The 132,715-nt window shown below is 32.4% G+C and overlaps 13 protein-coding genes, 1 long non-coding RNA gene and 1 other non-coding gene across 37 annotated transcripts; 8 read left to right on the top strand and 7 right to left on the bottom strand.

Moving 5' to 3' along the window:
* The first annotated feature begins 5,180 nt into the window (after positions 1-5,180).
* LOC127148131 (protein MIS12 homolog) lies at positions 5,181-8,365 on the top strand. Its single transcript, XM_051081058.1, has 7 exons — positions 5,181-5,458; positions 5,543-5,600; positions 5,739-5,858; positions 7,043-7,132; positions 7,204-7,342; positions 7,749-7,877; positions 7,980-8,365. The coding sequence occupies exons 1-7, from the start codon at positions 5,337-5,339 to the stop codon at positions 8,039-8,041; spliced, it is 720 nt and encodes a 239-aa protein (XP_050937015.1). The 5' UTR covers positions 5,181-5,336; the 3' UTR covers positions 8,042-8,365.
* Positions 8,366-10,846: 2,481 nt separating this feature from the next.
* On the bottom strand, positions 10,847-13,753 carry LOC103494057 (phenylalanine--tRNA ligase beta subunit, cytoplasmic-like). 3 transcript variants are annotated; one of them, XM_051081056.1, is made up of 7 exons: positions 13,600-13,723; positions 13,389-13,463; positions 12,330-12,407; positions 11,740-11,835; positions 11,562-11,645; positions 11,343-11,437; positions 10,847-11,119 (listed from the first exon to the last, which is right to left on the bottom strand). In XM_051081056.1, the coding sequence occupies exons 1-6, from the start codon at positions 13,693-13,695 to the stop codon at positions 11,369-11,371; spliced, it is 498 nt and encodes a 165-aa protein (XP_050937013.1). In that variant the 5' UTR covers positions 13,696-13,723; the 3' UTR covers positions 10,847-11,119; positions 11,343-11,368. The 3 variants fall into 3 exon arrangements, with proteins under 3 accessions (XP_050937013.1, XP_050937012.1, XP_050937014.1); XM_051081055.1 differs by having other exon boundaries at positions 10,847-11,096; positions 13,600-13,710; XM_051081057.1 differs by lacking the exon at positions 12,330-12,407 and having other exon boundaries at positions 10,847-11,096; positions 13,600-13,753.
* Positions 13,754-33,504: 19,751 nt separating this feature from the next.
* Positions 33,505-35,301, top strand: LOC103494058 (pentatricopeptide repeat-containing protein PNM1, mitochondrial). The gene has a single exon (XM_008455078.3). The coding sequence runs from the start codon at positions 33,617-33,619 to the stop codon at positions 35,183-35,185; it is 1,569 nt and encodes a 522-aa protein (XP_008453300.1). The 5' UTR covers positions 33,505-33,616; the 3' UTR covers positions 35,186-35,301.
* A 4,453-nt stretch (positions 35,302-39,754) lies between these two features.
* Positions 39,755-42,967, top strand: LOC103494060 (protein COBRA-like). Its single transcript, XM_008455080.3, has 6 exons — positions 39,755-40,064; positions 40,544-40,623; positions 40,947-41,403; positions 41,683-41,842; positions 41,973-42,253; positions 42,365-42,967. The coding sequence occupies exons 1-6, from the start codon at positions 39,962-39,964 to the stop codon at positions 42,649-42,651; spliced, it is 1,368 nt and encodes a 455-aa protein (XP_008453302.1). The 5' UTR covers positions 39,755-39,961; the 3' UTR covers positions 42,652-42,967.
* Positions 42,968-43,058: 91 nt separating this feature from the next.
* LOC103494059 (COBRA-like protein 4) lies at positions 43,059-45,753 on the bottom strand. The gene is made up of 6 exons (XM_008455079.3): positions 45,570-45,753; positions 45,397-45,476; positions 44,649-45,105; positions 44,394-44,541; positions 43,690-43,967; positions 43,059-43,599 (listed from the first exon to the last, which is right to left on the bottom strand). Exons 1-6 carry the CDS (start codon positions 45,691-45,693, stop codon positions 43,316-43,318), a joined length of 1,371 nt encoding a protein of 456 aa, XP_008453301.1. The 5' UTR covers positions 45,694-45,753; the 3' UTR covers positions 43,059-43,315.
* LOC127148130 (uncharacterized) lies at positions 44,123-46,860 on the top strand. 2 transcript variants are annotated; one of them, XR_007818821.1, is made up of 4 exons: positions 44,123-44,166; positions 44,421-45,147; positions 45,312-45,838; positions 45,931-46,860. It is a non-coding gene; the product is annotated as an uncharacterized LOC127148130 (long non-coding RNA). The 2 variants fall into 2 exon arrangements; XR_007818820.1 differs by lacking the exon at positions 44,123-44,166 and having other exon boundaries at positions 45,005-45,130.
* Positions 46,861-49,482: 2,622 nt separating this feature from the next.
* LOC103494062 (UDP-arabinopyranose mutase 1) lies at positions 49,483-53,053 on the top strand. Its single transcript, XM_008455081.3, has 4 exons — positions 49,483-49,941; positions 51,238-51,488; positions 52,237-52,405; positions 52,590-53,053. Exons 1-4 carry the CDS (start codon positions 49,624-49,626, stop codon positions 52,926-52,928), a joined length of 1,077 nt encoding a protein of 358 aa, XP_008453303.1. The 5' UTR covers positions 49,483-49,623; the 3' UTR covers positions 52,929-53,053.
* A 1,294-nt stretch (positions 53,054-54,347) lies between these two features.
* LOC103494063 (squamosa promoter-binding-like protein 6) lies at positions 54,348-61,354 on the bottom strand. 2 transcript variants are annotated; one of them, XM_008455084.3, is made up of 5 exons: positions 61,045-61,354; positions 59,796-60,825; positions 58,851-58,987; positions 56,755-57,624; positions 54,348-54,659 (listed from the first exon to the last, which is right to left on the bottom strand). In XM_008455084.3, the coding sequence occupies exons 2-4, from the start codon at positions 60,452-60,454 to the stop codon at positions 56,771-56,773; spliced, it is 1,650 nt and encodes a 549-aa protein (XP_008453306.1). In that variant the 5' UTR covers positions 60,455-60,825; positions 61,045-61,354; the 3' UTR covers positions 54,348-54,659; positions 56,755-56,770. The 2 variants fall into 2 exon arrangements, with proteins under 2 accessions (XP_008453306.1, XP_008453305.1); XM_008455083.3 differs by having other exon boundaries at positions 54,348-54,715; positions 61,045-61,352.
* A 13,968-nt stretch (positions 61,355-75,322) lies between these two features.
* LOC103494065 (uncharacterized) lies at positions 75,323-77,366 on the top strand. The gene is made up of 3 exons (XM_008455086.3): positions 75,323-76,081; positions 76,169-76,254; positions 76,866-77,366. Exons 1-3 carry the CDS (start codon positions 75,772-75,774, stop codon positions 77,154-77,156), a joined length of 687 nt encoding a protein of 228 aa, XP_008453308.1. The 5' UTR covers positions 75,323-75,771; the 3' UTR covers positions 77,157-77,366.
* Positions 77,367-82,441: 5,075 nt separating this feature from the next.
* LOC103494066 (hexosyltransferase GAUT11) lies at positions 82,442-87,198 on the top strand. The gene is made up of 2 exons (XM_008455087.3): positions 82,442-83,187; positions 85,370-87,198. The coding sequence occupies exons 1-2, from the start codon at positions 83,035-83,037 to the stop codon at positions 86,822-86,824; spliced, it is 1,608 nt and encodes a 535-aa protein (XP_008453309.1). The 5' UTR covers positions 82,442-83,034; the 3' UTR covers positions 86,825-87,198.
* Positions 87,199-90,179: 2,981 nt separating this feature from the next.
* On the bottom strand, positions 90,180-100,182 carry LOC103494067 (uncharacterized). Of its 16 annotated transcripts, none has more exons than XM_008455088.3 (28): positions 99,951-100,181; positions 99,094-99,861; positions 98,712-98,823; positions 98,530-98,609; positions 97,506-97,661; positions 97,144-97,212; positions 96,808-96,930; positions 96,372-96,521; positions 96,154-96,285; positions 95,977-96,056; positions 95,653-95,747; positions 95,486-95,553; positions 95,114-95,203; positions 94,965-95,038; positions 94,770-94,877; positions 94,545-94,620; positions 94,201-94,337; positions 93,931-94,090; positions 93,659-93,838; positions 93,410-93,526; positions 93,079-93,234; positions 92,649-92,816; positions 92,413-92,525; positions 91,054-91,177; positions 90,823-90,918; positions 90,668-90,730; positions 90,553-90,584; positions 90,180-90,479 (listed from the first exon to the last, which is right to left on the bottom strand). In XM_008455088.3, the coding sequence occupies exons 1-28, from the start codon at positions 100,107-100,109 to the stop codon at positions 90,476-90,478; spliced, it is 3,690 nt and encodes a 1,229-aa protein (XP_008453310.2). In that variant the 5' UTR covers positions 100,110-100,181; the 3' UTR covers positions 90,180-90,475. The 16 variants fall into 16 exon arrangements, 3 of the variants coding, with proteins under 3 accessions (XP_008453310.2, XP_016901422.2, XP_050937011.1); XM_017045933.2 differs by having other exon boundaries at positions 95,120-95,203; XM_051081054.1 differs by having other exon boundaries at positions 95,017-95,039; positions 95,162-95,203.
* Positions 100,183-101,587: 1,405 nt separating this feature from the next.
* On the top strand, positions 101,588-104,936 carry LOC103494068 (uncharacterized). 4 transcript variants are annotated; one of them, XM_008455094.3, is made up of 4 exons: positions 101,593-103,082; positions 103,471-104,121; positions 104,203-104,594; positions 104,689-104,936. In XM_008455094.3, exons 2-4 carry the CDS (start codon positions 103,558-103,560, stop codon positions 104,795-104,797), a joined length of 1,065 nt encoding a protein of 354 aa, XP_008453316.2. In that variant the 5' UTR covers positions 101,593-103,082; positions 103,471-103,557; the 3' UTR covers positions 104,798-104,936. The 4 variants fall into 4 exon arrangements, 2 of the variants coding, with proteins under 2 accessions (XP_008453316.2, XP_050937010.1); XR_538577.3 differs by having other exon boundaries at positions 101,588-104,121; positions 104,200-104,594; XM_051081053.1 differs by having other exon boundaries at positions 101,593-104,121.
* Positions 104,937-108,431: 3,495 nt separating this feature from the next.
* On the bottom strand, positions 108,432-109,439 carry LOC103494070 (dof zinc finger protein DOF5.4). Its single transcript, XM_008455095.3, has one exon. It carries the CDS (start codon positions 109,437-109,439, stop codon positions 108,432-108,434), a length of 1,008 nt encoding a protein of 335 aa, XP_008453317.1.
* A 14,883-nt stretch (positions 109,440-124,322) lies between these two features.
* On the bottom strand, positions 124,323-124,485 carry LOC127148323 (U1 spliceosomal RNA). The gene has a single exon (XR_007819202.1). It is a non-coding gene; the product is annotated as a U1 spliceosomal RNA (small nuclear RNA).
* Positions 124,486-125,249: 764 nt separating this feature from the next.
* On the bottom strand, positions 125,250-127,340 carry LOC103494071 (uncharacterized). Its single transcript, XM_008455096.3, has 2 exons — positions 126,718-127,340; positions 125,250-126,461 (listed from the first exon to the last, which is right to left on the bottom strand). Exon 2 carries the CDS (start codon positions 126,454-126,456, stop codon positions 125,530-125,532), a length of 927 nt encoding a protein of 308 aa, XP_008453318.2. The 5' UTR covers positions 126,457-126,461; positions 126,718-127,340; the 3' UTR covers positions 125,250-125,529.
* Positions 127,341-132,715: the final 5,375 nt, after the last annotated feature.

Below are 132,715 nucleotides of genomic sequence, written 5' to 3'. Positions count from 1 at the left end.
CCAAAAGAATATATATATTAGCAATTAGCATCCCGAAGTTCATCGCCATTTTATGTTAAGACTGTACTATTTCAAAGTGCTTTCATGTTACACTATGTTGTGTGTGCAAGACGTCAAATCTTGAAACCTCATTGTATTATGCTGACTGATTTGTTAGAAATATATGATTTCAATTCCTAATATCATATTTCAAAAATAATAAACATTACAAAATCAATTTCATTGGGAAAGAAGACTCAAATTTTCAATCTATCGAAAAAAAAATTATTGAATAACATTTTTAACTGAAGTTCGTCTTGTAATTTGTATTTACTTTTCTTTTTCAAATTTCATAATATTCCATAGCGTTATTTTTAATTTTTAAAAAGATTTTGCAAATATTACATAACAATTTAAATTTTTTACTCAAATCTCGGTGTGTAATATGGCGACATACAGTGAAAATACCCAAAACAATCGATAAATTAGACAAAGTAAATTTTTTAACTAAATCTTGACATCGGTCTCGTAATTGAACGAGTTTTCAAAAAGCAAGCTAGTTTTGTATCATGGAAATTTAGGTGCATTATTTCTTATGATTGTTAAATAAAACACCCATTTAATTTAATTGATTAATAAGTTGGAATTTGGTTGATCTAATTCAAATTTATTGCAAATTAAAAAAAAATAATTATTGGTGGTTACTAGAAGAATCTTTCAATCAAAATTAATCAACCAAATCTTTAAGTCACCCAATTAGCTTTGCAATTTTGGGAACTAATATATTTACAACACTAACCTTACATAAAAAAAATTAATTTGATTTTTTAAATACAAAATAAATTTAATTTGATTAAGAAAAATAAAGTTAAATAACATTACGTGAATGGACTTTTATTGTTTTTTTTATTATTATTTATATTTGAAAAGAGGACCTAAATTTATTAAAATATATATTTAACAAAAAAAAGAAGAAGTATTTTTAAAATATTGTTACCGAGATGTTTTTTTCTTTAAAAAAAAACATAAACATAAGGAAATATACAATTTTTATCGATTTTAAAATAAAAATAATTTTTGAGAATTAACAATGATTGGGATTTTCTTTTCCTTTATTTTTACTTTTAAGAAAAAAAACTAAAATTCCTTTTCGTTTAAGGAGATTTAACTAAAAGTCCAAATCCTAAATGGAAAATAATTTGTATTTCACACACACATTATATAATATATTTAGGTTCTTGAAACCCTAATATTTTCAATTAATCCTTCTCTCTGACGAAGAAGGCTTCGAGCAATGGAGAATGTGGAAAGGCAAATGGTGAATATGGAAATCGGTGAGAGGAGAATGAGTATTAATTGGGGCAAAGGGCTTCCACCACTTATTGCTAAAACCATCTTCTCCAAACTTTTAATCTCCAGTTTGCCTTCCTGCAGGTTCGTTTGTAAAACTTGGAACCATTTGGTTTTAGACTACGCTTCCTCTACTCAATTCCAATTTCTTACCGATGCTTTTCTTCTCTCCACCTCCGATCTACTGCCTGATTACAGCACATGCGACCCCAAAATGTATTGTATCAATCTTCATATCACACAATCTTCCAATCATCTTGATTTTGATTTGGAGTTGGAATTTACTAAATCAGCCTCCTTGCAATTTTATGGTGATTGGATAGCCGCAATCATAACGGGGCATCCATGTAATGGCTTGTTGTTTATTTCCAAACTAAGTTATTACACTTGGCTTCAAGGCATATTCAATCCCATAACTAATGAATTCTTCCAAATTTCGGACCCTGATACCCTCGATGAATTTTATATGTATGGATTTGGTTTTAGTCCTGTTACAAAACAATACAAATTATTTAGAGTTTTTGACTCAACTCCTTACTTGGATAGATTTAAAATTAGAGTAGTACGGATGTTGTGGTTACCCACAACATAATGGAAGTCTTGACTTTTGGGAGTGTAACCAACCATATCCCTATTCATAAACAATGGAGGCATATTCACACCCTTTCTTTTGAAATTGTTCCCGATGGTGTTTACTTGAATGGAATCATCTATTGGTTGGGAAAAGAAATCAGTAAGAAGAAAAAGAAAAAGAATGTCATATATGCTCTTGATGTTGAAACCGAACAGATTGAAATGAGTGTTGGCTTGAAAGTTACCTCTAATGCGAGGGATGGTAGGATACATCCATTTAATGGTACCATTTATGCAACTTTTTATATCAATTGGGAAAAAGACAACAAGACAATTCAAGTTTGGAGGATGCAAGAGAAATATTCATGGGTTAGAGAATTTGTTATTCGTGATGTATCATACGAATGGAGATATATTATTTTTTATCAATAAGGACTTTTTTTGCTTCTACAATCCTTTGACTAAGAAGAAAAGGATCATATCAAAGAATCAAAAGAAGATGAGATATATATGCCAAATAGAATCTTTGAATTTTGGTCTTCTACCTGAGATTTTAGAAGGAACAAATTTATAATTTTGTTAGAAGGTTAGAAATTTCTTTGGGGTTTTATTTATGTTTTAATATATATCAAGAAAAAAAATGTTTCGATTAGATTTATAAATTTTTAAAGCTTATTTGTGTTTGAATGGAATACAATTTTTTTTTCGTGTGTTTTTCAAATACATATATAGCCATTACAAATTTTGATGGTATAAATCGATAAGATCTTCTTCATCATGTTCATGAACACCAATTTACAAATCAATTTACAAATGAAAGAATGATAATACAATGGCACTAATTACATAAATTAACTACTTTCAATTTAAAAAGTTATAATTTTAGTAATAACATAGAAGAATCGTTTATTTATTTTATTTGAAATGTTAATAACAAACTAATTTCAAGGTTAGGTGGAACTTTATGTTTAATTATATTTGTAAAACTCTTTTTTTGTTTTGTATTCTCCAATGTATTCAATGTTTTGTTCATAAAAGGTTGTAATAATATTGTACGTAAATATTTACTTGATCCCTTGAAACAACACCTCATCAATCTCGACGATCGTGTGAACTGCAACATCAACAAAAAAAAGCCATCAATCTCGACGATCGTGTGAACTGCAACATCAACAAAAAAAAGCTTTTGGAACAAATTTGTCACGTATCACTGTATTTATTTGGAGCTGTGCCATATGACTCCCTAAAATTAAGTAATAATCGCAGTAGTGATGAGAAACCTAAGATAGTTGATAAGGTAATTAATTATTCTTGCCTAGTTTCTAATTGATTGACAATGGATGAAACATGAGCTCGTCCGATAAAGAAGAATGATTCCATTGTTGTTTGAATGAAGGCCACTTTTGTTTTTGTTATGAATTCGACAAAAAAAAAAGTATGTTAATAGAAAAATCAAAACAATTCACTTAGAATACATCTTAGATGCCCTTATAGGCTTTGAGAGTTCATACAGGGCACTCTTTTAGATTAATATTGTAAGTGTAAATATGATAAGTACAACTTCAAAATTAGGTTTTCAATAAGAAACCAAGCTCTCACAAAGAAATTTGAAAAATGTATATGGAACATGACATGGGCAAGAGAATGAAGCTTATGCTTAGCCGATAGTTGAGAGGTTGAGATTATTAAGTATGAAAGAGTCAAATCCAAAAGAATGAAGTTTATGTTTAGCCGATATTGCAATGATTCACAAAAGACGAATTAGCCTTTCAGAAACACGTCATTTGTTATTTTATGTTGAGATTGTACTATTACAAAGTGCTGCCATGTTACACTCAGTCGTGTAGTAAGTATAATTCATTAGATTTTGATCTTAGTAGGATTTGGTACGACCTTCATAAGATACTGCAAAACCTTAAATCTTGAAAAACCTCACTGCATTCCATTGTTTGAGTTTTCAAAAAGCAAGTTAGTTTTGTATGGTGAAAACTTAGGTGTGTTATTTCTTACAACTTTTTAGATAAATGTTTAAAATATATTTTGATAATTATCAAACACGTTTTTTTAAGACTTATTTTCAAAACTTTACATTAAAAAAGAGTTAAATCAAACATCATTTTAATATAATTGATTAATGAATTGGAATTTGATTGATTTAATTCAAATTTATCATGAATTTAATAATTTAATTATTCGTGGTTACTAGAAACTCTATCGATCCAAAGTAATCAATCAAATCTTTACGTAAACTGCAACTAATATATTTACAAACTTTTAATTTGTTTTTAAATACAAAATAAATTTAATTTGATCTACAAAAATACATTTAAATAAAATTGTGTGTAAATCATCTGTGGGAACTTTTTGTTTTTTTTTTATTATTATATTTGAAAAGATTTACTAAATATTAATTATAAACATATATCTTTAAGAAAAAAGTATATGTTTTAAAATATTGTTGCGAAAATATTTTTTTTCTTTAAAAGAACATAAACATAAGAAAATAACAAAATTTTAAAAAATATAACAAAAAAAGTTATCAGCTACAAGACTTCTATCTCAACTTCTCCACATTTTATTCTTAATGTTATTAAACATTTGCAAACTGCCTAGTTTATTATATGAAAATTAAATATTTTTTTCTATATTGCTTGATTTTAAAATATTTTTTTTAAAGAATAACAATGATTATCAAAAAAAAAAAAAAAACGTTAAGATGTTTTTTTTAAGAAATGTTTCGAAACGATCGTTGAGAAGTCTGTATTTATTAAAAATAATTCTCAATCTAATACTCCTTTAAAAATTTAGAAAGACAAGAATCCAAATCCTATACGGAATAATTTGTATTTCACCCAAATATATATATAGATTTTTCAAACCCTAATATTTTTTTTATTAATGTTCTCAGACTTATAATTGTTTTACCAAAGAATTGATGTGTAATATTGTAGAAGAAAGAGAGGAACTAATGGGGTAAAGTTTATGTTTTTCCAATATTTTGATAGCTTTTTTGTTTTCTTGGTGGGAAAAAATTAGTTAAAAATGAGAATTCATTAATCTAATTAAGTAAAATTTGAGTTGGTGTAGTGTATCGTTTAGTTTTTAAACTCAATAAAAATCTTTCTAAATTTGATTTTCTTTTTCCTTTCAAAATTTCATTATTATTTATAAGATTTTATGTAACTATAAAAGTAATATTAAGTTGTAAAATTAAAATTTAAGTTTATTTAAATTAGGGATTAATTTGTAATTTAAGTTAAGGTTAAGGCCACTCACTACGTATCTCCATCACTCGCCATTACCATTTTGGCGGCAAAATTCCTCCATTTTTGCCAAAGCTTTGGAGCTTCCCCTTCCCATTTGAATTTCTCCTCCTCCTCTTCTTCTTCTTCTTTGGGTAAGAAGGCTTTTCAGGAAGCAAAAGGGTAATTTTGATGGAAGGAAGTAAAGGCGAATCGGTATTCAATTCCCTCAATCTCAATCCACAGCTCTTCATTAATGAAGCTCTCAATACTGTCGACGATTTGGTTGATGATGCTTTCGATTTCTATCAATCGTATTGCTCTCTCTGTTTTCCATTTCTTTAACTTAGGTTTTTCAATTTTGTTCCGTTAATTTTGTTAATTCTTTTTCCCTTCAGACAAGCATCTGCTGCCTTGAAGACCGAGGGCTCCGATAGATCTCAGGATCTTACCCTGGTAAGATTTAATTTGAGTTATGTTATTTGGCATTTTCTTGTTAATTTCTGAATTCTTAAGTTTGTACTCTTAAGCCCTTCTTTGAATTGTTCCCATTTTCTTTGAACAGAAATTGTTTATTTGCCTCGTTTTATGTAGGGAATATCGCAAGTCCGAGCGTTGGTCCAATTGGGTCTGGATAAGCGATTGGCCATGTGGGAAAAGTACTGTCTTAATCACTGTTTTTCAGTGCCTGAAGGTTTTTCTTTACCCTCAAATGTAGGTTCTTCTTCTACTCCGTCCGTAATGAGGCTCCTTTGCCAAAGAATAAAATATCCACGTCGGTATCAATATCTGAATTTTAGTTTGTAGTTTATCGATTATATATCAACATTGACAGATATCATTGCAAAACAATAAATTAACAGGAATTGTTTAAATTAGCTATTGAATTGCTTTTGCTTTCAAACTAAGTTGTAGATCTTGCTTTTAAGTAATATTCATATTGAGATAAATAGATGATATCTTTTCATGTTTTTATGTGTTTACAAAAGATAGTTGACATGTTTATAAACCCTTAATATCGATGTCATACCTTCACATATATATATATATATATATATATATATATATATATATATAACTTTGCTTGTTCAAAAGTTCTCTCTATATATAACTTAGCATGTAAATTGGCTGGTTGCTTATGCAGCGAGTTTCCCATTTATTTTGTACTGACTTGATAGCTTCCTCAATTTTTTTGTCTGGGACGAACAAATTTTGAGGAGAAAGCCCAGTTACTGTGCATCATTGAGTTTCAGATGTAATCACGAGTTTCCATATTTTCAGACCTCAGAGCTTCCTCATTTTGTTAGCAATAACTTAACGTGGTTCGATTGTAACTAAAATGTGTTCGTGACAGTAAAAGATTCTTTTTAGCTCTAAAAGGAATGCGACCAAATGCCTGCAGCACTAGGAATGCTAAATTAGTGGCTGATTAGTTGTTCCCGAAGAGGCAGTTGCACTTGTTTATGCTTTTCCCTTCTTTCGTCAAGTAGTTCAACAAAGAGTCTCCCTTTCGCAGGCCATAAGTGTCTCGCTTGCTTATTTCTGTCTGAATTCCCTTCTTTTTCGGTCTAAAAATCTGTCACTGGGGCATCATGCCTTTTCTTTTTCAATTATATTTGAAGTCTCCTATGTAAGGTCCAGTTCGATTCCTTTCATTTTGCACCAATATAGTTTACTTGGGGTTGGGCAACTTCTGTTTGTTTCACTGGCATCTCATTGAAATCCACAATATCTTATTGTCAGGATGCTAAATTATCAATGTTTCCCCCCTTGTTTGAGAACTTAGAGTTATGGCTAATTGAGTCTGTGTTCTTTTACTACTTTTTCTTCTTTCTAATGTAATAGCCGATAAACATATTTCTGATTCAGATCTAAATGTTTTCTTTAAGTTGTCTTAGGATGAATCACCTGGTGTCACTTCAATAAATCATGACCAAGACGTGGATCTGGATACAGAGCTAGATCTTTTGAGAAATAAGCTCTCCGAGGTATTGAATATGTCGTATGTTTAACATGTGCGTTATGTAAATCATATTTCATGAGGAAATATATTCTTCAGGTCAGAAAAGAGAATATTGTATTAAACCAAGAGCTACAAGCTTTGGAAAGGCAAACTGCTTCCAGTAACTCCCAAATCAGTCATTTCAACGAAGCATTACAACTATATGAGCAAAGTTCTGTGAATGACATGTTCCAGGGTAATTAAAGATGTGCTTAAAACCAATTTTTTCTTCTTGCACTCCTGGGTTTACATGCACACTACTCTACTAGTACACTCATGAAGGCATCCTCGAAATGAAGTATACAAATGTGATAGTTCCAAATGACACTTAAGTTTGACACCTATAAAATCATTTCATTTATGCAATTTTTATGTTACCCTAAACTCTAATTGTCTCATTTTCTGTTCATTCCATAAAAGAGGAGCTTCTTGCAGTATGTGAATAAGGCAACATCTCTTGCTATTTTCATTTTGATTGCCACTTGGATAAAATTTATTCATTAGTTATTAAATTTCGTTGTACTAAAACTTCAAAAGTCGGTAGGTAAAAGTTGTTCATTGTTGTAGGAAGCAGAATTCTAACATGTATCAATTTCTTTCAGAAATGATCAAAACTGCATCAGAGCTCCGTGCAAAAATAGGAAAGATGAAGAAAAGGAGGACGGAGGAAGCCAAGCTCGCTAAAGTAGAGAAGGTTCATACAAATGGAGACATCTCTCACCATCACAATGGTAGGATTTTCAAGCTACTTTATTATCAATGAAGCTGGTTTTAGCTTTTTTGAAGCTGAATATCTTCTCACATGCTCGTTGATGCTTGTTTCTGTCGTGCAGGTTTCTCTAATGCTAAGCTGGATGATATTCAAGAATTTTTATCTGATTTGAAGAAGATTTGAAGTTATTTCACCATGACTTCAATCTTACTGTATATCATGCTTTTCGAAACTTGTCACTATGAGTTCTTCAATGTTTAAACTTTATTTAGCAGTTGTGAGATATTCCAAACCAAATTTGTATGATATATCATTTGGATTGATGACTATCCTTAGCAATCGCCTTAGAGAGTTTGCAGATGAGCCATGACTAGTTGGCTTAATCCTTCGTAAATCAATTGTTATGGTTTGTATTACACTTTTGAAGCTTATACTTTTGTTTAAAAAATATTATCAAACTTTCAAAAAGTTGTAAATGGAATTACTGGTAATTGGAAGGTGTTGGAATGAATGGAGAATCAACTGGGTAGATGGGAATGAGATCATAAAGTGTCAAAACAATAGAAAAGAGAATAGGACTAAAAAAAGTGAATAGATTTTGTATTACAAACTAGATCCAAAGCATCCATAGACTTATAATTAAAACTCATTGTAAACTTATTTCTTTCTATCCTCTCAAATATATCCTTTGACGTTTTATAAAAACTTCAAAATATTTTTGATGTAGAAATCCTATAAGGTCTCAAATGAAAATTGTGTTCTAGAATAATGTGGCATTGCTTAGGATAAAGTTTTAGATAATTACTTGTTCTAAATCACTATTGCATCGTTTCAAGTTCCAACTTTCTTTTGAAACTTCAAAAAATTTATACTTCATGAATGATTGTCAGACGTTGTTCAGACGTTGTTGAAATGTACATAGTGTAAAGTTAGTGTAAAATTGTAAGCCATGGAAAGTTAACTTGGAAACTTAACAAGTGTGCTCCAATGGGCACTCGTTTTACTTGCTGTGCTCCAATGGGCACTCGTTTTACTTGCTGTGCTCCAATGGGCTTTTTTTGAAGTCAATGGCTTTCCCACATGGCCGATTGTAATAATAATGAAAACAAATTGCTAAGAGTTGATAGACATTGTTTTATAAAGTACTGCTTGTTTTGCACTAAAACTGGGTGCTTATATCAATTATGATATTCTATTTTTACCAATACGTCAAATCTTATAGTTTCAATTAGTTCTTTTTTAATAATAACTTTTTGAACATATAATAAATAAAATTAAAAATTAGATAATGTAATAATTTTATTCTAATATTCTCATATTATCGTGTTTAAAAGTAATCTTTATGTTTAAAGAGAGAAAAAATGTTCTAATAATTAAATTATTGAAGTAATAAGTTAATATTCTAATATTTTAATATATATAATACAATCACTTTTATTTTAATGTTTTTAAATGATGCATTATTTCATCGTATTAATTATTACTTTCAATTAATTAATTTTTTTTAAATGTTTTCGAAATTTTAGATCTCATTAATTGAATTACTTTTAAGAATATCAGTACATGTATTTATTTTGCTTTTCTTGTAGACATTTATCTCACATATTAGTTGAGAGAATCAATGTACTAATGTAACACACCTCCACTTGGAACAGATACATTTTAGCTATCTCGAAGAGTTGCATCCCATCAACATCAAATGCACTAAGTCACCTAAAATTTCACTTGAAAAGTTACAATCATTCGATGAAAAGTAATATGAGAATTTATGAAAATCGTAGGAGGTAAAAAGGACATACTCCCTTTATAATACAACAGTGAAGAAATAAAGACACATTGAAGAAATAAAGACACGGTGAAAATAAATTAGTTCAATTGACTATTTTTAAGATTAAAAAACAAGTGAAAATAAATACCAATTTAGTAATATTATAAATAAGATAATGTAAAGTAATAATTAAATTTGAGGCTAAAAGAGATCTTATTTCACAAGCTAACTTCTCTAATAAGCTTTATAATGAGATTTGAAGTATTTGAGAATACAAAACACATCCTTGAATTTCCCCCTTGAATTTCCTTATAATACAGCTTGAAAATTTCCATTTCTGCACTCAAAATCTTCACCCCAACCATGGCCAAAACAAGAAACAAAAACACAAAGATGAAGAAGAGGGACCAAGCTCGAACGATAGCAAAACGATTTAGAGTGCTAAAAGAGAAGCTTGAAGAGGCCTCAAAGGAAAGAATGGAGGTAAGAACTGTGCATCAAATCAAGTTTGGGATATCATTCACTATTCCTGATAGAATGACTACAGAAATTAATGACAAGAAAAGTATAAGTGGATTACGCCCATTGAGAATCACGAGAGTTCCATGTGGAGGGCCAATGGAGTTTCATGAAATTGTAAAAGAGGCTGAGAAAGGTTCAGCCCCATTGAAGAATCATAAAAAAGGGAAGCCACCAAATCCTAAAACAGCATATCATAGGAGTTGCTTCAATGAATGGCATCCTCAAGTGTTTCATTTCATCTCTAATTCTTATTTTTCCTGAAAAAGCTTGGGAGATTTATAGTTTGAAAGGAAATACAACATTGGCATAAGTATTATTTTAATGTGCTATGATTTAGCTTTGATATATATAGGTTTGAGTTGGGATGGGATCACACAATTGGTAAATTAACATTTAATCGAAATATTTGCTATACTCCATGTAGCTTCGGTCTTATTAAATATAAGATGTATAGTAATTGCAACCATATAGGATAAAAATGTACCCAAGAAATTCAAATTAACTACAAGTTGAGCTTCTAAACTGAAATTAAAGTTAAAAAAAACATATTTTTCATAAGAAACCAACTTAACTAACTCTTACAAGATGATCACAAATGAAATCAGCCTTTAAAGATCGAAGTTGTTTATTAATTTGCTTAATCAATACCCAGCCCTAAACTATATAACACAAACAATTGGATGAAAATTGAAAAGGAGTGAAGAAATATAGACCGTTGTATATTAAATACCAAAAATTAGTCTGCCTGAAATCATGACAATGAATGTTAAAAACTTTAATGGAGAGTGAACCAACGTTTTGGCATACAATTACACCACAAATGGCCAAAGTTTCTGAGTGTGGTTCTTTAGATGAGGGATTAAAAGTTGAAGCGAGACAGCCTTCGAGTTCTCGAAACACAGAACGTGTGTTGTTTGGAAGAGAGTTAGCTGAGAAAAACCTCAAAACCTACAGCAACCAAGAAAGCATACCTACTTCAGGTTATGGAGAAAGTAATGTCATTGTTTAAAAATGTGCTTGGGAGTGACTTTAAAGTTCTTAAAATCTTTCCGAAATACACTTTTACTTGACTCCGCATTCTTTTTATTATCCTAAGCTCCGCCCTATTCTAGCTATATAATCTCCATTAAATTGAATAAGAAAACGAAAGGACTATACTTGAAAAAATAAAAAGGAAGAGCAAGGTTTACTTACTCGTATCATCGACTGTGGAATCAATGCTATAAAAAGCTCTCCATGTTAACTTCAACTAAGGAACATGGATCGGGAATGTCAAAGTTCTCCAAAACCTGATGTCAAACAAGAGATATATCAGTATTAGTATGGTATCATGCAAATACCAACTATATGTGTATTATCGATATCATGGTCGCGGGGTTTGTTAAAAAGCTTAATTCCAAGAGGTGGTGCTACCTCGGGATGAACAATTCCGAAAGTGCCAATTTTCTTTCCTTTATAAATGATGTGAGCTTGTCTACCAGTAAGAAACTCCGGGTTCTACACAACAAATAAACAAAATTCAGACCAAGAAACAGAGTCAATTCTAAGTTTCCCACTGTGAAATAGCATATGAGCAAAACAATTCACCTACATCTGAACATTTTATGTAATACCCAGTATCATCGCCAACTGAGACAAAAGGAGCTCCCACGACTTCCATCATTCGGTCAACCAAACCATGAATCAACTGAAAAATCAAAAATAATAATTAAAAAGGAAAAAGAAAAACACACACACACACACTCTGCCATGGATTACAAGTTACCAATTGAGAAAGATGGCCACAGAAAAAAAGGCACACACAACAGAAGAAAAGAAGATGGTTTATAAGAACAGTTTATTACTTTGGAAAATAATGTAATATGTATGACATAGAAAAATGCAGTATATATGAATACACAAAAAGAGAAACTCTCTCATCATGATACAAACGCTAACTTTAAAAGATAAATGATTGTTGCGGTATTTTTTCTAGAAATTATATATCAGAAACTGTACCTCAGTCTAATTTCATAAAAAATCTCTCTTTTTTTTTAACTAATCATTCTTCCAACGTTCTATTCATTTTATAATAAATTCACCAACATTTTTGCAGAAATAAAATAAAACATGTCTAGATGTTAGATAGACGGTAAATAATAGTAAATTTAAAAACAAATAGACTTCTATTTAGATTCTTACTTCAAATCCAGAATTATAGAGCAGCAAGATAACGATGATTTCTAGCGCCAGCAATGATACATCACCAACTTCAAATATCTAGAACAAAAAAGTTGACAGACAATTTAACTTCCTAAGCATTTTTAAAGTTTAACTTTAAAACAAACAAGTCTTCAAAAAATGTATTCAGACAATAGCTTAATAAACAGATATCATTGCTTTTATATTATTCATAAGGGCATTGCTAACCTACCTGCACCTTTAATGATATCATGAAACAGATCATCATAAGATAACATACAAAATATGAACAATTGTAAAAATAAACTAGAGAAATCATTCCCAGACATTAAAGAATGCCTATCCAAGTGGGGAAACTCCTAAACCATCTTTTTCTTCAGAAAATAGACTTAAGCATAAAAGTATAAAGGAGTAAGAGAAAAACACAAGAAGGAAAAGCCAAACAATCTCTTCCTAAGAACCTATATAAATTTTCTACCACACAATCAATAGCCAATGAATAGAACATATAAGAATAATGAAGATAAAGAGACCCATTTTATCAACTAACTCGGCCTCAACTCTAAGACTTAATAAAAAGAACTGCTCAAACTTCTCATCTTTCCTTCTCCAAGAAGTGACCATCTCAACTGGGAGTCCAAACTGTGAACTTTACAACTTTTTCAGCTCCTAATTGTCATTAGGGGTTAAACCCACATAACAGTCACAGCTCACATCACCATGACAAATAAACTCTATCATTCTGACCCAAGAACAAGGGAGTATTAGGTTATTTCATACCATTTGACCTACTATTGCGGCCACAGCATGAAAACAATCCACAGGAAACGTCAAAATGCAATAAATATTATGTACATTTTATACACTCTTTATTTAGTATAATTGCCAATTATAAACTTCAGAATATGTATACGCTGAAGCATGCGGGTGTATTAATCCCAAATGTCTGTACCAATATTTTTAACACAAATGACCACAGTTGGTTTGCACCTTCAAGTTGTAAAAAAAAAAAAAGGAAAAAAAAAGCAGTAAACACTAACAGAAAATTGAAATATGTACCTTTATGGGCTTTGGGTGATCCTTATTATGTCCAACAATTTTCAAAAGACCAGGCATAAGACTGGTTCGGACAACCTGGCAATGTTGAAAAACTGCAAAACTTTGTAAAAGCACCAAATGTTTGTAGTTGAAATAATTTCTAGCATGTTTCATATTCAGATCGGTATCCCAAGGGCCAAGTTGATCAAAAACCCAGATGAGGTTAACAAACCTCAAAATCAGTTGAACGGGGATTTCCAATGACAACTGCGGTAGATTTATCATCTTCACGCTTTAACATGGCATATAGTGTAAAATTGCAAGCCATGGAAACTTAACAAGTGTGCTCCAATGGGCACTACTTTTACGTCTGTGCTCCAATGGGCTCGTTTTGAAGTGGATGGTTTCCATGTAACCAATTGGAATAATAATGAAAACAAATTGCTGAGAGCTAATAGACATTGTTTTCTAATAAAGTATTGCTTGTTTTATACCAAAACTGATTGCCTTTATAAATCATGATATTCTACTTTTACTTGCTCAAAAATAGTTTCAATTAGTTTATTTTTAACAGTAACTTTGAACATATAATAAATTAAATTAGAAATTCGATAATGTAATAATTTTTATTCTAATGTTCTCGTACCAAAACTGATTGCCTCTAAAAAGACTATTTATGTTTAAACAGATAAAAAGTGTTCTAGTAATTAAATTATTGGAGTAATATGTTAATATTCTACTATCGTAATATATATAATACAATCGCTTGGAGATTTATTTTTAATAATGTATTTTTAAAAAAAATGGTCAAAAATAGGGTAGAAGGCAAACTATTGACAAAAATAGAGTGATTTGGGCAAAATCGTGTACTACTGTTCACACGAGATTTCAGGAGAAATTTAATTCGTGGAATCGAACTTTGTATTGATTTATGTATTGTGAATACAATCTCTAATATTTAGTCTTTTGATTCTTTCTCTCGAATACAAAAAGTAAAATTTAGAACTTCGTGGTCTTCGATCTTCAAGAAGTTGTAATTACAAGTCAATTCGAGCTTCAATCTTCTGGAATTCAAGGAAAGTTTGATATTCCAAGTGTTCGATCTTTCAGAAGGATGATTTTGAGGTTGATGATAACTTGCACGTCTTGAGAGTCTTCAGAAGTTTTTGTCTTCAATTCTTGAGCTTCGATTATTCTTTTCAACCAAAGGTCCCCCAAATGAATGGTAGATGTCTTTATTCATAGAGAAATTTTATGGGCTTTAGGTGGGCTTGGGCTCGTTTGCTTGTTGGGCTTGGGCTTGGGCCTATCTGTCGGTTGGACTTAGGCTTGGGCTTGAACCCACCTGGCATTCTGGGCTTGGGTCCATTTGCTTGTTGGGTTCGTTCCCGGGCCCACTTGTTTGACGGACTTGGCCCATTATTTCTCGGCCTAATTTATATTTAGGGCTTAATTAGATCGGATACGAGAAAACTTAATTATTCCAACCCAATCGAATTATGATTATCACAATGTTTACTGTGATGACGTGGCTGAATTTAATTTGCCAAAATTTATTGCTCAACAAATACCCCTTTTCGAGATTCGTACACTGTGGATGAATTTCGAAAACAATAATCTGAGACCAAAAATCAAGCGATTTGTTCTTGATTTTGGCTCCCATTAAAAATGTCAAATTAATCACTATGCATTCGGATATGAGTGATTAAAACAATATGTGAAATTTAATTTAATTAAAAAAATTTTAAATAGTAATTTGAAGATTGAAGCTCAAGAGTAATGAAATTGGAATATTGTCAATTCATGGATGCAAGTTGTTTATTATTATTATTATTATTATTGACTCTATATGTTAATTTTTCATTTTTTTAGTGTAAAAGAGAAATGGGAGAAAGTAAAATTAGTATTTATTTATTTTATTATATTTTCAACATATTTAGAAGAAAAGAGAAAGAAAACAAAAAAATAAAAAAAATAAGGAAGATAAAAATGTATATATGAATGACGATCATTCATTTTTTTTTTTAATATATATATATCTTCATCTTTTGAATTATTATTATTTATATATAATATATAGATATATATTTTCTAAAAAACGGAAGAAAAAGAAAAAATAATAAATAAATAAATCTCAAACTTCTCTAAGATTTAAAAAAAACTTCTTCAAGATTTAGATAAAGATTTCAACAATTTAAATGTTTTAGATGAATATCTCAACAATTTAAATGTTAAATCTCAACAACTAAAAACAACATGATCTTCCCCATTTCTTATAAATAATTGAAGGCCAGAGGGGTAAACAGACAAAAACACCACACTTCCCCATTGTTAAAGAAAGGAGAAAAAAAATTTGATCCCTAGACTGTAGAGATTTCTTATACATCAGTTTTCTTTGGGGGCCACAACCGCTGATTGCACCATTGTACGAAGACTCATTGTTTGTTCTTCGTTTTCTTTTTTTCTTTTTTCTTTTTTGGAATAAGTTGAGAGAAGGAGAGAAAAAGAATGGGATGCAAAGAAGAGAGTGAAAAAAATACATGAGGGATGTAGAGGATAAAGAAGAAAAAAGAAAATAGGAAAGGTGAAAGAAAGAAAAAAAAAAAAGAGAAAAAGGAGGAAAGAAGAAGAAGTGCAGAGAGAAAAGAAAGAGAGAGAAGAGAAAAAAAAATGGGGGTGCGGCAGCTGCTGACCCTTTAAGTTTTTTTTTTTTTTTTTTTTTTTGTCTTTTTTTTTAAAATAATATCTATTTATAATTATTTTTCTTTTTTTATTTTTTTTATACATATTTTTTTACAATTTCTAAAAGACAGACTTTTTCTTCTTCTTTTTTTTTTTAACTTTTTTTTCTTATTAATCTCTTCTTTATTTTTTTTATATATGATTTCTATAATTTTCTTCTCTTTTTTTATTTTTATTTTTCATAAATGTTTATTGTTATTATTATCATTATTGTTTTAAAATTAGTTTCTTCTCTTTTTTTTTTTGTTAACTTTCCACTTTGTTTGCTATTTTTTTAAAATCTATTATTTATTTATTTATAATTCTTTTTCTTTTCTTTTCTTTTTTTTTTATTTTTTTATTTTTTTTGTTATATATATATAAAGAAAGACTTTTTCATTCATTTATTTATTTATTTGTTAATCTCTTCTTTTTCTTTTTTATCCCTAGCTTACCTAATTTTTTTTTCAGGTTCATACCAACCTGAAGCTCTATCAAAGGTTGGTCCCATTTTTTTGTTTACTATTAACGAATTTTTTTCTTCTTCATTTTTTTTAAAAGAAAGAAAAAAAATTGGAGATCCCATGCGAGTATATATAAATTTACAATCTCTTGGATGCCCTGCTTCTATGACTGTCAACTTTTGAGGTTTGTTCATGATAAACGATACAACTCTATCATGACGTCCTACTGCTTCCTCGACACCTGGGGTTTGTTCGTGATAGACGATGCAACTCTATCATGACGCCATGTTGCTTCTTCGACGTCTGGGGTTTGTTCGTGATAGACGATGCAACTCTATCATGACGCCTTGCTGCTTCCTCGACGCCTGGGTTTGTTCGTGATAGACGATGCAACTCTATCATGACGCCCTACTGATTTCTCGACGTCTGGGGTTTGTTCGTGATAAACGATGCAACTCTATCATGACGCCCTATTGCTTTTTCGACGCTTGGGGTTTGTTCGTGATAGACGATGCAACTCTATCATGATGCCTTGTTGCTTCTTAGACGCCTAGGGTTTGTTCGTGATAGACGATGCAACTCTATCATGACGCCCTACTGATTCCTCGATGCCTAGGGTTTGTTCGTGATAGACGATGCAACTCTATCATGACGCCCTATTGCTTCCTCGACACCTGGGGTTTGTTCGTGATAGGCGATGCAACTCTATCATGACGCCCTATTGATTCCTCGACGCCTGGGATTTGTTCGTGATAGACGATGCAACTCTATCATGATGCCCTACTGCTTCCTCGACGCCTGAGATTTGTTTGTGATAGGCGATGCAACTCTATCATGACGTCCTACTGATTCATCAACTTCTGGGGTTTGTTCATGATAGATGATGCAACTATATCATGACGCCATGCTGCTTCCTTGACGCCTAGGGTTTGTTCGTGATAGACGATGCAACTCTATCATGACGCCCTGTTGCTTTTTCGACGCTTGGGGTTTGTTCGTGATAGACGATGCAACTCTATCATGACGCCTTGTTGCTTCTTCGACGCCTAGGGTTTGTTCGTGATAGACGATGCAACTCTATCATGACGCCCTACTGCTTCCTCGACACCTGGGGTTTGTTCGTAATAGGCGATGCAACTCTATCATGACGCCCTATTGATTCCTCGACGCCTGGGATTTGTTCGTGATAGACGATGCAACTCTATCATGATGCCCTACTGCTTCCTCGACGCCTGAGATTTGTTTGTGATAGGCGATGCAACTCTATCATAACGTCCTACTGATTCATCAACTTTTGGGGTTTGTTTATGATAGACGATGCAACTATATCATGACGCCATGCTACTTCCTCGACGCCTGGGGTTTGTTCGTGATAGACGATGCAACTCTATCATGACGCCCTGCTGCTTCCTCGACGCCTGGAGTTTGTTCGTGATAGGCGATGCAACTCTATCATGACGTCCTACTGATTCATCAACTTCTGGGGTTTGTTCATGATAGACGATGCAACTCTATCATGACGCCCTGCTGCTTCCTCGACGTCTTGGATTTGTTCGTGATAGGTGATGCAACTCTATCATGACGTCCTACTGATTCATCAACTTCTGGGGTTTGTTCATGATAGACGATGCAACTCTATCATGACGCCCTGCTGCTTCCTTGACGCCTAGGGTTTGTTTGTGATAGACGATGCAACTCTATCATGACGCTCTATTGATTCGTCAACTTCTGGGATTTGTTCATGATAGACGATGCAACTCTATCATGACGCCCTGCTGCTTTCTCGATTCTTGGGGTTTGTTCGTGATAGACAATGCAACTCTATCATAACACCCTATTGATTCGTCAACTTTGTTTTCATATACTCTTTGTTCCAAGACAATGTCATTGACACTAACTTGCTCGTGATGATTTACTTTTACAGAACGATGGTTTACTTCACTGAACGATTCTTGTCTGGAGTTCGACATCTCATAATACTTTATAATAAAAATCAACCTAGAGAAGATGGACTTAGTCTCATTGTGGAGAAGCCATGGGCTGCCGCTTTTGCAGATCATTGGCCACGCTTAGACAACAACTCAGTTCTTCCCAGATTATCCGTGGAGATACCTTTGTCTGAGGGAAAAAGCGCATGGGTCTTGCAATCTTCTATCCATAATGAGGCTCCTAATTCTGGCAGAGCTCTCACTCTTGGACAACGTTTAATTGAAGGCCAAACACGTTGGGGTACTATGACCAAGGTCCCTGGAGAGTTCTACTTTACTGACTGCTATTGGGAGTGGTTGGAGCTTGTAGTTGGTCGAAATACACGACTTCTTTACAGTACTCGTTTATATGGTACCGTAACAGCTTCTTTATACACTTATGATCGTAACAGTGATGTTGTTCGAACATTTTGTGAAGCATGGTGTCCTTCGACTAATACTCTTCATACTATGGCGGGCGAGTTATCCATTTCTTTGTGGGACTTATGGTCCTTTGGGGATCTTCCCATTAAGGGAGATTTCTACGAGGAAAGGATCCCTTCTTTTAAAGAATTAATTTGCCAATATCTTTTTCAGGCGTATTACTCAATAGTTTGTACGCAGAGGAATGACCGCTCGACATCTTCTAAGAATGACTCCCAAGTAACTATTGGCTCCTGGATTTCGTTTTGGTATCTTGGGTTTAAGAGCTATGATAAGCCAACAACGCGAAAGCAAAAGAAGGCGTCGCGCTCCAAATCTACTCAAAACTCTGATGGTTCGAAGATCCAAGCTCGTGAATGGTCTTCTAGGGAGAGCATGTTATTTGTAGAACTTGGAATCATGGATGATTTAAAGGATGAAACGTATTTAGCTGCCTTCTTATCTTGCTGGTTGTGTCTTTTCGTATTTCCTCAAAAAGGAGTTTCTTCGTCCTGAAGTATTTAGGATCGCAAGCTTAATGGCCGCTGGCACTATTTATAGTCTTGCAGTTCCAGTTTTGGCGAACATATACCATGGGCTAGGTTTGATAATCAAAGCCTCCAATCCGATAGGATGCATGGACTTTCACTTTCCCATGCATTACGTCCATGGCTAGTTAGCCTATTATTTTGGCACTCATTATCCACTTCCCACAGAAGTTCGAGGCCCCAAGATGACTAACTTTTCAAGCGAAGACGGGTCTATTTATTTTGGCGAATATGAGGCACGAGAATTAATCCATAATGGTGCGAGAATTCAGTGGCACGCTAACCTCCAAAACAGGAATAAACATAAACGCATGGTTGATACCCATGATTCATCGTTTCTGCAAACGTCATATTTCGTAAGCATACGTTCTTGCTACTTGTCCTCTCGTTGCGAATATACCTGGATCATAACATCATACAGTCCGTATCGATTTGGACGAAAATTTGGCTTTTACCAGGACATCCCTAATGATATAGAGGGCATGTCACCTGCGATCACGCTGGATAATATATTATATCACTGAAGAATATGTACGAGACGTAACACTTTATCTGAGCTATACTTGCCCGCCCGTTCGTTAGAGCCTTGCAAGCATGTAACTCAGCGATTTACAGACTGGTGGACCACGAGGCACGAGACCTATTTTGAGGATAACAGACACCATTCGGTGAGTAGTGTCATTCCTCCCCCTTCACAGCCTAGACTACCGAATAACCGAGGGAGCAACCTGGGTGGTAAAGAAATTCGATTGGTTGAGGCGATGACTCCTAATCTTGAGGAGGTAAAGGAGCATAAAGATGAGAGTGATAGTAGCAAAAGTGATCGTCATTGGAAGAGACCTTTGAAGAAAGCGAAGGTATCAGGTGATCATCCCGACGGAAGGGGTTTAAGTGCTTTGGAAGTTCATGGGGTTTAAGTGAATGGTAGATGTCTCTATTTATATCGAAATTTTATGGGCTTTAGGTGGGCTTGGGCCCGTTTGCTTGTTGGGCTTGGGCTTGGGCTTGAGCCCACCTCGCATTCTGGCATGAGCCCATTTGCTTGTTAGGTTCGTTCCCGGGCCCACTTATTTGATGGGCTTGGTCCATTATTTCTTGGCCTAATTTATATTTAGGGCTTAATTAGATCGGATATGAGAAAACTTATTTATCCCAACCCAATCGAATTATGATTATCACAATGTTTATTGTGATGACGTGGCAAAATTTAATTGGTCAAAATTTAATGACCAACAACTACGAACACGACTTTGCTTGGAAGTCGTAGATGAGGTCCACGACTTCAATGCGTGGACCCCACAGTTTTGTTTTCTTACATTATTTAATATATATATATAATTTTAATATTTAATATAGTGTGGACCCGTACCTTTTTAACATATTTAATATATATAAACTTAATATTTAATATATATATATAATTAATATATATGTTAAATATTCAAAATTTCAATTTCAATTTTAAAAAATATCTTTTTTATTAAATATTTTTTCAAATTCCAATTTTTAATTTTTAAACATAAATTTTCTCATTAATTATCTTTCCAAATTTCAAATACCAATCTTCAATTTTTTAAAAAAAATATATATTAACAAAATATATTATTAATATTTAAATCTAATTTTCAATTTTAAAAAATGATCTTTCCAATTTTCAAATTCTAATCTCTATAAATTCTCATATATTTTCGATCTATAAATATATTTTTGAAAATTATAATCTGGAGATTTAAGTATTTAATAACATATTTTGTTAATATATATCTTTTTTTAAAAAAATTGAAGATTGGTATTTGAAAATTGGAAAGATAATTAATGAGAAAATTTATTTTTAAAAATTGAAAATTGGAATTTGAAAAAATATTTAATAAGAAAGATATTTTTTAAAATTGAAATTTGAAAATTTAATATATATGTATGTATGTATGTATGTATGTATGTATGTATGTATGTATGTATGTCTGTGTGTGTATTAATTATTAACTATTATATATTAATTATCTTAGCAATAAAATATGCGGTCCACAATATTGAAATATTAAATATATATATACTAAATATTTTTAAAAGGTGTGGGGTCCACGATATATTAAATATTAAAATATATAAATTAAATAATGTGAAGAAAGAAAAAGTGGGGTCCACGCATTGAAGTCGTGGATCCCATCTACGACTTCCAAGCAAAGTCGTTTATTTGGTACACAATTTTGTTTAAATCACTCTATTTTTGTCAATTATTTGGCTTCTACCCTATTTTTGACAATATTTTGAAAAAATACATTATTAAAAATAAATCTCTCAATCGCTTTTATTTTAATGTTTTGAAATTCATTATTTCATCATATTAATTACTATTTTCATTCAATTAATTTTTTTGTTTTTTAAATGTTTCTCTAAATTTTAGATCTCATTGCTTGAATTACTATTTTAAGAATATAATTTACTTATTTTGCTTTTTTTGTGCACATTTATTTTACATATACATTGAAAGAATCAATGTACTAATATAACACACCTCTACCTCGAACAGATACATCCTAGTTATCTCAAAAAGTTGCATCCCATCAATATCAAATGCACTAAATCACCTAAAATTTCATTGAAAAATTAAAATCAATTGATAAGAATTTATTAAAATCATATGAGGTAAAAGTGGCATACTCTCTTTATAATACAACATAAAAGAAATAAATAGAGTTATAAATAAAATTAAATTAGTTCAAATGATCATTTTTAGGATTATATGTTTTTTCAGTACCAAAAACAAGTACAAATAAATACCAATTTAGTAATATAATAAAAAAGATAATGTAAAATAATAATTAAATTTGAGGTTAAAAGAGATGTTTACTTCATTAGTCCTAAAAGAGCAGCTTGAAGAGACCTTGAACGAAAGAATGGAGGTAACAAGTTTATATTAAATCAATTTTGGGATATCATTCACAATTTCCGATACAATGGCTACAAAAATTAATGACAAAAAAGATAAGTGAATTACACTCATTCCCATTAAGAATCACAAAGTTCTACACGAAAAACAATATATTCATGAAATTATGAAAGAGACCGAGAAAGGTTCAACTCAATTAAAGAATCAACGTGAAAGGAAATTTATAGTTTGAAAGGAAATTAGTAAGAATAACTCTAGACGAATAGAACTAAATCACTTGTTATTATGATTGTCCATAAAATTTTGAGACTAAAAAGGTTATGCAACATTGGCATTGTGTTATGATTTCTATAAGTGTTCACGTATTAAAAGAAATATAATATATATATAATATATATATATTGTATATATATATATGTTATATTACATGTATATACATTGTATATATCACTCAGTTTCCTCTACCTCATACTCTATTTATTCCTTACGCGTTTTCTTATCTTCAAATTTCTTCTTCCCGAAAGTCATTCCTACAAGATTTATTTTTTTTTTTCAATAAAAACACATACACACTTACATCCACTTACATGCATTATATAAAAGTCTAAACACAAAATATATCACAAGCACACATAAAAAACACAAGAATTAAATCAGAATACACGTTAGATGCATGAGATTAGTTGAAAGAATAAAAAGAAAAAAATATGAAATAGAATCGTGATAGTTTGGGAAGACTAAAAAATTATCTAAATGTATTCGTTAATTTAAATATATTAAGTATAAATAACAAACCTTCCTTTTTACAACCACAATAGTGTGATTGCATGAAGCCTTTAGACATTTGAAAATGCGCTCACGCTGTTGTTGTCTTTGTGGCTGTTGGATTTGTTGTTATTGTACTTCTTGTATTTGAGGTTGTTGCAGTTGTACTTGTTGTTGTGATTGATGTATTGGTTGTGCTTATAGGACTTGTGGTTGTTGCTCTTCTTCTTCCTCCATCTTCCATTCACTAGATGTTGAACTTGTGTTTGTTTCAGTTTTTCTTCCCCTACCTCTTCCTCTTCCTCATCCGCATCCTCCTCCTCCTCTTTTTCTTTCGCCTCTTAGTCAACGTCACTGTCCTCTCTTCCTTCTCTTCCTCATCGTAATCAGCATCCTCCTCCTCTTCACTTTCAGACTCCTCCTTCTCACTCTCTTCACGCTTTTATTATTTTCAAATTTCTTTTTTTCGAAAACCATTCTTACAAAAAAAAATTTAACAAAAACACATACACATTTCCATTCACTTACATGCATTATATAGAAGTCCAAACACACAACATATCACAAGCACACATAAAAAAACACAAGAATCAAATTAGAATTTACGTTAAATGCATGAGATTAATTGAGAGAATGACCAAAGGAATATGAAACAAAATCGTGAAATTTTAGAAAGACTAAAACATTATCTAAATGCATTTTTTAATCTAAATACATTTGAGATACATGACAAACCTTTTTTACAACCACAATGGTGTGATTGCATGAAGCCTTTACACATTTGCAAGTATGCTCACACTCTTGTTGACCTTGTGGCTGTTGGATTTGTTGTTGTTGTGGTGGTGGATGTATATGTTGTGCTTGTGGTACTTATGGTTGTTACTCTTCTTCCTCTATCTCCCCCTTCACTTAGTATTTGACTTTTGGTTGTTGCAATTCTTCCTCTACCTCTTCCTCGTGAGCATCAACCTCTTCCTCTTCCTCCTTCGCCTCCTAATCAACATTATCTCCTCCTCAGCATCATCCTCCTCCTTCTCATCCTCCTCTTCCTCATTATCATCATTAACATCCTTATCCTCTCTCTCAGCTTCTTTCTCCTCCTCCTCCACCCCTTCACTCTCAAATTCCTCTTCCTCACTCTCTGCCTCATACTCTTTCTCTTCTCTCAATTTTTTTTTATTTTCAAATTTATTCTTCCCAAAAGTCATTCTTACATGATTTTTTTTAATAAAAACACATACACACTTTCATTCACTTACATGCATTATATAGAAGTTCAAACGCACAATATATCACAAGCACGCATAAAACAACACAAGAATCAAAACAGAATACACGTTAGATGCATGAGATTAGTTGAGAGAATGACCAAAAAAATATATACAAAATCGTGATATTTTGGAAGGACTAAAACATTATCCAAATGCATTTGTTAATCTAAATATATTGGGAGTACATGGCAAATCTTGCTTTTTACAACCACAACGATGTGATCGCATGAAGCCTCTACACATTTGTAAGTACGCTCACGCTGTTGTTAACCTTATGGCTGTTGCATTTGTTGTTGTTGTGGTTGTTGTATTAGATGTTGTTGCTGTTGTATTTGTTTTTGTTGTGGTTGATATATTTGATGTGCTTGTGGGACTTGTGATTGTTTCTCTTATTCTCCATCTACCTCTTGTGGCTGTTGCATTTCTTCTTCTTCCTCTACTTGTTCCTCATCAGTCTCATCCTCTTCTTCTTCCTATTCCGCCTCCTCGTCAGCATCCTCCACCTCCTCTCTCTCAGCTTCCTCATCCTCCTCTTCCTCGCTTCACTCTCAGATTCCTCTTCCTCACTCTCTGCCTCATACTCTATCTCTTCTTCAAACTTTTTATTATTTTCAAATTTCTTATTCTTGAAAACCATTCTTACAAGATTTCTTTTTTTTTTTTAATAAAAACACATACACACTTCGATTCACTTACATGCATTATATAAAAGTTCAAACACACAACATATCATAAGCACACATAAAAAAAAGTCAAGAATCAAAATAGAATACACGTTAAATACATGAGATTAGTTGAGAGAATGACCAGAAGAATATGAAACAGAATCGTGATATTTTGGGAGGACTAAAACATTATCTGAATGCATTTGTTAATCTAAATACATTATGGATACATGACAAACCTTCCTTTTTTTCAACCACAACAGGGTGATCGAATGAAGCCTCTACACATTTGCAAGTACGCTCACGCTGTTGTTGACCTTGTGGCTGTTGCATTTGTTGTTGTTGTAGTTGTTGTATTTGATGTTGTTGCGGTTGTAATTTTTGTTGTTGTGGTTGACGTATTTGTTGTGCTTGTAGGATTTGTGGTTGTTGCACTTATTCTTCTTTCTCTACCTCTTTCTCATCAGTGTAATCAGCCTCATCAGTGCATGCTAGATGTCTCTATTTATAGAGAAATTTTATGGGTTTTAGGTGGGCTTGGACCCATTTGCTTGTTGGGCTTGGGCTTGAGCCCACTAGTCATTCGTATTAAATATTTCATTATTAAATATTTCAAAATTTTAATTTTCAATTTTAAAAAATGATCTTTCCAATTTTCCAATTCCAATCTCTATAAATTCTCATATATTTTCGATCTCTAAATATATTTTTGAAAATTATAATTTGGAGAACTAAATATTTAATAACATATTTTGTTAATATATATCTTTTTAAAAAAAATTTGAAGATTGGTATTTGAAATTTGAATAAATAATTAATAAGAAAATTTATTTTTAAAAATTGAAAATTGGAATTTGAAAAAATATTTAATAAAAAATATATATTTTTAAAATAGAAATTTGAAATTTTAATATATGTATTAATTATTAACTATTATATATTAATTATCTTAACAATAAAAAATGGGATCCACAATATTTAAATATTAAATATATATATACTAAATATTTTTAAAAGACGTGGGGTCCACGATATATTAAATATTAAAAAATATATATAAATTAAATAATGTGAATAAAGAAAAAGTGGGGTCCACGCATTGAAATCTTGGATCATGTCTACGACTTCTAAACAAAGTCGTTTATATGGTACACGATTTTGTCCAAATCACTCTATTTTTGTCAGTAGTTAACCTTCTACCCTATTTTTGACTATATTTTTTAAAAATACATTATTAAAAATAAATCTCTTAATTGCTTTTATTTTAATGTTTTAAACTTCATTATTTCATTGTATTAATTATTATTTTCATTCAATTATTATTTTTGTTTTTTAAACGTTTCTCTAAATTTTAGATCTCATTGCTTGAATTACTTTTTTAAAAATATAATTTAATTATTTTGCTTTTTTTATACACATTTATTTTACATATACATTGAAAGAATCAATTTACTAATGTAACATATCTCTACCTCGAACAAATACATCCTATTTATTTCAAAGAGTTGCATCCCGTCAATTTCAAATGAACTAAATCATCTAAAATTTCATTGAAAAAATTAAAATCAATTGATAAGAATTTATGAAAATCGTAAAAGGTAAAAGTGACATACTCCATTTGTAATACAACATTGAAGAAATAAATATAGTTAGAAATAGAAATAAATTAGTTCAATTGCCCATTTCAGGATTTTATGTTTTCTTAGTGCAAAAAACAAACAGAAATAAATATCAATTTAGTAATATAATAAATAAGATAATGTAAAGCAATAATTAAATTTGAGGTGAAAAGAGATGTTTATTTCAATAATTCTAAAAGAGAAGCTTGAAGAGATCTTAAACGAAAGAATGAAGGTAATAAGTTTATCTTAAATCAAATTCGGGATATCATTTACAATTTTCGATAGAATGACTACAATAATTAATGACAAAAAAGATGAGTGGACTACACTCATTCCCATTAAGAATCACAAAGTTCTACATGTGAAACAATGAATTCATGAAATTATGAATGAGACTAAGAAATGTTTAGCTCCATTAAACAATCAACGTGAAGGGAAATTTATAGTTTGAAAGGGAATTAGTAAGAATAACCGTAGACGAATAGAACTAAATCACTTGTTAGTATTTTTATCCATAAAACTTTGAGACTAAAAAAGTTATGCAACATTGGCACTGTGCTATGATTTAGCTTTTAGTTTTCTACAAGTGTTCACGTATTAAAATAAATATATATATATATATACATATACATACAAACACAATGTACTTATACATTATACACACATATGCACGAATATACATATACATGTATGTATATAAATTGTATATATATTATATATATATTGTACATATATTTGTTATATTATATGTATATACATTGTATATATCACTCAGCTTCCTAATTCTCATACTCTAATCTATTCCTTACGCTTTTTGTTGTTTTCATATTTCTTCTTCCTGAAAGTCATTCTTACAAGGTTTCTTTTTACTTTTTTTTTAAAATAAAAACACATACACACTTACATGCATTATATAAAAGTCCAAACACAAAATATATCACAAGCACACATAAAAAAACACAAGAATCAAATCAGAATACATGTTAGATGCATGAGATTAGTTGAGAGAATAAAAAGAAGAATATGAAATAGAATCGTGATATTTTGGGAGGACTAAAACAGTATCTAAATGCATTCGTTAATCTAAATGCATTGGGGATAGATGACAAACCTTTCTTTTTAGGACCACAATGGGGTGATCGCATGAATCTTCTACACATTTGCAAGTACGCTCACGCTGTTGTTGACCTTGTGGCTGTTGGATTTGTTGTTGTTGTGGTTGTTGTATTTGTTGTATTTGTTGTTGTTGTGGTTGATGTATTTGTTGTGCTTGTGGGACTTGTGGTTGTTGTTTTTCTTCTTTATCTATCTCTCCTTTCATTTGATGTTGGACTTGTGATTGTTGTACTTCTTCTTCCTCTACCTCTTCCTCATCGGCCTCATCCTCTTCCGCCTCCTCGTCAGCGTCATTGTCCTCCCCTCCTCCTCGTTAGTATCATTGTCCTCTCCTCGTCAGCATCCTCCTCATCCTCCTCCACGTCCTCCTCTTCCTCCTCATCATCATCAGCTTTCTCCTTCCTCTCATCCTCCTTTTCACTCTTAGACTCCTTCTCACTCTTTGCCTCATACTCTATCTCTTCCTCACGCTTTTTCTTATTTTCAAATTTCTTCTTCCTGAAAGTCATTCTTACAAGATTTCTTTCTTTTGAATAAAAACACATACAAACTTTCATTCACTTACATGCATTGTATAAAAGTTCAAACATACAACATATCACAAGTACACATAAAAAAACACAATAATCAAATCAAAATACAAGTTAGATGCATGAGATTAGTTGAGAGAATGACCAGAATAATATGAAACAAAATCGTGATATTTTGGAAGAACTAAAACATTATCTAAATACATTTGTTAATCTAAATACATTGGAGATAGATGACAAACCTTCCTTTTTACGACCACAATGGTGTGATCTCATGAATCCTTTACACATTTACAAGTACGCTCACGCTATTGTTGACATTGTGGCTGTTGGATTTGTTGTTGTTGTGGTTGATGTATTTGTTGTGCTTGTGGGACTTGTGGTTGTTGCTTTTCTTCTTCCTCTATCTCCCACCTTCATTTGATGTTGGACTTGTGATTGTTGCACTTCTTCTTCCTCTACCTCTTCCTTATTGGCCTCATCCTCTTCCGCCTCCTCGTCAGCGTTATTGTCCTCTCCTCCTCATCAGCATCCTCCTCTTCCTCCTCCTCCTCCCCCTCCTCCTCCTCTTCACTCCCAGCTCCTCCTCCTCACTCTCTGCCTCATACTCTATCTCTTTCTTACGCTTTTTCTTATTTTCAAATTTCTTCCTCCTGAAAACCATTCTTACGAGATTTCTTTTTTTTTTTTTTAATAAAAACACATACACACTTGTATTCACTTACATGCATTATATAAAAGTCCAAACACACAACATATCACAAGCACACATAAAAAAACACAAAAATCAAAACAGAATACACGTTAGATGCATTAGATTAACTGAGAGAATGACCAGAAGAATATGAAATATAATTGTGATATTTTGGGAGGACTAAAATATTATCTAAATGCGTTTGTTAATCTAAATTCATTGGGGGATACATGACAAACCTTCATTTTTACAACCACAATGGTGTGATCGTATGAAGCCTTTACACATTTGCAAGTACGCTCACGCTGTTGTTGACCTTGTGGCTGTCGGATTTGTTGTTATTGTGGTTGTTGTATTTGTTGTTGTTGTGGTTGATGTATTTGTTGTGCTTGTGAAACTTGTGGTTGTTGCTCTTATTCTTCCTCTATCTCCCCCTTCACTTGGTGTTGGACTTGTGGCTGTTGCACTTCTTCCTCCTCTACCTCTTCCTCATTAGTCTCCTCCTCCTCCTCCTTCTCTTCCTCTTTCCTCTCCTCGTCAGCGTCATCGTCCTCTCCTCCTCTTCATCAGCATCCTCCTCCTCTCTCTCAGCTTCCTCCCCTCCTCTTCACTCTCAGACTCTTCCTCCTCACTCTCTGCCTTGTACTCTATCACTTTCTCACGCTTTTTCTTATTTTCAAATTTCTTCTTCCCGAAAGTCATTCTTACAAGATTTCTTTTTTTTTTAATAAAAACACATACACACTTTCATTCACTTACATGCATTATATAGAAGTCCAAACACACAACATATCACAAGCACACACAAAAACACAAGAATCAAAACAGAATACACGTTTAGTTGAGAGAATGACTAGAAGAATATGAAACAGAATCGTGATATTTTGGGAGGACTAAAACATTATTTAAATGCATTTGTTAATCAAAATTAACATATGCATTTAACAAATTAAATCATCAAAGAGTAAATAAAAACAAGAATGAGTTTTATCTAGGATTTGATTTTGTAGGATTTTCAGGTGTAGGGCTATGAAATTATTTAGAGAACGTATATGTAAAAAAGGAAAAATATAGAAGAAATATAGCGTTGTATAAAAGAGAGAATGTAGAAATTAAAAAAAATTGGCCAATTAAATCATGCCACGTCATCACAGCAAAATTGAGATGATTATAATTTGATTGGATTTGGATAGTCAAATTTTCTCATATCCAACCTAGTCAAACACCTGAAGAAAAATTGGGCCAAATAAATAATGGACCCGAGCTTGCGCAAACAAGTTGGCCAAATCTGAGTCCACCAAGCAAATGAATCCAAGCCAAAACTCGCCAAGCAAATGGGTCCAAGCCCAAGCCTGTCAAGAAAATAGGCCCAAGCTCAATTCCGCGCAAACAAGGTGGCCTGGGCCCGAGCCCACCAAGTGAATGGGTCCGAGCCCAAGCCTGCCAAGAAAAATGGGCCCAAGCCCAAACCAACAGGAAGATGGGTCCAAGCCTAAGCCCAAGCCCACCTAAAGCCCATGGGGATTCTCTATAAATAGAGACCTTTTCATTCATTTTGAATATCTGGTTGAAGGAAGAATCGAAGCTTTGAAGAATTGAAGACAAAAACTTTTGAAGGCTCTCAATACGTGCAAATTATTATCAACCTCGAGATCATCCTTCTGAAAGATCGAAGACTTGGAAGATCAAACTTTCCTTGAATTCCAAAAAATTGAAACTCGAATTGATTTGCAACTACAACTTCCTGAAGACCGAAGATCAAAAAGTTCTAAGTTTAAATTGTATGTGAGAGAAAGAATCAAATAAGTAAATATTAGAGATTGTATCCACTATATCAATCAATATACAAAGTTCAATTCCACGAATTAAATTTCTTATGAAATCTCGTGTGAACAACATTGTATCAATTTTCATATCAGACAACGCGTTTGAATGATGGTGATTTTGATTTGGAGTTGGAATTTATTAAATCAGGCTCATTGCAATTTGATGGTGATTGGATCGTGGCGATCATAATGGGGCATCCATGTAATGGTTTGATGTTTATTTCCAAACTAAGTTATTACACTTGGTGTCAAGGCATATTCAATCCCATGACTAATGAGTGGTTTCAGTCCTATTACAAAACAATACAAATTATTCATAGTTTTTGACTCAACTCTTTACTTAGATAGATTTAAAATTATGAGTACGGATGTTACCCACTACATAATGGAAGTTTTGACTTTTGGAAGTGTAACCAACCATATCCCTATAAGCAATGGAGGCATATTCACACCCTCTTTTTTGAAATTGTTCCCCATGGTGTTTACTTGAATGGAATCATCTATGGGTTGGGAAAAGAAATCAGTAAAAAGAAAAAGAAAAAGTATGTCATATATGCTCTTGATGTTGAAACCGAACATATTGAAATGAGTGTTGGCTTGAAAGTTTCCTGTAACGAGGGATGGTAGGATATATCCATTTAATGGTACCATTTATGCAACTTTTTATATCAACTGGGAAATGGGAAAAAGACAACAAGACAATTCAAGTTTGGAGGATGCAAGAGAAATATTCATGGGTTAGAGAGTTTGTTATTCGTGATATATCATATAAATGGAGATACCTTGAGTTCATCAAAACGTTTGAAGATAGAGAGATACTATTTTTGATCAATAAGGACTTTTATACTTCTACAATCCTTTGATTAAGAAGAAAATGATCATATCAAAGAATCAAAAGAAGATAAGATATATTTGCCAAATAGAATCTTTGAATTTTGGTCGTCTACCTGAGATTTTAGAAGGAACAAATTTATAATTTTGTTAGGAGGTTTAAAAGTTTCTTTGGAGTTTATAACATGTCAAGAAAAAATGTTTCGATTAGATTTATAATTTTTTAAAGCTTATTTGTGTTTGAATGGAATACTGTTTTTCCTATTTTTTCAAATACATATGTAGCCATTGCAAATTTCATCATCAAATTATGGTAGGTTTGGATTGATACAATTATTAATATGAGAGATTTAAGTTGACATAACCCAAATGTTTAATGGTATAAATTGATATCATCTTTTTCATCATATTCTCCTTCATATTCAAGAACACCAATTAATAAACAAAAGACTGTTCATACAATGCATACCGATAAGCGGCTTTCAATTTAAAAACGCAATTGATATAGTTCTAATTTTAGTAAGAGTTAAAAATATAGAAGAATCGTTTATTTATTTTGTTTGAAATGTTAATAACAAACTAATTTCAAGGATAGGTGGAACTTTATGTTTAATTGTATTTGTAAAACTCTTTTTTTTTTTTTTTTTTTTTTTTTTTTGTATTCTCCAATGTATTCAATGTTTTGTTCATAAAGGGTTGTAATGATATTGTACGTAAATATTTACTTGATCGTGAACTACAACATCAAAAAAAAAAAAAAAAAAAAAAAAAGAGAGAAACAAATTTGTCACATAACACCATATTTATTTTGAAATATGTCATACGACTTCCTCATATACAACACCGACGAGAAACTTAAGACAGTTGATAAGGTAATGATTATTGCCTAGTTTCTAATTGATTGACGGATGAAGCATGAGCTCGTTCGATTAAGAAGAATTCTATTTTTGTTTGAGTGAAAATTGCTTTTGCTTATGTTTTTGTTATGAATTAGACAAATAAAAAAAAACCAAAAGGTGTATGGTAACAAAAAATCAAATTAAAATAGTTCACTCAGAAACCATCTTAGATGCACTTATAGGTTTTGAGAGTTCATATAGAACATTATTTTAGATCAATATCGTAAGTGTAATAAGTGCAACTTCAAAATTAGGTTTTCAATAAGGAACCAAGCTTTTAGGGAGAAATTTGAAAATATTGGACATGTACACGAGCAAGAGATTAGGTGAGGTTGAGATTATGAAGTACAACATAGTCCAGTCCAAAAGAATAAAGCTTATGCTTAGTTGATAATTAGAACGCGTTCGTTCACAAAAGACAAATTAGCCTTCCAGAATCTCATCATTCGCTATTTTATGTTAAGACTGTCGTACTATTCTAAAGTGTTTCCATGTTACATGTAGTTTTGTAGTCAGTACTTCATTAAATTTTGATCTTAGTAAGATTTGGCCTTCATAAGATGCTGCAAATCCTCAAATCTTGAAGCTTCACTGCATTATGTTGCTTTTTCTATATTTTTTTCTTTAGAACTATTTGATGATTTGTATATTGTTTGTCATCCACCTCTTGTTAGATCCTAGTTTCTAATATCATATTTCACATTAGGATTGAATAAACCTTCACGGTTTGGTTCGATTTTAAGTTAAAACTGTACTGCAAAAAGAAAAAAAGTCTCATAAGAAAATGAATCTAATTGTACGTTTGTGTCAAACCGAATCAAAATCGAACCGTGTCGAATATGTCAAATCAGTTGGGTTTTTAAATATTTTACGAACACCCCTACTACACAAGACACATTATCGGCCCAGCCCAGTATCTAAAATGTCACTTAGGTTTTTTTCGTTTTGCTTCCTCCTTCCATTAGCGTTCTTCTGAGCTCAGTTCCGTTTTTATTTTCCTCCTCGGAGCTCTCAACAATGCCGCCATTACCGTATCTGCAACTTCGAAGCTTATTTCTTCGATCTCTATCTTCATCTTCTACGAATTCCTTGAACGATTCTGCTAGGACTGTTCTTTTACATCGAAATTTGACGTCTCTCTTCCACCATTTCCGACATCATGGGGCGGCGTTAAGGTTTTCTTCTCCCTTGTATCTCTCACTTTCTCATTCCTTCTCTTCCGAATCTGGCAACAATGACGTGGATCAAACATCGCAATCACTTGCATCCGAGCTTCTCAAAGACCCTGATTCGGATCCTCTTCCCATTACACAGCGTCTTCAACTTAGCTTTTCGCATGTTAAACCGAATCCGGAGTTGGTTCGTAATACGCTCAATCTCTCATCGGAAGCTGGCCGGACAGTGTTAGGGTTTAACGAATGGTTAGTATCGAATCCTGATTTTCATCACACTGATGAAACTATATCGTATTTTGTTGATTACTTTGGTCGTAGAAAAGATTTCAATGCGGTTCATGAAGTCCTTGCGAAAGGTTTAGGGATCAATGGGCCTAAAACCCTTGAGTCGTCTATTCATCGGTTCGCTCGTGCTGGGCGACCCACTAAGTTAATCTCATTTTTTGAGACGATGGAGAAGAATTACGGGCTTAAGAGGGATAAAAAATCGCTTAGGATGGTAGTGGAGAAGCTTTCTGAAAATGGGTTCGGGAGCCATGCTGAAAAGATGGTCAAAGACTTGGCTAATGAATTTTTCCCCGATGAAGCAATATGCGATACTCTGATCAAAGGATGGTGTGTGAATGAGAAACTTGATGAAGCGAAAAGGCTAGCGGGTGAGATGTACAGGGGCGGGTTTGAGTTAGGGACAACGGCATATAATGCTTTACTTGATTGTGTTTGCAAACTTTGTAGGAAAAAGGATCCGTTTCGACTTCATTCTGAAGCTGAGGAAATTCTGGTGGAAATGGATTGTCGTGGGGTTCCACGAAATGTTGAAACTTTCAATGTGCTGATCAATAATTTGTGCAAGATTAGGAGAACTACTGATGCAGTCAATTTGTTTCATCGAATGGGGGAATGGGGATGTCATCCCAATGCTGAAACGTTCCTCATATTGATTAGAAGTTTGTATCAAGCGGCGCGAACGGGAGAGGGGGATGAAATGATTGACAGGATGAAGTCTGTCGGGTATGGAGATGCACTTGATAAGAAGGCTTATTATGAATTTATGAAAATTTTGTGTGGGATTGAGAGAATTGATCATGCTCTGGTTGTATTCGCAAAGATGAAGAAGGATGGGTGTGAACCTGGGATTAAGACATATGATCTATTGATGGGAAAACTTTGTGCCCATAATCGTTTGGACAAAGCGAATTCACTCTTTAACGAAGCTCAAAAACGGGGAGTACCAGTTACTCCAAAAGCATATCAGGTGGATCCAAAATATATGAAGAAGCCAAAGGTAAAGAAGGTTGCAAAGAAGAGGGAGACATTGCCGGAGAAAATGGCGAGAAAGAGGCGACGTCTGAAGCAAATTCGATTGAGTTTTGTCAAGAAACCGAAAAAAGGGATGCGTAGAGCATTTTGATAATGTAGCCCTATAATTTAATGCATATGAATTGATGTTTGTTTATCCATTCTTTTGCATCTGCCCCTCCTTCCCTTTATAATATTAGCAGCAGAGAAATAAGAGGTTTTTGATTTTGCCCTGTTGTGTTTAGCTGAAACTGATACAGGAAAATGGCAGCTGACATGTCATTTCATTATATTGGACAAAAGGAACAAGGTCGAACTTTGGTGGATCAAAATTCCAGGTTGGTTTAGGAAAATGTACCTTGAAAAGAGTGTTACATTGTTTTTAATGCCATAATATCTATACACATGGAGTAAAATGAAGGTACTGCTTGTTCATATTTGGTTTAACTGACGCTGAGGAAGTTACTAGTACTTCTAAAATATAGCTGGTTTTGCTTTAATCAGTTATCGCTTAGTGATGATGACTCACAATATTCTTGTTGAAATTTGACCATGTTTGGCTTTGTGTCTTGTCGACCATCCTACCGATTATCGCTGTTTTATTATAGGCTTATTCATGGAAAATTGACCCATTGTGGAAGGCTATCTTCATACAGCCATCAGGTCAGGTAAATTTCATCAAGTTCTTACATCTCATGTTGTGTTTGAATTTATTGATTTCTCATTGAAAATTGCTTCCAAGTGGCGCTTTGTTGATGATATCAGTTCATTTTACTAAGAATGCTTTTTCTTTGGCATGTTTTTTTTTTGTTATTTATGATTGTGTTTGTTATGAATTCGACAAATAAAGAAAACAAAAGATGTATAGTCATATAGAATCAAAATATTCACTCAGAATACATATTAGATGCACTATTTTAGATCAATATCCGTCGCGAAAATGCGATGAGTACAACTTCAAAATTAGGTTTTCAATAAGAAACCAAGCTTTTAGAAAGAAATTTGAAAATTATATATGGGACACGTCACACGTGCAAAAGATTAGTTGAGAGGTTGAGACTATGAAGTATGCTGGAGTCCACTCCTAAAGAATGAATCTTATACTTAATTGATTATTACAAACTTCGTTCACAAAAGACGAATTAGCATTCCGAAGCTCATCGTTTGTCATTTTATATTAAGATTGTACTATTCCAAAGTGATTCCATGTTATATTGCGAGGAAGTAGTTCATTAAATTTTGATCTTAGTTGGATTTGCCCCCCATACCTCACAGCATCATGCTGCATTTTCTGGACTAATTTTTTTAGAACTATTTGATAATTTGTATACTGTCATCTACTTCTTGATAGATCGTAGTTCCTAATATCATATTTTAAAAATAATAGACGTTGCAAAATCAAGTTCATTTAGGTGAATACTCAAATTCTCAATCTATTGAAAAAAGAATTGGTGAATAGTATTCCTAACTGAAATTTGTCTTGTAATTTCAACTTTCAACTCGGAAAATTGTAAGTTTTCTGTTTGAAAAACTGTTACAAAAATGTTCTCACATGTATTTAACTATGTTATAAAACATATGAATAATGTAAATTTGATGAGATCTCAAAGAAAACTTGACCCAATTAAGTTCTAATTTTGTGAGTTCTTGACTGTAGTTAATTAAGACTAATCAACCTTAAACTTGTGCAAAATTTGATACTAATGAAATTAGTAAATTTTGTAGAGTTTTTTACATCACTTTTTGGCTTCAAATTGTTGTCTGTAATCAAGTGTTCGGCTCTTGTTTGATGGAATTGAAGGTTTAAATTAAAATTTATCCAAGTATTTATTAATTAACTTAGGTTATTTTATTATTATTATCCTTATTGATATATTTTTATTGATTTTATTGGCACATTTGAAAGCAACATTTAATTGTTAATGGCAATGCTGGAATCCAATTGTGTGTGTGTTTTTTTTTCCAAATTAATCAACATTTTCCAGCATTTTTCAAACATAAGCATGACATGTCCCACAAGAGTGTCGGCAAATCATATGAACTTTCCACTAATTAAATAATCCACAAAATCTATTTAAAGAAAAAAGAAAGAAAATGTTGAAATACATTAGCCATCTTATGATAATTAACTCCAATTTCATAATTAAATAAAGAAAAATCTTGTCCTTTAATTGAATAAATAAAATAATAATATTTACAAGGAGTTAACGATGGACCTGATAGATTGAAAACTCGAATCGACATATCAAAATTTAAGGAAGTTGGAGATAAGGAGAGATTAAATTGGCGTTTTTAAACGATAATTTCTCAAATTTTTAAAAAGATTTAATCGATTGATCGAAAGTTTTCCGTTTGAATATTTACTAAATCAATCGTGGAGTTTAGTTGAAAAACCAATTGATCTGTACTTTTTAGGAATTTGGATGTCAAATGTCCATTTGAATTAAATGGGTCCAAAATTTTGGTAATATTTTAGTATATGTGTGTATTTATATATTAAACAATTATGTCAACACCGTTGAATAAATTATATAATTCGATTGATTTTGTTTGAAGTATCAATAAATTTGTGTTTAGGTAGCAAGGTTGTTTGATGAAATTTTTCAATAAAAGTGAAAGAGAAGAATTTAGAGTTACTTAATGATTGTAAAAATCGAAGATAGAAGATAAAATTACGTTACAAATATGCAAATTTCAACGATAACACTATTGAAGTTGAATTGTTTATATAATTAAACAACATTGAATTTCATAGGGTTTGGTAGGTAATTTGAACGTTGTTTTGAAAATTGTTTTTGTATTACGTGATCCACATAGTACAATTTTGAGGATAGTGTTTTTTATATTTTTTATTGTAATTCATATTTTACGATTTAAAATTGTAAAATGCATAATTATATTTGAAAAGACAAATGAATATACAAAAACGTACTATCTTCAAGGGGTGAGTATAAATCGGAGTCAATTTTTCGATAAAACCACAATCGAACTAACAATGGTCGATTTAATAAATGTTCAAATCGATCTCGATCATGAAGAAGTACAAATATTTAGGTCATTTGAAGCTTTTGGAATTTTAAAAAAAAAAGTGTGTCGGTTCAGATTTTTTCAAATCAATACCAACCAATTCTCTCCTTACCTTCGATCGACCTTTCATTTGCACGAATTTTCAGCTAGAATGCTCACCTCTATTTTCAACTAATATTTTAAAAAATCAAGTTTAAATTAAAAGTAATAGTAATAAAAAAAAAGTTTTTAATGTACTTTTAAAACTTGGATCCATAATTTCTTTAGAAAATAACTATAAAAAGATGAAAGAAAAAAAAAGCAACCATAAATTTAGGGAAAAAAAAAAACAAAAGAGAAAACTCAAAACTAAAATATTACTAAACGGAATTTTATTTATTTATTTGAGTTTAGGAATCACAAAAATCTAATTAGAGTTTAAATCAATGTATAGAATTGAATGATTGGATATTAATTAAAAAAAAGAGAGAGAGAGAGAGAGAGAGCATGAAATGGACATAATAAATCAAATGCAAATAACAAAAAAGAAAATAAAGAACATAATTTGAGTCTCCACCGACACTAAATACAATACAATATGTGGATCCAACAACTTTCCTCTGCCCCACTTCCCCTCCAGCTGTCTCCTTCCTTATTATTTTCCCCACATTCTTCCACAATTGCCCTTCCCCTTCTCCTCTATTCACAAATCTCACCAACCTTTTCCTTTTCCTTTTCTTTCTTTTTAGTTTTCCCTTCCTAGATTCCAATCTTCTAAACAAGGAAACCCATTCCATTCTCATTCTTCATGCAACTAGTTTTGTTTTAAACCATTATTATTATTATTATTTTCAAATTTAAGGGTAAAATTTCAAAGCTCGTCCACGATATATATCTATAAACTTAACTACTATTAATCTCTATCGATGTCACTTCCGACGTTAATGGAAGTTTGTTAGTGTTCCGTCATTGATAGATTATGAAATTTTGTTATATAGGTAGATATTTGCATAGATTTGTCATTTATGATACGTATTTTACTGCAGTACTTTGCTGCTTTAAATTGTTTTTAGTAAAATCTTAGACGTACTTATAAATTGTTCATCAAAGAGGAAAAACTCATACATTTTGATTTTGTTGATGTACTGAATTATATATGTCATGTAGGGTTGTAAATAGTAAAAAAAAAAAACGATGTAATTGAAAACGAAGAATACCTACTTTCTTACCAAATAGAATAATGTCTTGTTGGTTACCATCATTTTTCTTGACAAATAGGGTTGAATGATACAAGAAGAAAAACGAGACATGCACATGTATGATGTATTGAACATAAGCAAATCATCAAGCAAAAAAGACTAGCGGCTTCGTGCTAGTTCGCTGAAAAATCGATTTTTTTTAGAATATCATATATGAATTCAATAAAAGATTGAATCTCTTGCATTGAATTGTTCTAACTTTCGATCAAGAGATTTAGAAAGACTTCATACGTCATACGAGACAATAACCTCAACAAGAGGTAAATGAAAAGACTCGTAAAACATAAATGATTTTCCATAACGAGTGCAACATTACTATTCGAGTCGCGAACAACCATAAAAATCCATACGTCATAATTGAAAAATTAGTTAAAATGGAGAACAAGGGGCAGGATTGTAATTTCGCTGACCAACGGCGGTAAACTGCTTCCTTACAGAAAGCTTGAGAGTCCGCCATTAAAACCAATTTCTTTATTTCTTACATTTCACCATTATAAGGCTTACACTCTCGTGGAATCCTTCCCACTCTCTCTCTCTCTCTCTTCGTTGGCTACGGCAAGTTTCTGGTGCAGATCTTGAGCCACTTGCGGAAAGACGCCGGCAGCTCAGTCTGCATCGGAGAAATGAGGTCTTGGCGCTTCGTTTCCACTGGATCCGTCGCCGACCTTAGTGTCATTGCCGTCTTGTTTCTCTTTCTACTTTCCAGCTTCAGTTTCACTTCAACAGGTCAGTGAACTCAATTTTGTTGCTTATTTATGCCTGGAGGTTCCAGATTTAGCTACTGGATGTGCTTACTTTAACTGTTCATCAATCTATATTAGGTATCTGGTTGTTGAGAATGTTTTAGAACTAGTGCTTACTTCAACTGTTCACCTATTCTTAGGATAGTGGTTTTATGTTTTCCATTATTGACTGGATCGATTTCAAATTTGGAGACGAGTGTTTCTTTTTTTGTTATGTTGAGAACTAATGAACGGATGCTAGATTGTGATGGAATCTAGTTATGTTGATAAGTCAACGAGTTCTTTCTGAAATCTTTGTTGCGTCATATCGATTGTTGTTATTGTTAGTAATGGTGATTTTAATTGAACTTGGAAGAAGAATTAGATGCAAATATGCAACCATGACTTGGGGAAGAAAAAATAGTTATGAAATATTATCTGAGAAACTTCGATTTTCATTTTTTTCACTGGATCTCTTTGCAGAAGCCTATGACGCTCTTGATCCCAACGGGAACATCACAATCAAGTGGGATGTAATGAGCTGGACTCCAGATGGCTATGTTGTAAGTTTCATAGGAGAATTGCGCTTCTTTGGTTCTCTGCCACAGTTAATAACTGGGGAATTAAATTGAATTGGTTTTCGTTCAAAATTGATTTAGAATATTATCATTATCTCAATCATTTGTTTGCTTAATCTCTTTACATTATTTTATGCCAACTTTAGTGTATTTCCAGTTGTAGAGTCTATGAGTGTATGCCATAAAATGGAAGCTTAGCATGTGGTGGTTTTTATTACTCAGAGTAATTTTTCTCTAGTGTTTTGGTAGCTAATTTAGCTTCTTTCTTATCGATTTTCCAATCTAAAGGATCATCTATTTGGTGGCAGGCTGTTGTTACAATGTACAACTTCCAGCAATACCGCCATATTCAAGCTCCAGGTTGGACATTAGGGTGGACATGGGCAAAGAAAGAGGTCATCTGGAGCATGATGGGAGGCCAAACAACCGAACAGGGTGACTGCTCAAGATTCAAAGGAAATACTCCTCATTGCTGCAAGAAAGATCCAACTGTTGTGGATTTGTTGCCCGGAACACCTTACAATCAGCAGATTGCAAATTGTTGCAAAGGTGGAGTGATAAACTCATGGGCCCAAGACCCAGCTAATGCAGCAAGTTCGTTTCAAGTCAGTGTTGGTGCTGCAGGAACAAGTAACAAAACGGTCAAACTCCCTAAAAATTTCACGCTTAAAGCACCAGGACCTGGATACACTTGTGGGCCAGCAAAGATTGTGAGGCCAACCAAATTTGTTTCAGGAGATAAAAGAAGAGTAACTCAAGCTTTGAGTAAGTAAACTTGCTGAATACTTGCGCATTTAATACTTAGGTTCAATGTAGATTTTTAACGTTGTCTGCATGCACATACATATTATTAATGATATTAACTTGAGTGTTTCATTCTGGGACTTCATAGATTGAGTTGGTTGTCAAATGGGCATAGGCTCATCATTCTTGATTTTGACTTGGTATCTGACTGAGCACAAATTCTATGTTCATTACTTGTAAGCATCAATAACATCTATTGATGACATTTGATTGAATCTATCCTTGTGCTTCTTATTTTAGTGACTTGGAACGTTACATGCACCTATTCTCAATTCCTGGCTCAGAAGACACCCACCTGTTGTGTTTCCCTCTCTTCCTTCTACAATGATACTATAGTCAACTGCCCAACCTGCACTTGTGGATGTCAAAATAACACGGCGGGTTCTGGGAGCTGTGTGGAGTAAGTTAGCTTTTCATCAGGCACTGTGTTATTTATTTTTCTTTCAACATTGGGTTTGTGGTTGGGGTGAAAAATTGAAACTATTTTACTCAACTCAATAATCTATTTCTGCTCAAATTATGTTTTGCAGTCCAGATTCTCCCTATTTGGCTTCAGTTGTATCAGCTCCTGATAAATCAGGTAACAGTGCACCCTTGGTTCAGTGTACCAGCCACATGTGCCCTATTCGAGTCCATTGGCACGTGAAGCTGAATTACAAGGATTACTGGAGAGTGAAGATCACGATCACCAATTTCAATTACCGAATGAACTACACTCTCTGGAATCTGGTGGTGCAACATCCCAATTTTGATAATATCACTAAACTATTCAGCTTTAACTACAAGTCGTTGAGCCCATATGGTGACCTAAGTAAGTTATTTCTGAATATATCTATTCTCATCTCCTTTGATTGGAAAGAATCAGCATTATGCCATTTAGTTTCTCAACTTTATGGTTGGTAACTATGGTACTGTCCTGCAGATGATACCGCGATGTTATGGGGAGTTAAGTTCTACAACGATCTGCTCAATCAAGCTGGTCCTCTTGGTAATGTGCAGTCTGAGCTTCTATTCCAAAAAGACCAGAACACTTTCACTTTCGACAAGGGTTGGGCTTTCCCAAGAAGAGTTTATTTCAATGGTGATAACTGTGTGATGCCACCTCCAGAGGCCTATCCTTATTTGCCAAATGCCAGTTCCAGACCAGCTATATCTCTACTTGTGACCATCTTAATATCTTTGGCATTACTGTTGAATTTTGCACAATAAGTCACGCCTACGGGGACAACAAACACTATTAGTTGCTCTACCACTCTAGATTTCCCACGAGCTTTTGGCAATCTGGCCAATGGTGTCGAATTTACTGATGCTTAAATCAAAGGCAATATGAGCTTGTTCCTATTTGTGGATGGGTTATTTAACTCAACCTCATTCTTGTGTAGTTTTGGAGCGAATTGTGTTGTACAAATAGTTACATTATACGTTCAATCATTTTATTTGTATAATGATTAAAAAGTATTTGTCGCTCTCAGTGTAATAACTTATGAAACAGTTCAATTTTTCCATAGAATGCCTGTTTTCTTCATAGTTTCTTTGTTATTAAAGTTGATACATGATGGACTCATTTCATTTACTTAACCTAGTCAAGACTATGTACTTCAGAATAAAAAATAAGATTTGCACTCTAGAATAATTTCTATACTGAATTTTTTGTGAAGCACATTGGTAAGAGAGGATATGTTTACTTGAGACAGTTAACTTCAGACAACTCAGAAACAACAAAAATTGATTTTTCTGCTGAGTGCATGTATTCTATGACCAATAATATCTGGCATGCATACCTATGTTCATTGCAGATCTGTAGTTTCTCCCTTGAATTATAAACATGTATAGATCTTTGAAGTTCATCAAGAACGAGAAGAATGACCATTGATCACCACATGAACCAGAGTATCAAAATCAAGGAGGTGGTAAATTTGGTAACTGGACCAGATCCTACAGGCGAAGAGTTCGGTAGAAATGGGTACGATTCTGGTGGTGGCATCTGACATTCGTCGCCATTGAAGTATACTTTTCTAGGAAAGGCCCAACCCTGCTTGAAGGTAAAGGTATCCTTGTCCTTCTTCATGAGTACTTCAGATTGTACATTCCCAAATGGCCCTGCTTCCATTAATAGATCATTGTAGAATTTCATGCCATAGAACATGCCAGTGTCATCTGCGTATTGAATTTTGTAGTGCGTTTAGATCAAATAAGATTGAAATAACTATACATTTGCATTGGAAACACGAGGATTTTAGAACTCACTGATGGATTCATAGGGAACAAGGGGCTTGTAGTCAAAACTGAAGACTTGAGTTACATTGTTTAGATTTGGATGTTGCACTGCCAGTGTCCACAGTGTGTAGTTCATTCTGTAGTTGAAGTTAGTTACAGCAACCTTCACACGCCAGTAATCCTTGTAATTAATCTTTACGTGCCAGTGTACTCTAACAGGACACATGTGATGGGTGCATTGTAGTAAAGGTGTATTATCCTTTTTGGGAGTGTTTATTCCTTCCTTGTGCAATAGCTTTGAGTCACTCCTGCATGGTGGGATTAAAAGAAAAAAATTATTTATAATCTCTACCTAGTAAGCTGAATGTGAAGCTAGTAAATTAGTAAATTAGTTGATCTATCTTTATATGTATATAAAGTATATTATAGACATTTGACACTAAATTACTTTTCATTGGACACTAGATTTCGTACTGCAGACTGCGGTCATGGTGTAGCTCTTCCAAGGTATGTATATGGTTCTGACCTGACCGAGGGAATGTGATCTTTTTTCAGTACTTCTTTCAAGGAATAGGTGCTAGGATCAAGGAACATCTATCTATGAGGATCAGACCCGTTCGTCCTTTTTCTTCTCCTTTTTTCTTTAAAAAATTTATTATTATTATTATTTTAAATCTTTTCAGAGATTTCTAAAACACATTCCTTACCATCTAGAGTAGAGAAAGAAGTCTTACTTTATACAATTATGTTTGTTCTGACAGCCACATGCACACGTTGGGCAAGAGGTGATCGTATCATTGTAGAAAGTGGAGAGTGATACGCAGCAAGTTGGGTTCTTAGAGGCCAGAAATTGTGAGTAAGTGCAGGTTACATTCCATGTCACTGTATCAGAGGCAGCATAAATCAACTTCAAGAGATTTATCCAGAACAACACTCGAGGATGAGTAGATTCTGTGCAACACAACATTGTTAAATAGAAACAAGCTTACTCAGTGCTTGAGTTTTCCGTCGACGATCAGGAGTAAGGAAGACAGTAGAAGGCACAACCTTTGCAGGTCCACATGTGTATCCTGGTCCTGGACCGAGCAGTGTGAAGTTTTTTGGCAACTTTACAGTTTTGTTTGATGTGCCGGCTAGCCCAACACTCACCTGAAAGGCAGAGACCGAACTTGTTGGATCCTGTCCCCAGGATGCCAATACTCCACCTTTGCAGCAATTGGAGAATTGTTGATTATAAGGAACACCAGGGAGCAAATCAACAACTGTTGGGGTTTTCTTGCAACAGTGAGGGACATTTCCTTTGAACTTGGAACAATCTCCTTGTTCCGTTGTCTGAGCTCCCACCATTGACCATATTACTTCTTTCTTGGCCCATGACCAGCCTAGAGTCCATCCTGGTGAATTGATATGTCGGTACATCTGAAAGTTGTTCATCGTCACCACAGCCTGTTACAGTTAAAAAACATTCAAGGTCAGTATGGCAATCGGGTAAGTGCAAATAATAGTGATCTGATCCTCACCCTTCAAATTCAATGAAGAGCAAGGATCAGATCATTAATTTTTCATTAATTTTATCTTTATTTTGGAGTTTTCATTGATTGTTCATAATCCTGGAAAGCTACATATAGATACTAATTAAGTTGTGGTTGCAGGGGAAGGACGAAACTGGTGCTGCATGATTTGCTATACATGTATCGGTTCCAGATGAATTTATAAGGTGATGTTTCGCAATCTTACAACATATCCGTCTGGCGTCCAAGAGACTACATCCCATTTAATTGTTATGTTTCCATTTGGATCCAACGGATCGTAAGCCCCTGTTGAAGATCAACACAAGCAACAATACATTCATAAACTAACAAGACCAAGAAAATTTGAAGATCTTTCTCTAGCAGTAAACGAGCACATACCAGTTGAATAGAAAGCTGTAAAGATAAGAAGTGCTAAGAGTGCAATCTTTTGCTGTCGAGGCGAGTAACATTCCCATTGAAAGAGAATTTTGTGTAAGGAATGATTATAGGTATTAACTTCCATGGCTTGAAAGCTTTTGCAGGATCAAAAGCTTCAATCAACTTAAAAACTCAGATAGCTGGTACCATGGAGTTGGAGAAAATAGAGAAATGAAGAGACCAATATAGTTCAAGAGAACGCAAGAAGATGTCTCACCTCTCACCTACTGGTTGTTAGATAGATAATCCATGTGATATTTTTCAGCTACTTCTCTTACACACAATCACACAACCTCTTAAATCCTTCAGTTATCTTTTTCAGTATTTCTGCATCTTGAAGCAAAGATTTTAGAGAGGAATGATGCAAAAGGTCTGGACATGACTTTTCAACTGTCAGTGTTCTCACAAGGCAGATGTGCTGAACCCAGGACCTGAGTTCAACTGCTTCAAAATCAAGTTTTCCTCCCATTTAACTACAAGTAAGTTTTAGCTTAAGATCATATCCTGTCCAGTATAGTTAGTTAGGTAGGAGTCTAACAGCCCATTTCGATTGAATTAAGAGAACTTTTTTTAAAAAAAGTTATTTAAACTCTTCTAATAAAAACTTTTTAAAATAAACTTCTAATTTAATACTAATGTAATTTAGTTGGTTTTTGAAAAGAGTTCTTCCATCTATTTAAGGATCATATTTTCAGAACATGAAGCTTTGTCTATCATTTCCATTTCCCTGTTTGGAATATAAACAAACAAGAATCATCCTCCAAGGAGACATACTTTGGAACATTATAGTTATCAAGCGCTCCATAAATGATTGATTTTAAAATGTTGAAAAATAAATTATTTAAAGTCGTAAATGATCCAAATTCGAGTTTGTTTGAAAATGAATCTCAAAGCTTCAACCAAATTAAAAGTTGTTATTGAAATAGTTTCTCTTCACTTATTATTATTGTTCTTTTTTAGTAAACTTAACTTATTACTTGTTTTTTTTTTCTTCTTTTAAAATAAAAAAGTAGATGTGCCATCCTGATCTTGACAATGATTTAACAACCTTTTTTTCTTCTTCTCACTATATAATTATAAACAGTTTATTTTAACCTTATAGTTGTGAAAACCATATTAAACCTTCTTAGAGTGAGAGAGGACAACAACTATAATGCTTTATTTTGCTTCATTTTTCCCATTCTTTTTTCTTCTTAAATCTCCAACTGGGGTTGATTATAATATATCATTAAAATCATTCTGAACAGCAAAAATAATTCTACATCCAATTTAATTCTTATTGCTTTCAAGAATTTTTTTTTTAATTATTATAATTGCTATTAGATCATTTGTAAAATATTGTATTATTGTTAAGTCAAGTCACAAAATTCATGACTTTGAGTTTATATATCAAATTGTTCTTGAACTTAGGTCACACCTAAAGAAACATAGTAAAAAGATAGCCAAGTTAAAATTTTTAATCTTCAAGCTATTAAACCCTATTCTTGCTAATTTTTTTGTTTAAAATTTATCTGAGCTTTTATATGGTAAATTGGGCTGGGCTTGTTGCTTATCAAATGAGGAATGCAGTAGGTTGTTTACACAAAAAGGGCCCTATCATAGGCCTATCTAAAGCCCAACTTCTTTTTGTTAGGTTACTCCTCTTTCTTTTCACCTTTTTCATTTAATTTAATTATCAATACTTTTGATTCATTTAAATCCTTAAAATTAATTTACTTTTGTGAGCTCTCCAAAATTAGGAAAATAATGTTGGCATTTGGTAACTTGTTCACATTCTTGTTGGTTGAAAAAAAAAAAAAAAAGAAACAGAAATTATATTTGATAATTATTAATTTCAATTTATACATTATATATAATCACCTTGCAATTCCTATAAATAATCTCATAACTCCAACAGATAAGAATAAAACTACGAGAAAGCCTCCTTTTGTAGTTTCTCAAATTTAGAAATAAGAAGCAAGATGATATAGGGTCCTATTGGATAACGTTATCATTTCCTTTTTAAATTTCTTATTTTTTTAAGAAATCCATTTGTTTGAGTAATATTTTAAAATTCTATTGTATTTTTAGTTATATATATATATATATATATATATATATATATATATATATATATATATATATATATATATATATATATATATATATATATATATATTCGTTCCTAGTTTTTAACAAAGGTTGCCATGGGTTCCAATGTCAAAGGGAGGTGCTTACTAAGGTTTTTGTTTCGGGTCCAATTTGTCCAATATCTTTCTTTAGTTATTTCTTAATTTTATATTTATATTTTTAAAATTTGAATTTTAAATTATACAGTTATTATATATATATATATATATATATATATATATATATATATATATGTATGTATGTATCTATTTATTTATTTTAGTTTACCTTCTAACTTTTAATCCCCTTTGAATTGGTTACAGTTTTGCAATGTGTTTATTTGTTCTTTTAATATGCATTAGTACCTACATTTAGATCATTTACAAAAGCGTTACATCTAAGTTGGTGAATAATTCGAGTAACAACGTAGTCATATTTGAAAGACACTGAAAAGTATAAACAATTATATTGTTGTTGTTAATTTTGGATATGGTTAATTTATATTATATTATATTATATATATATATATATATATATATATATATATATAGACTATATTCAAACTATAAAGTAAAAAAAATGCAAAAAATGGAACTTATTAGTAATAAGTTTACGTTTTTTATTTTTTATTTTGAAGAAACAAAAATAGTTATCAAATATATTTTTATCTGTCGTTATAAAAAACAGGAATCAAATTACATTGACATGTGTCATTGGATTAACAATATGTTTCCTTAAATTATATTTATTATAAAGAAAAGAAAAAAGGTATAAAGCAAAGTAAAGTTGAGACAAAAACATGGAAACATTGGACCAACAAACAATCAATAGGTTCACTAAGCCAAGTCTTTGCCGGACTTTAGTCAGTCAAAGTTCAAGTAATTTGTTTTATATTTATTCCTAACACCTCTTTTAATTTAAAATTACATATTTTGAATAATAATCTCTCTACAAGGACAAAGATAAAAAGGGAAGCAGTGAATTCTAGAGAAAAGAAAGGTCAATTCCTTACTCTTTTGCTCTAATCAAAAGATAAATCCAATTTTGTATTTTTTTTAACTCTACATTGCTATATATTTTTAGTTTACTAAATGTAATGTAAAAACCAAAAAAGGGTATATTTTACCTTATTCTGTTTAAGGTCTAAAAGGGGGTCATGTATAAACATATAAATATGTGGTCGCTTTTGTTCTTTAGCTTTCGCTCGTTGAATTGAATATTTGAATATATATATTAAAGAAAATATATAAAAAAAAAAAAAACAACCATCTAAGTCAGAGTTAAGAGTATCAAACAACCACAAAGAAGAAAAAGGTAAAATTCCAAAAGATATAGAACCTTCAAAGAATCGAATAAAAACTAACACGAGAAGACACCTATAAGAAAAAAATAGTGCTAACTTGTGAAAAAAAAAGGTATTTATATAACAACAAATGGCGTAATATATATTTTTTAGCCAAAGAATAACTTAGCTTAAGCATTTGTATATACTACATACGGAGGATCTAGAAAATTATTTAAAATGATAAAATTTTTAAAAATATTTAAAAATACAACAAAATATCATAATTAATCTATAATAGATCGTGACTATGTTAATAGACATGGATAGATAATAGCCAATCATGATCTATAATATATAAATTTTACTATATTTTATAAATATATCGATTCGGTTATATTTAAAAAAAAACAGTAGGAAAAATAATATAATGTTAGCCTATGAAAGGGAAAGAAATGATTGAGCTGTCTCGTAACGAAACGCCTCTATATTAACGCACGTGCCAGCCACCTGCCGTCTAAGCATATTCCTATTCTTTCCCTTCAAATTCTTCACCCGCTTCCGTTCTCTTCCAAAATCCTCTCTGTTTCTTTTAACACTCAAACAGCTTCTTCAACATCAACAATGGCGGACACCAACTCCACTCCCATTCTCAAAGATGACCTCGACATCGTCATCCCCACCATCCGTAACCTCGACTTCCTCGAAATGTGGAGGCCATTTTTTCAGCCCTATCACTTGATCATTGTCCAAGACGGCGATCCTTCCAAAACTATCAGAGTTCCTGATGGCTTTGATTATGAACTTTACAATCGTAACGATATCAATCGGATTCTGGGTTCTAAGGCCTCTTGCATTTCCTTTAAGGACTCTGCTTGTAGGTGCTTTGGGTACTTGATTTCTAAGAAGAAGTATATCTTCACGATTGATGATGACTGCTTTGTGAGTTCCCTTTGCTTTTTTTCTTCTTTTCTTTTGTTTGCATTGAGTGATGTAAAATTAAATTTACCTTTTCTACTTTAGCTTAAGGTTTTAGTATTTTTGTGGGTGTTCGGTCAGCATAAGCCCATTTCGACTAATGTCGTGGCACAACCCACTTACTGTATAATTTCCTTTTAAGAAATTATTTCCTAAGTAGTTTGATGATGGATTGAACCTTTAATTTTAATTTTTTTTATTAGATATTGAGACATTTTTTACTGTTACTTCAATCCACGGTGGTTGCTTTTGATTTTCAATTTTTGGGTTTTCATGGAATCTACAAGCGTGGAAGTATATTTAAATTATCTTCACAATGCTGCTTTTGCATCAATTAGCGATTTAAAAGTTTGATTTTTGTAATGAGTTTTAAAATGGGGGTGGGTACTGGCTTTGGCTACATATTCTTGTTTGTTTTGGTTCTGAATTTTTAATGATGGAATTGAGAACTTTTAGTGAATATGTTCTCTTTATTTTGATTATTTGGCTATTGATTCTATTTGATTGATTTTGTCGATGATCTGCTCCTGTTTTCTGTCAATCTCGTCATTGTTGCCAAAAAAAAAAAAAAAAAGAAGTTATAAATTAAAACAAAGTGTTGATTTTGTATATTTTATTGAATAATCGCATTACTTAATAAAGGTGAATACATGGACACCGAAAAACCAAGTTAAATACAGGAAAGAAAAATACTAATAAGGTAAATCAGAACTCAAACTAGAGAATACAAGAAAGGAATTTAACGCATTTAAAGTCAAGTTTAAAGTGTTTTGTTTGGAGTCCATCTTGAACTATTCATGGACAATTGTAATTCTAATACTTTATCAAAACGTAACCGTGCAAGATATTTGTTGAATGGGCGAATCATTGATGGAATTTCATGCCGGTCCGTTCATTTCATGCTTCAGTTTTGGATTTTAATGACTAAAATGTACTTGCTTTAGAACCTTTTTGTGATACCCAACTACCCACTGAAGTGTTTTGAGACAATCAATGTGTTTTCTGAGAGCATGTTACATTTAGATTTACTCAACTCACAACTCATTTGTAGTAATCCAGTTTAGAATACCGACGAGATGTATTACGATAATCCCTTCCCTCATTTGTGCAGCCACGAGAGAATTTCGAGTATAATCTTCTCTGTGCATTTCTTTGCTCTGTGTTTGGATATTCTTGCGCCTTCTTCAATCATATCTTGTCTAGATATACGTTGATTCAAACTATGGATGTGAAGTTGTAGATGTTTATCTTGTAATGCAGGTTGCTAAAGATCCATCTGGTAAAGAGATTAATGCACTTGAACAGCACATTAAGAACGTCTTGACGCCATCAACCCCATTTTTCTTCAACACCCTTTATGATCCATATAGAGAAGGTGCTGATTTTGTCCGTGGATATCCATTTTCTCTCCGGGAAGGTGTTCCCACTGCAGTATCTCATGGGCTTTGGTTAAACATTCCAGATTATGATGCACCCACCCAACTCGTCAAACCAATGGAGAGAAACACAAGGTACGAGGGTATGGAGCGGAGTTGTAAACTCCAAGGGGTTTTTTGAGGAATGAAGTGGAGTTGTAAACTCCAAGGGGTTTTTTGAGGAATGAAGTGGAGTTGTGAAATATGGGGGAGTTATGAACTTCTAAAGCCCGTAACAAGTAATGAAACATAAAAATTGATGTTTCTAGCTGTGGAGCCCATAAACTCATTGGGTAAACAAGGAATGGAGCTCACACTTCTACTTCCCAACTCTTTGGTTCAAAAACACCCTAAAGAGTTATGAAATCTAGGAGTTGTAAACTTTTAGAGCCTACAATGAGAAGTTAATAAGATATAAAGTTGATGTTTTAAGTAGAAACTCCCAACTCCACTCTCCACCCCACTCAACTCCTACTCTCTCCACTCTTTGGGAGAAATACCTTTAATAGAGATTTGGATTTCATAATGTCTGTAAACAAAACTACTTACTAACTTTGACATTATACAAATAAGATCAACTCAAAATATACGACAACCTTCCAACAAGTTCGGACGACTCTCCCTACTAAGAACTACTGTTCTACTCAAAATACAAGCAAACAGACAGTAGAAAAATAAACCGGACTACTAAATTATCGTACTCTAATAAACAACTCTACATCCTAACTACCCTTTGATTCTCTGGTTAATTTCCTTACTGCCGCTCCTAACATAATTATTCAATCGGCGGTCTAACAGTTTCCTTCTAAAATTCTAATGTTTTGAGAGTATGTTCACATCATAGGTACGTTGACGCAGTTCTGACGGTACCAAAGGCCACCCTCTTTCCAATGTGTGGAATGAATCTGGCATTCAACCGTGATTTGATCGGTCCTGCCATGTACTTTGGACTCATGGGAGATGGCCAACCCATTGGTCGCTATGATGATATGTGGGCTGGTTGGTGTATGAAGGTATATTCTTTTCCTATTTTGTAACCACTCTCTTCAGTAATATAGATTATTCAATTCAACCATTCATATTTGTATTTCAATTCAACCATTCATATTCTTTCTGCATTCTGTATTCCTTCTGTTTTTGCAAACATATTCTCCAACAAACCGTCGAGTCCTAACCGAATGGTTGACATCTTTGTAGGTCATTTGTGACCACTTGGGATTTGGAGTGAAGACAGGGTTGCCATATATCTGGCACAGCAAGGCAAGCAACCCATTTACAAACCTCAGAAAGGAATACAAAGGAATCTTTTGGCAAGAACAAATCATACCATTTTTTCAAACTGTTTCCCTACCAAAGGATTGCAACACTGTGCAGAAGTGCTATATTGAACTCTCCAAGCTGGTGAGAGAAAAACTCAGTTCAGTTGATGAGTATTTCATTAAGCTTGCGGATGCCATGCTCACTTGGATTGAAGCTTGGGACGAGCTAAATCCGTCCGAGGAAGCAACTGAACTATCCAAATTTGTTTCAAAATAATTTTTACTCATTGTTTTTCATTCATTCAATCAAACTTTTGCTTCGAAGTTCAAAATATTTGGGTATCATTTCTTGTAGTTACGCACTCATTGTTCTTATTTGAAAATGATTTGGTACTTATAGTAGTCTTTCGTATCCATCATCATATGGAAGCCAAAGACATTTTATTAAAACTTTGGTTTAAAAGAAAACATATTTAAGTAGAATCTTGACCTCTCAAAACATTGATTTATTACCTAAAGAATTCAAACATGACATCCGAATATTCACGATTCCATCGATCAAGAGTTTAACAAAAGATCTGTTTAAAGATACAAGTAACATAAATTATTACTACAAATTGAAACAATTACTTTATTGTTTATGATAATCTAAAATTTAAAATTCAAAGTTGTACTAAGGTCAATGGGTACAATATATTAACGAAGGTGTATAGTTTGATGCTTAAAAACCGTCAGTAAAAAGGGTAGTTGGTGGCAAAAAATAAAAAAATCAATATCACATGTTGACATTCGAAAGTATCAACAAATAGGTTTTCATTGACTCAAATAAAAATATCAACAAAAGGATTTTGACGTTCTTGATATGAACATTGGGAGTTAATTGGAAAATGAAGACCGTTTTTTAAAATAAATAAGGTGAAAAAGTTGTTTTGAAACGAAGATGACAAACATGATTTTTATTTTGTTTTCTAGAATGCTTAAAAGAGGCTGAAAAAAGATGCATTCCGACCCACTTTGACCAACTGATAAAACATTAATAGAACAAAAAGCCAACAGAAGCAAGAGACGTATTCTTGATAAGTCGAATAAAAGAAGTTGCAGATATGAGATGCTGACTATGGTTGCAAAAAATCAACAACCTTCCTCTATTCCACATTCATATTTGGCCCGCCCGAAATCAACAACACTCCTCAACAAGACCCACTTCCATACGTCTCTTGTTCATCTACTTTTGTTATAGTATTTCCTCTGTTCAGAGTGGTTTGATATATTAAAACGTGTCCAAGGCGTTCTAAAGAAAACAAAAAAAAATCACCATCTTTCCTTATTTTCTTTCAAATCTACCATTTTACCTAATTCATTTCAAAAAATCATTTTAGTTTTCCAATTAATTTTGAACATATGTTTTTTTGACGTTTTTTTTGTCGTCAACAACCGTCAAATTTGTAGTAGTAAGAATAAGTGTTTATTATCGTCAAGTCTTTTATACATATATTGTATGTTTCCAAAATCTGCACCAATTCTAATTTTCATAATTAAGAGAAAAAATTTCAAGTATGTCGGTAGTTCTAATTGACACCTAGAACCTTCTAATATGAGACTATTTTGGGATCTCCAATATCGTCCGAACGTTGTAATGAGCCTAAGGCTTTATCACTCAAATCCCCACCGATGTGATGAAACAGAAAACAATATCTTTTACAAAAGTAATTCATAAAAAAATACTGCATCAAATAAGGAATAATCCCAGATATCTAAGATACAAGTAGAAAACATCCTTAAATGGATGGTAGAGAAGAATGCACAGACAATTTTACAAGTCAATTATAGAATACTTCAAGAATGGTCCAAGAATTGTACCAACGTATAAATTGTTTATGGGAACAAAGTTAGTTCAACAAATTATGCTACTTTATTTTGAAATTCTTCTCATCCTACCAAGCAGCAGCTGTGCATCAAAATCCATTTGCATTGTCCAGTCAGCACAAGCTTTGTCCTCTAGCGTCACCTTTTTCCAATATGAATCAGTTGTCAAAACCATCTGAGTCAGTGCTGCTTAAGGATCTGAATATATGCAACAGTTTACGATTACAACATAACAGAATAATCAGAGAAGCAATTGTTTGTTCATACTAGTTCAACAAAGAAAGTAAAAGAAAAAAGTTAGCTCGTTCAAACACGACAAGTCCAAATTTCAACGAAAACGGTTCCATGCATTATGATTCCTACAAACCCAACCCTTTACATAATAATAATAAAAAAAAAAATCCCAAAGCTACACTTCATGAGTTTCTCCTTCAAAAGAATTTCTGTGGAGGTTGTAGCATAAGCTTCCTTGATATGCTGTATAATGGGTTTGTCTGTATGAAAGCTCTTGTACTTTTGGTGGAAGGGCTCCTAAAAGAAAGAATATTGACGATGCTTTCAAAGGAATAACAAACATGAGCCACACTAAATTTTAGGTAAAGAGTGACGGCAAGACAAGAGAATTTTTGTTCTCTTCTCTATGGCAAAGCATGCAATAGATAACAAGTCGACAAAATTCAAAGAGTTGGATTTCTCCTTTGAAGCAACTATCCTGTGTTAATACCTCTCAAAGTCTAAGCTTAAGAACTATAAACTTTACTTCCAAATGACTGCAGACAAATTTTTATGGACAAAACTAATACTCATGGTGGAGGGGAGTAAAAGATGTACTACTATATAAGCTAACTTTCAAATAATCATATTATGCTGGTCTATATATCATCAAGAAGTCAGGAAAAAAAGGATCCTCAGGAATTAGTTTTAACATCCCAACAGTCGCTCTTTCACCATAGCCCAACAAACTTTCTGTAACTGGAAGTTTCAAGGGAGCAAATTTATAAAAGAACTCTATTTTCCTATGACCTGTTAGACCCCCAATTAGATTTGTTTACAGCAGAAGGAAGAGTTAGTTATATTAGTTGGAGTTAGTTATATTAGCTGTTATATTAGTTGGAATTAGCTGTAGTAGCACATCACATACTCTTCACGTGTGAGTTAGTTAGAGGCCGGCAAGGGTAGTATAAATACTAATAGAATTGAGGCGGGAGGGATATGAGAATTTTGTTAGAAGATTCACTGTGATTTCTTGAGAGAGAGAAGGGAATTGAGTTTCACTCAATTTCATATTGTAACCCATACATGAATCAATAAAGAAGAGGAATTCAGTACCAAGAAGATAGTGTTTCATCATAACCTAATTGTGTTTCTTCCTTTTTTCAAGTCTTTCTGAAACCCCAACAACCATAAAATTCCAAAAGGACAAGCCAAGGTACTTCAATGGCCAAGCAAGCATAGTGCTTTGGAGATAGATTCTCAGATACCTTAAAGCTGAAGTCAACTCAAAACCCTACTCTTAATAAGCCCCCAAAATAATAATGTTATCAGCAAGCAGCCGGTCGTCCAATTTGGCTTTCCTCACATGAACTTCAAGGCCATACTGGAGACTAAAAGTAAGCATTAGAAGGATGATAGATCCTTATTCACAATATACAGACAGATGGTGGAACACAATAATCTGGAATGAATCAACAAACTACCAAAGTGGTCGACTTTGTTCAAATTCAATGATTTCGGTTCCAACTTGAAAACTGATGGTTTTGTTTATTGCCAGTTCCAAGCCCTTACTGGTATATTTGTTGATGCTTGTCAACAAGTCTCTCATTGTAAGCACACTTCAGTAAAATAAACGCACTTGAGCAGGTTAAGAAGAAAATCTAAACAGCTAAAACCACATGCTTTCCAAAAGCTATCACAATTCAAGTACATATTTCAGGAATATAGTACATTAGTGTCACGAACAAGAGAACTTCCATTTAACAATATATATATCAGTAAGGACCATATCAAATAAATTAATTCAAAGTGATTGTGATCATGCATTCAAATCCTGATCTTCATGTTAATGGAATTGACATGGTGAAGATAATCCAGCTTGCAGTCAAATAAAATGAAGCTAATTTTGTTTAAAAATGAAAGTATCATTTTCCTTTCATATATTTTTTTTAGGAACTCCTTCAGCTCAGGCTTATTAGCCTATGAACAGAATCCAGTTTTGCAAGAGAATCATTTTTAGGTACCTGTTTTTCATAAAATTTAAGTGATCCGGAGACAGCAGAAAGCATTACTTTCTTGCTTCACCTGCATAGCTTGCCTCTGGTGCTCAACGCGCTGGAGTTGTGATGAAAGTTGCAACAAGTCAATGGTGGGGCTACCTTCACCAGGATCTGCCAAATTTGATCCGTGGAAAATCCGATTTGAAATTTCAAAATTTACTGCATCACTTGTTTCAGGTGTTGGGATGGGACCAAGGGTACAACCTTCCGAAGTATTCAACCCTGATGAACTGAATTTATTGGACACACCACTGACAGAAACCTGGGAGCTTACTCCCATGAGCTTTTCAGAAAGTTGACTCATGCTGTAATGATTTTGGCCATCAAGTAAAACCAAAGGACGACCAATGGGAATCCCTGATGAATGAGTTGAGGAGTTTTGTGTTTGAGATGACAGAAGAGAGAGAGCACAACCGGAGTCGGATAATCCTGATAGTCGGTCGGTTGATGCTGCACTATAAACATTGAAGTATTCACTGCCTAATGAGGGGTTGTGAAAGTAAGAACGAGAATTGGAATTCACACCTCCTACACTAAGAGGATATTGATTACTGTTCTCTTTGAACATATTTGTGGCAGATGCATTCGGTCCATTGTCATGGAAAGGGGGAACTTGAGTTTCAATATCATAGGGAGAGAATAGGGATTTTGAATGCAAGTGGCCACTAGGAACATGAACAGCAGACAAAGGCATATATTCATTCTTGTCTTCAATTTTCACAGTCCTACACCAATCACTTGTTCCATATTTCTCTGGATGCAAGAGACCATTTGGTAATATCTCTTGGCAGATAAAGGACGTTGCTGTTAATGCCGTTCCTTGAAGCCTGCTACCTGAAGTTCATTTAAACAGTTACACGACCAGAACAATCTGAAACCCTAAAACTAAAATAAAAAGAAAACCATTTAAATTATTCACAGGAACAAAATATTAAATCAAGAATCGTCAATTGGAAAGTCGTATATCTGTGCCTTACGTCAGTCCTTCATGAACGTGAAACAGATTTGGTAATGTGTCATGCCACAAAGCGCAGAACCAATAGTTCCATAAACATTTGACAATACAAATATAGGAAGCTGCAGGTTTTTTCAATATTTTTTAAAAACTAGTTTTGGATCTTTATATTTCCAGTCGACTATTCAGGTCACTCATAATCAGCAGTCATGAACAAAAATATTTGTTGACATGAGTCTCATTACATCAGGATCAGAGAGAAGTTGAGAAGAAAAAGGGATGATAGAAGCCAAAAATTCCATTGAGCTCTTTCAGTTTTGTAATGGAGCTTTTGTTTGGAGAAAATCATTTGACAGAAGAAAGGCACACTAAAAATTCAGATGGATCTTTAGGTGGTATTTGTGTTGGTTCAACCAAGAAGTAGTTAATTTAATAGCTACAATAACTGAATGGAATGCATGACAAATTAAAACATTTCCAATTGATGGATAATGTCATGTCTGTGCATAAGTAATCGCATCAGATTCAAAATAAAGGGTCGACATCCAGAAACTAATCTAAACCTTTTGCTTCTTTTGATAAGACTCCAGTAGAAGAAAAAAAATCCAAAAACTCAAATTAGTTCATTAGCTGTTTTGTTAACATTTGATAAACCATTTAGACTATGTTTCTATTTACATTGTCCACGGTCTAAGCGTATATCAGAACCAGACAGATATTTAAGAAGATCCATACCTATGAATATCAACGGCACAATATATGTGTGTGTCGAAAGATCATAGGAACCAAGAACATGGGGGAAGCTAAAAACACATACAAAATAATGAGCAAGCTAAGGAATGGTTAAGCACACTGAATAATAAAGATTCCTCCTCATCTTGATGAATTTCAATAAATGAAATTTAATGCTAATTGATGGAGCATATTAGGATAAATCAATAACAAGTTTAGACAATGGAATCAGAAAATTATCTAGCGACTAGCAAGAGATTCCAGGTTTAATGAAGCCATGCAGAAAGTTTTCATGACATCGAGCAGACAACTGTGCACATATGCAAACAGTGTAATAAGAGTAGGATTGCAAGATATGATCCAGTTTTAATACCATTATATGACTGAAGAAACCTTCCAGTCCTGCCAGAATTTATAGCCACTTGAGGCTTTCTCCGACGTTCATTATGACCTGCAAGACGTTTACGACAGCTGCGCTTACCATCATCAAATTCAGCTAGCAAATGAAACCTGGAAGTCAAAAGCTAAAACATATTACAGCAGCAATCCATACAAATGATTTGCTTTGTGGGTGTGGGACAAGTGGTAAAAGCCTAGGATAAATGCCCTATCAGGACTTTCAATGAGACCACCCACTTCCCCTCATTTTACGTTAAGTGTAAAGTTAATGACGATGTTAATCAGCATAAAAATCAGGTTCAAATGGACTACAATTAATTTTATGCACCTGTGAGGATCTCCAGAGAGAACGATCTAAATATACATAAAGCTTGGGATATCTTCTACACCAGACACATTTATAGAACAATATGTAAAAGTTATACGCTAATTTTGCAACTAACTATATATAGATCAAGCAAAACTAATTTAGCAAATACATTGACCTCGATGAAGAAAGAGATAAGCACACAAAATATTAGAAGTAAAGATAAACAAAACTACTTTTATAATTTCAGAAGAATCTGTGCAAAGCACAACACTTAACATCCAGATCCCAAATTTAAAGGGAAAATAGAGATTTTCAGGATAAGTAAGAGAGAAAAAAGAAGTACTAAAAGAAGTCAGGGATCTTAATTCGAGGAAATTAATTAGTTGAAAAAAAGAGTTGGTAGCAATTTTACAAATAGAACCTCCTTTCTTTTTGCTTTTTTCTTTTTCGGAGAAAAACTTTGTTTTTGTTTCAATAGATGTAAATAATGAAAGTACAACCGACGTATGAAGCTTTGTTCAGGAATGAAGTTAATTCTTTTTCATGTTAATCAGTTATGGGAGACAAAAAGTAAACACATAGGATTATGACTGATGAAAATTAACAAACCTGCTACATTGCTGACAAAATCTTTGTTCTATACCATTCACAATAACTTTTGCAGTTTTTGAGTGAACTTCACAAACTTTATGCCTCTTGTGGTAATCTTTACAGGAGCTGAGATCCTTATTACAGCCATAGACTTGGCAGAAATAAGTTTGGGAATTCAAACCGGAAGCTCGTACCCGTTTTGAAGGCATCGACGATTCAGATGATGAGAGAATGGGGGCTCCCTTAAAAAATTTGTAACCATGAATATCCCTTTGGTCAGCAAATCTCCCCAGCTTTAAATCGATAAACAAATCTCGGCTGCTAGAATCCACAATAGAGCTAGAAAGCTTTGAAGTGGATTCATCCTCCCCCAGAAATGCAATGGAGGAATTCATAGCTGGATTCAGAAATCTTCCACCAACAACCTTGCTACTCAAAATATCACAAACTGAATTGTCGGGTAATTGTTTCCCAATCATTTCAGGGAAAACAAGTTCCCCAAAACCTTGATTATCAACCTGTTGACTCGTTGGTAACATAGTGCTACTAAAGCTGCAAGGATGTTTGAATTCCCAGCCCAACAAAGAATCTTTATTCCTTGCAAGTGAACTAGTAGGTGAATTCATTTCATCAGACATACATCCCTTTCCTTCAGAAACATAACTCCAAGACTCCATTACAGAAACAGAATGAATCGGCAGGAGTTCACCTCAAAAGGAAAAGAAATAAAAATAGCCTTGAAAATTACAAGACCACCAACTCCCTCTGGTACAAATTCACCCAAAATTCAAACCAAAGTTGTACTTCACTAGTTAAACATGGAAGATCTTTCATAATCACTGTTCAAAACCTCAAAACACCCACATGAACACAAGAAGAAGAAAACCCATGTGTCGTTTCCATTTCTTCCCCAACTTAACATCATAGCCAAAAAAGAAAAAACCCCAAATGGGTTTTGGGGAAAAAAGGAAGAATATATCAAAGAGAATCTCAGCTCAGAGAAGCACACGACTGAATAGCAACAAAATCAACCCAAAAACTCTGAGCCCTATGTGAATCATCAAAAGGAAAAAGAAGAAATCAAGAAAAAAACAATCAATAAGGTGAATGCAAAGAAAGTCCCAGAGAGATTACAGAGCAAAGATGCAAAAAAAACCACAGACCCAAGTACTGAAAAGCCATCAAAGAGAGGGCTATAAGAAGGAAAACAATGAAAAGTTACTGAAATGGAGAGAGAGAGAGAGAGAGAAAGAAAGAAAGAACTCACTTTAGCAGTAGACACTGTTCATAAGTGGTATTATGATAAAAGGCTGAAATGGGGTTTACTTAATGTCAAAGATATTTTTGGTGTGCTACACAAACTCCATGGAAGAAGAGCCTTGTGGCTGCCATTTCTGGGGACAAAGAAAGAAAAGAAAAAAAGGGGATTAGAAGGTAACGGTTTTAAGGCTTTGCAGAGCAGTCGTTTTCCAAAACGAGTTATTTGCTCTGATTAGTTACAAACAAAGTAATTGATGGATCAAAAAGAAGAAATTTTTCCCACTAAAATTGAGACTTTCATGGGGTTGTCTTTGCCAAGGAGGCAAAATATTGATTGATTCCCCCATTACCCTTCTTTGAGTCAACGATTATAACCCAAAGCTTTTAAGACAAACAACAAAAGCCTGTCCTTTTCTCTCTCTCTCTCTTTTTCTACTGAATCATTGCGTTATTAAACAGTTAAACCTTACCAAATTTCGTACCTAATTCTCTCATTACCATTATTGACGGAGTAGCATTTCATTTCTTTTCTTCTAAAATTTCAACTTTTTTTTAAAAAGGAAAATAAAAATCCAAAACGTTGTCCGCTCAAGGTTCGTCCACTATCTGTGATCTCACCTTCCCTTTGCATTAATTTTCTTTTCAACCCACAATTTACCCTTTTTTTTTTCATATCTATCTAATTGCATAAATCGCAAGATTAGTACAACAAGTTCGTATGTTTATTATTGTTATTTATGGATTAAATTTTTATAATTATTATAAATTTGAGGTTCAATTCTAACACTCGTCAAAATTTAGGGGTCTGATTTTATTACAATTTGTCTAAATATGTGTGTAAACGTCATTTTCTTTTAGTTCTTTGTTTATTTTCTATTTGATTCAAAAAAAAGTTTGGAATGTCACCTATTTAGTTCAAAAATTTTGAGTTTAAATTTAAAATAAGTATAATTAATTAAAAATTTACCATTTTTCCTCGCTATAAATATTAAACTTTAATGTTTCACTTTATTAATAAAGGTAAATATCAATTCAAATTCTAAAATTAATAATTATATCAAATTTATATGTAACAAGAAAAAAAATGCTTTCTTTTATTATTATTTTTCGTTTTTTTTTTTTTTTTGTAACAATGAGCTATTTATTAATATTTTCTTAAAGCCAAATCCAACCCACCTATTATTCAACACTTTTTTTCTTAAAAGCAAAAACAACATTATATATATATATATATATATATATATATATATATATATATATACACACACATACTGTTAGAAGACAAAATATGGTGATGACATTTAAGAAGTTGGAATCCCTCCATTTCTACTCTGTCCTTTTATAACAAAAAAACAAAATATACCATTTTTTTTTATAATAAATAATATAAATTTAGGTATGAAAAATAAATTGTGTAATGAATTGTGATTAACATCCAAAGTTTCATTTATAAGAATGAAAAAAACACAGATAGAAGAGAAGGAAAAGAAAAATTGTTTAGTTGAATGACAGATTTTGTTTGCTATTACTCTTTTCTCAATACCGTAAATTTTCCTTCTATTAAAAAAACATTTTCTAACATGAATACGATCAAGAATACATTGTTTTATCTATATTATTTATCTAACATAAAGTATACTAATTGTAATTCATTAATAACAAAAATATATGTATAGTTTAATCATAAGGTTGTATTTATGAAAATATTGGATGATTGACTTTGAAACGGTGCACATGAAAAAAGACGAGGAATATGATTTTAGGTATATTTCTTTGAACATTTTTTTTATTAAATTCTACAAAACAAACATTTTAAAAATTAAAAAAAAAAAAAAAAGTAGTATCTACCGTTCGATAAAATACACATATATAGTTTGATAAAATCCTAATCTAAAATTCTACTATATATATATATATTCTAAATAGTAAAAAAAAGAACTAAATTTTCTTAAAAAATAGACATAATTTAATTTATAAAAGCATGAATTGAAACGAGTAAAGTGTGTGTATATTATATATTATGTTAATATAAAAAAGCAAAGGAATTAATAGTGAGAGAGAGAGAGTTTGAAAATTCAACAGAAACTGAAGCCATGCAGATTCGAAATAAATAAAGTGAGAGTGACAACTAAATTTAACTTATCAAATTGCGTAGTCAACACCACCAACTTTAATGCTTCTTCTTCTTCTTCTTCTTCTTCTCCTCCTTCTTCTTCTATTATTATTATTATTATTATTATTATTGTTATTGTTATTATTATTAAATATTAATCAATTAGTTAATTAATTTAAGACATTTATTTTATCTTATTATTATTATTTTTTTAATTTTAAGATGTTGGGATCTAAAAGACAGACCCCACAAGCAGCAGTGTCATAATTTTATGAATTTTTTTACATACAACTTTTTAACCTTTGTAGTATACACATTCATTGATTCCATTATAATATATGCTTCATCCAACGGTCCCTATTTCATCTCACATCCCCTTTGTCTTATCGCTATCAAACATTAATCATTCATTAATTTCATTTCGTCTATTCTCTTTGGATTTTCCCATCACCATGGAACTAAATTTCTTTTTCTTTTTTCTTTTTCTAAAATAACAATAATGATAAAAAAAATAATTAAACCAAAAAGGATTTTTTTTTTTTTTTTTTTTTTTTTTTTATAGATCGGTCCCAAGAGGAACCATTCAACCAATCTAATTAAAAGTACGATATAATCGGATCTCCTAACCTCAATTTTTGTTAGGAACAAAATTGAAAATAATTTTAACGTCCAAAATTGAAATTGGGATGTCAACTATTTTATGTTTTTATTAGGTTCAATTATATAAAAGAATTAAGTTTAAATTTTGAAGGCGTATTTTAATTCAATATTAAAAAACTTCGAATGTTTTTTTCTTTTCCTTTTAATATTGAAAGTCTTGTTAATTTGTTGATCACTTAATATACTTCATCTATCATGATTTTGGTTTATGAAATTTATGTTTGTTATTTTGCAATTTTTTGTAGTATGATTTTTCAGTTTTTTTATTAACAAACTCTTGAATTCTTACAAAGAAAAAAAAAACTAAAATTATAAAGCAATTTTTAGAATGTATTTATGTGTTTAATTTGATGAAAAGTAGATAATATAATAAAAGAAATCTAGAGAGACAAACTAAAGTTTATAAGCTTAATTTTAAAAAACAAGAGGATAAGGAATTATTAAATAGCAAATAACACTTTTAGGATTTGAAAATTTGATTTGATTTTTAAAATACGCCTAAAAAGCATGGTATGCAAAGAAATCGATTTATTGAAAAATAAGTATTTATAAACATCATTTTTAACGATCAAATGTAAATTTAAAAAAAGAATTAAATAATTATTAAACATACCTAAAGTTTATCAAATTTGTTCTCTCTATCTAAATAAAACAAAAACAAAACATTTATTAAAAGGATTGATGACTTATATTTATTAAATTAATGTTAGACTAAATTAAAGTTAGTTAAGAGATGATAATAAATAATCAAAGTTAATTAACTTAATTAATAGCAATTAAAGTGATGAAAGGTAATCGATATAACAATTTTTATTAAAAATCGAATATTCGATCTTTCACTCAATCAATAAAACTAAAAAATTACTTGTTAAGAACGACGTGAAATTAATTATTATATATTTTTAGAAGTCAATAGTTAGAATGAAATATTTTATTTGAGTTTGTGTTTAAAATTAGGTATGCTAATTTAATTTAATTTAGTTCCAACCAATAATTGTCCCTAAGAAATGAAACTTGATTTGAAATAAGACATCAAAATCAAATCTAAATATTTCTAAGCATTCATATGTACTTTCCTTTCATTTAATGTTAATTACACATAAACATCTCTACCTCATCAACTATATATATATCTATATATATATCTATATATATATATATATATATATATATATATATATATATATATATATATATATATATATATATATATATATATATATATATTAATATATGTTAATACGTTTATTTTATTTGAATAAATAATAAAACGTTAAATTTTCATTTTGCATGTGTTTAAATGACAAAATTTTATAGTAAAAATTTGTAACATTATTCTAACAATAATATAACAAAAAAATTTTGAAATAGTAATATCATAGATAATTATAGATTATAAAAATCAAAAACCAATCTCAAACAATATGGATGGGCCCACTCCATTATTTATTTGAAATTCGAGGTCGAACAATTATATATATATAATTGTATTAAATTGTCGCAAAACTACTTAAAATATTTACAAATATAGAAAAATTTTATACACCAACAAAAAGATACTATCAATATTTATAAGTGATATTTTTCTATATTTATAAAAATATTTTAATTTATTTTACTATATTTAAAAACAATCGTATTAGAAAAATAAACTTAAAACAAAAATGAATGGAATAATTTAAGTGAATTATTTGAATATCTAGATGGAGTACTAATATGGTAGAGTTTGGGCACCGTAAGAATGGGTATAGGTTTAAGAGAGTGGAGATTTGAGAGCAAATCTCACTGTTCAAACACTGTTTGAGTTTTAGGTTGAGGATTGAAAGCTCCATTCCACCAAAATTTCTCTCCTTTTCTCTCTCTCGTCCCCACCGAAACTTATATCTATTCTTTTAATTTTACGACATCTTACTTATCTCTAAAATCTAATCGAACATAGTTCAATATAGATATGATAGAAATTTTTATAAGGTTACGACAATTAGTCATTTTAGAAGTAGATAAATTCAAATCACAAACTACGTGGTTATTAATATAGTTAAATGCCTTTACCACTTGAATGATGGGTAGGTTTTGTTTTTATGACTCAGTAAAAAATTCCTCGATTAAACAAGTGGACCAATCCTCTTACACTAGAAGGGATAATAATTCACATAGTAAATCCTAATAAATGTGTGTTTCTTATTTTTAATTATTATTACCTTGTTTACTTTACTTAGTCTAAATAATTAGAAATTAAATCAGAATTAGTACTTTTTTTTAGTGAGGAAGTTGTAACTTTTTTTACTTAAAATAATTGGAAATAAAATAGGAATTTTTTAATTAATTTAAAATACATTACTAAATTATTTGTCGATATCACTTTTTTTTTTTTAAATTGGCATAATAATATTCAGTAATAAATGTAAATTTATTTTGTTATATATATATATATATATATATATATATATATTTTTTTTTTTTTTTTTTTTTGTAGTAATATTTTTTCATTATTAACAAATACCAATGAATTCAGATAAATTACATCAACTAAAAAGTATTAATATAATGATACGTAATAATGTGATTTGATATCAATGCTCGTAATCATATATATGGGGTTCGATCGTGTGTAGCTTGAGATCGTTAATAAAATCAACTTATTAACTAAATAAACTCGAATATTTTCTATCTCGATATCACGTAAGCGACCTTATTCTATGAATCTAATTATTTTAATAGTTTACTTAACCGATGAAAAAAAAATTTCATTCAGACGTGTTATGTTTATCTAGTTCTTTTTAGTCGTTGTGACATCTATATCTTTATATATTATATAGTTTACTTAGTTGAAAAAAATTCTTCATTCATACGTGTCACGCTTATCTAATTCTCTTTTAACTTTAGTTTAAATCTAACTTCTTAATTAGCAATTCAAGTTAACTTTGAACTATATTGTCACCGATAATTTTATTCCCATATATTCACAATTCCTATCTTCAAAGAATTAATTGTTTGCCTTTGGATTGAATTTTATGTTGACTATTTGTTTGGAAAATTAGTGGTTCTATTCAGTTAAATTATATGCTCTTTCCATTTTGCAATACAAAATATTCGTCTCATTTATTACTGTTCTTTACTTCTTATCTACAATGTCAAACTAAATGACGTACATCAATATCAAATGTAGTCTATGTAAAGCTCAATAAAAAGAACAATCAAATTTCGTTTAATAACACTTGTTAAGAAATCAATAGTCAAAGATAAAACGAAAAACACAAACCAACAAAAAAAACACATAAACTTACATGATTTAATAACAGTGTGTTAGCTATCGTTCATGGAGAGAGAAATAGCAGTTTAATGTAAAAAAAAGAAAATTCAGATTACAAATCAACAATACATCGAAACTCCATATTTAGTTGTTTAAAGCAAAATATAATCAGTTTCAAGACATTTCAACACTACTTCAAATTAAACATCGATAAACTAAAGTAAAGTTAATCATCCAGAAGTAATTTTTAAAAGAGAAATTTTACCTTTTTACTTTTTTTTTCCTCTTCAAGAAGAAAAAGACAAAAAAAAAAAAAAAGTAAGTAAAATAAAATTAAAAAAAAAAAATGGAAAAGGTTTAAATTGTGATCATATATATTTAATTTACCACTTACCCATTGAATCTAAAATAGAATGAAAAGAGAGAAGTGATTTTGTATGTATGGACCAATTTAATTTAATATTGAAACCAACAAGTTGGTGGTTGCTTAGGAAGATTTTGTCTTCTTTTATGGCCCCCTAAACAGCTGCCTTTGGTCCTCCCTATTCAATGCCATTTTAAATGCATTTTCTTTTTCTTTTTCTTTTATATATATTTATAAATAATTTTAGTCTTATTATAGCCTTTTTTTTTTTAGTTGAATAAAACAAATTTTTGTTAAAAATATGGGAATCTTGATCTTCTTATACAAATATTTCTTTTTGGATGGTTGTGTATTATATGGATGATAAATAAATAATCTTAGTAATGTTGCCATGATAAATGCTACAAAAAATGGGAAATGTATAATTCTCATTAAATACCAATCAAATAAATGTATCCATTTAATACTTTACACACTAAAAATGGAGTGGAATTTTTGGGCCAATTATGAAACCGAAAACAAAATTTTAAAAAGGGTTTTTCTTTTTCTTTTTTTTTTTTAATTTGAAAGTAGAGATAATAACTCAAAAGATCCAGAAGTAAAATGAATGTTTATATAAGCATAATTTTAAAGAATAAAAAATCAAATAATTTGAAATAAAACGTAGATGTGGTTAATAATTGATGGATTTTGATTGCAACAATATTATGTAAGTTTAGGAATTGTGAAGATTTATGACTCGTTTGGTAACGTTCTTATTCTCTGTTTCTTGTTTCTTGTTCCCTATTTTCTGTTTCTTCTTTTTTAAGAACAACAAACAGTAATGCGTTTGACAACTGTTTTTTGTTTACTGATTTTCTTCTAGATTTATTTTTTATTTTTCACATCTACTTTTAATTAAACATTAAACAAAAATATAGCTCAATCTATCAAACATAAAAAATAAAATTATCAAAAGTTTATTCATTTAATACTAAGAAGTATCAATGCACGAATAAAAATAATAACATAAACATGAAATTATATTTATCCTTCAAATGTTGCAAAATTTGATTGGTAATATCATCTCTTACTCAGGCCATTTCTCTTCTTAATCCATCAATTTCAACAACCTCATTGTTATTTCGTGACATCTAGAATTTAATATTAATTTTAAAGTAAGTTATTATGTCTTCAATATTCAGAATTGAAAGAAACAAAACAAAATATAACCTTTAACTCTACTACCTATGATGCTTTAGAGAAAAACCCACAACGAAAACCCAAAGAGGAAGACGAAAACTATGGATCCCACGAAGAGGAACAATCAGGCAAAAACTATGAATCCGACGAAGAGAAATAGTCTAGTGAAGAGGAAGAGTTCGGGTTGTCGAGGAGGACGATGAGAGGTGAAGAGGAAGATGGTGTGCAGAGAAAAACGATGAGTGAAAGAGGAAGAGGATGATTATTTGGGGAATACGATGAAGATAAAAGAAAAAGGAGACCAATAAAAAATAATTAAGAAAAAGGAAAATGAAACAAATAAAAATAATTGAGAAAAATGAAAATGAAACAAATAAAAATAATTGAGAAAAATGAAAAGGAAACCAATAAAAATAATTGAAAAAAAGAAAAGAAAACCGATAAAAATAATTGAGAAACAGGAAAATGAAACCAATAAAAATAATTGAAAAAAGAAAGAAAACCGATAAAAATAATTGAGAAACAAGAAAATGAAACCAATAAAAATAATTGAAAAAAAGGAAACCAATAAAAATAATTGAGAAAAAAGAAAAAAATAAAAATAGTTTGAGAAAAATGAAAGGAAACAAATAAAAATAATTGAGAAAAAGGAAAAGAAACAAATAGAAATAAGTTGAGAAAACCAATAGAAGCAATTGAGAAACGGAACAGAAAAAACTACTTTTTTTTGTTTCCAATAATTCTTTATAAAATGAGAAACGTTTCTATTTTTTTTTAAACGAGAAACAAGAAACGTTATCAAACATTTCCGTTTCTTAAAAAGTGAAAACAGAAACAAGAAACAGGAAACAAGAACATTACCAAACGAACACTTAATAAATCTATAGTCGTTTTTCTTTTATTTTAGATCATGGAGTGTTATGATTTGCCGGTGACTTCCAAGTATCGAAAACCTTTTTCTTCATATGGCAGGTGTGTAAGGACCAAACCATTGTAATTTTTATTATTATTGTCATGTGAACAACGATGCATTTTCTTCGCTCATATTGTATCTATAAGATTATTTTATTTTTAATAAAAAAATAAAAAGCTTGAAATAACATTTTGTTTTTTTTTTCTTCCAAATATATTGGTGAAGTGTTAGTTAAGAGTTGTAATTTAATTGTTATGTTGGACATTATCCATGACCCCACTTGAGACCATGGTCCAACCTTAAATATTAAATCACATAAAAATATAATATAACTAAAATAAAATTTGTATCTTATTTAATTAATTTTATTTTATATTTCCAAACAATTTTTTTTATTTGATGATTCTCTTTTCTCAATTTGATGTTGGGTGAAATAAATAATAATAGACAATTTTTTTTCTTATTAACATGATTTTTTAAATTAAATTAAGAAAAAAAATGTTCCCATTTGCATGTCCAACATTATTATATAGGGTTAGGGTTTGAATTAAAAGGATACTATATTTTTAAAAAAATATACCAAACTAAAAATAGATATATTATATGATAATATATTCATGAGATGTAATTAAACTCCTTAACTAAGATTTACCAAATTTTCTAACACACATGTGGAGTGTAGAAAATGGAATTTTTTACTTAAAAGTTGATAGTGAGTATTATATCGATTCAACTTATATACTTATCATTTTGACTACAAAATGGATTATTCATTTGAATTTTGAATTCACTTTTTCATTAGATACGTATTTTTGAAATGAATAAATATAGAATAAGCAAATTAAGATAAAGTAATTCGAACTTTTAAGAATTTATTAGCGTTTTGATTTTATTGGTTAAGTTTCGATTTACATAAAAAATACTCTTTTGAATTTATCTTAGAAAAAAAGCTCGTGGAATAATAAAACTTTTTATTGACTAACATCAGCATGATTCAACGAATTATGAAGTTAGAGGTTTAAATCTCCCAACTTATCTATAGTTCGACTAAAAAAACCTTAGGTATACATTTACCGGATTCAAGTTGAATTTAAAAAAGAATATATTTGTAGGTAAAACTTTTGAATAGATAATAAAATTGTAAATGGTAAAATAATGCTTAGTTTTGGAATCTAAAATATTCCATCACAACTACAGTCGCTTATAATAAATAAATAAACCACAACTATAGTCGCTTATAATAAATAAATAAACCCTAAACAAATTTGACACGGTTTCTTTTTTCCATATATATATAAAAAAATGCATCATTACGAAGGAGGGTCATAATTTAACTTTTAACTTAGAAAGAAATTGATAATGACTTAATCAATCAAATTATATTCGCATCAAAACTAAAGTGAATGATTAATGTCAATTTGTTAGTACATATTGATATCATATTAAAAAAATCTCGTTCAATTGAGGTATAAATATCACTTTATTGTCCTATACCTTTCTTAAACATTTTTTTTTCTTCTTTCCCCTTTTCCTTTGAACTATCAACTTCAAAAACTTTTTGTGCTCCAAGTGAAATTTTTATATGTTAGATTTCATTTACTATAAATTTCTATGACAATTTAATTTTGATGCAAATAAAGAAATAAATACTTTCATGATTATCAAAGTACAAATTAAAAATACTTTGAAAAATTAAAAAGTACAAACTAAAAAGGACCCACATATGATAATAATGTTTTTTGTTTTATATTTCAAAAACACAAAGTTTGTCATCAAATCCCCAACTATATATATATGTATGTATGTATGTATTTTCTATTTTCTCTATTAAGGATAGTGGGCAATTTGGATGGTTTTTATATTTCTACTTTCATTTCAATTTTGTCTCCATATCTTAAGTTTTTTTTTCTTCATATCCTTATACTTTAATTTATTTATCCAATAGTCCCTACTATTAATTAGTAATTAATTTTAGAAAATCATGGACTATATTGCCAAAGTAATAATTCACTGTCAAAACCCCATCCACTCAATTCTTCTATCACTTCTTCTTGTCACATTTAATTTAACACTATTTATTGCACATTGAGATTAATTGCATTTAACACAAATACAAGATTTATACTCTTCCACAATTATCAATTTAGTTTAAACTCTTAACGTATGAAATTGAGTTTGAGAGTATTAAACTTCGGTTCTCGTAAGTATCCAAAATAAAATATAATAGAGATCAAGTTTAAGTTGATACAATTATAAATTTTATGGTTTAAATTGATTAAAGTCGATAGACTGGTAAATATTTAGGGTTTAAAATGATATAAACTCCCGAAATTTAGAAGTGTAAATTGTTAATTGTTTCCAACAAATATTATTGATATTTTGACTATTTGAACTATGTTTATGTTCGATGAAAGGAAGATTAATTTCTAGTACTACGGTAGTATCATACTCCTTTCCTTATAATTTACGCTATAAATTTGTCTTCGTAGATCTCATCCTGTTTATAAAAATGTACTGATATGACACACAATAGATAAAGGTAGTATGAAAAAGACGTTCCGTGCGATGGTATTATCGAAAATTTTCCCATGAAAGGGCGTTGAGAGGAACAAATGAAGGGAGGTGGAAGCCAACAAACAAGAAGTTAAGGTAAGTAGGGGCCAATAATGTGAGAAATAGTTTTTCTCTTTTTTTTTTTTTTCTTTCTTTTGCTTTTGGGGAATTGGGTGGTTGGGTGTGAAAAGGGCCACTTGCCCTTTGATTCAAAGGGTGAAAATGATGCCCATACCCTATTCATTCAATTGTCCATCTCAAGAATATAATAACTAAAATAATAATAATAATAATAAAAAAAAGAAATAATAAAGGAATTTTGGATGGCCAAAGGGTAGGGATAGGAAAACAAATTAAATATAATTGGGTCCTACATCATTTAGTTCCCCCATGAGGGTAAGCCCTTTGCCCTCATTGTGTTGTGTTGTCTCATTGATCTTTCTTTTATTACCATTATGATTCCCTCTTTACCCCTTTTGATGAAAAATAAAATAATAATAATAATAATAATAATAATAAAGTTTGAAAGGACAATTTGTCTTACTCTTCAATAATTTTTCTTCCCTTTCTCCATCTATCCATCCATCCATACCCTATTCTACATTTAACTTACTCGCATATACATACGTACATATACTCGTCCAACGTTTCTTTCACTCTTTTGTCTCGAGCTACGCTGTTGTAGATCTATCGTACTCGTGATTTCAAAGAAGAAAAAAAAGAAAGAAAACAAATGTTCATGATATGGGGACTTGTTTCGAATGTATCTAATTAATTAATTACTTAATACTATGTAAATGTAAATGTAAAGACTTTATATACTTATGAAAAATAATAAGGTTATTTATTTAAATTGTTTTTAAAAGGGAAAATGGAAAAGAGAAAAAGAAAGAAAAATTAGTAATTTGAATTGGTGGGCCAAAGAAAATGGGTAGCCTTAGATGAATGAAGCCCATTTAATGACCCTAAAAGGAGAAATCCAAGACTTGCATTCATGCCAAGTTGAAATAATTGTTTCATTTTAACATGTTTTTTTTTAATCATATATATATATATATATATATATGTGCATATGTAAAGAAACATGTTTTAAAATGTTTGATACTTTGACATGAAAAATAAACAAAGAGGAGATAATTATTTGTAGCGTACGTAGTAATTAAAACATGACATATACTCTCTTTTATTAAAGTTAAATATATAATTCTTGATCCCACGCTCGTACTTCACTTTATGTAAAAGAGAACACTCGATGGACTACGTTATTTCAAAATTAACAGTGCATTATTCTTTTTTTGTTTTTTTATCCCTGACGAGCATTTTAACAAACGACGTTAGTATTTGCAATGTTGAGTCTAAAGATGGTACGGTGTAGATACTTCTATTGAAACATAATTTTGGTTGTTAGAACATAGATTATTAGTTGAATAAAGTGTATGTTAAAACGATTATAACTCAATTGACATTGAAAAAATGTATCATCTGCTCCAAAGTTAAAAGCTTGATCTCTCTATCCAATATTGTAAAAGGAAATGAGTTTAAAATTTTAAATTTCAAAGACATGAAATTGAAATTTTAGAACTCGAATTGTCAAATATGTTTTAGGTCTCGATTTTCATTATAAAAAACCTAATAGTTTCATTTTTTTTTAAAAAAAAAAACTTTAAGGATGGTTTTGAAACAAATATGAAAAGTCAATTGTAATATTATTATTTCAAAATAAGAATGAGCCGTTTTCCCAACCAAGTTGGTCATGACGTCGTTAGATTCCGATTTTAATGTAACAACTACGTAAACAAATCAACTTCAACAATAAATGTTACACATTTATCGAATAACTCCATCTTAGAACTCTATATTTCAAAGATTCACACACAAACTTACTAACTCAAACATGTCTGCCATAGACTTATTAACTTCGTGTTCCGAGTCGAATGCATCCCTAAATGTATAATTTTTTAAACAAATAGCAAAGTCAAGGGGTAATTTTCCTTCAAAAGTTGAATGGACTTACGGATTGTAGAGTGCGGCCCACAATAAGTGAAATTGGGCCATTGGGTTAGATATTCTCAAATTTCATCCTAATTATTTACCTTTCGTCCATTTTTTTTTTTAAAAAAAACAATGTTTCTATATTTTGCTATATTTAATCGAGTGTATAGTAACATTTTAAAAATTTATCAATAGTAGACTCAGATAAAATAAATTGTATAATGAGTGTTTTGATTGAAGAGTTAGAAAATATAATATTGTGAATTTCATTTTTTGTTTGATTTGAGAAGTTTGTCGGTTCTATAACTGAAACAATATCAATTTTATGATTTATTAACTTTGTTGACACGGTAAGATCTAAGAGTTCAAACTCTCACTTCTTACCTCAAAGAAAAATATCTAATGCGTACATACTATTTCCTTTGTTTATTTTACACGTCAGCAAATGACTTATTGATTCATTGAATATTTTATTGTGCATATCCATGCCATTTTTAAAAATTGCTTAGCCAATGAAGGATGAAAATTTTCTCCCAAATACTCTAATGTCCATTTTATTATATTGTAATAATATCAATTTTAAAAACGCTTCACACAACCCTTGGAATCTTAGAAATGAGATATACATACCATTAGGGATAAAGATTGCAAATAATTAATAATAATAATAATAATAATAAAAAAAAAAAAAAGAATAGTAGATTTGGATCTTATAAGTTTTAACATATTTTAAAATTTAATGGGTGTTACATTTAAATTTGTATAATATTAATCATGAGGTTGACATTTTATATTTCATATTGCAATCCTCCCTACCATATTGCCTAATCTTCACCATTTTATTGAGATTCACCAAACCTCCTTTTAACCATTCTATTGGATTCTTTTCCCATTTCAACATTTTTGCATTTTTCCATTATATTATTAATATTGTCAAAGTCAATCAAGTGTCCAAATAACATATGTGTTTAATATCTCTAATAAATTTTGTAACGAAATTTATATTAGTCATTATCAATTAATCAATTAATTATACTAATTTTATTGTCATTATGAACATAACTCAATTGGATTTTATTCTTCACCTCTAAGTCTACATATTTATAAATGATAATAATAACAATAATTATATTAAAATGCATTAAGTTTAGAGAAGTGGAAATTGTTAATTATCATCAACCGACGAATATCTTAGTTGTGGACGTGCGGAAATATATAACAAATCCATACTTTAATGTATTATAAGAAAAGCAAAGCGAGAATTTGATTAAATCAAATATTAATTGTTGTTGTTGTTGTTGAGAGTTTGAGGGTGATTTGGAACGGATTGTTTTTTGTTTTGAACAATTTCTTAAACATTGTTCACGGTTTGATATATATTAAGGCAAAGCATTTTATTTAAAAAATTGTGGAACTTTGGAGGGTAGTAGTGCATGGCAATGGTGGCAAATGGAAAATGGATGGAAGAAGAAGCAGAAGACTAATATATATTAAATTCAGTTTCATGTCAAGCACGTTCAAGGCGGTGCCCAACCCAACGATTCAAGCGAGAACAACGCCTTTGATGAATTTGGACTGCCAGATGAACCAACCCATCATTTTTCAATTCAAAATTCCAATCATGGCGTATCTAGAATTTGATTTCATTCCTCTTACCACTTATGCTTATAAGTACCTGATTTTATTTAGACCCATCACCGGAAAATGGCTAGGAAACACACCCGATTGCAGAGGGTGAGAATTTCTCAATCCTCCGGTTGTTTTCAGGTATGTTTCCGGCAAATTCGAACCAGACCCACCGTCGATTCGATTCAGAATTTTCAGAGGGAGGAACTTTTAGGGGATGGGTATTGCACGGGAAGTGTGAAATCTGTGGCTCAGATTGGTAATAAAATAATGGTTGTGGTTGATTCTAGTTTTGAGGGTAAAGGAGCTCTTGAATGGGCCTTGTCTCATGCTGTTCAGTCTCATGATTCTATTATTCTTCTTCACGTTTCTAAATCTTCAAAACAAGGTTAAACTTGGTCTAATATGTGTTGATTAGCTACTTTTTTTTTCTTCATGGAATTTCTGTTTTTCTGAAGGTGTTGATGTTTTGCAGGCGTTGTGTTTGATGAAAAGCTTGACATGAAGGCTTATCAGCTTCTTCTGTCTTTGAAGAATATGTGTCAAATGAGAAGGCCAGGAGTAAGTTTCTGTGATACCTTTCAATTTTTTTTCCTTATGAGTCTAGAAGGAAAGATTGGTTGGTAGATAACAATGAACTAGTGTAAGAATACGTTGTCGTGTTTTCTATTTTCTTTTCCACGTGAATGTAGAGATGAAGAGAGAACCGATTGACAGGTAACAATACATAATCATAATTAGTGTAGGATTATGTTGCTATGACAATGGGATCTTGGTGTTTCTGTGTTACTCCATGTAACAGTAAGATATTGTCCACTCTAACTTAATCCGTTAATTTTGCTTTTAAATTCTGCACAAGAGGTGTTCATGATTATATCTGAATCAATAGAGAAGCTGTCCTTTATATAGTAAGGATCTTCTCCATGCAAAAGCTCTGAACCATATGAAACTCTGCTTGCATCCCTAACTTAGCTTAAGTTGGGCTGATGATTTCTACCATGTTACGTCAACTCTCTTTAATTTGTTCCTTCTATATGGGATTAGGTGCTAGTTTGAATTTTTGGCTTAGATATCAGTTGATGTGGATTCTAAGCAGAATGAGTTAACTAAAGAAACACGGCACTCGATGTTACAACAAAAATTAAGCGGAAAGAATTATTATTTAATTTCAGGTTCAAGTGGAGATGGAATTCCTACAGGGGAAGGAGATGGGTCGTGTGATTGTAGAAGAAGCCAAGAAACAGCGAGTGTCTCTGTTGGTTCTTGGGCAAAGAAAGCAATCTCCATTCCGGTCACTGATAAAGAAGTTCAGTACAAACAAGAGAAGGAATCATGGAGGGATTGTGGAGTACTGCATCCAAACATCTTCATGCCTGACCATTGCGGTGAGGAGGAAAAGCAAGAAAGTCGGAGGATATTTGATCACTACAAAAAGTCACAAGAATTTCTGGCTTTTGGCTTGAATCTGTATGTTATAATTTCTTCTTTCAGCTGCCATTGTTGTTTTTGTAGAGAAAAACAAGATGGAAATGGCGAGGCTTCTGATACTGCAAGTCTTATCTAGCCTCACTTTTTGCTTCTTTAATGACAATGGAGTGGCTGTATTACTCAAAAGTAGAAAACCCAAGAAAAAAAATGATATAGAAATTTGTAAATTGATCCTCTTTTTGTCACTGTTATTTGATCCAAAGTAGAAAATTATCATAGATTTGGGAGGGAGCCTTTGCTGTCTCTGTCTTATACATGAGAGTATAATTCAGTCTTATTGGTAAAAAAGTAATAATAAAATGAACACAGTTATTGTCTTGAATTCCCAAAGATGATGTAGTAATCCTTACAAAATTTAACACTAGAATGATTCCAGAACAAGTGGTTCTTGTTAACTTCAAATCCTTCGCTGCTTAGATTCTTGTCGAAGAATACGAGTCTGTCATCATTTTGAGCATAACTCAACTAGTTAAGATATATCTGCACAACCAAAAGGTTAGATTTTTTTTCCTTTCCCTATCATGTTTTGTTTGAGAATGCACTGAAAGGTGAATCTTATGAACTAGAAAATAAACTTAGGCGAGGAAGGTTAGTTTATGAGATTGTAATGGCCAAACAACCATGATATGATAGCATCTTTGCTTTGACTGTGAATCAAAATGAACAGATTTTAGCCACAAAATCTTCAGTGACTCATTGGTAAGGGAAAAACCAGTTGGATTCCGACAGATACTGATAGAAACAGGGCCAAGTTAATCCCAGTTTGTACCCTTCTCATCATACACTTCTGGTCTGTAGTTAAAGCACTGAAAATTTAAAAATCCTTACCTCAAAGCTTAGTTGGAAAAGACTCTTATACATTTTTGCTTGTGGGTTGTAAGTTGTTTGGATACATGCTTTCCCTATCCTCTCTGAAGTTGAGCTTATAGTTAAGGCTCTGAAAGTTGAAAAATCCTTACCTCAAAAGCTTAGTACGAAAAGACCTTTTTTTTCACATATTTACTTGTTGGTTGTTTGGCTACAGTCTTTCCCTATCCTATTTGAAGTTGAGATTGTAATCAAGGGCTTTGAAAGTTAAAAAGTTCCCACTTAAAAGGCTTGTAGGAAAAAGACACTTTATAGATATTTGCTTGTGGGTTGTTTGGCCAGTCTTTCCCTATCCACTCTGAAGTTCAGTTTATAGTTAAGACTTCGAAAATTGAAAAAAAAACTCCACCTCAAAAGTTTAGAAGGAAAAGACTCTTTCTACACATTTGCTTGCGGGTAGTTTGGCTACAATCTTTCCCCATCCTTTTCGAAACTTGGGATTGTAGCTAAGGTTCAGAAAGTTGAAATATTCTCATCTCAAAAGTTTAGTAGGAAAAGACACTTTCAACACATTTGCTTGTGGGTTGTTTCGCTAAGTTGAGCTCATAGTTAAGCTTCTGAAAATTGAAAAATCCTCACCTCAAAAGCTTGGTAAGAAAACATTCCTTCTAGATATTTGTTTGGGGGTAGTTTGGCTACAGGTTTTCCCCATCCTTTCTGAGTTTGGGATTGAAAACCATCCCAAGTTAGGCTCAGGGAAGTAGTTGGGTTTTGGCTATAGTAATTTGTCATTACTTGACTCGTTTAAGGTAGAGATAATTGTCCTCAGAAACCAAACAGGAAGCTAAAGTTAAATGCTGTGTCGGCGCAGGGCATGGTTTGGTTTTTCACAGCAGCAACATAGTTTCTCTCTTTTACTTAGGTGGCTGATTAAAGTTGCCTTGGATCTTTCGGTTCTCTCTTTTTTTTCTTAAATTGGGTGTAACAAAAATCTTCCTTCTGACATTCCTTTGGCTTTCATTTTTCATTAATTACCTTATCGTTTTATTATTATAAAATTCTCCATATCATTTCTGGATGCCTTAAAATATATTAAATTGGGTTGCCATTTATTGTTTTTAGACCTTCCCAAGCAAAGTATAAAAAATACCCTACAATTTAATAGACTGATGGGCAACTTTAGGAATGTGTCATTTGGGCAAGTAATCTTTTGAGGCATAAAGTCTGGAAGGTAGTTTTATATATAGTTACTATCATATTTTGAGAGTGTAATCTTTCATCAATCGGATACAACCTCTCTAAGTGGTTGGTCACGTTGTGTTGTGTTTTTAGTTATTTTTTTAGCTCTCTTGTTGTTATGATTGTGCATTGACCTCAGCCTGTGAGATCTCTTTTTTATATTGTAATTTAATACCCTTGGAAAAAAATTTTGAACGCATTTAATGCCTCGATTAATTCTCCAAATTATTGTTGTTTGAACAAATTTTTTGGATGGATAATCTTTACATTTTAAAAAAGATTGGGAATTCTAATTTTCTAGTCAATAATCCTAGAGTGTTTGAGTTTTGAGTAATCTATATCTATACTGTATATAAAATGATAGAAGTTAGAGAAATTTTTTAGTCTCATTTTAGTCTTTCATTATAACTTTCTTTTTGTCTTATCTTAATGGCAATTTTCATAATTCTAATGTTTGTGACCATTTTCACATTAACAAGATAGAAGTTCCTTTTCATCTCCTTATTATAATTTTTCTAAAAAATTTAAAATTTTCTCTCCAATTAATTATGTCATTTAAATTTATCCAAATCCATTCACATTTCTCTTTTATCCTTTAATTTTCTATCTCCCAACTATTCACATTTCTTTATCTCATATTAATTCTTTTGCATCTCTTTCAACTTTTCAAATTCTTCATTTTCAAATCTTTGGTATAAATATTTATTTTTTTTAAAAAAAATCCCACTCATGTTCACAACTCAGAGCAAAATGTCAGGTTGAAGATGAAAAGCAAATCAAATTATTCTTTTCCATTATCTTCTATTTTTTATATAAAAGTATGCTTGTGTATATTTCTTACGGAAGTTTGGGAAACTTGAACCACCAACTCCGTGGTTGACATGTAGATGTATGTATGCTCTTTATGTTTAAATTATGTAACATTAAAAATCCAATGTAACAATGGGAATTTTGCTCATGTTTTTTTTTATTAAAGCTATTATAAATTTTGAGATAGTATATTATGATATTTCTAAATAATTTATTCATTTTCCACTCATTACGATGAGAATATAAAAATGATATAAATAAGAAAATAGTGAAATGACTATTCTAATTTTATAAACTTAAGTTAAAACTATAATTTTTCATGTGTGATTTTCACGTGCGTGACAACGCGTTATTTACTAGTGAGTTTAAAAGTTCTATAGATAGCGTTAGTTTTTTGGTTGATGGAAGTAATTTAAAAAAATGTTGATGTGAGATTTGAAATTAAAAAAAAAAACAACAAAACAAACAAAAAAACACATTTTTTTTCCCACGAGCTAACGCTCACCCATAGGAGCGAAGATCAATCTATCACATAAGCTTTTATCACCTATAGATGACATATATTATAATCAAAGTTTATCAGTAATAGTCATCTATTGTCGATAGATCAACTAGGATATATGTAATTTTTAGTTAATAAAAGCGGATATTTTAAAATTTGTTGTGATTTGTAGAGAAAAACGAAAGTACACCAATAAGACAATTCTATAACTCACAAAATGATATTCATATATGGTACTCGAAGGGAATGCTATCTTATCTGTCAAAGATGTAAAAGTGCTTATTGAAATGGCAAGTCAACTAAAAACAAGAATAAATTATTTGCATGACAAATCCATGATAGACTTTTTTTGATAAATACAAAACTATACGATAAGTCAATTGCTTGCGAGATGAAAATTTATTGATGAGAGAATGATATTTCTATATAAATCGATAAGAAAATATCATAATCAATGTTAAACTCTAGTATAAATCTATTATTACTAAGTATTAGTCTATTACTCTAATAGACTCTGATGAGAATGAAATTGAAAAGAAAGTTAAATTTAAAAGAAAATCACTTTACCATATTTGTAAATTTTGCCCATTTTGTTATTTACTATAAATACTCGAATATTAGATCATGTTAAGCCATAGAAAATATTGGCAAAATTTAAAATTTAGGTTATAAATATTTGTACATCAACTTAGTTTAGCTCACATATTAACATATAAATCTTCGTTGAAAATATTTTGAATATTAAGATAATTCTTTTACCTATCTTGTTTAAAAATTTTAGATCTAATTTCTATTTAGTCTTTAAGTTTCAAAATATTAGGTTTTAAGTTATGTAGTTTTGAGATCGTTTTCACTTTTTTGGAAACTAACCATAATCGCAAAAAACACCGACAAATATAGAGAAGAACCAATCCGAAATAACACAAGAACTCCTACCCACATTTTTAGAGACTGGAAGAAGAAATGGGAATAAAACTCCTCCGATTGCCATGCACCAGGGCCGCCTAAGCCAAGCAATGAACTAACCCATTCTTCGAGCATGGACATCAACCAAAAGGCTGCACATGGATATCGAGCCAAGACCTCAATTTGGTTTCCTTGAATTTAATTTCAATCTAGCCTACATATTTCAAAATGTTACAATTTTAACTTTGAGATCCGAATTTTGTTTCAACTTGGTTCCTAGGTTGCAATATTAACACTCTTTTAACCTCAAGCTTTCACTAAATAACTTCAATTTTTGACATTAGTGTTTGCTTGTTGATTAATTTAAATTTAATTTTAATAGAGATGGAAATGCATGAAAATTTAATTAATTATAATTTTTTAATTAACTAATAGAGATTAATACTGAATATAAAAAATAACCGAATGAAAAATAAGATTAAAAAAAATGTAAATATTCAAATATAAAGACCAATTTGAAGAAACATACAAAAAGTGTAATATATTGAAATTTAAATACATCTAAGAACTAACGATGAAATGAAAACTAAACTTACAATAGAACAAAATGTCTTTATTTCTCTCGTGTTTTTAACGAAGATATCACTCAAATATATAGATGCCTTTGGTAGATTATTATTTTTTTTTTTTGTCAATATCTAAGAAACAATAATTAAGAAAAAAGGAAATCTTTGCATTTGCAAATGGAAAAGTACATTGTGACATGTCAACCAACCATTAACCAAAATCCATTTTTCAATTTTGCATTTTCTTTCACCATTTCTTACAATCCTTAAATGATGTATAATTGTTTAATACCAATACATAATACTTTTAATTAAATGAAACTAATCTACCAAAAACCCTTATTTTATATAACAAACAAAGAGCCCAACAAAGCAAATGATATAAAGATTCCAATTTGATCACAAAGATCTATAGAGAAGGGAGATCAAACATAACCCAAGAAAAAGAAAAATGACCTTCAACAGTGAGGAAGTTGAAAAATCCTTAGTGGGGGAAAAATGGAATCGTAAATTTTGATGTAATTTTGCAGTGTGGCAACGATGGGGTTGCAAAAAATTGGATTTCGTATGGTAATTAGCATTCAAGGTAGCCTCGCTGGCTCATCAGGCAACTACAAAACCGCAGCACATGCTCCCATGAGCTGTGCTTTTCCTTAGCCTATGCCCCATTTGATACCCTTTTTTCATCTTTGAGAGAAACCGTTTTGTGAAATTCTGAATGTGATGATTACTGTTAGCTCACACAGATCAGCCTTACTCTTATTAGTCTTAGCCTTTTAGGACTGATTCTGATTCTGGGTACTTATTCTTTGCCTTCTCTTGGGTTTTTAGATTGAATAAAAAGGTGGGTATTTCTCAAGACTGAAGAGGGTGTATTGACTTGATCGAGATTAAGGGCCACAGTGGTTTTAGTGAGCAAAAGAATCCATATGGTGGAAGTTATTGTGTTTTTTTTATTGAATCTGGGAGATGGGTCGGTTCGGATTGATTTTGTGTTGAATTGAAGGAAGTAATCCGTGAAAGATGAGGCGGCGGCCGGCTGACTTTCGCCGCCCGGTTCGACGGAGGTTTTCGCATTGGATCTGGGCGCTTTTTGGGCTTTTCACAATCGTAGGACTCGTTTTGTTTGTAGTTCACCATAATCAGAGCGAAGATCGTATCGAACAGCCCGTCCTGGTAATACCTCCTTTTCACTAACTCTTCTCTACGTTTTGAGCTTCTTCATTTGGTTTGAATCGATGCCTTCATACTTGTGTTTGGCTGCATTATTCTTCACTCTGCTGCTGTTATATGATTGAATTCTATTGTTGTTGTTTTTGATTTAAGGTTTCTGAGCTCAATATGATCTAATCAGTTCCATTACATCTTAATCATGTTGATCTTTATGCATGCCTTGATTGACATTCCTTCAATGTTTCAATTAATTTTTCTTGCACAATTAGGAATGAAAGCATTGGGTAATAATTGGGTATGTATTAATGGGTATCATTATACTCTGACCAGTTCTGTTTTATCTTCTATACATTTATGGATATCAATTTTGTTAAGTAATCTTCCTGGCAAAGAGCGTTTAATATGACTTGATTAATATGTTGAGAAGTTTGATTTATATCAATTGTTTACTGGTTCCTGCACATATGAGTCTAATTTAGGTGGTCCTACTTTCATAAAGGACCACAACTTTAGAGTTGCTAGGAAATAATTAAGAGACAACACTTGCTTAAACCTTGATGTGGAATTTACTCTGAACTGATGCGAGAGTTAATGAGGTAATTGTCTAATTAGACTCTTAAGCCAATGAGATGGAAGTGGTTGGCAATGGCAGCTTGAAGAAGATGAACAGGAAATAAATTAAAGTCAAGCAATGTGGTCATGGCTTTAAATGCTCTGTTTAAAGAAGAGTAATAAAGAATGAGTAAGAGGTGAACCATTATTTGTTTGAAGTAGAGTCGAGCGTGGATAGGCCGGAGATAGATTAGAGTTGAGCAAAATAGATCTTGGGGATGCATGGGATTTCTGCTCTTAAATTTTTGATATCTCGTTGGAGTAATTCGAAGAATAATTTTTCATAGTTTTAGAATATTATGTTTAGAAAAGGGTAATGGGAGGAATTCAGTGTCATGGTTTTGGAATGTTTGGTGGTAATCAGTAATCACCATAGTTGGTTGAACATCATTGCTTGAAAGAAGATTAAAATAAAAGTTTAGTTGCTCTTACAAGGGCAATGGAAATATCATATGATGTCTTCTGGCTTGACTCTTGATTATAATCACTGCTGAAACAATTTTTCTATGTTATTTTCTTCCTGTTATTTAATGAGGTTAAATTTTGATATAGTTTTCTTTTAGATTGTAAAACCAATTTGCATTGCAATGGCTGCTTATCAACTGCTATATAGAATACCAAAAAGGGATAAAACATGAAGGGTCTAAAGTTGTTGCTGTGAAGTATTGACTCTGGCAAATGGTTGTTTATCATTTCATAGAGTATATATTTCAAATTGGTTGAAACAATAATCGCAAGTAATCTCAAAGTTGAGCCTGAATATGTGCAAGGGTAAAGGGACAAAAAATGAAGGGTTTAAAGTTGTTGCTGTGTAGTATTGACTGTGGCAAATGCTTGTTTATCATCTCATAGAGTATATAGTTCAAATTGGTTGAAACAATAATCGCTGAAGATGCTCAGGGGTAAAGAAACTCATAATAATAAGAGTAAAATATATATATTAGCAAATGCTGCAATTTCCAGGTTCGATATTTGTTTGTGACACCCTTAAAGAAACTTCTAATATCTCTGATGCACAGCACCTTGACACACCTAATTTCTTCTTAGAAGCACATGCATGGACATCAGCCATGATCCAGCGATAGGCAACATGTTGTTTTCTAAAAAGATTGGGATTTGGACACACGATTTAGTGGATTGGCAAGTTTGTTGTGTGTATATGGATGTAGTACCCTGGTTGTATCTCTTCATGTCATGTTTGGGAGTGGTTTTTGAAATGGTTAAAATCACTACAAAATATGCCTTTAGTCATTAGAAGTAAATTTGGTGATAACAAAAACCACATTAAAAAGTGTAAAACTTAACATTAAATGGATTTTGAATGATTAAAGGTATATTCCAGTTAAAAATGTACATCCATTGTCACTCCTCTTCCTTGGAAGCCAATTTATCGCAAATAATTGATTGGCAGGATGATTTGCTATTGATAATTGGCTAATCGGAGTTGTTCTGAGAATGTAGTTGCTGCTTATGCTAGAGTCATCTTTAAATTTTTCCCTTCTCTGTTTTCCATTGAATATGATTCCCTAAACGTTGATTTGTTGATTTCTGACATTGACCCCTCTTTCTTCAGGAGAGAAATTCACGACTTGAACAAGTTGCTCATGACAGATTAAATTTCACCGAAGAAATATCAAGTGCTACATCATTTTCGCGGCAATTAGCTGAGCAAATCACACTTGCCAAAGCTTATGTAGTTATCGCCAAAGAGCATAGCAATCTTCACCTTGCCTGGGAGCTCAGCTCCAAAATCAGAAGTTCCCAGCTATTGCTTTCTAAAGCTGTGATGAGAGGGGAACCCATCACTCTGGAGGAAGCAGAGCCAATAATCAAAAGCTTATCGTCTTTAATATTCAAGGCACAAGATGCTCATTATGATATTTCAACTACAATAATGACAATGAAGTCTCATATTCAAGCCCTTGAAGAGCGGGCTAACGCTGCCACGGTACAAAGCACAGTGTTTGGGCAACTTGCAGCTGAAGCTCTTCCAAAGAGTCTTCACTGCCTAAATGTGAAACTCATAGCTGATTGGATTAAATATCCTTCCTTTCAAGAAATAGCAGATGAGAAGAAAAACTCCCAGCGGGTCGTGGATAATAACTTGTATCATTTTTGCATATTTTCCGACAATCTTTTGGCCACATCTGTTGTTGTCAACTCCACTGTTTCTAATGCTGATCATCCAAAACAGTTGGTCTTCCACATTGTCACAAATGGGATCAACTATGGAGCTATGCAGACTTGGTTCCTTAGCAATGATTTTAAAGGATCCACAATTGAAGTTCAAAAGGTTGAGGACTTTTCTTGGCTAAATGCCTCTTATGCTCCCATTCTAAAACAAATGCTTGATCCAAACACACGAGCATATTATTTTGGAGGGCTTCAGGATTTGGCAGTTGATCCAAAACTGCGAAACCCGAAATATCTGTTGCTGTTGAACCATCTTCGGTTCTACATTCCAGAGATCTATCCGCAGCTAGAGAAGGTAGTGTTTCTTGACGATGATGTTGTAGTCCAGAAAGACCTCACACCACTATTTTCTCTTGATATGCATGGAAACGTGAATGGAGCGGTCGAAACCTGCCTTGAAGCATTTCATCGTTACTACAAGTACCTGAACTTCTCTAACTCAATCATAAGTTCAAAGTTCGATCCACAGGCGTGCGGATGGGCCTTCGGAATGAATGTGTTTGATCTAATTGCATGGAGGAAAGCAAACGTAACTGCTCGGTATCATTACTGGCAGGAACAAAATGCTGACGGTTTGCTTTGGAAGCCAGGCACTCTTCCTCCTGGCTTATTAACCTTCTATGGGCTAACAGAACCACTTGATCGAAGATGGCACGTTTTAGGATTGGGTTATGACCTGAACATCGACAACCGTTTGATTGAGAGTGCAGCTGTGATTCACTTCAATGGAAACATGAAGCCATGGTTGAAGCTGGCTATAACCAGGTACAAGCCTCTCTGGAAACGTTATATAAATGAAAGCCACCCTTATTTTCAAGATTGCATCACAAGTTAAAAACTGTATTACTAATTGATTGCAAGTCACTCAAGCAATCTCTTTGGCACTTCCAACAGATTTCACCAATGGTTTCATTGTAGATTCAAAAAGTAGACAATTTTGACTATGTTAGGAGGTTTTGTTTTCTCCACCCTAGTTCCTTGAGAAGAGAACCAACAAAAAAAAAAAAAAGATGATTTTTTATACATTAGAGAAGTTCAAATGTAATGAGGAAAATGGCCCTGTGAATCCATTTTTGCTCCCATCAGCAAGATGTAGATTTTCTTTCTTTCTTTTTTGTTTTTGTTTTTTTTTTCCTTTTTACTCCATGATCTTCAAGCTATAGATTATTATTATTATTATTATTATTATTATTATTATTATTATTATTATCATCACTATTATCATTATTATTTACTTGTCAATTTCTTTAATAATTTGTTCAAACATTTTAGTATGATGTAATTGAAATCAATTTATTGTTCATACATATGATTGTGTGCTTCAACTGAATCAAATACTATGTGAGGTTAGGCTTTTGATTCTTTTTTCTTAAATAGCTTCTAATGTTCATGCTGTATAACAAAAGGGATCTACTAATGCAACCCTTCAAAATGATGCCTTTGATGGGATCTTGCCTTGTTCTATTACATCAATCTAAGCAGAGTACTATGAAAGCTAATTATATTTTCTTCCTTAGGCCTCTCAACTCTTTTTCTTCAATAAGTTGGGTAAAAAAGTTCTTGAGATTGAATTTCTCGTTTGCCCTGTTTAAAGGTGTCACAACAAATTTTAAGTACTCAACATTTCATTCGAGGGTTAAAATACAATTTTGGTCTTGTCTATGTTGTCGATTTTTTTTTTGTTACATTAGCGTTTTTATTATAAATTTCAAATTTTCATTTGAATGTAACCTCTTGTTATTTAACTAATTTTGATAAAAAGAAAATTATTTTAAAAGTACTATAGTGATATTTTAACCTAAATTGAAATTACTATTGGGATTTCATAACTTGTAGTAGTACTACTCCCATTGGTTTTCTTCAACAACACTTTTTTCAACGTTCCCAAAAGTGGTTTGACTCATCTTTTGGAGTACTTTCAAGTTTTTGCTTTTGCTCCTTTGTTTCCACCGACAGAGGGTGACCTTGAAATGTGAAAACAAAAACCGATCAATACTATAAACCGGCACAATTCTCTAACCTTTTTATAATGTCTCTTGTAAAAAAACTTTTGTTAAAATAAACTAAAGTATTTATAAAATATAATAATGTATTACAACCAACAATGTTTAGCATATCATAATGAATATTTTAATATATTTATAAGTATATTAAAAAAATTTATCATTTATTTTTTAATACTTATTAAGATAAAAAAATTGTCAAAATAAATCATTTGAAAAAATATTTACAATTTATAGTTTAAAAAAAGTGTCTTTTTATAGTTTTGTTAGGAAAAATATAAATAGTTTGTCAAATTTTTCTATTTAAAAAAAAAACTCCTAAAGTATATACTAATTAATTATAATTAATCAAATTGCTAAATTTATTAAAACTAAAATTAAATTTTCACTTCAAAATTATTTTAAATGTAAAATTGAAGTTAAAATTTAAGGAATAAATTTAAACAAAACCCAAATTTTAATTGTAAAATTACGACATGTGACTAGATTATATTGAAACTAATCTTGAAACTTGATGACTAAAAGTGCTAACGTTTAGAAATCAAATGACTAATTAGTTTAAGGACATTTCAGATTACCTAGATATGTCTCTACTAATTTACGTCGATACATAAATTAAAGTTTTAAATTTCCAACCACATATTAGTTGAACTCGTAAGAAATAAATACATTCATTTTTAGACATGTTGAGCTAAATAGAGGGTCCAAGTAATAAATTTCTTAGCCCCCAAAGGCCAATAATTGGAAATGTGATGCATAGTTCTCTGATTTTGTTGGAATAGTCGATTTACATGTAAATTGACCATGCAAAAATACCAATACATTAACTTTATCAATTTAAAAATATATTCCAAGAAAAAAGTGTTAAATAACTCAACTCTGTCAACTTTAAAAGTTTTTATCGATAAAATTTGCACATTTATTAAAAAACTTCATCTACCAATCGACTTTCACTTTTCAATGTTTTCTAAAATTCCGTACTAGACAACTTGTGCATCATAAACAACACATACTTCCTAGCTTGGATACAACACCTCCAAATTTATGAACTCAAACTTAAAAACTTCAAAACAATTCTTTAATTTTAAACAAAGATTAGTGTTTTTACGAAATCAAACACCAACTCAAAATCTCAAACTTCTTAGTCTTAAAAGTAGAAATAATAGATATCCACTAGCCAGCCAAATTGATTAAAATCGAACCTAGTAAATAGGGTAAAAGAAAGAACAAAAAACTCCAAAGAATGTTCATAAACGGGAACATGAATGATTAGTTAATGGAAGATACTAATTCGCAAGTCAATGGAGCAGAGGTGACGAGCTCAGTTGGGCTTGGCCTTTGCCCCCAAGGGTGTGCTGTCGCCACTCGCCAGCACAGTAAAGCCTATTTCAGGCAGCACCTTCTCTATAGGGTTATTCATCAAAATGGCAGGAAATTTAATTGGGACGACTTCGGTGTAATAATTCATACACCAATTCAATTGTATTTTAATGAACTTCATTTCATACGCAAAAGTAAAGACAAGCACCTCTATGTATTTAATATTTCTAATATCCTAATACTTGCCAACCATTCTCATTATACACCAATGCCATGTTTGCTTCCCCTCATGTAAATGTTAAAACTATAAACTTGAACACAAGTAAACTGATGGAAATCAGTCCATTTGAGAATGCTTAAGACCGTTTCATCTCATTGGTAGAATAATAGCAAGTGTGTATCTGTTGTAAGGATACATAATTAGTCTTTCCAAACCAATAACCAAACCTCATTTACTCCATTTTCACCATCCTATATTGAAGGGGTTTTCGCTTTTTTCTTTAGAGAATATTACATCATAAAAGATAGAGATCTAAACCTATTACCTTTGTGAGGGAGTGGACATACCTTAACCAAAAAGCTATACTTAAAAGTTAATAAAATAAAAATGAGATTTGATAAAGTTATATTAAAATCTCATCCCCATGCAAAACAGTTCATTAAATTTAGAAAGAGAAGGAATTTCATGCATGAATTTTAAAGACAAGTTTTTTAAAAAATAACCATTATTCTCTACTTAATCGTCAATGCTTCCCTCCTTGAAGCAAAAGACCTCTAAAGAAGATCAAAAGAGAAAATTAGTTCACCTGACGTAGCCGGATTATATCTTGTCACCAGATTATAATTACACCCCTATCCAGTTTAGAATTATGGGAAACGTGACATTTCAATTTGAAGATTCTGAGATTATTCTCCTGGCCAGAGATTTTCTTCTAATTCCCAATTTATTATTACTAAAAAAACACTATCTAAACTGACCAATATTACAATACACTTGTTTTATCCCAATTACTCTTTCGTAATTGACTCGAGAAGCAAAACTAATACTTTTTTTCTTTTCTATCCAGAATTGAAATGAAACTTTTCAAACCAATCCTAAAAAAGAAACCACGTCCTATTTTTTGCAGAAGAAAGAAAATACAAATCTCCAAGAACTTCCGAGTTTACCTGACATAAGAAAATAAGTTTAATCAAACAGTCTGAGTAGTTCACTGTCTGATTCATGCATTCAAAAATTTACCTGCAATATGCTTTCTCTGCATCCAGAACACCCTGAGTGGATGAATAATTCAGTTAATTTCCATATAACCAGCACGAGCAGAAAGGAATTAGGATCCATAATTACAAGTTCAAACCTTGATGATTAAACTGGCTGCATCCTTGTGTAAAACCTCATTGTATTCGTGACAGGCCAGACTCTGGGGGAAAACAAAAGAAAAAAAGTCAGTTACATCTTAATCTTGACCTACACATTCTTTCTTTTTTTCTTAAGAGAGAGAATGAAACAGACTTGGACACAATTAGGGCAGCCTGTCTCTCCTAAGCAGCGGCAAGAGGTGAGAAGTTCAAAAGCAGCATTCAACAGCTCTATGAAAACGGGTTGGATCTGTTACATGTTCAGTGAAGTTCTTAGTATTGGAAACCAGAAAGATAAGAAATTGAACGAAGTTAGAAATCCTCGTGCATTGACCACACCTAACGTACAGCATAAATGAAGCAGCTAAAGTTACACGGTGCTCACCTGCAGAGACATACCAGTTCCTCCAGGATGTTGATCATACAATAGAATTCTTTCTGGAAAATAGCGAGTATCATGAGGATTTGCACATTCAGGAGCCAAGTCTGACATGTTGCATATTATGCGTCTGTAGGAGACTACACGATGAGATGAAATTGAAAAACTACTAAACTTATATGTTATAGGATTAAGAAAAGAGCGGATTACATTTGAAGGTTTTTTTTCTCTTTATAATTTCTTTGAATTGGGTAGAAACTCCAACTTTTAAGGAGACAAGTTAGAAATCTGCTCAGTTGGAGCTAACATGTTTTAATTGAAGAGATTAAGTTGCAAAACGAGTAAGAAAGTGAACATCAAGAAGAACATGGGAATTCGGCCAAATCAAAGGTCTCTCCTCAACAGCTAACCTTACCATTGCATATACTATTGTTTCTCCCAAACCATACCCTTAGTAATGCTTTGATGGCATGCATTCGTGTGATTCTTGCTTTTCCTCTCAAACCACCCAAACCATGTCCACGTATCAGTTAGATCAAGTTGTTCTTCGCCAAGCAATTAATACCCACAAGCATGGAATTCTGTATTCCTTCATGACTGGAAGCCAACAGTTGAAATAAAAGGATTTCTTTCCGAATGGTAGCTCAATTTTTCGGAGATTTTTTTTGGAAGACTAAATGTCTCATCACCTCCCCCGGTTTCCATGTCAAGGTGCACCAAGGTAGCAGTTGTGTATACGAGCTCCTTTTCTGCATCCTTTCAGCTGCATTGAGACTCTAATTAAGTTGGCCCGCATAGATATTTTATCTTCATTGGCACCCAACACTTCCAGTCACTCAAGATATTAAGATATTTTCTTAACTAAATTTGCTTTGTCAGAAACTTTTCAACTTTCTAATCTAAGGAATTCAATGATATACATATTCACCAAATCTCTGTTTGCACATATATTGTCTAATCCACATCCTTCTGCCTTTCTTATCTTTACCCTGCAAACCCCGAAGAAAATCAAATTTTTGCTTGGTCGGTAACTTTAGGTAGGATAAATACCATGGATTTTGTCCAAATATCTTATTCTGTGATTCCCTCAATGGTCCATGCTATGCATGCAGCATAGGACCATGATCTACAAAGGTGTCCCCTCTCTACAGTTTCAGAACAGAATCTGTCTTGGGTACATTTTGTATCAATAGGGCCCACCTAGAGGATGTAGGTAGATGGTTGAGGAGAAGCTTGTTAACCCGCTGACCCCCTTTTCTTGCAGGCGCTCATTACAACAACCTGCTATATTTACATGATCGGCAATACAAGGTCCAAAAGGGATACCTTTAAAGAAAATTAAACACATTACAACACAAGACTTACAATGGCACGACATTCAGAAGGGCATGTGAAGCAGCATGCAAGCCTGCACGAAAGTCAAAGTTTTTCCTTTTCACCTCTTCTTTTATTGATTGTGGCACTGGAATCCAGACTGCCTGTTCAGCTTTGCCAGGAAAAATAAATAAGCTGGAAAATGGGAGTTAAAAGAGAGAAAAATTGATAGCGAGGCCAATTGATTAAAGAATGAGTCGAGAGTATCCTTATTTTTCAAATATCACCTGAGAGTTATATGAATATTTTGGAAGTGAGAGATCCACAGAGTCAAGAATTTGATTGCTTCCTTTTTGTATTCGATAGAAACCAAACCAAGTGGTGGTAACTCTGCAGTCATTTGCTTGTGCAGTTGTCTTTGGGGGTGGAATATTTGGAGCCCTCTTAGGATAGGCCTAATTATTGACATGACACTAATTAAAATTGAGAGCTTCTGAAGACACTATAACAATGCTTTTTATAGGTTTAATTTCATGTCTCATTCTCTATCTAAAATGGCAAAGCCACCCCAACCCTTTGAAACAAACCAATTACAATTCTAATAGAGAGAAATACACTCCAAAATCCAAATTTAAGAAGATATAATATCCAAATGCAAATGTGAAACTTCAGAAAGAAAAGTAGGAAAAAAACATTAAGTTAATAAGTCAAACGTACCAAATTACCACCAATAACATGAATGTCAGTGTAATCGCGTGTTTTTGTGTAATATTTTAGATCAGCTTCTTCACAGAAAGCAAGCATAGTCGACAAATTCAAGCTTTTGACAAGATAAGTTCTCCCTTGATGCATATAAACAGCACCTTCATAAACCTGAACCACATAGCCGAAAACCTATATTGTTAGATTCATAGAGCAATCAAGAAACCAATGAATAGAAATGAAAGGGATTCAGCCTGACAGCTTTTGTTATTCTCTTCGAATAACAAATTAGAAAGGATTTTGTTTATTAACTTTATCAAGGGTTTTATACAAAAACAGCAATCACCTGAAAGAAAGCCTTGCTTTCCTCAATCTCTTCGAGAACTTCATTTCGACGCTGGTCTACAACTTTGTATCTCTCTGCTTCAATGGCTCGGATACTAACTGAGCGGGAAGGCATTTTCTAGAAAATATTAAAAATGGAAACATAAAATAGTTCAATTAGCCACAGCTTTGTACAGAAATCCAATTTCTGGTGAGCTTTACAAAATCCATTGACCAAAAGAACAGAAAATTCAATTTAGAAAATATATACCTCTTGCCCAATATAGTTCCATATACTTTTGGATGAGCCACATGATGGCTCAGGAATCAAATCGCCTCTATTTTTCAGAGACATTAGGGCATTGTTTAAGCCAGGACCAAAAAAACTCTGATCATAAGCCACACATACTGGATGTTCATATGCAGCACATAACAAATGCTGTTCAAGAACCTATGAAAGCAGCATCCAGAAATATGAAGACTAAAACTTCACCAAAGCAGAGAGTGAGTACAAATTGAAAGCATTTTTAGCAAATTTGGAACCTGTTGGTTTTCAGCATCAATATGGCAGCACTCAATTGGGCTCCCAAAAAGTTTTTCAGGGTGTTTCATGAAATATTGATCAAGAGGCCCTTCAAATGCCACATACACAGAAAGAGAGGTTTTTTCTCTCCTTCCTGCCCTGCCTGCTTGCTGCCACAAGCTTGAAAAGAATACACCCCAATGGAGGTATATAAAGATTTGAAACCAAAAGAACCAAAGTATGGACAAGTCAAAAAACTAAAGACAACAGAAAAGATTAAGGAACTCCACCTAGCAATACTGCCGGGAAAACCCAGATGCAGAGTCGCATCAATATGGCCTACATCAATACCCAATTCAAGGGCATTTGTAGCAGCAACACCACAAAGGTTTCCCCCAAAAAAGTCACTCTCAATTCTCCTCCTATCCTGCTTGGTTTGTACTTCAACTCAGAAAATTAAGCACTTCATGGACAAGTTAAATTACAATCATATCATGGGAGAAGCTAGCAAACAAAAATTTTGTGGTGGGACCAAACCAAAATTTCTTACATTCTGGTTCCTATTCCACAATACAAACATAAACATACAGAGAATTAATTCTTGAGTTTCAACAATAGAGAATATCTCATAAACCTCAGCAGTATATCCAGCACGATAAGCACACACAGACTGAACCAGATGAGGTGCACTCTCCTTAAGAATTTCACGCCTATAACAATGAAAAGAGTAGTTGCAAATTTGAGTTGGAACTATCTCTAAACAGCTAAGTGAAACAGTAGGCATAAGTGATAAAATAAAATATTAAAACAAAAAATTCAGAATAGTACGCAACAGGATAAAAATATCAGGATCACCTACGTGTAGCATAAAACAAGCTCACAAAGTTTGCGAGTTTTACAAAAAGCAATGCAGCGAAGTCCATGCTGAACCATTTCGGCAAAGAGCCTTGCAATGTCCATAATTGGGCTGAAAAGGAAAACAATGTGTTAAAAATGTTATAATAGATTGATTGGTCCTTGTCCACTGAAGTCACTAAATATGAAAAGTTTTTGCCTTGGATTTTTGAATGAAATGTTCTTTTTTGTACTTTGAGGAGAATCAATACCTCTCTGATAACTTTTCAAGGCCTGTATCACAGAAACAACGGAAAATAAGAATAACTTTATCATGAAAATTTATGTTGACAGACCTACAAAGAGCACCATAACAGGATTCCAGAGGAGGAAAAGTTTTCTGGCAGAAGGACTTCCATCGTTGTCAATCAGCTCTAAGCTTGACAGATTTCCAAGTTCCTGAAGCATTACAAAAGGGAATATTTTAATTCATTTACATGTTCAGAAACAATAAACTCGAAGTTGATTTCACAGCAATAGAATATGACTGGGAAAACGATATGCAAAGGCTATAATCATTGCCAGCATTAAACCTAAACATGAGATTATGAGATGAGAGAATTAGAAGGTTAAGAGCATCTCTAAGACAAAACATTCATATTTGGCATTTTCAAACGAGTTTCAAGACCAGTAAACATCTAGACTAAAGTAATTGGTTTTAGCAATGGTCAGAACAATTACCATACAATGTTCGCGGGGATTTGCAGAGGTCGCTGTGCAGAATATAAAGGAAGGATCACTTCCATACACTGCATGATAAATCAGATTTTGTTTTATAACAAAATTAGAGTTGACTGTTCTATGGAAAACTCCCTCAATTTTCATTCACACAAGGTGGTAATGCACACCATGAGAGCATATTCGGCGAAGTCTCCGTAGTATTAATGCAGTATGACATCCAAATGCTCCCTTATAAGTATGAGCCTCATCAATGACTATAAACCTGAGTAAAAATAATCAACTAATAAAGTCTTGAGGTAAATGTGCACAATACTGATAATTTAATGTGCAAAAAATCAGCATAAATAGCATGCACAGTACTGACAGCAATACCAACATATTTAAATAAGGAAAAAGGCATAAATAGATAGAGAATGATAAAATAGATGGAATGTGGCACTATGGAATGAACAATGAATAACAGAGATGAATTGCAAAGTTTGATACAATACCGAAGATTTGATAATATTCTACTAAATTGTCTGTGGTGTGGCAGGATTGATACATGTAGCATATCTGGATTTGTTATTAACTGTATAAAAACAGAAAATTTACAAAGGAATTTGGTTTTCAGAATAACGTTCAGGGAAGGAAGGGGGGTGGTTGTTAAAAAAGATTTCATAAATTACCAGCCTAGCATTATCACGCAACAATATCCTGTCAGCCTGCGATGTATCCCCATCATAAACGCCAATGTTAAGGTTATGAATAAATCCTTTCATCATGACGAGCAAGCTTCGGAGTTGATCTTGAGCTAAGGCCTAAATATGAAAAAGATTTTCGTTATTTCAATACAAAGATAAATCTGTATGGAGCAACTAATGGGATAATTGAGCAGAGAGCATACCTTAGTAGGAAATAAGTAAAGAGCACACGATGAGACATCTTGAGACATTGCTTCAAGAACTGGCAAGTTATAGCAAAGAGATTTCCCACTCGACGTCATTGTAGCAACAGCAACATGCTTTCCAGATAGGGAGGCTTCTATTGACCGCGCCTATCAATTTCGTATAGTAGAAATGCAGAAACAAGTATTGAACACAAAAGAAATATATACATAAGATAAGTCATACAACCCACAAGTGAGGCAAGGAGATCGCAGAACTATCATCATGAAGAGCTCAAACATCAACATAAAAAGACATAATTTTCATAATCTCAAAAGAGTTGAACAGAGTGCACCAAGATGAGCTCAAATATCTACTCATCACAAATTAAAAGTGAAATAAGTATGATGTAAGCCTTGTTAAAATTTAAAATAAAAGCACAAAAAGTAATCATACCTGATGGCTATACAATTTTGCTACTCCAATACATTTGAGTGCCGATACAACACTATTTGAAAGTTCCTTCGGAATTTCCACATAATTAGCTTTCCTAGCCAAGATATCATTGACGTGCACTATCTGTTTACAGAATCATAGATATCATACTTCTCAACTAAGAACAAACATTCTATAGAAAATCCATTTTTAAATACCAGCTCCACTCTTTAATTGAATGACCTCACTAAACCATTAGACAAAATCATGACACACAAGGACTAAACATATCAACTTATCCATCAATTAAAGAAAATTTGAGCCCGAGTTTCACAATTCACATCCTCATCTACATACCTGGCCCTCAGGTCCAACACTCTTTTTAAGATGTTCAACCATATTCTCAGGCAAGAGTTTTGAAGTATCCTGTGAATTATTATAAACACAAAATTAGAGGTAGAACTTCTGGATTCATGAATTGCTGTATTAAAATGTTGATATAAAATTTGATGCTCAAATGTGACTGATCAGCAAATACAACAAGCAGACGTTATAGGCTAACAAAATTTTAAAACATCACACACCCTGTGGAGAAAAATCAATATCAAATCTCAAAACATTTTTGGTCTTCTAGATCTTGCATTGGCAATTTGGAAAAAAAAAAAAGAAGCAACGAACTCTATAGCCACATATATATACTACTAAGGATGACTTCATACATGACATCGTATTCGTTCTGATTGAGAACTTGAAGAAGCCGTATCACTTTTCTTTGCTCGCTTTGTTTCACTTCCATCCACATCTGTCTCATTTGATGTGATTAAAGCTTCCAAAGAAAAAGGCACACACATCTCTCTTCCGCTTCCATGTTTAAGCTGCATTCCATTAATTCCATTTGTAGATAATTGGACACTGATTATAAAAATGATATACTGAATAGTGACATGGTAGTAGCTGGATAAGAATCCCAAATAAATGCATAGATAAAATTCGAGACTTCAATGTAAGTCTTTTTTATAAGAACCTTGCAACTAAGATTCCAAAAAAATAGTACGGCCTGAGGGCGACAGGAAGAGAGAATCCCGCCCAAAAAGAGCAATTGCTGGATTAATTGGCCAATCTGATCAGATCTTAGCCCCATTTCCACTGATACGTAGTATAGCAATACTTGAAAAGCCTTCTAAATTATTAAAACTATTATCAGAACTCAGATAATTTATTCTTAGAATTTGACACCATTTGTTCAAAAGCAGATGTACTCACGAAGGCCAGTGGAAAGTGGAAAATGTGGATTCTTATTTTTCTTCACACAAAGACAGTTGGCTAACTCTTGTTAATATAAATTTTAGGAACAAAATCAGGTCCCGTTATCACTATTGCTGTTGTTTATGTTAGGAAATACATGTTCAAAAAGGTAATTATATTCATATACTCTCCTCCTGATTCATCTCAGCCCTATACCAAACCCATCTTTATCTCCAGAAGGGACACAACAATTCCTAACTGGATATTGAAGTTCAGAAATGCTGGGGCATAAGAAGGGATGCGAAGGAGGAGATATATGGTAGCATTACCATCTAGTAACCAGAAATTTTGAAGTATGATAAGTTCATTCTACTCATCACATAAAACTTCAACGGCGTGAATGGAAGCAGGGATGCTGTAAAGTGATTTCTTCCCAAGTGAAAATATTTTATAACACTACCCAAAACCAAACGAATAACAAGACATAGTGGAACATACCATATGGCACTTAATTGCCTCCCAAAGATAAAATTTAAAGGATCTTTCCCGTCTCTTCAGTGGAGTGACATCCATTGACACTTTGAACGATTTGCATGATGCACGGCAACAATGTGAGGTAAATGAGAGCAAATGACCAATCGAAACCGAATGCGTCTCTACAAAGTAAAATTTCACCTTACCAGTATTGTCAATGTCCTTTTTTGGTCGACCATTTTTTTCGGTCAAATAAATAATAATGATAAGCTTATGAACACGAGTATCTTCCATTATGCCACTTGCAAAATGTACTGCCTGGTACAAACAGAGAATATACTAGTGAAAAGATTACAAGTTACATGAATTGATTGATAATGTAGTCACGTGAGTTCTCAAGGAATCCATACACAATTGAATAAACTTAGATATTACAAATTGACAATTATATATCATTATATATCACTCGTTAATACATTTATGTTGTAAATGACAACAAAGAATTTCTTTGCAATTCCTCATTATAACGATATAATGATCCCCATTAAACCTGGAAACCTTTCACGAACATGGGAATCAATCAAGTACCTTGGGACACAGACGAGAGAGGTTATGTATGTCCTCCATACAAAACATAATTCTACGTTTCTGCAGCTGGTCCATTGCTTGCTCCAATCGACTTACAGTCATAATTTCCTCTTGTAGTTGAAGAAACATAGAAAAAACATTCAAGAAAGAAAATGCCTTCATTATCTTCTTCAACCATGTTGGACATAGACATGAAGAACCACGTGTGCTATTTGGAGCTCTTTTGTTACCACTTCGTGAATTAGCTTGTTTTGCCAACATACAATTCCCATTACGTGGGTCTGTTAAACAATCCACCGATTCCAAAAACTTAATAAAGCTTTCACAGGTTTGTTCATTTAGAAACCCCTCAGTAGGAGACAACGAAAAGTTCCTCAAAACGTCATCTAAACTCCCATTCAACCCATCATTACCAAAACCCAGTTTTCCTTTGGCTTTTGAACTCAAAGAACTAGTACTACAACACGCTTCCAGTTCAGCATCCACCTCTCCGACTTCAGAACTCGCTCTCTCACTCTCAGAGACAGTTTCCTCCCTCCCTTCAACAGAACAGCCATGTAAATACGATAAATCCTGCACCATATCGGACCATGCAGAATCAGCGAATTGAGAAATTGAGGTTCCGCTCGAAACACTGAACTCTAGTTCATATTGATCACGTAGCCGAGACTTGGAAGACTCCTTTTTATTAAACGGAATGAGAACTAGAAATTCGCCATGGTCAATGCAACACGCACTAATTTGACTCTGTGGTTTCAATTTAGTACCCTGAAATGAAAATGCGAAGCATCGTCGGAGAGAAAACAAGACAAGAAAAGAAAAGAATAGTAAGAGATAGATACAGGGATGTAGATTACCTTGAAAAATAGGTGGAAATTGGGGGAAATGGTTGCGGAGGGGAAATTCCGCCTGAGTAGAAGTTTGAGGTCATCGATTGTGCTGTTGCCGGAGACGGAAACAGTCATGGATTCTCCGGTTAAGGTTTTGATTCTAATTTCCCTCTCACTCTCCTCCATTGTTAGTCTCTCTTTGAAGCTTCTCCCCGGAGTCCGTTAAGGCTGAGAATTTGGCGGGGAAATTGGTCTATTCACTCGCCGGCGACGTTTTATGTAGGCAGCTCGACTTCCTGGGCCGTGAATTTTATTGCATTGGGCTTCTTCATGTAAAGCCCAATTAATGGGGCCTTCTTAGAGCGATTGGTAACAATTTTAGAAAAAATTTATCTCGTGTATATTTTAAAAATAATAATTAAGTATATCCTAAAAAAATTATAAATATAACACAATTTATTGGTGATAGAATTCTGTATGTTTCTTATGGTCTATTAGTGATCGATCAATATTTACAACATGGTCTATCAATAATAGACTTTTATCATTAATATAATTTGATAAATTTTGCTATATTTAATCTAATTGCTATATTTGTAATTATCTCTAATAATTAAGTATATAACAATAATTTTAAAAAATGAAAAATAGAGTAAAATCTATTCATGATAGACTTCTACGATAGTTGATAGACTTTGTTGATTTATCAGTGATTGACCAACATTTGCAACATGGCCTATTATTGATAAACTTTAACATAATTTACAATATTTGCAACATGATCAATCACGGATGGAATTTAACGAATTTTACTACATTTGCACAATTAGAATACTTAGTTTAATGTACATCATGAGTTGTACACGTTTCTAAAAATGTTTCTATATACTTAATTATTTTGAATATAATCCCTACATTTACAACTATCGCTGATTATAATAGATAACATTTTTATGAGTAATAATTAAGTATATAACAACATTTTAAAAACCGTATTGAAAAAATAAGTTGAATCAAGGAAAGACTCGATAAACTGCTATACTACATATATACACCTCATTGAAAATCAAATTGTTTTGAATAAAATTTGAAATGATTTAAATAAATAAAAGAAGATGGTTAATAAATGTACGTTAGGCTACGACTTATTTATACCAGTAAACTGGTTCGCGTTATATAGACTCACTTATTTTTCAAACACTTATAAAAGCAACTCAAACGAGTTCTTAATTCTTAATTTTACGATAGGAGTGTGTAGTGGTTCGTCAAAGTCAACAATTTTTGACCAAATCGCCACACGAAAACAACCATAATCTATTTGGAAGATGTAAAAACTAACCTTGATCCTTGAAAAATAGACCACCAATGGATTTTATCAAAATAACTTGGGTCATTTTTTCTTTTCTTTTAAAATTGAAATATAATCCATTCAGTATTCAAATATATTTTTAAATTATCAGTGTGGGTCCACCGACCTCTGATTTAATTTCATAACTTTATAATTACATTTTTTGTCCAATATTTTTATAATATAAATTTAGATCGAGGTATTAGTCTTAATTCAATTATATATCTATAAAATTTTACTGTGTTTTAGAAAAATTGTAGAATCAGATCAGTTGTCTATGAGAGCATGGGAGGTGAGCAAGGAAGAGTTTGAAAGAGTTTGAAAGAGTTTGAAAGAGTTTGAAAGGTTAGGAATATATATAAAGAAGATTAGTATTATTATAATTTTCTCCCGCCAGGTTAGGTAGCGGCAGCTCAAAATCCCACCTTCTTTGTTCTTCTGCGTTGAACGAAAAAGTCTCAATTCAATCCAAAAATTCCAATGTCTAAACCATCTCATGCTCCAAATTTCAAAACCCTCTTCACCAATCTCTTGACTTCCAAACGTTTTGGTTCCATAGTCTGTTCAATTTCGCTATCTTTTGCCCAACAGTCAATCGAACAGTTGAGATCGTTCTTGGTATCTTTTCATTTTTCAAATTCTTTGAATTTTCTAATACAAATTTCCTCGACGTAGTTATCAAGGAACTGAATTTTCCGCCATTTGGATTTGCTATATTATCTTCTGTTCACCCAACAATGCAATCTGCAACTGAGTTCGTACTGAAGCGAGTTAACCATGGCCGTTTCCAGCAAGATTTTGGTGATTTCCATGGCGATTCTCGTAGCTGTTCGTTCAATTGAAGCGTTAGACCCTAATGTGACCTGGATTCAGTTCTACATGCATGATATCGTGAGTGGTCCGAACCCCACCGCGATTCAAGTCGCCGGCCGGCAGACGAACTACACTGGTACGGATCCAATCGCCGCCATGTTTGGGTCTGTTTTCATGATGGATAACCCACTCACGGTGACGCCGGAGTTGAACTCCACGTTGATAGGTCGTGCTCAGGGGATTTATGCAATGTCGTCGCAGCAGAATGAGTTCAGCCTTTTGATGACGCTTACCTTCGGCATGATCGGCGGACAGTACAACGGTAGCTCGTTCAGCGTCGTTGGGCGGAATCCCATCATGAACGAAGTCCGGGAAATGCCGGTCGTCGGAGGGACGGGGATTTTCCGGCTGGTTCGTGGGTATTGCTTAGCCAGGACATACTCTTTCAGGAATATGGATGCTGTGATTGGCTACAACGTTACGTTGATTCACGATCTCTACGACTACTCCGGTTGAAGATGATTGAGGATTCCGTATTTTTGGATGATTTCCATTATATTTATATTGAATAAATCTTCGTAGTCTAGAGCATGTACATTCATATTTCCAATTAGCAAGTGCATTCTACGAGCATCATTAACATACCTTAATTCATTATATTAAATGAAACTGTTTCTATATAGGGTTGTGTAGCAAATAGGGGTTTGGTCAATGGAGACCGTTTAAACTTTTATGGGCATTCAATGTGATTTAGCTGCCTGCCATTTATGTGTTTGAGTTATGTATCTGCTTTATATGACCATGTAATTTTGCATGCCAACTTTTACCTTGTCCCTTTTTATTCTTCTCGGAGATGGGGATGGAGATGGAGAATAGATAATTTCATATTTTACTGTTTTCTAGACTTTAACAATCTTGATGCCCTCCAAGCGTTTGCCTATGCTTCTGCTCTGAGATTGGAAAGGTCTTGTTTGGGATTTATCTGTTCTGAAAGACAGGTGATCGTCGTTTGTTTATTATTTGATCCGTGGGTTTCTTGAGCTTTATGATTGTTCATATATGCACTTAGTACTTTCAGTGTCACTTTCTCTCGCTCTTTTTATCTTTGTTTGGCTGCCGATAAATGGAATCTTAGGAAAGAGTAAGGGGAAGAAACTTAAATCTCGGCTGTTTCTTGTGAAAATGGTTGTTTTGATTTTGGTTGTATTCTAGGCTGCTTATGACATTCAACCAGGGGAGTTGATTCTCCCAAAACAATGTTAAGTTGAACGTCCGTTGTTTATTTTCCATGCCATGTAATCAACTATAAGATGATTGATGTATGATTGTTCCTTTTCTTTGCATGCAATCTCTTCCTTTTAAGCGTTTGACAATATTTGTTGACAGCTTAATTAGAACTGGAAGGATCAACCTTAGCAGAATCTATAGGTACCAATCAGGAAGTTTGGTGATTTGTTCATCATTAGAGAATAGATGAGGAACGAATTTTCTGATTTGGTGGTCGACAATATGAAGAAAAGCCGAAAAGTGGAGAAGAATAAATTGAAAGTTGATGATATTGAGTTCTTTAAGAGAAGAAATTATGTTGTACAAGAGCGTGATGCTGGTCCTAGTGAATCAGAAGCAAGTGGAGATAGAATGAGTAGGTATTCCTCGAAGAGTTCAGTCAAGAGTTCAATCGAAGACGAGTTGCCTGAGCTTGTTGTTTTTCTCCAAGAAACAAACTATGAATTTGTGAAAGACATTTGCATTGACGAAGCAGTAACATCGCGTCAAAAGTGCTTTAAGGAGAGCTGTCACACAGAAAACGATCATGTCCCCTGCATGCTCAAATATAATGCAGGAGAAACTGATGCTGAATCAACTGAAGAATCCAACGATTCGGATTCGACAATTTCAAGTATTGAATCAACACAGACCCTTGAGGAAAACTTTAACGAAGTTTACGAGAAGCAAAAGGTTCATTCTGATGCAATAGATGTCCCTTCTGAGGTTCCCCGTAAGAAATCTGTGCCAAAATTATTTCTTGATAGAAAGGTGAGAGCGACCTTAGCTTAGCATTCTTCCTGAGATCCTTTTTAACTAGAAACTTAATTTGATAGTTTGCTACCTTAGTAGGTTACAGGTAAAAAGGCAGCATCTTCTACAAACTCGATTGCAATATCATTGAATAAGATACTCGATGAAAACAGAAACAAAGGAAAAGCAGTTGCCAGAAGCAACATTGAACATGGCAAAAATTTTCGCAACTCCGGTTTATCACAAAGCACAATAGAGGGTGGTAGCAGCAATTGGACGGCAGGTTGTGGTCATTGTCATGACTGTACCATGGCCGAATACAAGGACTATACACCTGAAAACGAAACGGGACTATACAGTAGCCATTGTTCCTCTGCAGGTGATCCTAGTTTGAACTCAGTGAGAAGACCCTCGATGTCGTCTTATTTGGGCAGTGGATCTCTTCGGTCGAATAGCAGCACCAACAGCTCACATTCTTTTGCTTTTCCAATGTACTTTTGCTTCTCTTAACATTATCTCATTCTACTTCATTAATTGAAATTGAAACATATAGCTTATGATCTTAGCCTCTTCTTGAATTCACAGTTTGCCAACAGAATGGAATGGAAGTCCAGAAAGGATGGCAAAAGCTGATCCGTTGCAAACACGAAGGCGGCAACTATGGAGACTATGTTTGCCCTGCTGTAATTTCTGAGCCTCTCATTGCCCAACCTTTCAGTGCTCTTGATTGTTTTCACTCAGATTCATTATCATTTGTATGATATATGTAGAACTGCAGTGATCCCACCATTTGTAGTTTATTTTATAGCATAAAAATTTAGTGTTTCTGAATACATTATTTACATTGTGTCTCACATTTAGCCTCATATGTTAGCTTAGACAATTACCAATCAAGAAAATAAGACATTTGAGAATTTTTAGGAGTTTCTAACAAACCACTAAACTCAAAAGTTGAGAAGGAAAGCTCCACTGGAAGGTTACACCCAGCTCAATGGTTAAAAAGTTGAATCTAAGATCATATTTCTAACTTTTAATAGCTTTAAGCTTGAATCAATTATTAGAAAATTTTCAAGTATTATAGCAATAAAAAATACATTCCCTTCAAAATTTAACATGTAATTAAATGGTATATAATTTTATTTGATGGACCTCATACCATTCTTAAATGTCACCGATGGGTTAGCTTAGAAGTATGGAAGATTTTTCGTAGTACTATAAATTTTCTCTCTAGTAGCAATAAAATAATATCTACCAAATTTAAATATTTTCTCATTTCATATTAATAACCGACGTGTTAGACCTCACCTCCTTGTTAGTAGTATGGAGCCCACACATGAAGAGATCGTTAAAGAGTAAATTGAAGACATAAGGTAGTAATATGATGCTTATTTAACCTATGGATGAACTCCAATAAAAGTGGTCCTACTACACAAACTTTAGATATTACCAAGTAAGCTACAGTTACTTGTGAAACTTTCTACCACATTCTTGATCCCTTATTGCTCAAATTTGTAATCTCAATGGCTTCTGACTTTTGCACATAAAATAATGATATAGTTGAAATCAGGTCAAGAAGAAGAGATCATGGGAATAGTAAGAGATAAGATCCTCCTCAACTATAATTAGATTGCTGGAAGTTTCTAGAGCTCTTGTGAGACAAATGGTCGAGTTGATAGATAGCTCAGTCCAATCCTAATCCAACTTGGGAGCCTTAAGCCAAATGGTGCCCACTTTTAGTGTGTATTAAGAGTCTTGAAACTGAGCATCTAATGATGCTCCATTGGACCATTTAATAAGCAGTGGAAACCACTGTTGGCCACACAAACAAAAAAGCATTAGCTTGGGGAAGTAAGTGCCAAATCTGTCTGTTTAGGTAATACTATCTCATTCTTAGCTCACACCATCCATTTCTACTATTAAATCCCCCCACCATTGCCACTATGTTTTGGTTAAGTCTAAACAATGCAGGTGACACTTTGTTTTGCAGCATTCAGAAACGTCGTCGAGCAGGCAGGGGGCGGGTTACAGTTAAGGACCACCATAAGCCACCACCATGTGCCTAGTCCCAATCGAAAGCGCGATCCGGTTGGAACCATGAATGTAGAATTCTTATGTGAGGCCTTCTTAGAAGGAAGACAATGAAAATGACTTTACACAAGTCACGTCTCACTTGATCATGCATGCCAATTCTCTCCATCTTAGGACCATTGTGTAGCAGAGTACTTTACAATCAAATCTCTATCACCACTACAAGCAAACCAACAACCACAGATATGGAAGCAACAGTTCTCAAACGTTTGACATTTTACTGAACACAATTTGCTATGTTATGTCAACAAGCTCCCATATCGAAAAACGGCCCAAAACTTATCAACCGTCTGTGGATACAGGAGATAGAGAGAGAGAAGAAGAAGAAGAAGAAGAAGATTGAAACTGAAATGATATGCTAGGACCACAGAAGGGCATGTGATATTTGAGTTAGCTGAGACAAAAGGGGGGGTTTTGGTTAGCAATGTTAATCAAATAGGAAGTGACAGATGGGCCTTTAGGGGCAGAAGAAGAAAGGGCAAGGCTAATCAGTGTTTTCATTATCAAATAAATGAAAAGCTTACATGTGAGCTGTGATGCTTCAATTCACAGCTCAAGGACCCATCTTTTTCAAGTTTTAATTAAATATATTTTTTATGTTGAAAAATTCAATGAAATATGTGGAGTATTGGGAGAGATGTAAGAAATAAGAAGAAAAGAAATTCTCTGTGGACAGTACTATATGGTTAGGCAGAGTTTTTGACAGAACACATCTTCCATCTGTACCACTAACACCACCTGCATGAAGTTTCCTCTTTCAATTGGTTACATTTCTGTAATATCTTCTTTCTATTTTAATTTTCTCTTTTACAATAAAACAAAATTTCACAAAATCATGAGACTCATACTTTCCTCGAGCATTTAGAAGATGCTTTTTCGTTAACATTAACCACACAAAATTAGCATAACTGTTCATTAACATGCTATTAACTATTTCAATTTATATTACTCCTGTATTCTTCCCATGCTTTAGTTATGGTACCAACTTTCACATAAAACTATTCCATTTCATCACCCAACCAAGTAAAGTGAAGCGTTTTTACACAGTACAATTATGTTTCCAATTTGAATCCTCCACCCCACATGTATTATAAGTTATAACGTTCACAACCAACAAAATCACAATCTGATTTTCTATCTATTACTGTCTTTTCTTTTATTTAAATTTCTACTTTAGTTGATATCAATCTGTATAATGTAAATGAAGATTAATAAAATTTGAAAACGGTAACATGAACTTAACTCAACTCACATACAATTCTATCCATCCTTCTCAAATAAATAATAAATGAAAATAGAAGAATTAAATGAAACCAAGAAGGTAAGAATTAGAGAGATTAATAAAAATTAAAAACAAAGTGGGGGGTGGGGTGGGTACTCCATTAATATATAACTCCACAGTAAAAACCGTTTTGAATGGGGGGGGGGGGTGAAATGAAAACGAAAAGACTTCGACTCGGCCCACTCACACAAAAGCCCACACACCAAATCCCTCTACATATTCTCCGTCCTATAACATACGTGGCCCCCACGTCACCACCAATATCTTCCACGTCAGCCTCATCCTCACCAAATCCCCATATATCTCATCACTACCATATCTCTCCCCCTCCGAAAAAAAAGTCTGAAAGACAGGACAAACCGACCTCCTCTCACCCGTCACCTATCACCTAAACCCACGTGGCCCCCCATCTGGGCCCCACCTTACGTGGACTCATAATATCGCATGCTGACCCTGGGCCCCACCTCCCCTCTTCAACCGACTTCGTACGTCACCCGTCACCCCTCCGTCTCCTCTTCTTAATCTAAACTCAATTAATTAATCCTGATCCTGATGATCCTAATTAAAAAAATAACAACATGCGTTTAAAATTTCCATAATTAAAGAGAAAAAAAAAAAGCATCAATAAGGGGAAAACAAATTTAATATACTATAGAGGAATTTACATACAGAATAAGAAGAAGAAGAAGAAAAAAGAAGCTGCAGAGTCACATTTTTCATAAATTTTTCTTTTTAAATCTCTCTCTCTTTTCATTTTTTTTTTCTCTCTCTCTCTCTCTCTTTTGTTTTTCTATTTCGAAATTTGGGTTTGATTTTTGTTTTTGATTGAGAGATATTTCTTTAATTTTTATACTAAAATTAGGATTAAAAAAATTAAAATTAAGATTTGATTAACAAAAATAAAAAGAAAAAAGAACGGAGGTGGATAGGGCTAAGAAAGTCTCGACTGTAGAGTGATTTACGGAAGGTACAGATTCGGCTGGTCTTGATCGTTCCATTGATTTTGACTCCAGTATGCTTGATCAACGGCTGTGGGTAAATCAAACAAAACTTGATGATCACCGTTCGATTGCCAATCTAACGCTCCAAATCCAATGTTGTTTGATCTGCTATTCGGATCCATTTGACCCGTCTGATCCATATACCCTCCTCCTCCTCCTCCTCCGCCGCCGCCGCTGTCCGTCGTCATCCCCTGTATCTTCAGTTCATCGTTAACGTTCATCATTCTCTGCGACGGCGGTGGAGGCGGAGGCGGCCATTGGTTCGCCGTCTGATTTTGAAACTGATGGTGATTATTCATCGCAAACGCCGTCACGTCCGCCATATTACCAAATCCAAACGGTAATGTCTCGTTAGACGATGTGATCAAGCTGGTGAAGCTTCCGATTTCCGAGAAAATCCCGCAGTCCGGAACTTCGAAATTAGGGTTTGTATTTGTCGTCGATGAACCAGTGAACAATTTTGTATCATGTACGTTCAATAAAGCCGATGCCGAATTAGACGACGGAGCCGACACAGCCTCAGTCGCCACGGCGGCGGTCGTAGTTGTGGCGGTTAAACTCGAACTCTCGCTACTGGAATGAGAAGTGGATTTGCGATCACGAGGTGGAAGAGGAAGAGCAGGAGGAGGAGGTGGAGGAGGAGTCGCCACTGCGTCGGAGGAGGAGTTAGACTTAGATTTAGAAGACGAAGAGCGTTTCGTTTTCCGGCAACCACCCCCGACGGGGACGTTACGTAGGACGCCACCTTTCGTCCAGTAACGACGGCAGCTCTTGCAGAAATGACGTGGCTGAGAGAGATTATAATTATTATAATAACAAAACTTGGTATTAAGAGAATCACACCTTGGACACTTCAAAGCTTGATGGTTTTGATGGTGGTGAAGATGTGGCCGTAAACGACGGTCTCCGCCTCCCCCGCCGCCGAACAACCGACTCCCTCCGGCGATCGAGTGTATGTCTTGCATTTTCTAGAACAAACAAAATCGAAAAAAGAAAAAAAAACTTCTAGAGAAAAACTGAATCACACATTTGGGGGAAAACAAAAACCCAAAAAACGATTTTTCTTCTCTCTTCTTCTCTTTTCTTTCCTTAAATTTCTTGTTTTTCTTGAGAGTGTTCGATGGGCTTATGATGATAAAGAAATTTGGGGAAGTGTGTGAGAGTCTATGAATCTCAGCTTCTAAACACTGACAAATATCCCCTGCACAGCTTCATATGTCTAATATTTTTCAAGTAATTTATCAATTTACCAATATATCCCTCATTTTTGTATACATGTCAATTTACTCTATTACCCCTCTTGTCTATCTTCTATAGAGCTTACCCATCATGGGGTTTTGAGTAAAAATTCATTCCTATGTCTATTTGAATTTGGTATCAAAACCCTTAGTTTAGTAACCCTACCAATTTTAAGAAGTATGGAAGTCTAGGTTTACAAAATAGTGTGTTAATTATACTTGTTTTGTTATGCTTCTTCCTAAAAGTCAATTTGTATATTTATAGGTTATCAATTAGATAGGTAGATTCTTTCGTTCGTGTAATTGTTGATTTGAAAGAAAAAAAAAATATTGAACTGAAAATATTTTCCCTCGTGCAAATTAGTTGTTATTAGAAAGCTAGTAAGCATTGCTCTCATATATGGTTATTTTCTGATAATCATGTTCAGAGTAAAAGCACCTACACTCTAGGTTTTAATATTATTATTATTTTGATCTTTATATAATTTTGGTTCATTTTAATCTATGTAGTTTCGACGCTTGTCTGATATTTAAATTCATGTGTTTTCAAAATATTCATTTTAATCATGTAATCTCCCTCACTTTGATGCCTCCCCCTCTCTTTTTTATCACTCTCTTTGTAGCTAGTGTCACTGTTTACAAACAACTAACACCATCATTATAGATTATAAAAGTTTGGAGTTGAAATTTAGATTGATTTACTATAAGTTATAATAGACTGTTTAAGATGCATACCGATTTAGTTTGGGTAGAAAATTATAAATATTATAACAAAAATAGATTTAAAAGAGTGATACTATAATTAGATGTAGGTTATAACAGTTGGAAACACTAACTTTATAATTTCAACTCCAAACATAGAGTGAGTTATAATAGCTCGTTTCACCTATTTAAAATTATGAATTGGAGGCCCGTGGAAGTTAAAAAAGAAATCGACTTTCTAAACTTGATTAATTGGTTTGGCATAATTAGGTTGACGTAGTTCTCTCATCAAACCTCCAAGATTTTAGTTGAGTGCTTTTCCTACTTGAATATCATGATTAGCTTTAGATAATATTCACAAGGGAAACCCAATGTCCCTCCTCTTCCTTTGATTAACAAGATTGGAATTGTTATCTTTAAATCAATTAGTCAAAACTTTAGAAACCTTCCTAGCTTGCTAGAAAAATAGGACAAACAAATATTAGATTCTATAATATTAAGTTTATCTTGAAAACTTAACGTTTTGGGGTAGTGGTGATTTAAGATGGTATTGAAGTAGGAGATCTTAGAAGTTTTGTCTTTTCACCTCCGATCTCTTAATCGTTGAGGAGTATTATATAATATAATATTAAATTTACTTCCACTTATTAGCTTAAGCTTTTGAATTAATATCTAATTTACATGGGTGTTAATAGTCAGACAATTTGAACAATCAGAACTACCCAATCCAAATTGTAAGATTTGTGTTAGGTCATGAGTTATACTGTCAAATTTTTCAGGTTAACCCAACCTAACTCAAACTCCTAATATATATTTATATATATCATCACGATGTTTGTACAAAATTCGTAATAGTATTAATATGTTTTGCAGAAAAAATATATATTAAAAAATGAAAATGAAAAAAAATAATCAAACAAACAAACCCTTCAACAAATCAACCTAACCCAACATCGAATTTCAAGGGTGAGGTTGAAGATCCAATTCGAATAATTTAGAATAGCCAATTCTCCCAACTCAAATTTCCATAGTGTAGGTCCAAAAAACTCTCTCGACACAATTCACGTACACCTCTCATCAAATTTTGAAAAACATTTACATATTTCACGACAAAATAAAGTGTAATGTAGTGAGTTTTTTATCACTAGTACGAAATATAAATAGTTTGATTCAACCTTCGACAATTGGACACTAAAGAATGGATTGAAGTATATTAGAATGGAAAGTAGAATTGAAATGTAATGTATATATAATATAATCTATGGAATAGTAATATGTAGATGTGGATTAGGATAATTAATATATAATGAAAGGAAGTTAATGATGGTTATTGAAATAAATAAACAATAATAATGGAAGTGATTAGTGCACCCACGATCCATCACACCTTCCTTCCTCGAACTTGGTATATAAGCAATTAATGCGCCCACCATTCCCCTCAACCTCAACTCTCTCTTTTTGCCTAACTAATTATTTATTTAATTACAATTATCCAACATTTTCTTTTTCACTTTTATAATTATTAATTCTTTCAAATTCAAATTCAAAGGACCACTAAATAAATTATGGTAATTCAAAGGACCATATTGTGCAATTATTTTGTGGGTTGGTTTCCACGTTTAAGTCCTTAATAGCTTCCCCTAATCAACTTTCTATGTCTTTGCATCAAATCACAAATATATTCTTAAATAAAATTAGTGATTTTTTTTTTTAAAAAAAATAGTTATCAATATTGTGGAATATTATAATATATTTAGAATAATTTCACATATATATGTATATATATATATATATATGTATATGTATATATGTGGCCATAAACTTGCCACTTAAACCTTTTAGAAACTTTCTCGTCTCTTATCAATTTAGTGAATTACATAACATGTTAACGATATGAAATCAATAAGATTTTAAGAGAATAAAAAAATTATCATAAGAGTTTTTTTTTTTTTTTCTAAATTAACACTAATAGTTTTATGAATTTTTATATTTTTATTTTGTCGAGATTTGACTTTAGATTCACATGAAATAAATCAGAATGAAAAGGGTAGATTTTATGTAAATTTAGGGTTTAATTAGATAAATCGAAAACTTGAACTCTAATCGATACATCGAAACAAGCTTAGGTCAAACTATTGACTTTTTTTTCTATATTTAAAAATCATTTGGATATATTATTATGCATTTTTTGTTGTCTATATGTTTTTTTAGTAATTAAGCTTTTGGTGATAAAGATATTCTATATATGTTATTAAAATATGATAAATGTTCATCATAACTTTTACTTAATATCCCAAGATGTGAGAATATATTTAGAATAAAAATGCAAATTGCACTATTATATATGTCAAAATGTAATGCAAATTCATCTTTATAATATTAATTTTAAATATAATTCTCTATATACTTTTTAACGTGATCTTATAAACGTGTACCACACACGTAACGATATTACGTACGTTCTCTCTTTCTCTTTTTATATAACATACCTATAAAATATGATAACATTTATAAAGAGTCAAGTAGTACGATACTTACTATAATTTAATGTCACGACACAATTGCAATAGTGAACAAGTTGGAATAGACTCAATTTATTATAAAGTTTGGTTGGATCCCAAATCTAGGTTTGGGGTTTCATAAGTTTTCTTTTTATGGAACTAATTTAATTAGTTTATACTAATAGGAAAGGAAAAACAACTTGAATCCAAAGACAAATACTACAAACAAACATTATCAAGTAATATTTTTTTAAAAAAACCAAATTCTTACTTTATATATTTCTACATAATCCTTAGAATTTGCTACGGATAAATTACAACATATGATGTAGAAGTTTATCAACGATGTAGTTCAAACGAGGCGTGGTTGCAACATAGTGAAAATCAAGCCAAAACATTAGCAAATACAATAAAATTTTCAATTCTCGAAATTTTTCAATGATAATAATTAACTATAGGGTTTATGGACTCCTATTATTTAACACTATATAATTTATTCATTGGTAGGATTGGACCAACGATAGTATACTATAGAAAGATTGTACAAAATTTGCGATTCCTTAATTACCAAACATGACCGTAATTAATTCATGAATTGACCTACACATCATCCTCTTCTCTACCCCTATAAAAACGAACGACGAAGATTACTCCATCCATGATATATATCACCGTTGTGTATATATTATATTACTTATAACAAAAAAAAAAACTATAATATAAAACGAAGAAATTGTGAGAACTGAGGAGAAAATAATTAGGTGTTTATATATATAGAGAGAGAGAGAGAGTGGGTGAAGGAAGAGTCAACAAGCACATTAGGGTTTGAGACCCTTTTGAAGTGAATTAGGAAAGTTAATATTTGCATACTTTCTTAGGTTAAAATGGGACACACACACACATCATAAATAAAATAATTAAAATGTGTTTAACTATGATTGGATGTGAAATAATAAAAACCCTACCTAGCTAGATGCTTATATATACATATATATATATATATATATATATATATAAGAAATGTCACATAATTGAGTCCACTGTTGATGATCATTTTTGACAAATAAATATAATTATTGAACTACACATTACATATTCATCATTTCTCCACTTGGATTCTATTATTTCTCACCTACACCCAGCTTGTTTATGTTTACTAGGGGTCTCTTTAATTTTTATGTTTCAAAATTAAGCTTGACATTGACCCCTTTTTTTACAAAAATAAATAACCTAAATTGATTATATATAGCAATTTATTAAGTGGGTTCCACTTAATTTATTTTCTAAACTACCTCTAATTTCAATATACATCTCTATTTCAAATTACTAACGGATTTTTATTACTATCTCGATCTAGCCTAAAAAGTCCTAAATTATTATTCAAGTTCTTACCTGTAGAACTTAAATGAGGTTATGTTATTTTTCGATTCAATTTTATGTATTATAACCAACTTTTAAACCGTGGGTTTAATTATTACTAAGTAAAACTAATTATTCAACCGTTGGATCGAAATATCGAGTTTTTTTGTTTTTGGAGTTTAACAATATAAGAATAAAAGATTTGAAACGTATAGAACCTCTCAATTAATATTGTAAGTTTTATATTGGATGATCAACTATGTACATTCAGTGGTATAGATCCAGAAATTTTATTAACAAGGACTAATAATCTAGAAAAAGATTTACGAAGTGGAGCTTGAACCTGAGTGATCTATTGAGGGGCTAAAAATTTGTTTTACCGTTGAGATAGCTACTGGTATTGACAAAATTAATGGAGTACTCTCGAGCCCTTAGACGACTTATACTGCTTTAGTACTCTTTTACAAAATTGTTACAAAATAAAACGTTTGAACTGGAATCTGTTATTTAATTATTTGTCAATTTGTTTTCTTTTAATATTATATAGTTTTGTGAAGTATAAGTAGTGAGAATGTATAGGACATGCAATTATATAAATTAATTTAATAATTTGATTTGTTTAAAAAAGTGGGTTAGAAATTAGAAAAAATGATAAATTAGGGATATATACTTGAGATAGTCATGGGAGAATATGTATATATATATATAAAGTCTAAAATTGAAGGCATTTTGATGGAGAGAAGTGAAGCCCTAAGGTGTGATGGTGCCCCACACCACACCTAAACACACAAAATGTGTCCTTTGATTCTTTCCTTTTTCTTTAATTTCTTCTCACACTCCCCACACACACACCCAACTTTTCTTTCTCTTTTCATTTTAATTTTCCATAATACGGAGTTCGAGCTGTTTGGAGTCCTAAATATTTATAATCACAATTACTGAAAATTAGAAGAATGTTGAGATCGTAAAACATTTCACGAAAATATATATATGGCTTAGTTGAAACATGAATTTTGGATTACATTATTTAGTTTAAATTATGAATAATCGTGATAGTCTCTATTTGAGTAGTGACTGTTTTAGTGTGTAATTGGTTTAACTTATCTAACGATCTACATTTGAAAATTTTAATTAATTTTTTTAAAAAAACTAAAAGTATCTGTAAACCTAAAAAAAATACGTAGTTTTGAAAATAACTTCAAAATCTATTTTAAATAGGTTTTATGAAATGAATTTTAAATAAAAAATTTCCTTAAAAAAAATCCTTCGTAACAAATAAGAATTTGAAATAGTAATATTTGTAATTATTAAAAATACCAACTATTGTGATTGGAGTTCTAAATAGAGAGTCGGGAACAATAACCCTATTCACGTAATTTTTAACCACAATCAAATTAGACACCCTACATCGTTATTCAATCATTCCATATCTCATTACGATCACAGTACATCGGTAAACAACGTCAAACATGAAAAATTAAATGAATTTTAATAAAATAAAATAATAATAATAATAATAAAGAAAGACAAAATAATTAATTACAAAACTTTGTACAATTTATTTTTTTCTACTTTTGGAGGGGATGGAGGGGTACACACAAGTATGGTGGAGCCGAGGGCAGAGCATGAAACTACTAGGCAAGGCAGTAATGGTGAAAAAAACAGGGCCGTGATTCACAGCCATAATTTGATTTTAGGGTAAAATCCGACGGTCTTGGTAGGACCGTCATTGTGGGTGACGGTAACAGTAGAAAATCTCATATGGTGGGTCTTTATCATCAGAAAATATTGCTGACGTCTCCCGCACGTGTGCTTATTATTATTATTATTTATATTCCTTAACTGATTTTCAAATTATTATTTCGTACAAACATTTTTAAAATTCATAATCTTATTTTGATGAATGTTGATCAAGACGTTGTTTTCTTATAAATTTGTGTAAGTGATATATCAATCATTTAAAAAAAAAAATTGATTAATCATTCGTCTCGTTTTTTTTCTAATTTTATAAGCATACGAACTTTTTCCCCATTTGAAAATAATATCATCCGAAAAAAAGTTGATATGAATATGATTTTTGTTTGAATTGTAATATAATATAATGATAATGTTGTGTGGAATAAATGAAATATCGTTAAGTTTTGTTTATTCACACATACGTTAGTTTTAGGTTTGTGTCAGTAGAAGTTGTAACTGTGTTCTTCGAAAACGAAAAAAAAAACAGTTGGAATATTTTGATTTGAGACAAAATAATTCAATTCAATCTCGACTTAAAATAAGTCCAATAAGAGATTCAAGTAAACTAGTGGAAGGAGGTAATGAGGCAAAATGACCCGTTCCATCCTTGGCTCAAGACCAAGGTCGAGGTGGACTTATTTTATCCCATAACCAACTTTTTTGATACCCTAAACTAACTTAAGTATATCAGAGCGTTTATAGGTAGCACTACGTTGGTGTACAACCACGTCTCTTTTCCAAGTCCTCTTTATAGATAAGAGATAAATTCGTTAATGGTAACACGTAAAGGTCATACGATTAGCATTTAGCATAAAAAAAAATTAGGTTAAAGTATTAGGGGGGGGGGGGGGGGGAAGGAACATTTTGTTATATAATAGTACCCTATTGAGAGATGTTACAATTGGAAAGTGCTTATATATAACAACACTTAAGTGGTTTGGAGGTGAAAGAGAGAAAAAAATGGAAATTGTGAATATATATTTGATAGAAATTTAGAAGAAGGGAATTGAATTGAAATGACATTGATTTTTGGAAGTATGAAAGACAACAATATGTTTGTTGATGGAAACAAGTTCACATGCAAATGGGGTCCAATATTAGGCTTTTGCTCTCTCTCTCTCTCTCTCTCTCTCTATATATATATATATATATATTTTTGTTCACAAATTTCTAACTAACCCCTATCATCTTCTCTCTCACCCTAATTACCCTCTACCCTCAACATTATAGATCTCTTCTTCTTCTTCTTCTTTTGCCCCCCTAAGAATTGCAATGTTATAAAATTGCATTTATAAAGTTTTTAATTTCTATATTATTTGTGTCAACCTATTGTTTTAGTATCTATATGTGTTTTCTAGTTTGTTTTGTTTTCTTTTTAATGGCTAATTAAATGTTATTGTAAAGTTAAACTATTAGTACAATACATAATTAATTTGATGGGAAACAACTTTAAAATTAAGTTTACTATTTAGAAAGTTTCTTATTATATAGATAGATAGATACAAAAGAAAGATATTGGAACTCATTTTTAATTTGTATATCATAGCTAGCTTTTGTATAACTATTTTGGATATCACCCATTCTTTGTGCTTAGACTATATGATTTGGGGATGATTTTAATCCTATTTGTTTACATTTTCAATTAAATTCTTATCGTTAAAGTTGGTTTTAATTTTACTTAATTACTATATAGTTTCATTGAAATTAAACGAGAGCATGTTTGATATGCGTTAGTAATTGAGAGAATTATCTCATACTCTCTTATATTGTATTTTAAAAAAAATTAACCTAATTGAAAACTTGATGGATGAACTCTTATATGCTATTAAAAATTTGAATGCAACAACAAAAAAAAAAAAAAAAAAAAACAAAAGTAAAAATATATATGATGTCAAGTAGGTGTGAAAACGTAGTTTCTCGTAGACTTCAATAGGAACCAAAGTGATCAACTATTTAACTTTTCTTTTTTTTATCTAGCAACGTATGTTTATTTCAATAGCTAAGATTTAAAGGGGTATATAGTTGTTAACTCTACTTATTGTTTGGCCCCGTCAACTAAAGATATCAATTTCATGACATATTAACATTCTTACGTGTTGTCCTCCTCCCTAACTAAACAAATCGCTTAACAACTCTTTTGTATCAAACAAAGTTAACTACTCTTAATCTTTAAACGCATATGTCTCAATCAATCCAAACTTATCATAACATACAATCAAGATCAATTGAGAGAGTAAACCCATGCATTCAAGTATAGTTAGTGAGATCAAACTCACAAAACAAGGACAAAAAAGAAAATACATAATCGTCTCAATAAGTACCCAAACACCTTAACGTCTTTAAGGAATGAACGATCGAAACTAAATACCAACATTTTATATGAAAAACGAAACCTCCTCGATACTCTCTCTAATGATGTGAGGCATAGGTTAGTGATTGATGTAATATTTATACAAGAGGAGAGAGAGAGAGAGAGAGAGAGGTAGGGAGGTATCACAATCAAGAAGATTGGGTAAAAGATATGGGTTTGGAAGGAGGGGAGAGAGAGTTGGTTGTGTTGTTAATGGCTAATGGTTGTAATGGGTGTCGCTGTCCTAAGCCACCAACTATGGGCTCAGTCCTCTCCCAGGCCCAGTCGGTTGGAATGGGGACACTCACATCCCCTTCTACCTTCGACCCCACTTATCATGTGCCTCTCGGTCCCACCCCCCCCCCCCCCCCCCCCCCCCCTAATATCCTTCCTATAATATTCCGTACCCTAATGGTAATCCGTAACATTTATTTCAAGAGTTAGAATTTAATCAAGACAATGGAGTGTTAGATAATGTAAGTAATTATCTAAGATGAAACGGAAATAAAATCGTGAAGTAGTGTAAAAGAATGTTGGATGATTGGAAACTACTGGAACTAATTAAACGAGTTTTATATTACTGTATCTACTAATAATTGGGTCTAATTGGTATGTTTGCAATTGTGTATGTAGTTTCCGAAAAGAAATTGATTATAATTTGTATATTTGATTTGATTTGATTTTTTTTTTTGGGGTGAGGTATAAAGTGTTGTTGTTTGCCAAGACCTAAATGTCTGGTCTCTTAGATTTTATGTGTCATTGTCATTGTCTTCAAGGTAGGACAAGTTTCTTGATTTAGAGTAATTTAATTTAATTTTGGTATTTTGAGATTCGAATATAATTTTTTTTTTTTTTGAATTATTAGAGTGTGAAGATTTCAATTTTATGACAATTGAGTGATGATGATGATGAAAAGAAAATAATTTATTTTAATTTAATTTAGTAATTTAATTTTTAATAATAAGTTGGTTATTTTGTTAAATAATTAGTTAATGTAAAAACACAATAGAAATATAATGAAATGAAATGAACTTGAAAATTACTTTTTTTTTCTTCTTCGTCTTAAGAGGTTCATATAATTTGCCTTCATTTATCAATAATTATTAATTAGCATTCGTTTTGTTTTCTTTTTTTTTTTTTCAAGGAAAACTTTAGGAATGTGGAATAATCATGTCATGACATAATTCTAAATTCAAAGGCATAATAATTTTCTCAGTAAATAAATATTAATCAAAAAGTAAATTTCTCTCGCAATACCATTACTAGAAGTGTTTATTTTTTTCTCGATCGTTAAGAAAATACCAAAGACGCTTAACATTTGCAAATGATACAACAAATAAGATTTTACCAACAAAAATACGAAATTTCTGTATTTGATCAAATAACATAAAAAAAATTATTTTAAATAATAAAATGATTATAAATATTTACAAATATAATAAAATATTACCATTTAATCTATTTATTGTATTTATATATATTAATTAATTTATTTTGTTGTATATGAAAATAACTCAATAATATCACTCATATATATATATATATATATATATATATATATATATATATATATATAGAAATAATACTAATCACTAAAATAGTAAAAGGCAAAGCATTAATTAATGGATACAACTTGTTTGGTTCCTTATTAATTGCCCTTTGACCCATAATTGAAGACTTTTTTTTTATGTAGAAGTAATTACCCCAACATTATTTAAATTAATTCCAAAAATGGATCCAATTAGTTGTGCTTTATATGGTAATTAGTACACAAATTAAATTTATAAACTTCATCCTCCATTACACATTTTTCTTGGTCCCCTTATTTCCTCACAACATAATTTAATCATTTACCTTAATTCTCATTAATTAATTAATTCACCCAAAAAAAAAATCTAGATTTGTTTTTCAAACTCAATTTAGTTACTTACTTACAACTAATTAATTCCATCATTAGACATAACAAAATATAATTATAATAATTAAGGATATGCTCTATATATTAGTGTCTACTAATCACATTCATAATTTGATATACATACGTTGTCAAATGATGTATTAATTTCCTCCTATATGTATTATAGATTAGCAAATTATAAAAGCATAGTTAGACTCGGTACCAGAAATATAAAGGTTAGTAAATTATTATGCCAAAAGAAAAATATATTGAATTTTTTTTTAAGATATTGTTGAGATACATCGGAACCTAAATTTTGTCTTTTTAATTGTATTTTTTTTTTCATTTTTGACAATTTATGAGACGGCGATTGGAACTTCTGACCTCGAAATTATTTACATACATATTTGATGTCAATTGAAATTCTTATTTTGATGATTTTTTTTTTACTAAATTTAATAATATAGGAAAGTAAAGATTTGAAATTTTTTACTTCGGAAATAATATATTTAGCCTAAAAATATTTAAATTTTTTAAAAATATATATAGATGAATGAAAAAAAGAGGATTAAATTCATTCTTTATATAGTAGAAAATATTTGAAAATTAAAGAATTGGGGAAAAAAACGTTATATAGTGAAAATATGAAATAATTGAAAGAAATATTTTTCCATTTAAAATGAATAATACAAAGTGAGAATTTTTGTCGGAAAAAAAAAGTGGAATTAAATATGAGGGAAAATTGTACAAATAGTACAAATACTAAAGTACCAAAAAATCACATTCGTGAAAAAGGAAATAAAGGGAAATTTTTTTTTAAAAAAGTACTTAAACGAGAAGCTAGGGTTTCCTATGCATCCGACCTATTCTTCGTCGTACCTTTTTTAAAACATCATTTTCTTCATAAATAAACATCGATTTGTTGGAGTCAGTTTTTCAATCAAACCGAACAGGCTAGAATCATTTTAGTAAATGTCCAAACCGATTTCGACCATAAAGAAACATCGGTTGATCGGTTGGTTTGAATCGAATTTAAAATGTTAATCCAACACCAACTGAACCTCTAATTATCTCTGCCTGTCTGCCTTCGATTTGGTTGGTTTGGTACGGTCAACTCGATTTTTCAGTCTATCGTGTTCATCGACCCCTACTCTACATTTTGAAATTCGTTCAATTTTATAAATTTACTCTTCAATATTAGTTTATTGTTGATTAAAAAAAAACCGTATTCTAACAAAACCTTTTATTTTATTATTTTCATATAATTATGATTATTATTTAATCGATATAAAAAAATATATAAACTAAAATTAAGCAAATATATTTAAACCTTTTATTTAATTTTCTAAGGATATTCAACATTGTGTTTTACGCTACTAAGTGCTTAAATTTTTGAAAATTTTCATTTCAAATAATATTGAATTTCAACTATATATATATAATAAGAATTGTTGCTGTTGTCGTTCATTTGAATCCAAAAACGTATCAATCACTAGCACATCATTGCTAAAATCATTTACCTCTTACATTTATTTAAAATGACGTTACGTGCGAATTACATATAGTATTTTTTTTAATATCAGTCTAATTGAAATGTTTCAATGCACTTAACCAATATCTTTTCTTTAATTTAAAAAAATAAATTTACATAACAATTTTAAAAATAGAAGATTGAATCTACGACATATGAAAAAACATATTAATTAGTGTTGATCGAAAGATAGAGTTAAATTAGGGTTTGAATAAAAAGTTAGATTGGAATATTTGGATGGTAAATAGAAACATAATTTGTGAATTTGTGGAAGTGAACATTTAGAAATGGACAAAAATGTAAGATGGGGGTATCAATAGACAACAACAACAACAATAATAATAATGCACATAAAATTGTGTGTATGTATATGTCTTTGTCTAATTCTTAATAGTGAAACAAATTTGGTCCCAAACACAAATGAAGGCCACTAAATGAGAAGCCCATGTGATTTTTTTTTTCTTTTTAATTTTAGTTTTCTTTCTAATTTTTATTTTTATTTTTATTTTCTATTTGATATATCAATAATTCAATTTAACTAAAACCCACTTTTTTTCTTTTTTTTTTTTTTTGCATTTTCTATTTTTTTTTTCTTTTTGATTTAATTCTCATTTTTCTCAATCATTTTGCTAAATCATAGAGGGATTTTTTTTTTTTTAATTTTAATTGTTGCATTCTTTTTATTTGATGTGTTTAATTGTATTAAGTTGAGATTTGGGATTTGTGTTAAATTTAATAATTAATTAAAATTAGGGTAGCAAAATAAATCATCACTTTATGTGTTTTTTTAGAGATAATAATTTTAGTTTGATTGAAAATAGCAAATTTTTATTTTCTTCAAACTTATTTTAAGAAAAGAAAATTCGTATATTTAAATACTTTTTAAGTAAAACTTAGTCTTATAAAAATATTACCTTTCCAATCCTAAAGTTTATATTTGAAGTTAAATTATGAAATTGATCCTTGTTACATTAAATTTCTTCAAAAATGTTGTGGAATACTTAATATTTAAAATAAGTTTAGAATATGGTTTAAATAAATTTTAAAAAAAGAGAGAGAGAAATGGCAAAAAGATAAAAGGGGTGGAAATGTAGAGATGAATAATTATGAAAGTAATGGACACAATGGAATGAGTTGGAATCGCAATTATGGCAAACTGATTTGTCTGTGGGAACCGAAAAAACCGAACTTATAAATATGTTTTTTCTTTATGGAAAAACAAAAACAAAATACATTATATTAATTATTAATCAAAGGTTAGTTTTTTAAATAATGGAAATATTGAATAAAGTAAAATTATGTTGAAGGTCAAAAGAAAGTATGAATGAGAATTTGCAATGTGTTTATTGGTTTAGGATGAAAATTGATATTCAATTGTAATAGACTGCAATTGGTGAATATAATTGAGTTGTCTTTCTCATATTTATTTAAAACTATGAATTTTGTTAAATTTATTGTTATCGTTATAGTATGAATTTTTTTTTTTAAATGGGTTTAGGTTAAGTTACCATTAGGAGTAAGCTAAATAGACCGAAAAATCGAATAAAACGACCAAGATTGATTTAACCAAAAACGGTCGGTTAAGAGATAAGGATGAGTTTCGTCGGTGTTGCTTTAAGAAAAATTGAAACTAACAACATTTTAAACAAATTTCAAAGACTTAGATCAACTTCAACTGATCGATCGATCAACCATCGGTCAGTTTGTATTCGTTCATGGTTGAAGTCAGTGGCAATTTGGTCGAAAAATTAATTCCGACATACCAATGCTCACCCCTAGTTTTCATAATCATAACCTAAACCATAAATAGTTGAGTAAATGTGTGAAAATTCTTGGACTTTTCTCTAAAAAGAATAATAGCAATTGTAATCATACTTCAACCCACAACAATAACAGTAATAGTACAACGTTCTTCTCTAACACAGTAAAGATTGATTACCTTCTGCTCGTCATTTTTGTTTAACACAAATTTGAACAATACATGCCTATTAGTAATGATGAGATGCAAAACACAAACAAACATCAAAGGTTATGTTAACATAAGAGTGGGGAGGGTAATAACGTAATTTGAAGGGGAATTGAAAAGGTCGCCGTCAGGTCAGCTTTGCATTGAATAAAATGAGAGTGAATTATGCACATGCAAAGCCCCAAAAGCATATTTCCCACCCAATTCCCCAACTTTGAAATCAAAATAATTTATACCATCCTTTTAGATATTTTCTTTTTCTCTTTTAGATATTAAACCAAATTTTATCCATTCCCTTTCCCCTTTTTCTATTTTATTAATTAATTACATTTCTTTTATATATAAAAACTATTTTCTATGGGTCTCTTTCCATTTATTTAAGTCTTCCTTACCATCTCAATCTCACTTCTCCCCAAATAAATATACTAATTGGTTAAGACTTTAAATTATGTGTTGAAAAGAAAACGCTATGCTGAAACTTCACTCGAATATTACTATTAGGCCAAGGCCCAAAAGAGTTAATGGGCCAAGAATAAGAAAGGAAGGCATTCCAACATATTAGTTTAGGGAGGGGCCGCGCGAACGCAGGCCCACCACAGGAACAAACAACGACGTAGGCTCTGCCACCTGGGCAGACCTTAAGTGGGCAAGCCTCCAAATGTGCAATGGAGGTCACCAACTTAGGACATAGGCCTTAGTGATCGCCCATTGACCCCGTCCAGGTAAGTATGTTTCTCTGTTGTTACTGTCTTCTATTTTATACTCCCACTCCCCACGCTTATCTTTGAATTCCTTCGATGTGGGATTCACCCACTCAAACCACACGTGCATATGTAAGGTTTTAGATCGATCCCCCCTCTTAGTATTGTTGATATATATGTTATATAAAGTTGTTATCATCAATCCTTGTAGTGGTAATACATAATGATATATGTTCAAATAAATGGTGAATGATTAGATTCATTACATTTATAAAGACATTTTTAATGGAAAAAAAAAGAAAAAAAAGAAACAAACATTTTAAAAGTCGAAAACAAAACTATTTCAAAGAAAATTTGAAAAGATTTAAAAGTCGATTATAAAGATGCATAATGAATACCTTCGAGCTACATTCTAGTGGGATGTGGAATTAGTCGGAACAAAATTATAAGATTTTGTAAGCATAAAGGTTGGAAGTTATTGTTATCATACCTCATGATAATACATAAATTAAAAAGATGTTTTTTAAGTGAAAAAGAGAACACAAGTATTAAGTTCCAAAAAAATCAATGTCGACCAAAACTTCAAACATCAGCTTCAAAAAATCAATGTCTACCCAAACTTCAACGTGAGCTAACAGAGGATAGTTGCCAGTTCACATGAAGATATCAGGCTTTCTTATGCATAAATTTTAGTAGAAAATCCATTTTTTTTCCCTTCCATTTCAAGTAGGTAGTTGGTTTTAAGCCCAAATTGGTTTTAATGTTCAACCTGAAAAAGAATGATACTCAGCACACAGGAACATTGCTAGTTTAACTCAATAGCAGTAAGTTACACCAACCAAATGAAGAACACAAGTATCTCATCTTCATCTCATGGTTCTAAAAACACATTTTGTCTTCAAAAAGAAGTCACCAAATTTACTGCCAAAAGGAAGTTCTGGTGTTTTTAGACATGTAACCAACACAAAACATGTTAGAGGTTTATGTACATCCATGGCCATTTCCTGCACAAGCAAAAGAGAAATATGTAAACGGGCGCTGATGATTCTCTGCACATTTCGCTTTCTAACCTTTCAGACAGCTTCTTCTTCTTCTTCCTCTTCCTCTTCCTCCTCTCCTCCTCTTAACTGTTGGATTGCATTGTACAACTTCCTCCGAGACCCGACAGAGAATACACCGATCTCTTTAAGATCTTCAATGGTCAGCAATGGTAAAGCTTCCTCATCCACCTCGTGAATCTCAAACACACCAGCATACTTGCCAAATCCAACCTCCTCCAACCATCTACTAACAACATTAGTATCATTGTCTTCTAATCTCATCTTAACCAGCACGTTACCAGATTTACGCCGAGCCTTCTCGCTAGTGAATCGTGCAGCATTGTTTAACTCACGCTCTTGACGTGTCGGTTGATCAATGCCGCATTCCTCTTTACTGGTGGTTGGTGTCTGATGATCAGAGGAGTCACCAAAACCATTAGCAGAATTACCTGTCCCTTCACATTCTTTCTCATCTATTGAGTAGCCATCCGAGCTATGTTTCGAACTCCAACTACCAGGAAGAATGGCATAGCCAACATTTTTACTACGTCCCCGACGCTTCTTATCTCTACATTTCCTAGTCACATCGCTAAACTTCAGGCTAGATTTGGTCATATCAATTAACTCAGTTGAAATCGGACATTCCAAAGGCAATTCTGAAAAATTGGGGTTATTTTTGTTCTCTTCATTCAGCTGCAACTCTGTTGAAATTTGTGGAGAGACACCCAGTTCAGAGACTGTAAGCTTGGGAGATGATGGTTCCAATTCTCCAAAAACAATGGGGTTGTCTTCATTATCCACAGATTGATCTAATTCATGTTTCCATTCCTTATGAGCTAACTTTTCTCTAGTGCTGTGAGAAAACCCACAAGCCCAAGCTGCAGATATGTCCCCAATTTCCCCTAGCCTAACATTTGGACGCCTTTGTCTCTTAGAGCTCATCACATTCATAACCAACATGATTCCTAGAAAAACCAGAGAACAAAACTTAAAAAAAAAACCCTAATTCACGAAGGAACTAAACTTGAGTCTTACTTCCACTTAGATTCACATTTCACACTACACCAGCACTCAAAAGGAACACACTAAATAGAATCCCAACAACGTGAAATGGGTAATTTGCAACAAGAAATAGAATCAAAACGAAACATTCCCAATCCACGAAGAAACAACAAACCCAGAAATAGTTTGAATCGAAAAGCAAAAATAGAAGAATCAAACCTTAAAATCGCAGAAGAACTTCCACCACAGAGTGAAAAATTGAGTGTGTTCCTTCAGTCCCAACACCGAGGATCCTGGATTTCTGTCAACAAAAACTCGTTGAATTGGATTAACAGGACTTTATCGCTGTACGGGAACACGTACGAATTCAATCCAAGGGACAAAATCGAGAGAGAGAAACAAATCAATGAGATGGGAAAACAAAGAAGAAAGATCCAATTCAGAAGTGGGTTTTGGCTAGTTTTGCTCTTTCTCTGGGATTATAAGACGGATTCAAGAATGGGAAAAAAGGGGTGACTTGAAATCGAAAGATTTCAATCGAGTCAATGCGAATGATGAGGTAGATGGTTGTGTGAAGTGGGGTGCGGTGTAAGATGGGCGTGGCGAGATGTGGTTGGAGAAAATGGAAGGTTACAGAGAAAAAAGGGAAAAATTGTTAACAGAGGATGGAATTTTGGGGGGACAAGACAAAGGGGAAAGAGATTTTTAAAGAGGAAACAGTGGGGAAAGAGTGGAAATGGAGAATAATTGGAAGAAAAGAGGAGGAGGAAGGAAAGAAGAGGGATTGTCGTGGAAGGTTCTTGAAACTCCCAATGGATAACTATGAGAAAAACATTGGCTTTGTGAAAACAAAAGCTACAGCACATGGGATAAGACTAAAAACACTTTTCCCCTTAAACTTCCCCCAATTTTTTGGGAAATTGCCAAAAATAGGTTAAAAAAAGAGATTTAAATGAATTTTGGGACAAGTTTTCAAAAGAAAGACTTTTAGGACAATTTGGGTGTGAATAGACAAAAATGCCCTTCCTTAAATTTCCCTCTTCCACGTTGCTTTCCCTTCTCTCCACCATCGATTCCTTCTCTTTCGCGTACGTTCCCTTTCCCTTCTCTTTTCTTTCGTGTAGAACACCTGAACCTACTCCGGCCATCGTCACTTGCCCATCGTCACTTGCCCATCGTCGCTTGCCCATCGTCGTTTGCCCTTCGTCGCTTGCCCTTCGTCGCTTGCCCTTCGTTGGTCGTTGTCCAGTGCATTTCGTCGCTCCTATTCGGACCATTCAATCAACTTCGAGCGTTTTATTTAGGTGAGTTTCATGTCTAACCGATTTTCAATTTATCTGCTGTAAGTAAATGTTTGTTAGGGTATTTGGTGCTATTTTCATCCGTAATTGTCTGGTTTTTGGAATTGGACTTATTTGCCGTAAATTAGTTTAGTCAAATTTTGGTTTTAGGTTCTTAGAAAGTTCAATGTTCAATGGGTAGTGAAAAATGAATTGAACTAGATTTAGTTGGATCAAATAGAGGAGGAGTAAGCAATAGGAATAGAAGGAATGAAGGTTTTTTTTTTTTATCTCGCACGTTTTTTTTTAATCTCGCACCTATCTCGCACGTATCTCGCACGTTCCGAACTTTCACTATTTATTTCAAAATCAACTTGGTACACCTCCTAATCCATTTACAGCTATTCTTTGCATGTTTAGTAACTCTCTTAGGCCCTCATGCTTTATCTCGCACGTATCTCGCACGTATCTCGCACGTATCTCGCACGTTCCGAACTTTCACTATTTATTTCAAAATCAACTTGGTACACCTCCTAATCCATTTACAGCTATTCTTTGCATGTTTAGTAACTCTCTTAGGCCCTCATGCTTTATCTCGCACGTATCTCGCACGTATCTCGCACACATCTCGCACGTATCTCGCACACATCTCGCACGTTCCAAACTTCCACTATTTATTTCAAAATCAAATTGGTACACCTCCTAATTCATTTCTTTACATCTTGCACGCATTTTGTAGGTTCTTAAGTTCAAATCAATTTTTGAAGATACAAAAGTACTTAAGGTAGTTTAAGGATGGCACATGTTCGGATTTTAGTGCGTCACGGTGGTGAATGGGATGAGGGACGAAGAAAATATGAAGGAGGAGTGTTAAAAGGCATTGTTGTCCCTAAAGAAATAACACACAAAGATTTACAGTCTGAACTATATGACCTTGCAGAAGTTGACCCTACAAAGTTCGACATAAAGATAAGATGTATATATGAGATCAAAGGGGAAAAGGAAGCTCCTCCATTTGAGTTAAGCAATGACCGTGATTTGAAGTTTTATATTCTTAGTGAAAATCCATTGGAGGTCCCCCTATACCTATCGTTTGAGCCTACAAGCAATCGAAGCATGAAAGTGTTAAACAAAGATTACAATTCAGTATCTGGGAGCAACCAAGTTCAAAATTTAAACCCTCATCCTCCTCCAATTGGAATGGATAGATTAGATGAGAATGAAGTTGATATTGGTGAAGTTGAGGGTGGCTTGTGTCATAACATGATAGGGACCAATTCGGCTATATGGGAATCATATGAGTCATATCATTCAATAGACGATACTTTTACATTGGAGTCAGTTGAGATGTACAGTGAATTGTTTGACATCCCAGAACAAAGAGATGCTCCTACAAAAGATTGCAAAGGAAAAGGTAAAGTTGACTACAGGTCCTCTAGTCGGAAGTTGAAGACAAAAGGAAGTGGCTGGTCGGAAGAAAGCTCTACAAGTGAAGAGTTGGATGTAGGACAAATATTTTTTTGCAAGAGAGATTTGTCAATGAGATTAAGTGTGTTGGCAATGAAAAAAAATTTTCAGTTTGTAGTAAAAAAGTCTACAAAAGAGGTTTTTTTCGTTAGATGCATCGACAACAAGTGTGGTTGGAGATTGCGAGCGGTTAGACTGAAGGATTCAAATATATTCAAGATTAAAAAGTATGTGAAAGTTCATTCATGTTCTCTTGAGTTTTTGAATCGTGACCATAGGCAAGCAAAATCTTGGGTTGTTGGAGAATTAATAAAGTCCAAATTCAAGGGACCCGGTCGCATATACAAACCACGTGATATCATAGAAGACATGAGGCAAGACTATGGCATAAATATGAGTTATGAGAAAGCATGGCGTGCCAGAGAAAATGCATATGAACGAGTGCGAGGGTCTCCTGAAGAGTCATATAATCTTTTGCGTAGATATGGTGAAGCACTCAAATTTACAAATTCAGGTACAATATTTCACATGGAACTCGAAGATGATCGTTTCTTTAAATATCTTTTTATGGCTGTTGGTGCATGTGTTAGAGGATTCTTAAATTGCATTAGACCGGTCATAGTCATGGACGGAACATTTCTTAAGAACAAATATCGGGGTCAGTTGATAGTGGCCGTTTGTTTAGATGGTAACAATCAGATCTATCCTCTAGCCTTTGGAGTAGTTGATAGAGAAACAGATGACTCAATACAGTGGTTCTTAGAAAAATTGAAAGGTGCAATAGGGGAGGTGCCTAATCTAGGCTTTGTGACAGATCGGAAAACATGCTTCGCCAAGGGTATTTCATCAGTTTTCCCCTCTGCATTCCACGGCCTTTGTGTCCAACATTTGAGTCAAAATTTGCATGATAAATATAAGAATGACACGGTTGCTACTTTGTTTTATAATGCATCGAGAACATATCGTGAATCAACGTTTGTTGAAGCGTGGAGACATCTTCTTTCATTTCCTAATGGTTCAGGGAAATATTTAAATGATGTTGGAATAGCACGATGGTCTCGTGTTCACTGCCCAGGAAGACGGTATAACATGATGATAACAAATATAGCGAAGTCCATGAATTCTATACTGAAAGAACCTAGAGATTTGCCTATTGCTTCATTCCTTGAAAATGTTCGAGCTTTGCTACAACGTTGGTTTTGGGAGCGTCGAGAAGAAGGCATTAAAGTGACGTCTACATTGACCAAATGAGCAGAGTTAGTTATTCAAAAGAAACAAGAAGGAGCTTTGACAATGAAGGTCAACCCAATTGACTGTTACCAATTTCATGTCAAAGATTTAGATAAGGAGGAGGTCGTAAACCTTCAGACTAAAGAATGCACTTGCAAGGAGTTTCAAGCTGAGCAACTACCATGCTCACATGCCATTGCTGCAGCACGGGTTCGTAATATAAATGTTTATAGTTTATGTGCTAATTATTACACTAATGAATGTTTGTTGGCTGCATATGCGGAGGCCGTCTACCCAGTTAGGAATCAGTCAGATTGGAAGACAAGCGAAGACTACGTACATATGACTGTTTTACCTCCAAAAGTAGTCAAAAGAGTTGGTCGACCGAAGAAAAAGAGGATTCCAAGTGTTGGTGAAGCTCCGAAATTGCATAAGTGTGGTCGGTGTAAACAAATAGGTCACAACAGATTAACGTGTACCAATCCAATTTCATATACCGACAAGTCGAGCATACAAGATTAGAAATTTCCCTACCAATGTACTAAGTATTACACTAATTAATGAATGTTTGTTAATGATGTGTTTTCTTAATGATTTGTCCCAACATTCTTACTTTCTGTGCTTCCAAATGGATGAAGAAGACGAAAATAACTAAACGATCGACTGGTCGAACAAAACTAAACGATCGTTTAAAACAACCAATCGATCGTTGGAAAACAACTAAACGATCAGTGAAACAAAACTAAACGATTGGTCAAACAAAACTAAACGATCGTTTAAAACAACCAATCGATACCTTGAAATTAACTAAACGATCAGTTAAACAAAACTAAACGATTGGTCGAACAAAACTAAACGATCGTTTAAAACAACCAATCGATCGTTTGAAATTAACTAAACGATCGACTATAAAAAACTAAACGATCGTTTACAGAAACTAAACGATCTTTTGAAACAACGAAAGACACCCGCGAATTGTTTACAACCGCGATTCAACATTTCAAAAAAAGTATGCGAATTTACAATATTGCCCCTTTGGTAAAAACGACCGATATATATATACGTTCCGCCTTCTCACTTTTCGTTTTTCGTCACTACGCAATACACAACCGCACTGATCACACCTTCGTTTTCTCTCAGTTCATTGTTCTCTCAGACCATTTTTTTCTCAGTCCATAGTTTTCGTCAACGTTAAAAGGTATTTTCCCGAACTTTTCCTACTATAACGTTACACTTTTCCTTTGTTTATATTTCAAACGTTTCAACTTCTGTCTTCAAAAACTATCATTGTGTTCTTAAATTATTATTGTGAAGCGTTTAGGGTTTCGGATTCGACTGTTGTCTTCAATATATTATATTCATTTCAGGATGGCTGTACCTAGCGAAAAGTATTTCCCTGCCACTGTGTCATGCCAAGTGCACAAGATCGGCAGTCTTATTAAGGATAAACTGACCAAGGACCAGCTGCAAATGTTCGAAAAAACAATTTTTGGTCCATTGCTGAATGTGAACATGGTATTCAACGGCCAGTTGATCCATCATTTCTTGCTGAGGCAGATACCTGAAGACGGTAACGCAGATGGAATCTGTTTCTCGGTTTTAGGGAAGAACGTCCGTTTTACCCAAAAGGAATTCAACATCATAACTGGATTGTGGCCAACAAACAATCCATTGGAGAAAGATTGCGATAGCAAGCGACTACAAAGTCTTCTATTCGGATCAGAAAATAAGAAAGTAATAACATGCTTGGAAATTGAGGAAATTTCCAAGAATTTTGAGTTTACAAATGATGACGATGCTGTGAAGGTCGCCTTGGCCGTCTTTATAGAAACTGTGATGGTCGGGAAGGATAAGAAAACACAGTTTGACATGGATATTTTGGGAAGAGTTGATGATGAAGAAGCATTTAAAAGCTTCGATTGGTCAACTTTCTTCTACACTCGTCTGCTCAACAGTTTAAAGACAAGTCTCCAAGGCAAAAAAGAAGCATACGAGCTGAAGAAGACACGAAGTTCCAAAGCAGTGTCATACTATAACATCAAAGGCTACGTGCTTGCTTTTCAGGTGATTTTTATTTCTTCATACACTTTAAGTAAATGGCAATTGAACATCAAAGTTTAACATATTTGTTTAAATGTTGTAGGTGTGGGCTTATGAAGTACTCTCAACCGCAAATGAGCACCTGGCCACAAGAAACAGTAAGGGATTAATCCCTAGGATATTGAGATGGAATTGTACAC

Source organism: Cucumis melo, chromosome 2 (genome assembly GCF_025177605.1).
Source record: "Cucumis melo cultivar AY chromosome 2, USDA_Cmelo_AY_1.0, whole genome shotgun sequence".
Taxonomy (NCBI): Eukaryota; Viridiplantae; Streptophyta; class Magnoliopsida; order Cucurbitales; family Cucurbitaceae; genus Cucumis; species Cucumis melo.
This window is presented reverse-complemented; position numbering and strand designations above follow the sequence as displayed.

Excerpts from the sequence above, each read along its gene's own strand:
- LOC103494062 (XM_008455081.3), top strand. The coding sequence starts at position 49,624 with ATGGCGGACACCAACTCCACTCCCATTCTCAAAGATGACCTCGACATC. Across the intron at positions 49,942-51,237 it reads CGATTGATGATGACTGCTTT|GTTGCTAAAGATCCATCTGG; the intron begins GTGAGTTCCCTT and ends CTTGTAATGCAG. Across the intron at positions 52,406-52,589 it reads GGGCTGGTTGGTGTATGAAG|GTCATTTGTGACCACTTGGG; the intron begins GTATATTCTTTT and ends ACATCTTTGTAG.
- LOC103494071 (XM_008455096.3), bottom strand. The coding sequence starts at position 126,456 with ATGTTGGTTATGAATGTGATGAGCTCTAAGAGACAAAGGCGTCCAAAT.
- LOC103494059 (XM_008455079.3), bottom strand. The coding sequence starts at position 45,693 with ATGGAAGTTAATACCTATAATCATTCCTTACACAAAATTCTCTTTCAA. Across the intron at positions 45,477-45,569 it reads TACAGCTTTCTATTCAACTG|GGGCTTACGATCCGTTGGAT; the intron begins GTATGTGCTCGT and ends GATCTTCAACAG. Across the intron at positions 43,600-43,689 it reads TGTTCCCTATGAATCCATCA|ATGACACTGGCATGTTCTAT; the intron begins GTGAGTTCTAAA and ends TTCAATACGCAG.
- LOC127148131 (XM_051081058.1), top strand. The coding sequence starts at position 5,337 with ATGGAAGGAAGTAAAGGCGAATCGGTATTCAATTCCCTCAATCTCAAT. Across the intron at positions 5,459-5,542 it reads GCTTTCGATTTCTATCAATC|ACAAGCATCTGCTGCCTTGA; the intron begins GTATTGCTCTCT and ends TTTTCCCTTCAG. Across the intron at positions 7,343-7,748 it reads TGTGAATGACATGTTCCAGG|AAATGATCAAAACTGCATCA; the intron begins GTAATTAAAGAT and ends AATTTCTTTCAG.
- LOC103494070 (XM_008455095.3), bottom strand. The coding sequence starts at position 109,439 with ATGCAAGACATACACTCGATCGCCGGAGGGAGTCGGTTGTTCGGCGGC.
- LOC103494058 (XM_008455078.3), top strand. The coding sequence starts at position 33,617 with ATGCCGCCATTACCGTATCTGCAACTTCGAAGCTTATTTCTTCGATCT.
- LOC103494065 (XM_008455086.3), top strand. The coding sequence starts at position 75,772 with ATGGCTAGGAAACACACCCGATTGCAGAGGGTGAGAATTTCTCAATCC. Across the intron at positions 76,082-76,168 it reads TTCTAAATCTTCAAAACAAG|GCGTTGTGTTTGATGAAAAG; the intron begins GTTAAACTTGGT and ends GATGTTTTGCAG. Across the intron at positions 76,255-76,865 it reads GTCAAATGAGAAGGCCAGGA|GTTCAAGTGGAGATGGAATT; the intron begins GTAAGTTTCTGT and ends ATTTAATTTCAG.
- LOC103494057 (XM_051081056.1), bottom strand. The coding sequence starts at position 13,695 with ATGGCTTGCAATTTTACACTATATGCCATGTTAAAGCGTGAAGATGAT. Across the intron at positions 13,464-13,599 it reads CCCGTTCAACTGATTTTGAG|GTTGTCCGAACCAGTCTTAT; the intron begins GTTTGTTAACCT and ends CAACATTGCCAG. Across the intron at positions 11,836-12,329 it reads TCTATAATTCTGGATTTGAA|TTGATTCATGGTTTGGTTGA; the intron begins GTAAGAATCTAA and ends TTGATTTTTCAG.
- LOC103494060 (XM_008455080.3), top strand. The coding sequence starts at position 39,962 with ATGAGGTCTTGGCGCTTCGTTTCCACTGGATCCGTCGCCGACCTTAGT. Across the intron at positions 41,843-41,972 it reads GGTTCTGGGAGCTGTGTGGA|TCCAGATTCTCCCTATTTGG; the intron begins GTAAGTTAGCTT and ends TATGTTTTGCAG. Across the intron at positions 42,254-42,364 it reads GAGCCCATATGGTGACCTAA|ATGATACCGCGATGTTATGG; the intron begins GTAAGTTATTTC and ends ACTGTCCTGCAG.
- LOC103494063 (XM_008455084.3), bottom strand. The coding sequence starts at position 60,454 with ATGGAGTCTTGGAGTTATGTTTCTGAAGGAAAGGGATGTATGTCTGAT. Across the intron at positions 58,988-59,795 it reads TTTTGTCAGCAATGTAGCAG|GTTTCATTTGCTAGCTGAAT; the intron begins GTTTGTTAATTT and ends TTTGACTTCCAG. Across the intron at positions 57,625-58,850 it reads GTTTCTTCAGTCATATAATG|GTAGCAGGCTTCAAGGAACG; the intron begins GTATTAAAACTG and ends AATGAACTTCAG.
- LOC103494067 (XM_008455088.3), bottom strand. The coding sequence starts at position 100,109 with ATGGAGGAGAGTGAGAGGGAAATTAGAATCAAAACCTTAACCGGAGAA. Across the intron at positions 96,286-96,371 it reads TTTACTTATTTCCTACTAAG|GCCTTAGCTCAAGATCAACT; the intron begins GTATGCTCTCTG and ends TTTCATATTTAG. Across the intron at positions 93,527-93,658 it reads GGAACTATATTGGGCAAGAG|AAAATGCCTTCCCGCTCAGT; the intron begins GTATATATTTTC and ends AATATTTTCTAG.
- LOC103494068 (XM_008455094.3), top strand. The coding sequence starts at position 103,558 with ATGAGGAACGAATTTTCTGATTTGGTGGTCGACAATATGAAGAAAAGC. Across the intron at positions 104,122-104,202 it reads AATTATTTCTTGATAGAAAG|GTTACAGGTAAAAAGGCAGC; the intron begins GTGAGAGCGACC and ends CTACCTTAGTAG. Across the intron at positions 104,595-104,688 it reads CATTCTTTTGCTTTTCCAAT|TTTGCCAACAGAATGGAATG; the intron begins GTACTTTTGCTT and ends TTGAATTCACAG.
- LOC103494066 (XM_008455087.3), top strand. The coding sequence starts at position 83,035 with ATGAGGCGGCGGCCGGCTGACTTTCGCCGCCCGGTTCGACGGAGGTTT. Across the intron at positions 83,188-85,369 it reads GTATCGAACAGCCCGTCCTG|GAGAGAAATTCACGACTTGA; the intron begins GTAATACCTCCT and ends CTCTTTCTTCAG.